This window comes from Hemibagrus wyckioides, linkage group LG17 (assembly GCF_019097595.1).
Source record: "Hemibagrus wyckioides isolate EC202008001 linkage group LG17, SWU_Hwy_1.0, whole genome shotgun sequence".
NCBI lineage: Eukaryota > Metazoa > Chordata > Actinopteri > Siluriformes > Bagridae > Hemibagrus > Hemibagrus wyckioides.
The window spans coordinates 8,884,058-8,987,071 of NC_080726.1; the positions used below are offsets into that span (position 1 = coordinate 8,884,058).

The 103,014-nt window shown below is 38.4% G+C and overlaps 9 protein-coding genes and 1 long non-coding RNA gene across 18 annotated transcripts in view; 3 read left to right on the forward strand and 7 right to left on the reverse strand.

The window, feature by feature from the left end:
- Window positions 1-702: 702 nt before the first annotated feature.
- On the reverse strand, window positions 703-34,362 carry kmt2bb (lysine (K)-specific methyltransferase 2Bb). Of its 3 annotated transcripts, none has more exons than XM_058412994.1 (37): window positions 33,994-34,362; window positions 29,487-29,565; window positions 25,103-28,678; window positions 24,752-24,963; window positions 24,113-24,217; window positions 23,837-23,993; window positions 23,108-23,303; window positions 22,912-22,967; window positions 22,265-22,516; window positions 21,597-21,703; window positions 20,497-20,607; window positions 19,812-19,925; window positions 19,421-19,567; window positions 19,118-19,210; window positions 18,558-18,675; window positions 17,734-17,847; window positions 16,622-16,833; window positions 16,414-16,521; window positions 16,202-16,312; window positions 15,903-15,979; window positions 15,217-15,431; window positions 15,006-15,109; window positions 14,701-14,838; window positions 13,833-13,991; window positions 13,562-13,679; window positions 13,370-13,448; window positions 12,857-13,017; window positions 12,617-12,769; window positions 9,511-12,535; window positions 9,094-9,189; window positions 8,895-9,004; window positions 8,264-8,398; window positions 5,473-5,725; window positions 4,848-4,955; window positions 3,979-4,062; window positions 3,499-3,628; window positions 703-2,617 (listed from the first exon to the last, which is right to left on the reverse strand). In XM_058412994.1, exons 1-37 carry the CDS (start codon window positions 34,300-34,302, stop codon window positions 2,342-2,344), a joined length of 11,598 nt encoding a protein of 3,865 aa, XP_058268977.1. In that variant the 5' UTR covers window positions 34,303-34,362; the 3' UTR covers window positions 703-2,341. The 3 variants fall into 3 exon arrangements, with proteins under 3 accessions (XP_058268977.1, XP_058268976.1, XP_058268978.1); XM_058412993.1 differs by having other exon boundaries at window positions 21,597-21,706; XM_058412995.1 differs by lacking the exon at window positions 17,734-17,847 and having other exon boundaries at window positions 21,597-21,706.
- A 749-nt stretch (window positions 34,363-35,111) lies between these two features.
- On the forward strand, window positions 35,112-39,354 carry psenen (presenilin enhancer, gamma-secretase subunit). Its single transcript, XM_058413001.1, has 4 exons — window positions 35,112-35,366; window positions 35,791-35,856; window positions 37,265-37,369; window positions 38,357-39,354. Exons 2-4 carry the CDS (start codon window positions 35,796-35,798, stop codon window positions 38,494-38,496), a joined length of 306 nt encoding a protein of 101 aa, XP_058268984.1. The 5' UTR covers window positions 35,112-35,366; window positions 35,791-35,795; the 3' UTR covers window positions 38,497-39,354.
- A 1,028-nt stretch (window positions 39,355-40,382) lies between these two features.
- Window positions 40,383-42,737, forward strand: hspb6 (heat shock protein, alpha-crystallin-related, b6). 3 transcript variants are annotated; one of them, XM_058412999.1, is made up of 4 exons: window positions 40,383-40,529; window positions 40,783-40,943; window positions 41,809-41,931; window positions 42,061-42,737. In XM_058412999.1, exons 2-4 carry the CDS (start codon window positions 40,785-40,787, stop codon window positions 42,232-42,234), a joined length of 456 nt encoding a protein of 151 aa, XP_058268982.1. In that variant the 5' UTR covers window positions 40,383-40,529; window positions 40,783-40,784; the 3' UTR covers window positions 42,235-42,737. The 3 variants fall into 3 exon arrangements, with proteins under 3 accessions (XP_058268982.1, XP_058268983.1, XP_058268981.1); XM_058413000.1 differs by having other exon boundaries at window positions 40,461-40,529; window positions 40,763-40,943; XM_058412998.1 differs by lacking the exon at window positions 40,383-40,529 and having other exon boundaries at window positions 40,667-40,943.
- On the reverse strand, window positions 42,719-52,246 carry proser3 (proline and serine rich 3). Its single transcript, XM_058412997.1, has 14 exons — window positions 52,188-52,246; window positions 51,787-51,865; window positions 51,583-51,691; window positions 51,241-51,488; window positions 50,801-50,961; window positions 49,028-49,137; window positions 46,959-47,044; window positions 46,014-46,153; window positions 45,659-45,849; window positions 45,122-45,573; window positions 44,705-44,888; window positions 44,309-44,483; window positions 43,022-43,103; window positions 42,719-42,899 (listed from the first exon to the last, which is right to left on the reverse strand). The coding sequence occupies exons 2-14, from the start codon at window positions 51,795-51,797 to the stop codon at window positions 42,860-42,862; spliced, it is 1,989 nt and encodes a 662-aa protein (XP_058268980.1). The 5' UTR covers window positions 51,798-51,865; window positions 52,188-52,246; the 3' UTR covers window positions 42,719-42,859.
- Window positions 52,247-52,333: 87 nt separating this feature from the next.
- Window positions 52,334-57,849, forward strand: lin37 (lin-37 DREAM MuvB core complex component). Of its 2 annotated transcripts, none has more exons than XM_058412962.1 (10): window positions 52,334-52,445; window positions 53,272-53,366; window positions 54,512-54,587; window positions 55,057-55,107; window positions 55,712-55,741; window positions 55,872-55,957; window positions 56,271-56,428; window positions 56,909-57,040; window positions 57,214-57,287; window positions 57,369-57,844. In XM_058412962.1, exons 2-10 carry the CDS (start codon window positions 53,333-53,335, stop codon window positions 57,445-57,447), a joined length of 720 nt encoding a protein of 239 aa, XP_058268945.1. In that variant the 5' UTR covers window positions 52,334-52,445; window positions 53,272-53,332; the 3' UTR covers window positions 57,448-57,844. The 2 variants fall into 2 exon arrangements, with proteins under 2 accessions (XP_058268945.1, XP_058268944.1); XM_058412961.1 differs by having other exon boundaries at window positions 52,354-52,445; window positions 53,315-53,366; window positions 57,369-57,849.
- Window positions 57,850-58,638: 789 nt separating this feature from the next.
- On the reverse strand, window positions 58,639-61,276 carry LOC131368201 (chymotrypsin-like protease CTRL-1). The gene is made up of 7 exons (XM_058414176.1): window positions 61,124-61,276; window positions 60,908-61,011; window positions 60,745-60,824; window positions 60,566-60,647; window positions 60,124-60,304; window positions 59,064-59,191; window positions 58,639-58,938 (listed from the first exon to the last, which is right to left on the reverse strand). The coding sequence occupies exons 1-7, from the start codon at window positions 61,167-61,169 to the stop codon at window positions 58,777-58,779; spliced, it is 783 nt and encodes a 260-aa protein (XP_058270159.1). The 5' UTR covers window positions 61,170-61,276; the 3' UTR covers window positions 58,639-58,776.
- A 1,885-nt stretch (window positions 61,277-63,161) lies between these two features.
- Window positions 63,162-68,582, reverse strand: hsc70 (heat shock cognate 70). Its single transcript, XM_058414175.1, has 9 exons — window positions 68,424-68,582; window positions 66,766-66,975; window positions 66,284-66,489; window positions 65,788-65,940; window positions 64,947-65,502; window positions 64,642-64,844; window positions 64,321-64,519; window positions 64,009-64,241; window positions 63,162-63,752 (listed from the first exon to the last, which is right to left on the reverse strand). The coding sequence occupies exons 2-9, from the start codon at window positions 66,968-66,970 to the stop codon at window positions 63,567-63,569; spliced, it is 1,941 nt and encodes a 646-aa protein (XP_058270158.1). The 5' UTR covers window positions 66,971-66,975; window positions 68,424-68,582; the 3' UTR covers window positions 63,162-63,566.
- Window positions 68,583-68,952: 370 nt separating this feature from the next.
- si:dkey-238d18.4 (TBC1 domain family member 15) lies at window positions 68,953-80,604 on the reverse strand. Of its 2 annotated transcripts, none has more exons than XM_058413929.1 (10): window positions 80,146-80,604; window positions 77,268-77,453; window positions 77,001-77,125; window positions 75,722-75,825; window positions 73,584-73,651; window positions 73,319-73,465; window positions 72,759-72,849; window positions 72,440-72,588; window positions 71,784-71,925; window positions 68,953-70,711 (listed from the first exon to the last, which is right to left on the reverse strand). In XM_058413929.1, the coding sequence occupies exons 1-10, from the start codon at window positions 80,276-80,278 to the stop codon at window positions 70,549-70,551; spliced, it is 1,308 nt and encodes a 435-aa protein (XP_058269912.1). In that variant the 5' UTR covers window positions 80,279-80,604; the 3' UTR covers window positions 68,953-70,548. The 2 variants fall into 2 exon arrangements, with proteins under 2 accessions (XP_058269912.1, XP_058269911.1); XM_058413928.1 differs by having other exon boundaries at window positions 77,001-77,155.
- Window positions 80,605-82,240: 1,636 nt separating this feature from the next.
- LOC131367877 (uncharacterized) lies at window positions 82,241-85,527 on the reverse strand. Its single transcript, XR_009206971.1, has 4 exons — window positions 85,282-85,527; window positions 84,615-84,663; window positions 83,756-84,181; window positions 82,241-83,240 (listed from the first exon to the last, which is right to left on the reverse strand). It is a non-coding gene; the product is annotated as an uncharacterized LOC131367877 (long non-coding RNA).
- Window positions 85,528-93,308: 7,781 nt separating this feature from the next.
- LOC131367874 (myelin-associated glycoprotein-like) overlaps window positions 93,309-103,014 on the reverse strand; it is a 10,223-nt gene continuing 517 nt past the window's right edge. Inside the window, exons 2-11 of one of the 3 annotated variants that reach the window (XM_058413493.1) lie at window positions 99,365-99,472; window positions 99,129-99,197; window positions 97,922-98,284; window positions 97,477-97,767; window positions 96,086-96,337; window positions 95,652-95,933; window positions 95,196-95,277; window positions 94,301-94,375; window positions 94,088-94,148; window positions 93,309-93,549 (exon numbers count right to left, since the gene is read on the reverse strand). In XM_058413493.1, the coding sequence (XP_058269476.1) occupies window positions 93,475-93,549; window positions 94,088-94,148; window positions 94,301-94,375; window positions 95,196-95,277; window positions 95,652-95,933; window positions 96,086-96,337; window positions 97,477-97,767; window positions 97,922-98,284; window positions 99,129-99,177 (1,530 nt within the window). In that variant the 5' untranslated portion in view covers window positions 99,178-99,197; window positions 99,365-99,472 and the 3' untranslated portion in view covers window positions 93,309-93,474. Of the gene's footprint in view, window positions 93,550-94,087; window positions 94,149-94,300; window positions 94,376-95,195; window positions 95,278-95,651; window positions 95,934-96,085; window positions 96,338-97,476; window positions 97,768-97,921; window positions 98,285-99,128; window positions 99,198-99,364; window positions 99,509-103,014 lie in introns of all 3 variants that reach the window. The other 2 variants (XM_058413492.1, XM_058413490.1) reach the window with 2 other exon arrangements.

The window sequence follows — 103,014 nt, forward strand, 5'->3', positions numbered from 1 at the left end:
GAGGTAGAATCCTTGCAAGTTCAGTGGAGAGAGAGAGAGAGAGAGAGAGAGAGAGGAAGAAAAAAAAAAAAAAACAACCAAAAGGGTGAAATTCAGTTTTGTGATATTATCCAAAACGAGGAGGGCCACACAAGGCAGAGGATGACCACACTGACTGACTTCCGAGGGCTGTTAGAAAGCCAGCTACCATAAAAACATGAAAGAAGCAGCGACAAGCACTGGAAGCTGTTTTGGGCAGACAGTGAAGTGGAGGGAGAGGAAAAAAAAGGAAGCAGTTTCCCTAAAGCATGTTGCCACAATTTACAAGTTAAAACAAGAACTAAAATCACACTCTCTATAAAAGAACCTCTGGCTCAAGACACGACCTTAAAAAGGCTGCACTGCAAGAACTCCTCCTCGAAGAATGTTCAAGTCAAGAGAAGAAAAAAAAAATAAAATAAAACTATGTAAACAAACGAAAGACCTTGGCCATGGAGAAAGCACATTGACTCCCATAATCTAAACACAAACAAGAATAAATACGCCATAAAGCTTGAGCAATCTTGTCTTTCTAAGACACTACGATTGGTATCAGTTCTGTCTTGTTCCTCATGATAGAAGGAATCAGAAATGTCTTAAAATAAAGGGATGTCAAGGTGCTGAGTGCTTGGTGGCTGAAAGACCCATCAGTAATTCTTAATCACTGCTAAAGAGAATCTGAGATTTAAAAAAAAAAAAAAAAAAAGTTGCTTCTGAGAGATTTTCTTGAGTAATTGATCGGGACCGTGATTTGTATAGATGTACATTACGTGTAGGTATGCGCAACTGTCACATAGATGAGAAAAACTCAACACAAGAACTGTATAAGATGCAAAGTGACTATCCCTAGTTAGCTCAAGTAGTGTTTAATGCAGACAGCAGAGAGGGGGGGGGGGGGTAAAAAGTCTCCTTTCTCCACACCTTGTGACGCCTCTAAAAAAAAAAATAACATTGTCGGCAGTCTACCTTTTTTCTGTCAAGTACTTGAGCGATTCACAATGAAGTGTCTTACACTGCGAAGAATGACGAAGATGATGAAATGTGCGATTTCCCACTTAAATTTCAAGACTTTTGTTAAGTTTAGCACCATAAAGAATTCAAAGGTTAGGAAAATGAGCAAAATTAGCCGACACCAAAAACGAAAAGAAAAGAAAGAGAAAAAAAAACAAACAAACAAACAAACAAAAAAAAAAACAGCAGGGTCCCAAGAAGGGAGACAAAATTTTCTCCATGATTAAATTAATCATAGTCATGAATTGGGACAAAAAAAAATAAAATAAAAAAATCAACATGGTAAAAAGAATAAATAATATACACAGGCCTAGTGGGAGTTTTCTAATGAGATATTACAGCAGTGGCGTCTGAAGAAGAGAGCTTAAAGGCTGATTTGAGACTTTCGATAAAAAAAAAAGTCGTGTTACTAAATGATTTTACAAACGGAATGGATGGTGATGGCGTATTGCAGGGGTTCACAGCATCTTCCTGAGCAGAATAAAGCCTTTTCTTCTCCTAAACATCAAGTCCTATACTATGTTCTAGCATGAGCATCACAGATAAACATCTCAGTTAAAAGTATATATAGATATATCTCTTGATTAGTCATATATTCATTCAGGTACAGTATATTCTCACTGCCACAAAACTCCTGTACATCTATTTGCACTTCTTTCTAAGTGCAGGAGAAAGCCGGAGTCAAATTTTTTTTTTTTAGAGGCCACGGACTGCAGGAGGGTCAGCACAATCCATTTAGCAGAACTGAAACTATTTTAGTAGCTAAAACTGTTGTACCAACCACTTAGACTTTGATCAGCCAGACAATCACTGTAATTGTTGCTCGTGCACAAGTTCAAAAACAAAAAAACACCTGGAACACCTAATACAGGTTCCCTACATGAGCCAAAGTAGTTTTTCAGCAGCAACAATTTGACAAATATTAGCAATCTATTCGGAGGAGTGTGCATCTTCTAGCGCATCACTAGTCTGCACGACCTCTGTGTTGTAAAAAGGGAAGCATGAAGCAGAACTCTTTGTTTGTGGACTGGAATAAAAATGCTCAGACTGTAAAGCAGGTGCTTCTAAAAACCACACTGCTTCAGATGGAGTGCTTGTGAATCACGCGCACATCCTTACGATGTATCTGGATCTGTCCAGTTGATTTCCGGTTGTTTCAATCCCAATTTCTAGGACACCATTTAAAACCACTGCTAGTGAGGATTCATGGACTTTTCATGGACTCTGTGCTTTCCACAGTCCGCTGTGCCTCTGTATTATTGCCTGTCTGCTTTCCCCCCTGCGCTCTTCAGGATCTTCTAAAGGGTCCAACTCAGTTTAGGAAGCGGCGGCAGCGCTTGGCTCCACAGTTGCAGCTGAGCTTGTTGCTGGCATCCTCAATGGGGAACTTGTAGTCGTAGGTTAGTTCTTCGCCACGGTAGATCTTGCGTAAGGCGAAAATGACGATGTGCTTCTGGCCCTCCACGTTGATGACGCGGGAATAGCAGTTGGGCTCGCACGAGTGGTTGATAAATCGCGCCGCGTTGCCGTGCATGGTTGCATCGACCACTTCAAAGTCGTCGATGCGGAACATGTAGCAGCCAATGCCCTGGTGATGACGAAGAACAAAGATCATTTGTACATACAGAAGAGGCATCAGGGACCAGGCACCATTCCCATGCTGGTCAGACAGCAGCTATTAAACACTAATGAGATCTACAGCTGGTTGCATCTTTTCAGCATAGGGCAGCACTTGTATCAATAAACGGATGACTAGCTTGTAATGCTGTAAATGACCAATACTGAGGTCTCTAGTGCTTCTGTGACGCACCTTCGGTGAGGTTTGCTCTTACAGGAAAACGTTCCCCGAATAAGAGCTATGATATGACACAGAGAGGAGGGCCCTCCAACAATGTTCTGATTTATTAATGAAAGACAAATGCTTTTAACTGTTTATAGTTAAACTTAATCTTGTGGAACGACCACAAGGCAAGCTAGTTCTTCTTACATTTACATGGAATGGTTGCTATAAACAGTCACTCCCTGACCATCCTTTTCAATTTCTTAAAGTTAACATATGGAAGAAATTTAGTATCAAAACTAATTTTAAAAAAGGAGCTCATCCTGTAATTGAGAAATTGGAAAGTCCTCTATTATCAAGACACTGCTGTGGAGGAAAATTCCAGAAAAACTGTTTCCTTACACACGTCCATTTTTTGTACCTAACTAACGACTGATTTGTTTAACTGTTTATTATTAAATCATCCTCCATACCTTTACTATAGAAACAATGAGCTATTAGGATGAATGAGTCATGCTGCAAGCTATCTATCTAATGAGATTCAAGAATTTATCTGTGCTGTGGTATAATATTTAATTACTGATTAGAAGCACATAAAGACTTAAAAACAATGTATAAAGAGGACCAATGGTGCCCCCTTATTTAAAGCCACTTGGATCAAACTGAGCATGGAGTTTGGTTTCTCTTACCTTCCCATCGTAGTATTTCTCCCGCTTGTCTGTCAGAACGGAGCGAATGACAATGCCGGAGTACTCAATGACCATTTCACCAGCTTCGATGTTTCTCTTACAGAACAGCCCTCGTCCATGAATAGCAGACCTGAAATTTTATTATTAGAAAAATTGGAAAATAGCAACATTAATAATATCCTTCAAACAATAACCTTGTCTTGTAGTCACACATGCACAGAGGGTTGAAAATATCCCTTGTTAACAATGCATACACTTAAGAATACATTTATAACTCACAACAGCTTTGTATGGCAAATCAGAATAAAAAGCATGTTAGTCATAAATTTAATGGCAGTGTATGTAATGAACCAACTCCAGAGTTTCACAATGTATATCATCCATCAAGGTGACTCATGTCAAGGTGCTTTTTTTGTTTCTTTTACTGAAAAGCGTTTTAACAGAAAGCAGTTCCTGTCTTGGAAACACCTTCCCGCCTACCTGTAAACACCAACAGCTTCTTTGGATGTCCTTTCTAGATGTCTGAAGCGCATTGCCATGGGAAGCTCCAAACTTGTTGCTCGCCTGTCGGGCAGAAATTCACCCAATGAGAAAAATAGGTCTGATATTTTTCAAATCAGTTATGAATCATTAGTCTGGTTAACCACAGAGCTGTGTGAAAATATATTACTGTTCTGAAAGAATTCTCAAGATTAATCAGCTGTAGTGGTTAACCAAGATACCACTACAAAATGCAGAGGATGGTAGAATGAACAAAACGGAGCACAAAAAACAATTAAGGAATAGATTTGGTTTATATTCTAAGCTGCCAGAAATTTGAGAAGCCAGCAATCACAAAGAATCGGTGAGATTCTTCACGCTTGGACAAAGATTTTGATGTGTTACTCTTTAAGAAAAAAAAGAAGTACAAAATGCAAAGCTCTCAAATGGAAAAAAAAAGAGAAGAAAAGAGATAACAAAAGAGAAAGAAAAGTCCCGAACATCCGCAGATGAACCTTCTAACCTGCGAGCTGCACCATTTTCTACTTGTGGTTTTTAACCCTAAGCAGATTTCTAAGAACGTGGATGTTTGTGATCTCACAATTGCTAAGAACTAAAATAAAACATGCAAATATAAAAGAAGCCTTCTTACAATTCATTTTAAAGCAGATATTTTTTCTTTTAAATTAACGCAACGTCCCATATAAAATAAACGCCATTTAACTTGTATTCAACATTATGATTTACAAAAGTCTGCCTTAGACAACAACTTCAAAAAAAAATACATGAAGAAATATTAAGGCAGAAATAAATGAGGATTGAGTGTTAGCAGTGGAGATAAAACTGTATCTGATCTAATCTAGTCAAACCTGCTAGATTTCAGAAGAACTTCATCCTCCTCTTCATCATAGAGATCAGTGTCAGGAAGCTGTCTATGCTGGGAAGCCAGGAAGTTAAACATGTCGAAGGTAGATTTCCTGTCAGGATAGATGCAGTGGCAGATGATGAAAAGAAAGAACAGATTATTTTTCAGATGTGAGATATCATACATCAGCCAAACATACAGATTTTGCCATTTTGTCATTATTTCTTCCATACAGCATTAGGGAGAGTCGAGTGGTTTTCACATTAAGTACTTTTTGCTGTGGTCTGAATCCGTGAGAGACTGCTCCCTGCACCCCCTCTAGTGTTGTTCTGAGAATCTGACTTGCATGATTATAATGAACCCTTGTGTATGTGTGTTCATCTTAAGTCATCACAAACATGCATGGACATCACCATGTGTCTCTTGCCAAATTCCCCTGCTATTCACTGTACATGCAATATGAAAATTAATGATGCAGTCATTGCCTAAACCACGTTCGCAGGTTTTATTACTGGGTTCCAAGTTTCAATATCACAGTGCACTTCCCGGTTCTCAGACTTTCATATTAGAATAAACTGTCTAAGCATGAAAGATTGCTTAAACACAGGAAGAATAATCATCCAGCTCACCTCAGGTAGACCTCAGAGCGAGCACAGCCGCTGGGGTTAATGGGCAAGTCCTCCTCTTGGCTAGGCTGCTTATGGAATCGGAAAGTGTGACGATGGCAGCTCTTGGCCCCCTGAAGCTGTTCTACCAGGTAAACCACAGCATCGTGGAGTAAACCCATCATACGAGCCCCGGTCATCGCAGTTAAGGAAAGCTGTCTCAGCTTGGCAACAGCACGAGCCTCCTGCACCCCATCGATCACAGCCCTCCATGCCACTGTGTGTGTTTAGGAAGAAATAAGATAAGAGTGGGAGAGGAGGAGTTAAAAATAAACTGTATGGTGTGACAGGGGATTTCTCACCATGTGAAAAATAGACACGCATAAACACATTTTCCCATCAGACAGAGTACATGTTTCGGGGCAGTCACCGATACCGATAACATCATCATCAAAGACTTTACTTGGAAATGACCCACACCTGCTGAGTTTTAAATAACTCTTTTGAGAATGTGAGAGTGGAGCAAGTTTAATGACCGTTCTCTCTGTGCACTCAGGTCAGTCACTCTCACAAACTGTTATGAAGAGTGCCCTAATGTCATACAATATTTTATCAGATTACTAGGAAGAGGATGATATTTCACTAGAGCACAGTTTGCAGTCTTTTTTGATTTATTTGTTAGCATTAATCATTAAATATATTCAGATCATATGTCATTAACATGAAAAAGTACACTAGGAGTAAGACACCCAATATAAAAATATCAGTTTCTACTATCAAAGAATTTTGATTTTGAGTACAATTAAATACCTCATATATTGAGGTATGACTGATAAAAGTATTTGCATTCTTGCATCTTTAGTTGAAATTTTTTGTGGTGAAATGGATAAATGTCTAATTGTCTAGTCATCTTTGCTTAGTTTTAGCACTCTGATGAATCACACATTATATTTTATTTAGTCACACAGACTACATATTGTCCTGTTTTTTCCAGACACTGTGGACTAGTATCACTGCTTCTCTTCATTCCTAAAACAGTGTTTACGCTGTAAGATTGCATCTTGCATTATACATGTTTAGTGTCAAGATGACACATAACGCCCCCTCTGAAAGTACCGGAACAAAAGATTCTAATTCCAAGATGAATGTGAGCTGATGTATCAGAGTGTCAGCTTTAATTTCTTGATATCTAGATGTGTTAAACCAACTGTGTCACATTTTCTTACATTTTTGATCGCTTGAAAAATAGGTTTAAAATAAAAGCTGACAGATGTTGCAATGTACTGACAGATGTTTCTTGGTGCCCAGGTGTGTTCTGTTTAATTGAATGTTTAAACAGATAATTGCCCTGAACGTCAATGTTTGGTTTGAACCCCGAGTTTTGCCTTGTTGTTAAAATTCATAAACCAATATGAAGACCAGAGCACAATCTATGGAAGCATTCTAGCAATTTTAAAGCTGCAAAAACGACCATTGCACAAGCCTTGACCATGGCCAATAGAACAATTTGGAATGTCTGTTGCAGAAAGGAAAACCCCCTAAAACAGCAACTGAAAGAAGCTGTGGTACAAGCCACACAAAAGAAGAATGCAACAGTTTGCAGATGTCAGAGATTTAAAGGCTTGATGCACTTCCCACTCAGTCAGAGTAGGAAACCGGACATCAGGCATCAGAACTGTGAGCACAGGGAGCCCCCAAGGATGTGTCTTGAGCCCAGTGCTGTACATCCTCTTTACTTTTGACTGTGTGGCCTCCCAAACCAACACCGAGATGCGGATGATACCACAGTCATCTGACTCATTATTGGTGGAGAGGAAACATCTTACAGAACAGAAGTAGCAGGTCTTATAGCCTGGTGTCAGAAAAATAATCTCTCCTTAAATACAGATAAGACCAAGGAGATGATTATTGACCCTAGGAGAAGGAGGAAGGAGCAGCACACCCCAATCGGTGAGACAGAGGTAGAGAGGGTGAAAACCTTCAAATTCCTCTAAACCTACATCAGCGAGGACTTCACCTGGTTTCACAACACTCAGCAGCTCCTGAGAAAATCCCAGCAGCGACTGTAGTTCTTAAGAAGGCTGAGGAAATTTGGCATGTCAAACGAGATCCTCAGCAACTTCTACAGATGTACAGTTGAAAGTGTGATCACCAGCTCAATCACAGTGTGGCACGGAAGCTGCACCGTTTAGGACAGGAAAGCTCTCCAACTGCACAGTTCATCTATGGAGCGGCCTTCCCATCACTCCAGGACATTTACAACACCAGGGTCATCAGGAGGGCCCATAACATTATCAGGGACAATACACACCCACAACACAACCTCTTCACACTTCTGGGAGGTGCTACAGGAGTGTGAGATCAAGGACAAAAAGACTCACAAACACCTTCTATTCACAAGCCATCCTGAAACACACTTAACACCACTACCTCACACCCCATCACCCACACTGACTGATGCCACACAACACACTGAGCACTTTACTTATGTCTTAATCTGTATATTTTCATTTATTTTTTATTGGATTTTCATATACTCTATTATTTTTATTCTTTTGGTAAAGGAGACATGCAAAGTAAGAATTTCATGGTATGGTCTAAACCGTTGTGTTTTCACTGTACATATGACAAACCTCTTGAATCACAAACCCAAACATATTTAGTGTATAGCAAAAACAATAGTATTCAGAAAACACTATATATGATGCAATTTCTTCTCAAAACACAAGTTAACATGCTTAAAATATTCATATATAGAATCAAAGGGAAAATATCTGAAAAATAGCATTCAAGGTTAGAGAGAGGCATATCTTACCTTCAATGCTGTCTGCCTCCACACTAAAACCATCCTCACTAGTGATTTCAACACGTAGGTGTGGCTGGTCTCCTCTGGGAGGGTGCTTCTCTTCACTTTCTGGAGGCATCTCATCCTCTGAGCCAGACAGCATCCCTAACAGAAAAATATAAGGAAAGTATTCAGTGTACATTAAAAGTGCATGGGGGTAATTAGGGTATTAGGGGTAATTTCTGCTTTTGTATTGAATTATATTTTTGACAAATTACAGTGCAAAAGACATACACTTGCAACTAAGCATGTTATGCATCGATTTTGAATTTGCCAGCTACAGATATTAGCCAATATGAAAAATACTTTTATACAAATATCTAAGTCTTTGAGGAAAAAAACCCATACAGTATTACAGTACAAGATGCTGGTTTCATCTGAAAGACTCACTCCTACATGAGACCTACATGAACATCATTTCAGTAACTCCGTTAACTCCTTGTTAGCTGATGTTAAAATATAGATAACTATTGGAAATATTAGCAGAGCAATAATAATAGAGCTTATTGCCAGAATGCTGGCCTACATGACTACCATATAATGGTGTTCTGTGCTAGAACAGTCTCCAAATTACCACACTGTGTAAAGTACTGATGTATACCTGAGTATTTGTTCCAGTCAGACAGTGAACTGCACCATGTGGTGTCCAAGGCCTGTGGTTTACTGCTGTCACAACCTCGGGACACAGAGAAACGATCCCAGAGTCCTGGCCTTCAAACAAGCAATAAAAAAAGGGGGGCAATTTATAATCTCAAAACCATAATCAAATGTCAAAAGTCATAGAGATCATTATTACTTACTTTGCACTTTCAGAATCACTACTTTGCTCCTCATTGATTTTGTCCAGATCAAGGATACCTTTGACAGTTGGAGTTTTAATGCGAACTCCCCCACACCTACCACATAGAAATTAAAATAAAAATTGTGTGCTGGAACAATACTAGCAAAATCCTAAATCTTCTATGGTTTTACCAAATAAGTTTAGATTGAAAGCATTTGAGTGGAGTAAAAGTCAAGCCATTAACTTTAATTTAGTTCTGCCACAAGGCAAAAACATCAAAAGCAGATTACATACTGGATATATTTGTAGATGCTGGGTGAATGCATTAAAAACAGAAAACAGCAACTGATCATAATAATATCCCAGAACTCTTTGTGAAATTCATGGGTGATACTCTGGAAAAAAATTTCTTCTAAAAAATTAATATCATAGATACCTGGCAGCAGCTGAATTTAATTTGCGTTGCTCTTCTGGACCACTGGAATGTTCTGGCTCTAAAAAGTCAGACTTTGATTTTTTGGTGGCAATGCGATCAGAGAGAGAGGACACCCTTTTCATTCGAACCTGCTTTGGTCGAGAAGATACTGAGCTTGGGGTAGACGGTGGAGAATTTGTGGACTCTGGTTCAACAAGGAGGCCTGGTGGTAGAGCTATGGAACTTGGTGATTGGGCTCTGCCACCAGCAGTGGTGTTACAAGGTGATGAAGGACTCAGAATTCGACTAGCCTTACGACTGGGGTCATAATAGCTGGCCATAGCTTGGTTAATAATAGCTTGAGCACTCTCAGCATGATTGTCTGCTGGCTTGCCAGATGCCCCAGGTACAGTAGTTGCCTTGGCTTTCCGAGGTGCTGCAGGTTCCTTCTTTTTCCGTGGCTTCTTTATTCCAGGAACAGAGCATTCAGTAGATTCTTTAGCATTTTGGTTTGTTTTCTGGGCTTCCAATGGTGCTACTGTTCCTTTGCTGTTAGTTGTGAGGAGCTGTGTGATTGTATTGGAGTTCTGAACCACAGGCGTTACCATTCTGGGGACTTGGGCTGTGATGGCTGCTCCAGCAACTGCAGGTAAGTTGCCTGCAGCTGCCAGAGTAGCAGAGAGAGCATTGCTTTGCAGAAGGCTGGCAATCTGTGTAACACAGTTGTAGGAAGGCGAGGTGGGACTGGGTAGCTGGAAAGTGTTGCTTTCAGGATTTTTGACAAATATTTGTCCAAGACGATTAACAAGTAAAACATGAGGGGTTGGATCCACACTGGGTCCACCCACCTCCTTCACAGTGAGAATTGCATGTCCTGGTAATGCTTGAGTCATCGTTTGTTGAGGCTCCAATGTCGGTCTTGGAGTCGAAAAGTTTATGGAAATTGTACGTCCAGGGGCAGCTTCCCTTTGCATAGGCATAGAGCTATAGCCATTAACAACAACTGGGCATGGTGCTGTTTGAATAATGGAGGACATTGGACGGCACTGAGCAGATGTTTGGGAGTTTACAGATGGGACTATGCTGACTGTTGCTGAACCCATGGGTTGTGTGTAAGTGGGGTACACTGGGGACGGCAATGCCCTTAGGGATGCAAGGGCTACACCAGTACCTGACTGGACATGAAGGACTGAATCAGGCTGAGCAGGCAAATCAGCAGAAATAACTCCCCTTGGGACTGGCTGTTGGCCTACGTCTGAAGGGGATAGCAGTTTGCTACGAAAACTCTCCATTGGTGGGAGGATTGTCTTATTTTCAGTCATCTGGACAGGGTGTAAAGTAATATTTGAAGATGATGATGAATTAGCAAATGACATGAAAGTAGGCTGCAAACATGGAGCAAGCTGAACTGTAGAACTGCTTGTTTCTGTAGATAACACAGAGACCGATTGGGGCAGCACTTGAACTTGGCTTTCATTTGTTGTGTTTGTGAAGGATGCTTCTGTTGAACCCCCTGACAAGTTATTTGGGCAAATCATAGAACCGTCAATGGAGGAAACAAAATGACCACTGTTATGATCCAAGTACATTTCTTTTGACTCTGTAGATTCTTGTGGGTCAATCTGAGAATCTTCTTTAACTGGAACCAACTCTGTAAAACAGGTGCTGGGTGAGGGGGGGTCACATCTGTCCAGAATTAGAGGTAACCCCAGATCTGTAGGCAAACTGTATCCTGGAATGCCATCACTGAAAGCTGGAAATGCTGTATCCGTTTCCTTTGGCACAACAAAATTAGTTAAAGTCTCCTGAGGGGGTACTACAGGACTTGACTGAAATGCCTGACCAATAAAATCAGTGTTCTGATATGTATCTTGGAAACCTGACTTTGTGTAACCCCTAGTCTCTTGTGGAATCTCAGAATGTGTTGGGCTGCTTGAACTTTGATCTGCAGTACTAACTAAGGACAGAGAGCTAAATGGTTTGGCTGGTGGTTGTTCCACACATAGCCCGTTACTATTCCACGGTTTATGATGCTGACCATCAAGGGTCTGAGATGGTTTCTGAACCTGACTTGGGTTCTTTAGATTTTGAGTATTACTGCTTGTTACACTTGCATCGCTCTCAGTTCCATCATCTACACCATCGAGTTGTGAAATTGATTTTATAGAGGCAGAAGGGGGTGTCTTTGAGGCTTCTCTTGGAACTTTGCAAGTTACTATAGTGCGTGAAAAGTCGAAATAGTTCCCCATATCATCATCGGAGGAACTATTACCCCAATCCTCTGTAGTATGAGGTAATCTTCGAGCAGACACCTCTGCATTTGGACCCCAAAACTCATCCTGATCTTCTTCACCTTCAACAACAATCTGTTCACTACAGTTCATTGCAACTCCCTCATTTAGTACTGTTGCTTCAATTTCAAGCTCGGTTTTGAGTTCTGAAACCACAGTTAGATCCGTGTCCAACTGAAAGGGGGTAAAGGGAAATTCCTTGTCAGTGACTAGGTGACTACCCCTTTGCGGATCCACTGTGTCTCCTAAAGGTGAGGTTCCATTTTCTGCAGGCAGTTCTTTTGGTGATGCCATGAAATTGTGTGGCAGTTCTGCAGAGTCCAACTGATTAAGGTCAAAAGGCAACCTTGGTCTTGTTGAAAGGTGGGTAGGCGAGGAAAGGGATCGGTTAGAAGGAGGGGTGCTGCCAGTGCCACCATGCCACATGGGCTCTGGAAAGAGTCCTGAGGTAGAATGGGATGCCAAAATTCCGGCACCCCGGGCAGAGGAAGCGCTTCGACTGACAGGGCGGGCTGACGAGGAGGTCAACAAGTTTTCAGTAGCACCAAGCGGGAAAATTGGGGAGGTAGGCTGGGTGGTTTTAGAGTGATGAGAACTCCCAGGACGAAGATTAATTGAACTAGTCGGAGATCCCAAGGAGGGGCAAGTGCTGTGCCCACGAATGCCTGTATTCTGTGGTGTATGTCGCCGTAGTCTGCGGGTGTCATCAAGATCGCTTATAGTCAAAATGTGGTGGGACTTGGAAGGGGCTGCTCCTGAAAAATAAAAACGAGTTGCTTACTTTTCTGTAGAGAACCAAGGCATTTCCAAGCTAAATGTAAACAAACCTTGGTTACCTGGAGATGGTAGTGGTCTAGATAGTCCTCCGGCTGGTCTTCTGTTCAGGGAGTAGGCTGAATTTTTGGGTCGAGTACCAGAGTCTGGCTTAGCAAAGGGAGATACTAAACTTGGATTTGCTGGTGTCACATCTCCCGCCATAGTTTCAGATTCTAATGAAGAAATATAGTTTTGGAGAATAAAAATAAAGTCACATCATATCTTTACATCATAGAAACATTATGTATTTAAAAACTGACCTGGTTGAGGACATGGACTGTGGGCAATTGTGCGATTTTCTCCCTGGTCAGCCAGCTCTTCTGCTGGCTTCTCCTGAACTGGTGGTCGTAACTCCATGACCCGGCATGTGTACTTGCAGCGGCGACGTGGGTTTATTGTGCTCCAGTACCACCGAGAACATCTGATTAAATATTACACATTAAAATTAATATACATACATAAATATAGTTACATACATGATTTGCAGAGCCAGCAAAAACTGATTGGCAATTTCACTGCTGAGGAACCTTTATAAGGATTTTTTTAAGATTGAGTCTGTAGTAAAGGCTTCAGCTCAGGAAAGATTAAAATTCCAAACCATTGCAACACTATCTATTAAAAACGAAATTACTCTACAATTTTACAGTCAGTATAAATGACTTCTGCATTAAAAATCAATGTAATTAATTAAGTGTAAATGAGCCTAGGTTTTTACTAGTTCATACTTTAATCTGAATTCAAATGACCAATGGTGAGATTCAAAAATGACTTACTCATAACCCACTGGAACAAGTTTTCCTTGAACAGTTGACAATTCATTAAGCTTCCCAAGTTTTCTGACTTGAAGAGAACCTAAACATTAAAAAACAAAACAAAAAAAACAACGTAACTGCACAGAACCGAGGACAACATAACTACCACATTGGATCAAATCAAGACTTTCTCCGTGACCTTGAGATGCTTACCAATCATCATATTAATATATTCTGGTTCTAATCCTGTCAAAAACTTCCTGCGAAGGCTGATCCCCTCAAAGTCCACGTAAACCCTTCGAAGAACTTCAAACCCTTGTCCTGTAATGATCTGGGGGAAAAAAAAAAAAAAAAAAAAAAAAAAATAAAAAAGACAAGACGTGAGAGTGTATTTAAAACCATTTCTATTGTAAATGCATGAGAGGTCAATGAAAATAAAGCATGCTTAAAGAAAACTACTTATGGCATAGTTAAAGAAAAATACTTTTCCACTGATGAGATCACGATGCTTGTAGCAGAAGACTTTCTTGTCATCCTGGAAGACACAGTTGCGAGACCGGGCACACATGAAGTGGTAGTTGCTTTGGCAGGAGGTAAGGCAGCAGCCCACTGTTGCCCCAGTCTGGTTACATCGTTCACAACGCTGTGGAAATGTTGGATGTTTGAGAAACAGGACATTTTACATATTGTAAAAACAATAATAAATTAGAAAATATACTAATCTAAAACATGCAGTGAAAGAAATGCAGAGTCAATATTTAATAAAAAATAAAGTTCATTCATTTACTCCTAGCTTTATATTTTGTTTTCATCACACAATTTCGGAGCATTAACACGCTCACTAGCAAACCTAGACACAGGTTTGCACAGTGTAACTGTTAGCTTAATGTTAGCTAAATTGCATACAAATCTATTAATCTATTTTTTTAAATGAACAAGACTTAACATTATTAGCTTTATGCAATACAGTGGTTAATCTAATATTAGCTGTTTCTTACTTTTTTTTTTAATTGAGCATGAATGCTATGTTAAAGTGCCATTAGACAATCCTATGTAGAAACCATGCAGACACATTAAAAAGCAGCATGTGGTTCAGAAGGCAACAGGACTACAGCTCACTGATGTTTTTGTACACAAAGGTGTAGAAGACCTGCTTTTTTATTTTTCAAATCTCCTTATTTCTCGTTCTTAACCACTCACAACCAGCCCTATTTATTTTTTCTTGATATTGCCTGTAATATAATTACATATTTTTAGCATTTCCCAAGCTTATTCGTCCTGTGTAGCAGATATTAAAAAAAAAAAAAAATAAATAACTGTACAGGGTCACACACAGCAAAACACTGACATACCATAAGGCGACCTCTAGCTACTGCACTATGCACATGCATCAGGCAGCCGTTATCCTCCTCAAACACCTCAGCTGACCACATTGAGCAGTTGACATGAGCCCACTCATTTTGTCCAAGATAGAGCAGACGACCAGCATCCTGTTTTTAAAAAAACAAAAACCACATGTTTTTAAACCCTGTTCATGAGACTGGAGTTGGGGGTTTCATTTTCATCTACTGGATTATTACGATGGGGGAAATACAAGATTTTTTACAAGCATAGCAGTTCGAAAATTAGTTATTTAGTGTGACCATGGCTTGCTTACACTTGATTTTGCATCGCCATACTTCTGACACAAGACACACTGCCGCTCATCTTCCTTTGACCACCCAGTGTCCAGATCTTCTCTTGATGGTCGTGCTTTTTTCCCTGCAACAGCATCAAAAAGATTAATGTCAAAAATAATATACAAATTTTTTCATGTTCTTTGCTGAGTTCATTAAAAATAAATAAATAAAAATAATAGGTGCAACTACCCGTCAGTCTGAGTTTCACGCTCAAGTCTCTGTATTGGCCGCTGACAGGCCTGCGAGACACAGGGGTAGAATTATCTGCTCCATCTTCCGCTTTGACCTCTGTAAGGCCTCCTCCTTGCTTGGTGTTCACAGTCCTGCTCTCCTCCTCCTGTTCCCGCCATTGGGCAAATACATGCTCATTTGTTGGTGGCAGTACAGCATTCGAGAGCATTCCACTAGAAAAATAACAGAACAGAAAAAACATGTGCAAAAATGTATTAAATGCTGCTTAGCATTACAAAATTCACTGTGGCAGTAGAGGTATGGTCGAGCGTCAGCTGTGGACGGAGAGGAGTAGGGTTGAACGGGCAGGTAATACACTTGTGTATTGTTAAGACCAGTCTACTTATTAGAGTTAATTTGTGCTTTCAGTGAAAGCTGTAACTAGAGTGTGTTTTAGTGATGAATGGCAGAATGTGCAACACAAAGTTGCAAAAACAACTTTTTTTTCTACCAAGTTTGTAAAAAAAAGTGTGCTGAAAAGTGTGGTGTGAATAAACACAAGTCCAGAGCTCTATCTGGAATTCCACCAGCCTCTGAGACATCCTCCGCTTCCTCACACACCAGGTTCTAACATTCCCACCAATTATCCTGGTCAACTGTGTTTACAAGTTTTAATAATGAGGTACAACGTATAAAACACTCACGCTGGCAAATGTTTGGAGCGTGGATCCCATACTTTTGGATCTTGACTGTTGAACCAGCTGAAAACCTCTTCCATAAGCTGAATCAGAAAACAAAAAGCTCAACATTAAAATTTAAGCAAAAACACAATTTTTTATATGCTTTTAATAGTTAGATATCCTTCTGCTGGGAAAAAAACAGATCATCTAAACACCAGGTTCTTGATTTGACCAAAAAATGAGCTGTTAAACCTTATGCTATTAAATGCTGAGTAAAACGCAGGTGGATGAACATTTTAAACAGAGTAAGGACTGAATCTGACCTTCAGATAGTAAGAGCGAGCCAGAGCAGTTGGTTTTTGGTCCTCTGGTAAGGTTTCCTCTATCTCTAGCCTTTTGCGAATCACTCTCACCACATCCTCATGGAAAGATTTCTACACAGTGACACAAACAGCAATGTTATCAAACTGTCTAAAGAGGACACATGCACAATACATCTTAAACTAAATACTCCTACTATTTCCTAAGTACTTACCAGTGTTGTATATAGACCTTTGTCAAACTTTTTCCCTACGGCACGCAAATCACACACAGGAAGATCATCTCCGTGACCTCCATCGCCAATTTCATTGAGAGCTGCACACTAATAAGAACAAGCAGGAGACAAGAAAAATGAGCAAATGTATGATGCCGTCAAAATGAAGTAGATGAAGGGTTTTAGGAGTCAATAATGTGAGCCGCACCTCGCTGCATGTGACCAGGTGCTGAGTGAGAGTAGAGCTCAGCAGGCAGGCCAGCACCTTCTCCACTCCGGCTCGGAGTTCCAGCAGCAGGAGCTCCCTCCATCCTCCTCCCTCCTCGCTCTCCTGAACGACACCAGGCTGTGTTCGGGTGCAGGGCTGACAGGAGTACACAACGCTCTCTGGCAAACTCGACAGGATCTCATACAGGTCATCTGGGAGGACAATGGAGAATAGAGGTTAAACATGAGAACATCTCTGAGAGAGAAAGAGAGAGAGATTTCACCTTCACTGAACTAAGGGAAAGGAGTGAAGTAGTTCCTAATGAGAAACATGCTCTGTATAATAGCTGTGGATCTGGTCTAAAATGTGGAATGTGTGCCAAGCACCTTGCTAACTCTTTATAATAGATTATCAGGAAAATGTGGTCGTTGTTTCGGCTGTTCCCCATTTGGGGTTGCCACAGCGGATCATTCGGTCCACATGTTTTGATTTGGCAAAGGTTTTACGCCAGACACCCTTCCTGACGCAACCCTCCCATTTTATCCGGGCTTGGGACCGGCACTGTGAGTTAAGTCTTCAGTGGCTGGGTTAGCGCCCTGCCTGGGCCACGGCAATGAGAGCACGGGATCCTGCCGCTGGACCAACAGGAGTCTCAGAAAAATGTGGTCAAGATGATAAATATTTATTATTTACTATTAAATTTGCAGATACTGTAAAAGTAGGACATAATAATTAATTAATCATCTGGTGATTAACCACCTTAACCATAACTAATTTACAATTTAATCGACGCACATGACATCTAATTAAGCCAAATAATCATCCTAAGCAGGGTTTTGCCAAACAGCTTCTCCGGATCTCAGTTGTCCACATTACTACTCTCTCCTTCACCCCTCAATGTGACCAAGTTGATAAGAGGTGCAGTAGACACTTAGGAAATATCAAAGAATACTGCTGGACTAGCTGGTGTCAAAGAGACTCTAGTTAAGTGCTAATCATAATTACATGGCTGCTAGTAGTAACAGATCTGCAGCTCTACTACATGAGAGGATATGAAATAAGATGAGTCACAGTTTTGCAACATTGATGTGGTTTTCAGAAGTCAGGCTCACCAGTCAATCCCTCGCACTTGGCATGGACCCAGTGGTTACATATTGAGCACTGCATCATCTGGCTCTCATAATCATTGTCCTCATAGCACTTGAAGCACATTGTGCAGTAGTTACCTAGAACAGCACGCAAGATCGCAGAGAGAAATCAGGACATTTGCCTTGCCTAGTCTTTAACAGTAATAAGGAAATGATGTGACGGTGAAACTGTGGGATCATACATCCTTCACTTAACACAATGACCTAGAACCAGTTCATAGATCACTTTTATTTATAAAAAGCATTATTTCATAATTTTCTTTAAGAGAAAAAAGCAAAAAAAATAAAATAAAATAAACTAATTAAAAAAAAACAACAAGAAAACAACAACAACAACAAAAACACAAGGAAGCTGGTCACAGCTACTAATCTCTTGTATAATCATTTAGTCATCAACTGTTGTGGTCAGTAATGCTTACATCACTGAAGCTGGTATTATAAATAAGCCTAATGAGTTATTAGCTGTAATGTAACTCAATATAAAACTAATGTAAAGTGTACCAACTGTGTGTACATATCCACGTGCTAGCAGATTAGCATACACCTGGCTAAAGGGCAGGTATGAAATAGCGGTGTTTGTGTTTTTTGCTGGTCATGCAAATGGTTTATGAATAAAGGGAGATGTGCTATACATAAAATCTTTATAAAAATTCATTTTATTTTAAATATTTTTCCAGCAGTTTTTTAAGGAACTGCTTCTTTATAAAAAATAAAGAAATAAAAAAAAAAAAAAAAAAAAAACCTTTTAGACATTGACAATATAACTGCAACATGTTTAGTGCTCCCACCTTGATCATACAGCCGAGTGCAGTCAGGACAGAAGCCCTTATCGTGGTTCCACTCTGTGTCCCAGCTCTTCCCTGGAGTCACGCCACAGCTCTTACACCTGATGCACATCATACACACCTGTGGAAACACACAACCAGCATGATCTCTGACAAACATAACAATATCAAAACATGAAGCTTGCCAAAACATGAAACTGTTCACTGGGTCCTTAATGGAAAGAAAGTTCTAATGTCATTTCTTAATATTTTCCCCACTGTGAAACCTTGATTTCGACTAGATTTAAAGACACACAAACATATCTGATCAATCCTACACAGCCCTGCTACTCTGTGACCCATCTAAAGGGATTATACTTTGTATTCTTTTGTACAGGAAGTTATAAAATAATGTAAATTGTATGCAACTAAAGAGTGTGTTACTGGACTCGAACTATAGAAAGCATAAAATCATTAGCATAACATTTCTGAATTATAAGAAGCTGTTATTTGAAGGGCCCTGTAAATTAACACCACTGTTGCCACGGCAGACAGGAAAAATAAATTTATATTTAAATACTCACCCATGGCCTCTTGCGCTTGTTGGGTTTGGGATAGTTTGGCCCTAGACAGGCAGGATGATAACAGTTCTGGCATCGTTCACACTCAAGCAGAGGCTATGTGGAGACATAAGCCAAGGTTTGTATTTAAGACTTTAACATTTACAATGTTTACCAAACTCATTTGCAGACACCAGGCATATACAGAAGTGAAAATGAATACAGACCTAAAACGTTATAACGAAAAGGTTCCTCATTAGATTTCCCTTTCAATATAAAACGTCTTTGGATAACAACATTTTTTTTTACTATGAAAGTTCAACCAACTTTGGAGTGTCTGTTCTTGCGACCGCATACACGGCAGAACTTGCAGCGACGACAGCACCAGTTCTCCTTGTTCTCATCCACCGGGCGCTCTGACGGCTCCAAGCAGAAGTGATGGAAAGGTTCGCAACACACTTGGCAGAACAACATCTGGTGTAGATAAACAGTGGTGAGGAAAAATGTTTAACCACCAGCTGAGCTGAAACATCCTTGGTATCTTTGGCAATGTTTTCATTACTGAACAATATTTAATATAACAATAACTTTAAAATGTGTGTCAAAAGCACTGACCTCAGAGTGAGATAGCAGTTTCATTTATAGAAATATCAACATTTTTTTTTAAAACAGATAAATATGTGCAAAACTGTCGATTATCTAGAATCTCAGTTCATACCTCATGCTGTCCTTTGCTGGCACACAGCAGGCACACAGATGAAGGCATGAGAGGCACAGAGGTGAGGATGCTCAATCCACCGGTCGACCAAACACTCTGCAGGCTGCAGTCCTCCTGTAGAGGAAAGGAGAGAGAGAGGCATGCAACATAGTTAACAGTACATAAGGACGGGCCAAATTACAAGCTTGAAAAGACACCATGCTAAATTCAGAAGCACACAATAGAAAATAAATAGTATAATAAGCAGCAGTGTAAGATACGCTTTCAGGACACAAACAGGTTACTATGGGAAAAAGATTGAATATCTAAAAGCCTTAACATTTTTCCTTTTGCTGCCTGTAACGTTCAGCAACTTCATTATGATGATTAGTCAATGCATTTTAAAGCACATATAATAATTCTTTCTATATACAGACGGGAAAACTACATTGAGTCTTTTTAGTTTTAGTTAAACATGCCCAAAAACATAACCTAACCTCAAGTACATTAAATAACAAATAAAAAAAAAAAAAAAAGTGACAGTTACACTATAGATAACGTATCATTTATTTATTTATTCATCTGCAGCAACCGCTTTACTCTGGTCAGGGTGGATCGACGCCACAGGACACACACTTCCTTTTGATCGCTGTTTACTAATGCACATGTATTACAGCTGTGTATCAAATTCATTTTTGCATCCTACCTTAAAGTCGACACAGATCTTGTATGTGGGCTCAGAGGGTTCGTTTACTCTCTCGGAAAAACCGTTAGCCAGCGCTGCCAGGACACTGGGTGGTGTTTGCTCATGAGGACTCTACGAAACCAGAAGAGTTACAGATGATCATTTTCAGACAACATGCATCCTGCTAGCCATGCCAACAAAATATCACATGTTTTAGCAAAGAGGTTATGAAACAATAAATGAAATCCTATAGCAAATAAGACGGCAATGAATCATGTTAAAAACAGGCCATATCCTAGTTTTAGTGACTGGCGCAACTTATTTACTAGATTATAATATGAGGATTATTATAATTAATGCACTTCCCAGGGATTAATTGCAATTAATCTCAGGCATGGGCTGCTTGACCTATTCCACTGTTCTTATGGAAATATTTATAATAATTGTGGACACTAAGCCCCTGATTGCACATTAACATCTGCAAACTTCCTAACACCTGCAAAGACTTTTACAGAAAGTGTCTAACACTGTTTTGTGTGTGTGTGCAGTAAAATCAGGGGTTTTCCTACTTAAAAATGCAAAATAGAGGGTGGTGTTTTAGAAAAATAGATCTGAAAATCTTTTTGATAACAGCAATTGCCCACGCAAATCATTATGAAAAGAAGGTACTACAGTTGCGGAAGTCCACATCTGTCAGTTGAAGACAAAATGATAAAACCTACCATGTCTTAACATTCTCGTTATTATTTCTATTTTGCCTTAGTTTCATAAAACAATCAGAATTTCTAGAAACTATGCCTTCTTATTACAGCAAAGTTAATTTTATGTTAGATATTCTCATCTCCACTGCCAAAAGCATTTAAATAGACACCGTGAAAAGGATTTTGTTCAGATGCCCCTCGTTAACTCAACACACCACTTGATTTTGATTCGTCCTGCAGCCGTTGGCGCTAAGCTTGATGTGCAATAACGTTCATCATGCGAATTTCAGTTTTGCTTTGACTAACAAGTCTGAACTCGCTAAATTTAACAAGAACAAATAGCACACAAATCAAATAAAAACAGAACAATCTGTGGACTATTGAATCCTACTGTAGACTGAAGGCTTCCTGATTTGTTACCTTCTCGGCTTTCCGCCTGATGGGTGGAACTCTGTTAAACCCAGGTCTGCGATGTCGTATTCCCTCGTCCAGGCCATCACCAACAAAGTCATCCAGTGACACAAAGTCTGCTAATAAATCACACACACAGGGGAACAAAAAAAATGCAAGTCAGCCAGTTAAATAATAATAATAATAATAATAATAATAATTATCAACAATGTAAAAAAACAGACACAAAAACAATTATAAATAAAAATAAAAGAGACAGGTCCTTCAAAAGCAGTTGCTGAGAACAAACCACAGTGAGGCAGCTGCACAGTGCCATTAATGCGTGACAATGCCAAGGCTCACACAGTCTGCATTGCTATGTCAAACAGCGCTGCTCAGAACACTGCGCAATGCATCTACAGAACTGTACAAAAGCCATGCGGCACTGGGATTACCAAAACGAGAACACCAAACAGCAGAAAAGGAGAGATAACCTCCACTGCCAATGATTCACTGAAGCAGTGAACTCGCCAAAACTGATCGGACACACTGACACTCCACCATAACTGATTATCATCAATACAAGAAAAAAACAGAACAACCACGGAATTGTGTTGCATACTCTAAAGTGTAAATGTAAATACACACAGATACGAATATGGCTTTAAAACTCCTCCTTTATGTCTCTGTGTGTTTACCGTTGTTGCGTGGACCAGGTGCTCTCCTCCGGGCTGGTGAGGTTGAGTGTGGTGTCCTGTTCATGTCCGGGTCGAGGTCAGAGTCGTAATCCAGCAGATCGCAGTAGTAGCGTGGTTTAACAGTGCGTTTGGGTTGCTTTCGTAATGATGGGCTCTGACTGTCTCCTCCTACAGAAGGTGCCTCTGTCCCTTCACACTCCTCATTACTCGAGTGACCAGCACTCACTAATGAGCGACGCCTCTTCATTTGTCCTGTGCACACAGACATACAGCACACAGAGAGAGAGAAAGAGAGAGAGAGAGAGAGATATAAAGAGAAAGAGAGAGAGATTACGAGTGTTACCACTACAGGGAGGCTGAGAGCCAGGAGAATCAACCTTGGAGTTGAGAAAAGATTTAATTAGTGAGAGTATTTACTGCTCTCTTGTGACTTTTTGCTTGAATTTACAGTTCCCAAAGCAACAACACTCAATAGATAGCGGACATGATGTGATGCTGAAATGCTTCCAAATAGGATTCAACCACAGAAAATCCAAAAGCATGTAAATTGAAATTAAACATGGCTTTTAATCAATTAAATGAAATGCCACACAATTAAATTATCCACGAACACTCTTGAGAAAATCTGAATGCCAAAGTCTGTTTACCTTTGCCACATAGTCTCATGGCCTTCCTTTCTTCAACCTCATCACACCTCTTAAACCTTCAAGACAAAAGTATTGAGAGCAATTTAATTATGCAGGAGAGTAAGTATATATATTGGATTTTCACAGATATGTTTATTGATGTATATTAGAGTATTAAGCTAAATGAAGATTGCATTGGACTGCAATGAGCACTTACACACAGCACTGTCGCTTGGTGTTAGGGCCACCAAATTTGGGCTTGTCTAGGCAGTTAATGCACTTGCCGCAGTCCTCTTCATGGAGGCAGCCTTTACACTGGCCACATCGACGTGCGTGTGCACGGGCTTTGCGGAACTTGGGCGTCCTCTGCTCTTGCACTATGGGGCTGTCTGGGTCTGAATGTGACTCTGTATCTGTAAAATGTAGCACAGTGCATAATTACCCATCAGGACAGGGCAGATAGATTCTAAATATCTGAAAATAAATATTCATTTTTAATGCTAGCACTACAGATGAGCTATAGCTGTTACAACACTGTTATAAAAGAGATAGCTGAAGAAGACCCCTGCTAAAAAAAAAAAAAGGCGTCTTTTTATAGAATCTAGAGCTTTAAATTTCAGGCTCTGATTTATATTTTGATTACTTGCATGTTTTGTACAATATAATGCCAGATTTTGATCATATGTAGCATTACAAATATTCATTTAATGAATGTGACTGAAGCAGGCTTGATCTAAATGAGAGATTTATACATTATATGTAGGTTTATATTGTTATAGAAAGTGCTGTCTCCTAATAACACAGTACAATGAAATACAATGCTTCTGAAATATTTCCTAAATTTGAAAACTGAGCACATCTTTTGTAAATAAGCCTAAGACTGGTGGTTTTAGTTAAATATATGGTGAACTGCCATCATTGTGTCCCATTTTAACTTTGCTGTTACCTTTAGTGGCAGGTGATGGGGAAATGCCTGATCTTTCATGCAGTGGAAGAGCGCTCAGTCTGGGGATATCGTCTGGGATGATGGCACGAGGCTGCCCCAGAACCACAGCTGCTGCTCGGCAAACATGCTTGATGCGTGGACCTCCTCTTACCGGCTCCTGATGGATAAAAGCAAAGGCAAGCATAGAAACAGGGATGTGGTGTTAAGTCCTATGAGTGGCTATTAGAGTTTTACAGCTTCATTTACTGTTCAGTGACATGAGGATTGAAGAATTACCGGCTCTGGAGAAGCAACAGTGTTGTCGGGACAGGAATCCTTCGGTTGCGTAATTGGTTTCCGGATCTGCCTTTTCCCAGCTGTGATTCGGCCTTCTGTCAGGAGCTATAAAATTAAATGTACAAGTAAGCTTTAAGAGACATCTTGACGACAGGGAAACCACGAAAATGCTTTATTACAAACGTCAGAAATTAACACCACTCACTAAAAAGTTTTTAAATAGCATAATTCTTCTCCTGGAGTGGAGTAACACAAAAGCATTTCCTATCTATTGTTGCGAGAGTTTGAATCACAGTCCAGGCCTGGAGTGGGCGGGATGGTGTTACTCTCTCCTCTGTTAACCAAAGTGACACTAGCTAGTCGTAGCTGACCTTGAACTAATGTATGCAAAAGAGGGCAGATAACGAATTCCTGCCCTATAACATAGCACAAGCGGCAGCCCAAAAATGATACAGCTGCTTCATGTGTCTCAGAAGAAGCACCTGCTAGATTTCACCCTCCTTGGTTGATATAAAGGAGAGAACTAGCTAGTGGGACAGAACTGGCTATGTTCAAAAATATTGAGACTAATCGGGTTACAAAAACAAATTCCTGTGTCCACTAACATCTACTGGTACAAAAAAAATACAAGGTTCCTACCCCTGATGACTTGAGTTGTTTTTGCTGATCAATCTTGATGAGCTGAACCTTGGCCTTCTTGAGGAGGTTGAACATGCGCTTGTTGGCACAAGAGAGGTGAGGACGCAGAATGGTGCTTTTCTCCTTTGACTCGATGACGTCCTCTCTCTTTTGATCAAAGCCTCGTTCTGCCTTCTGATCTCTTGAATCAGCTTGAAACATTTTCTCGATGTCTAATAATAAAAAGATCATTTGCCTGTAAGCTATTGAGAAATTGCAGATTCATTTGTATAAAAGTGCTATGCTCGTTCCAGCTCAACTTTGATGACATGACATTGACTTAAAAAATATATATATATTCCAAAGTCTTACCCATTGATTTTTTAGGAAGTGAAATGTCTGTATGGATGGAGAATTCATCCGGCATGTCATCCGCCTGCTCTTCCTGCTGTTGTGCCAACAACTTGTTGCTGAGGGCCCGCACACAGATGGATACTTTACGAACAACTCCTGGAGTGTCAAGATCCTCAATCTTCAGTTTAGACTTTTCTGCCTTAATATCAGACAGAGATTGAATTAAACTGGTTTCTTTCTCCGACTCCACCTTCGGTGGCTCAGCAGGAGGTAAAACAGTTTTCCCTGTGTCAACCGATGGGAGCTTTTTGAGCTTTTTCTTGGTTGAACCAAAGTTTAGTTCATCCTTGAGTTTCTTATAGAGCTTTAGGTGTGATTGCGGCTTCTTGAATTTCATGCTAGGTTTCTTTTTCTGAGGTGGGTCTATTAGTGAATCAAACGAGAAATCTTCTGCGGACAACAAGGCCTCATACTCCCTTTCCAGATCTTGGTCAAAGTTGTAGATCTCTGCACCTGCAGGCTCTAGTACTTGCCAATTAAAACCCGGGTCTCGGAGTAGTGATTTTCTCTTGCCAGAGAACTTATCTTCGCCTAGGTTTTCCAAATCATTTACTGGCTCAAGCTTAGATTCTTCAGCAGAAGACAAATCGAGATCTAACTGAGCTTCGGGTAGTTCAGACAGAAGATCTTCTTCGTCCTGTGATGGTAGAGAGGAGGGCTCATCTTTCTCTTCGCCATCATCTCGTTTCTTTGCTTTTGGATTCAACCCTAACTGGTGCCCTTTCTTCTGCGCATTCCTCCGTGGTAGATCCGACATGTCAGCATCGTCCATAAATCTCTTTGGTGTTTTTATTACCCGGGAAGACCGGGCACTGACAACGGGCATTATAAAATGCTTAATGTTTTTAACAAATTTAGTTTTACCAGGTTGGATCTCAACAGAATCAGCGTCTGTTTTTTCATCAACAGCAGCTTTTTCTTTTTCCTCATTGCTATAAGAACAAAGCTCACGTTCCACTTGCTGTGCGAAAAGCTTTGCTCTCCTTTTTTTGTCTTCAAGAGAGTAAGGAAGACTTGATGGAACGTGCCTATTTCTGTACTTTGTTTTCAGTATGCCAACTACCTTAGACCGTGCTGGCTCAGAAGTTACACCTGCTGGGCAACCATCAGCCCCTTCTTCTGTTAACTGTCTTTGGGGCAACCTTTTTCTGCGAGCCTTTAACCTTTGTCCTATTAAAGTTCTTCGCCTTTTCTTGCCTTGCTTAATTGGTTGCTGAGCATGATGAGGAGGATCTGCTTGATCAGGGACGGGCATTTGAGGCTCTAAAACCAAGACTTCAGCAGTCTCAGCTGATGGCGACTCCTGAGTCTTAACCTCTGGCTGTGTTTCGGTTGCAGGTTGAGGTGGAAGTGCAGCACAATTGACGCTTGTAGGCTCGCTTGCCTCAGACATTGGTGCTTCACATCTTGGGAGAGACCCTTTTGCTTTTGAAAGAGAAGCCTCACCAGAGTACTTCCTTGGTTTAGGCTTTTCACGTAACTGTGGTAATTTCCCCACTTTGGGTTCAGTTTCAGAGGCTGGAGCTTCCGTTTCAGTGGTCTGAGATTCCATTTCAGCAACTTTAGCTTCCATCTCAGCGGCTGGAGATTCCACCACAGCAGCTGGAGCTTCCACAACAGCAGCTGGAGCTTCCACAACAGCAGCTGGAGCTTCCACAACAGCAGATGGAGCCTCTGTCTCAGTGACAGAACTCTCGGTTTCAGCAATCATTTTAGAATCGGGGTCATCACCAGAAGGAGCACTCTTAGATTTTCTCTTGCAAGGTGTCCAAGGTTTATGCCTTACACCCCTTACACGCTTCTTCCGAGGAGAGTGGAGACTCAATCTATGCCTAGCCTTGGGTATCAGAGGAGGAGCTGTAGTTTCTATCGGGTTCTCTGTTTCTGCTGGAGACTGATGATCAGCTTCATTCGAAACCTCTGTTAGTTTAGGTGGAGTTGCAGCTTGCTGGATTGAAAATGACTGCTTTACGCTGTTGTGTTTTCCTGGTGAGGACACAACCTTTATCTGTAGGGGAGGTACGAAATCTATACCCATCGGATCCACATCCGTCTTTGCGGCCGCCTCTGGATGCATTTCTTTCACAACCTCGGCCGCAACAGACACCTGAGGCTCCTCTTCATCTTTTCTTATGGTCACCTCATCTTCATTTCTTAAACTTGTCTCAGCATGTTTTCCTGAGTTCACCTCTCCATCATTTGTTGACTTTGTCTCCTCGTTTATTCTTGGGGACACATCGTCGTCCTTTCTCAATATCTCCTCCTTGTTATCCTTTCTTGACGTCTCCTCCTCGCCTTTTTCAGAGGTCACCTCAGCCTTTCTTGAGATCTCATCATCTTTCTCTGTGATGTCTGTACTTTCTGGGCTGTTGGAAATATTAACAGTGTTTAACAATTCCTTACTTTCTTGCTCCTGCAGAACACTAATCTCTGAAGTGTCAGCTGGACTAGATGTTGTTTCTGCTGAAACATCTAGGTCTTTTGCACATTTTGAGGGACATTCTGTCTCTTTGCTAAGGCTTTCTGGTGCTTTGCTTAGATTTTCTTGGGTTGGTGGACTAACAGTTTTGCTTTTGCACTTTACGAGGGTTAGGGTCCAAATAAACTTGCTGCATTTCTTGCGTGACCTGGCTTTTGGGTTTCGTATTCGTGTCAATTTTAAGCCTGGGATTCCCACAAAATTGTTCGCTAGTGAGTCTCCTGTCGTTTGCTGAGACAAAGCATCCAAGGTTTCATCACCCTTTTCTGTAACTTTGTCTTTCCGATTTCTCTTCTTCCGTTTTTTCTTTTTCTTTCTAGAAGGTGGTTTAGGCTCCTCAACCGTCGACACCTCTAAAATCGACTCTGACAACTTGGCCTCATCTTTGTGGTCTCCGGCTTGCTCAACCCGGCTTGAGTCTAATTTGTTCCGTCTCCGAATCACAAGCTTTTTAACTTCTGGGCTTTCTTGTGAGACGCTGTCTGTTGCTTCGGTCTTATTTGCACCAGTGTTTGGCTCTACAACGTCACTACATGATGTTGAACGAGTTTTGCGGGTTGGCTTCCTCAACTTTTCCTCTACTTTTTGGTCATCAACCTTTGCATCTGGCGCACTCTGTTGAATGGATGCAGATCTCCCTCGCCTTCTTGTGATGACCTCTTCCTTTACCTCAGCTGAACCACTTTCTGCGGCTTTTGCGCCTCTCTTTAATTTCACTTGTGCAGATGAGACTATGGCACACTGATTTTCCTTAGTTTCAGCCTTCTGTGATGCATCTACCTTAACTCTCCTCTTAGTCACTAACTTGATAGTGATCCTTGGAGCAGATGAAGCATCGTCTTTCACAGAGCCTCTTCTGCGTCTTTGTTTTGTTAGCTTATCTGAGCCAGAAACAGCATCTTCAGTCGAAACAGCATTAGAAGACTCTGTGTTGTGAAGCTCCTGCACAGATCCAGAATCATTGGGAGTTGCTTGACTCTTCTCCACAGCTGGGGCTGTTGCAGGAGCTGGTCTCCGACGTACCCTTTTTGACGAATGTGTTGATGCCCGGTTACCTGGGAGAAGATTTAAAATAGAATTTCTGTCAGTTCAGCTTCTACATGAGGATGAAATGATTGCAAATGTACCACTGAATACTGATTACACCTATAGCCAGGGCTGTGTGCAATATTATTTCAAAAATGAGGTGATTTCTATATGCATCTATAGTTTCAATTGGGTTTTAATTATTAAAAAATGTAAATATTTTATTTATTTTAAAACAGAGTAAACATGCAATTTAAGATCAGATTTATGGTTATAACTCCAGGAATGTAAGGAAGGGTTTAGGTTTATTAACTTAAACTACACCTTCAGTCACAAAGTATTAACAAGCAAGGGTTAAAGGACTCTCCAACAAATGTTGGTCAAATGTACAAACAATGCCAACCTCAGTTTAGTCTAGTGTAAAATCCATATTATAAAAATGTTATTATAAATATTGTTAAATCCATATTATAAAAATAATATATATATTTAACATATAAAAAAACCAAAACAAGACAAAAACAAAACAAAAATTCTACCAACAGATGGATAATGACCCAAAAATGTTACACCATATAAACTGAGGGTTGGGGTTCATTTAAAACATATTTGCTGCTATAATAATAATAATAATAATAATAATAGTCATCTAGAGAAATTAAGACATTAAGGACCCTTAAACACCCTGCAAGAATAGGCGAGGGGAAAAAAATCTAAACCACATTAACAGGGTTTACATTTACACCTAAAAATCAAAGTGACTGGTTAATAAATGTTTTAGATGAGCTTCATTATCTTAACTCCACTGCAGTGTGCGTATCTGAATCGGTCACTTACATTTGGGACGATTTCTTCTGGACTGTTCAAGAACACTCTTGCTTTCATTTTCAGCTTCGAAACCTTTGAATTCAGATCCCTGAAACAACAAACATGGAGGTTAGAAACATTTATCTATCATGTTATTAATCATGTATTAGGCATGTGGAGTTCATTTTAGCCTGTGATAATTTTTAGAATGCATCTTAGTATTAACTATTTTAAGTAACACACACCAGGTGTCAACTGCTGTATGAGGATGTGGTAGCTTGGTGGTTAAGGCGTTGGACTACTGCTCGGAAGGTTGTGAGATCAAACCCCAGAACCACCAAGCTGCCACTGGGCTCCAGAGCAATGCCCTTAACCTTAAATTGCTCAGATGTATAAAAAAAGAGATAAATGTAAGCTGCTCTGGATGAGGGTGTATTTTAGGTTTGTGTTTGATTATCACATGCATTGTGAAAGCTATGCATGTATACATACATGCATGAACGCTATGCAGCTTTCTTCAACTCTTCCTATCAGTACTAAAAAAAAGCACATTGTGAAGTGGGAAGTTCTCAGCCTAGCACTGATATAATATGTTACGAGTTTCTTACATACAGCAGTGATTTACACATTAAATTTACAGCTTAGTCTTTTCTTCTACAAAGTGCACCAACACAAAGTTCGACATAAATTGTTTAAACACCAGACTTTTTGCAACCAGGCAGTAAAACTGAGGCGTGTCTGATACACGTCTACTAAACACCATAAACTACAATGACAGTGTCAAGTGTACCGAGAAATGATCCACCACCCAAATATCATCTGGTCCCTTACTGACAGGAAGTGAGAGAGACACACTGTGCACAACAGATGGATGTCTGACAATCAGAAGGGTGTATGTTGCTGATATATGCTTGCAGTAGGAAAATATGTCGCCTTTTAACGAGTCTGCATCTTTAATGTCAGGGCATCACAAAACAGGAACTGCATGGGGCTGCTGAACGGAAGGCCTTAAGTAGGGGTGTAACGATAAACTCCAGTCATGAACTGATATACAGAATATTTCGAAAGACAGAATATTATTAAAGACAGAACACACTGAGTGAAAAAGCCTCGTCAAAACTGCTATGAACAGAGGTTAACAAAACGTACTACAGGGTCACCACCTTAAAAATAAATAAATAAAATAATAATAATAATAAATTTGACTGAAAAATCAAATAAAAAAATGACCTCAGCAGCACTTGAGGCATCAAATGGAATAGAGCTCCAAAGTTGGCTAATATGCCTGACTTCTAATGCCTTTTTCTCTGGCAATGTAGATCTCAGTAGTGCAGGCCTGGTGTTATTTAAACAATGCAGAAAAGCTCTTTTTAATGGTTATAACATGGATGTGTAACTTTATAAAAAATTATAACACGTGACAAACATGACCGTTGTTGTTATCAGTCACTTCAAAAGTGTAGATGTGACCAGCATCTCTACAGATCTGAACTGTATGAGACTGGGACCTCTGGTTTTCAAACAATGCAACTGAATTAGATGCACAGCTAATACAATTCTAATTTCCTTTGTTTGAGTCGCACATTTCCACGATGCACCCAGTCACATTTTTGCATTGCAATGCACTGTGTCACTGTGCATCATTACACCCTTTCGAGTCACGAGTTCATCATGCCTCTGTTGAGTCCTTTTAGCAAGACCTTTTAACCCTAAATTGCTTAAGTGTAAGTCACGTAGGATAAAAGTATTAGCCTAATGAAGTAAATGTAAATGGATTAGCCCTCACCCTGAATTACTACACATGCTTGATGGCTATATATGAGCCAAAGTGCAGAAAAGAGAACCTGTCACACATTTCTGCTTAAACGCACAAAAAGTAAAATGCTGACGTGACAAAGTGCACAATAAAAATACTGATTATTAGCATCAACCCCTAAAACCTCCCAAAGGACAGGATGGATGCTCAGTATGATTTTGTCCATGGTAACAGCATCATCACTGCCATGTCTTCTAACAGCTGCTTAATTAAAGTTACTATCTCCATCAGTGGTATAACACAAAAACTAATCACTACTTAGTATTGGTCTCATGGCTGATTTACTTACTTGAAACCAGACTTATTTAGACCAGAACTGAAGAGAATGACAATATTTGGATTATGAAATGATCCAGTAGAAGATTTTGAGGTTTACATTGCTTGTACTGTACAAACCTCTTCTAAAACAAATTAAAAGCAACCTAGGGTATTTTACCCCTTGGTGCAATTTGTTCATGCAGGTGAGGACAAGGTGTGAAAACATATGCATGACGTGGTTCTCAGTGAAATCTAACATGGTGTGACTGCAGAACCTGACAGTACTGTGCATTTTGGTTTGTGGTTAGTTTTTTCTGTAGCTCTAAGATGCTAAACTGTGCCACAGGGCAGAGCGGTAGCACTACAGAAATGTGAGGTGTTCTGGTGATTCACACCAACAAACAATACAGAGAAAATAAATGCTAAAAAAGTAATAAAAAAGGGAAAGATGTTTATAACTATTATTATAATAATTTTACACATGCATTTTCAGATGCACATGACCCCATCCAAATACTCTGTAATCATGTAGAAAGTCAATGTGGTTACTAAAATGCAATTCAGTATCAGGTTGATACCAAAAATGAAATAAAAGGTGCATTAGCGAATCCTTAGTCTTGATCTTGGCCCTAATTTACACATCAAGCCTAATTTAAAAACACAAACTTGTGGTTTCTTAATTGCTTTTTTTGTTATAAGCCTCATGTTTACAAGAAGAAAAAAAAGCAAAACCATGAACTTTTGATAATCAGCACAAGTCCATGACTGTCATCTCCACCGTTCTTTACATCAATCATCCAGAACTGCTGCAAGATATGACTGACATTCACTAGATGTGTGTACTGTAACCAGCAGCATTCTGACTGCCCAGACAGAGCTGGACAAAACTAAAACATTATTCTGAGTGGATACGGTTCCTGGATATAATGCAAAAAGTAGTAGTAACGGTATAATAGTAAATTGGGTGGAGGAACACCTGAAATGATTATGGTTGATCTGTACAGGGAAAATGATTTCCAGATAAAGCACGGATGTATGCATGGCTGTAACACAATAAGCACAAACATTTTAATACAAACTGACTCGTGCAACCTTTATATAATAAAATGTCTATACAGCGCAAGTTGCCTGTGAGCATAAGGAGGTCACATGACCATAACATGTATGTGCATTATACCTGTATTAGGAACTCCTACTTAAAATTCCCAGAAGCGCTGCTTCATTAACAGGTCCCTTGTAACGCTTTCTATATCGTACTGTCCTACATTCTGAATTCAGAGGATTCCTGATTTCTGCAAATAATAACATAAAAACTTCCAGGGGTGACTTTAAACTGAAGGAAGAAAAAAAACCCCACAAATCTCTTTCCCCACAGGACATAATGCAATCGTTTATATAAACATGAACATATACTGAGGTTATATCAAGTAGACGTTACACAATGATGAACAATTGCATTACTCCACCTCCCTGCGAAAAACTAATCTCAGTCCAAACAAACAGTCTAAGATCCTGAAACTTTAGGTTAGTTATGTACTCTATATTCAGCTCATATGATATTGATACATAACTATGTTTAAAATATATATATATATATATACATACACATACATACACACACACACACGTGAGCAACATCCTATTTGTTAAAAAATATGGAGTACTATAAAAGACTTGCACATCTTAGAAATTCAGGAGAGGAGGTGTAATGCAAATGGCAAACAAAACAAAACCTAATTCGAATGTAGAATTTAGCTGCTGTTTATGTTTTATTATGAACATTGTTCTGCAGTGCTGCTTCTCAGCCATGTCTGTGTGTGTGTGTGAACTGTAGCGTTGCCCCTTTTCACTCAGGCCACACACACACACACGCGCGCGCGCGCACCTTTTACTGAACCAACAACAACTTCCTCCTCAGAAGAGGATAAGGCTTTATGCATTAGATATGCAACGATGAGTTTTTATAAACCTGCAATCTACAAAGCAGACATATCTGCCCTGGTGCGCATACACACACAAACACAGGTTAGCTTCTATGCTACAGTAGCTCGCCCCCTCCCCCTCCGCGACAACACACACACACACACACACACACACACACTGTTGTGAGCACAGAAACATTGTTTCTAATCGCAGTGTAAAATGTAGCGTTGTGTTCCTGTAAAGCAGCGCGCGATCACACACACACACACACACACACACACCTAACACTGCACAGCTACCATCTTTACTCCTAATCTAACTTTATTCCATCTTCTGTTCCCATTTGATCCGCAGATCGGAACTGAAAGCAGGCAGCTAGTCATTTTAGCTTGCAGCTCTGTTCATGTCCATTTTTGTTTCAATGATGCTAACAAGCTTCTCCAAACTAAACTTCCACTCGGTGTTAGCAGGCCCGGGATCCTGTGCACTTTCGGATACAAAGCCAATATCATTTGCATTTCCAGGATTAAAGCTACTGACCTCTTCGCTTCCACTCGAGCTGTAGCCGGCCTCCCCCAGGCTCTTGTAGCTCGCCTCGATCCCCAGCAGGCGCAGGTGAGACGGGTCCTCTCCGCACGCAAGCGCCAGGCAGCCTGCGGGCCTCGGGCCTCCGCCGCCAGTGTCGTCCTGCTCCGTGCCCGAGCGACCGAGCTGCCACCGCCTCTCCGAGCGCAGGCGGCTCCGCGACGACCAGGGCCGCCCGGGAAAGCGCCCCCGCGCCGCGGCCACGCCACCCGCCGCACCGCCAGCAGCCGCGGCCGCCGAGCCGCATCCCGCCGCCGCTGCCATCGTTAGCTTTAACAACACCGATTTACAGAGTAGCTCCGAGTTCAGGGGAGAGGGAAAGCGCCTGATTGGGAGGGGGAGGCAGCAAGGCATTGTGGGAAATGGAGGCGCAGACAGGCCAGTGTCGACGAAGCGGAAAATAAAAACACAACACTTAACAAAATAAACAACATCTTTAGAAGCGGCTTTTCATTTTATTTTTAACATTATTAACAGGCAAATTATAAAAAATTAAAGCAATATTTTCGGCCATAAAGGCATATTCCTTTTCATTAATGAGTTGTATTATTACTACTAATAAAAAAAGATTTAATTATTATTATTAGTAGTAGTAGTAGTAGTTTTAGTATTATTAAAATTTTATTATTAATAATAATAAATAATAATTATTATTAATTATTATTGTTGTAGTAGTAAATTGGTGATTTAATTAAATTATTTAATCGCGCTTTAATCATTTTTTTACGTAATTATTTATCTATTTGATTTTGATTTTTGTGTGTTTTTAAACATAATGTGGACTAGATACAGTACGAGGTCGCTGATGTTTAAGCCACTTACAGCACAGAATATCCAATAATAATAATAATAATAATAATTCTTATTGTTGTTGTTAAATTCTTCCAACAAGTTAAGGTATAACAAGCTAAACTTGGTAAATGTATGTTTAAAACATGATGTGTTATATTATCAGCACATTCCCCTAAAATATTTTTTTTATATATTTACATTATTTATACTTGTTTTTGTTTTATCAAGGTCACGATTGAAGCTGTTCGATTTCCCAGACTAGCCATATCTATCTAAACGACAGCTACACACACTTTGACGGTGATCTCTCCCACTGGAGAGTGTCGCTGTGAAGAGCAGGGGCTCTGACGTCCTACAACGTGGCTTCGCCACATCTAAACATGAACTACATTTCCCAAGATTCCAGCCAGCGTCTTACGTCATGCCACACGCTTGATGCGGAAGCGGATGTTCGTTGTTTTTCGCCTCAAAGCCATTTTCGACTTCAAACTAGCGTTTTGTGCCTCACTTCCCACTGATCCGTGTTTCTAACAGAGGTACTCATTTTTCCTTAACCAGACGTTACAGCTTTAGATTTCACATCGCGGTGAAAAGTCTGTTTCAGCACGGCTTCCTAGCTCCCGTTAGCTAGCCTGTTATTTTCTGTTATTGGGCTACGCTGTTGTGTTGAATAACCGCTAGCGAGAACACAGGGGTTAACAAACGCGTTCATTACACAGCGCCTAGTATACTACTAACAAGTGGATATTATTGTCGTGTTTTTGTTTATTCCTGTTATTTCAATAGTTAGTGCACATATGTATTCAAGTTGATTTGTAGGCCTATGGTAGCTTGAAGGAACTGCTCGGGTAGTGAGTGTATTTGTGTAGTACTGCTGTGCGCCACAAGGGGGCAGCAACTTTACAGTCATACAGAGAAAACCCCCTAACTTACTGTCTCATTCTCGTGAATGTTTTGCAGAAATCATGAATTTGGAGCGCGTTTCCAACGAGGAGAAACTGAATCTTTGCCGAAAATATTATCTGGGTATGTTCCTTAAATTGATGTTTGTTTTAATTTCTACTTAGAGTTCAACAGGTGTTCTATCTTTATGTTCATAAAGCTTGAAATATTTTCTAGCTGTAATATGATATAGAGTCCATGTACACCGATCAGGCATAACTTTATGACCAACTGCGTAATATTGTGTTGGTCTCCGTTTCACTGACAAAATAGCCCTAACCCGTGTATTAGTAGCTCGTCTGTTGGATCACATCACACGGGCCAGCCTTCACTCCCCATGTGCATCATTGAGCCTTGGCCGTCCATGACCCTGTCGCCGGTTCACCACTGTTCCTTCCTTGGATCACTTTTGATAGATACTGACCACTGCAGACCGGGAACACCCCACAAGAGCTGCAGTTTTGGAGATGCTCTGATCCAGTCGTCTAGCCATCACAATCTGGCCCTTCATCAAACTCATTCAAATCTTTACTCTTGTCCATTTTTCCTGCTTCTAACACATCAACTTTGAGGACAAAATGTTCACTTGCTGCCTAATATATCCCACCCACTAACAGGGGCCATGATGAGGAGATCATCAGTCTTATTCACTTCCTCTCACTGCTCATAATGTTATGCCTGAAATGTGTATTAAGTCATGGTGCTTTATTGAGTACTGATATTATATTTGTCACCTTCTTTGTGCTTTGTGTACACTGATCATCTTAAGTAGGTACTGTCACATACACTATACAGCCAAAAGTTTGTGGACACGTGACCATTACACAAGTATTTACTTGTTGAATCTCCTTTTGCTGTTAAAATATCCTCCACTCTTCTGAGAAGGCTTTTCTCAAGGTTTTGGAGTGTGGCGAATTGTATTCATTCAGCTACAAGAACTTTAGTGAGATCAGCTTCTGATATTAGCGTTCTGCCTTTTAGTTCCAGTGAAGGGAAATTGTAATGTTACAACATACAAAGCCATCCTATACAACTGTGTGCTTCCAACTTTGCAGTAACAGTTCGGGGAAGAACTGTGGATGGGTGTGAGATGGTGAGGTGTCCATATACCTTTGGCCATATAGTAGGATTTCTATTTCGGTCAAACTGATTCACAGTCCTTTAAATCAGCCTGTCACTTAGGGACTCATCATAATATTTTTATTTCTATGGAAATATAATGGTTTGATAAAAACAAAACCCCATTTATGGTCAATTCATCACCAACAAAATCCATAAGTCAAAGCATGCCTCACAGGTTTCATGATTGATAAATAAATAAATAAAGTGAAAATCGAATTTGGTGCATTACATAAGCAGTACTGTCCTTCATGACCTGTTCATTGTACAGGTGTAATATTATGTCATACTTTTATGTAATCTTCCATAACCGTGCCAAAAAAAATGTAGTTGTGCATAACTTTATTTTCTTTTTGATTTCTGTCTAATTTAGGTGGCTTCGCCTTCCTCCCTTTCCTTTGGCTGGTGAACGTCGTGTGGTTTTTTAAAGAGGCTTTCATGAAACCCGCCTACACAGAACAACCACAGATTAAAATCTGTGAGTAAAACATCAAGCAGCTCTTCACACTTCTCAAAGACGACGACACATTACAGATCCACAAGCCTGTCTGAGGATTCTTTATAGTCTGAATTTCTTCTAGTTCAGGATTGTGTTGCAATTAATGTTTCGGTTGTACAAGAATTATTAGGAATTGATTCAAAATATAGAAATATGCAAATTCCATTTATACACCGATCAGACATAACATTATGAGCACTGAGAGGTGAAGTGAATAACACTGATGATCTCCTCATCATGGCACCTGTTAGTGGGTGGGATATATTAGGCAGCAAGTGAACATTTTGTCCTCAAAGTTGATGTGTTAGAAGCAGGAAAAATGGACAAGTGTAAGGATTTGAGTGAGTTTGACAAGGGCTGAGTTGTGATGGCTAGACGACTGGATCAGAGCATCTCCAAAACTGCAGCTCTTGTGGGGTGTTCCCAGTCTGCAGTGGTCAGTATCTATCAAAAGTGGTCCAAGGAAGGAACAGTGGTGAACCGATGACAGGGTCATGGGCGGCCAAGGCTTATTGATGTAAGTGGGGAGTGAAGGCTGATCCGATCCACCAGACCAGCTAATGTTGCTCAAATTGCTGAAGTTAATACTGGTTCTGATAGAAAGGTGTCAGAATACACAGTGCATCACAGTATGTTGCATTTTGGCAGCAAAAGGGGGACCTTAGGCAGGCCGTCATAATGTTATGCCTGATCAGTGTATGTGTATATATAATTAAAATAAACTTGGTTAAATATGACTGACAAAGACCTAAAGAAAATGTGAGTAATAATACAGGTCAGCATAAAATTTAGTTTGAGCTTAATTCCACATTTAAATCCTACAAAAAAAATGGCTTGCTTCATACAGGATACACACACTCATCCTATATTTGTTCTTCTATAATTCATGTGATGAAATGTTTTGTTAAGTATGTCCTTGTCTGCGAGTAAATCGTGACTGTGTAAATGAAAATGTTCTCTGTACAGACGTGAAGCGGTCAGCGCTGGGATTAATTCTGTGGGTGGCCGTGCTCACAACGTGGATCACCATTTTCCAGCATTTCCGAGCACATTGGGGCGAAGTGGCTGATTATCTCTCCTTCACCATTCCTCTTGGCACACCATAAAGAGACACTTGCCTACCTGCTATTTACTTGGAGGGCTTCTGAATTTTTTCTTTCTTTTTTTTAAATCTCTTAAACAGTATGAGAAAACAAATGTCATATTATTTTTGACTTGTTGTGAAAGTGAAAGAACGATACCCGACAGAATGAAAGTGAGTCTGAGCAACGTGTTAAGAAGTGAGTGACAAACGCCAGTCTTACACACTCCTCCTCATTTACATAGACGATCATAATCTCATAATCTTATAATCCCGACAACAGGACTGACATACCAGACTCTCTAATATCCACAAATGAAGTCTCTCTGATGTGTAACTCATAACCGGCGCCTGTTATGAAACCCAATCTCACGTTCGGGTAAATTCTAAGCCCCCTTCCTGCCAGGATCTCACTGGATGCTGTTTTTAGTAGCTTGCACTCAGAGTGTTGATGGCAGGCAGAATATGTTTCCCTGCATCAGTACTTGGCATCCTTACAAATAATTAAAAAAAAAGATTGATGCGCTCTTCAGTCAGGCATCTGAACTACGTTTTCCATAACATGACCAGCATGTAATCATTATGTGACAGTTCATAGTGTTCATGTTCCTGATAGAGTCAGTACAGTTTATAGTCGGGACATTCTTGATGAGTGTACAATGTGATAATGTCAACCTACTTACTTTCCTTCCTTTCTCAGAGTGCTGGCCAAAACTGAATAATTGAAACATGTTTCTGACTCTCTCTCAGTGGACCACAGTGTTTTGTTTGCTGGTCATGGCTGGTTATTGATTCTAATGATCATCATCTGTGTCTAAAATCATACACATGAATTTCTGGTAACAGAGCTACAATGTTATGAATAAATTTTTGTTTTAATCAAGTCTGTTCGGTAGCAAAAATATCAAAAGTTCTGCGGGCACGGATATCATTACAGCCGTGATGTTCCTCTAACCAACTACACGGAAGTTCAAATATGCTTTTTAAATGTCATAGCTTCCAGATCCCTTTATATCACGTTTTTATTTAGCCAGGAAGATGCCCTTAACTTCATGGCAGTGATCCAGTAATTACATAACCAGCACCAAGTAGCGGAAAGTTACAGATCTAGAAAGCTTTCCCCTGCCAGGAATCTTGGATGGTTTCATGTATCATGGAAGATCTAAAGAGGAAGAACGGATGGGGACATTTCCTGGTCTCATATGGTTGTCCGTGTAGGAGGTTATGTACTTGTGGTGCTGTTACTAATGCTTTTAGATTATTTATAGTCCAGAGCTAAAGTCCAGAAAGGCAAAGTGGCCTGTTGTCACTTTTCACAGGTGTGTAATCAACTCTGTGTCAAACTAATTCCTCTTGAGAAGTCCAGTCCTTTCATTACTGGAACCTGGTGTTCTACCAGGATCGCACGTTTCCACTTTTTTCAGGATTATAGACAGCTACTGCATGATCTGCGATGATGGAAAACACATGCTATATTATATTCATTAAGTAATGGATATAGGACTAATAACCACAAACATTTAATAACATCTTGCAACAGCACTAAAGTGTCCTCTATTTGGAGTAACTTCAGTTGGGCTTTTCACTGACTAATATGTACCAAAACATTTTGGGCATATGATACACCTTCTGTTGTGTTACTGAATTATCTTACAGGTTTATATGAAAAGTTAAGATATGACTCAAAGTTCTAAACACTTTCTGTTTTTTTATGGAGTATTAAATTAAAAGATCAGTGTCTGAAGTCCGGATTTTTGATACAAGCACATTTCCTTCATGTCTTTCTAGATGTAAGTCATAAATACATAAGCTGTGTATCCTTCAAAAGTATAATCTTTAACAATCCTGGGAATGCGTAAAATCCAAGTTAAAGCCTATGAACATCGTAAACCTGTTCCCAGATCAATCTGCTTACATAATCCAGACACATGACAGGCTACATAAAGGGATGTGAAAGCACCATGTGGGAAAGAGTTGCAGGGAGGAGAAGAGAGAGGACCCAGAATATTGATAATATTAATAATAATAACATCACAAAAGACCAGTAATAATTCACAGGTAAGTTCAAATGGATGCATTGAATGGAAATTAGATATGAATCAGTCCATGATGAAAAAAATGACTAAGTGAAATATTAATCAGTTTCCGGAAGACATGTTTGTGAAGGGGGTTTGAGGGGTGGAGAGCTATTTAAATAGGAGGGGACTCATTTTCACTGCGCGCAATAACCGCTGCGTATTCATTACCTAGCTCTGTGTAGAACAAACATTGCCTCCGTCGTACTTTCTCAGTTTTATTTTCACGGTTGAAGGGATGGATTTCGATCTGCCTCCTACCATACCTGTAAATGGGATCCCCTGGGAAAGAGTTCTGCCGCCCATGCTGCCTCGCCTCGGGGGCACTTTCGGATCTTACGCATGGACCCCATCTGAGCTGCTGATCCCGGTTAAAGAGCACACAGGAGCCGCACAGGTGGGCGAAACTTCCCGTTTCATAAAAGCCTAACATTCCTACACGGTCAGAAAACGTTTCTTTAGTTGGTATAGGGGGAAAAAATGTGCATGCCCGTTGTTTTTACACGTTCCCTTTTCTTTTCCTCGTACCTCCCAGGGTTGGAGGTTTAAGTCTTGCCTCTACCCTCTGTGCACAAAGTTTTATGGGTTTCCTCTGGTGTCCTCCCTCAGTCCAAAGACATACACTGTAGCATGCATGCATTTATGCCCCGTCAGAGGGTGTTCCCCGCCTTGCCCCTGGGATAGACTCCAGGCTCCCCAAAACTATGGTACAGAAAATGGATGTATCCCTAGCCCTGAACCACTAAACCAAAGAAACCACAAAGAACTCCCCCCCCCCCTTAAGAGTACCCCTCTGTATATACAGGGGAAAAAGGGTACTAAATGTTACTGATCCTTGTTTGTGTAAGGTACACCTGTTCCCTAGAAAGTTTTACTCTAAAATGAATTGTTTTATCGATATCATGTAAAGGATACTAATGGTACAAAAGATGTACTGTTGATGGTGCCATCCTGAAGAAAGATACAATTCTGCGAGATATAAGTATAGTTGTAGGGTAACATTTAGGGATGTAGACAACTATTTTGGCATACACTGACCCCACTCCCCTCTTTTTGAAACATAGAAGCATTAACCATGAGCTTTTTTTGTCTTGAGATACCTGATATGATCAAGCCTTAAACTGAAAGTTTAAAATGTATACAGAGAAAAGCTACAATGTCCGGGGCGATGATGGTAAACCATTGTATAATCTGTGTGTATCTACAGATTTACATTCCACATTATATCTACATTCCAAAGTTCATCACATCTTTATATGCAGGTTGTTTGTGACCAAAATGGATTTACTGTGCAACTTGACGTGAAACACTTCAGTCCTGAAGAGCTGATGGTCAAAGTCACAGGCAACTATGTTGTGGTAGAAGGAAAACACGAACAGAGAAAGGTCAGTTCTATCCCTCACAACTGGTCAGCTCGGCTGTTCATCTTTACACTTGTAAAATTAGCCATTTGTGTCTGAGCAAACAAATCCTTACCTTTGTTAACCTGTGGTGTAAATGTTATGTGCCTGTAGGATGGATCTGGATTAGTGACCCGGCAGTTTAACCGAAGGTACCGCATCCCAAACGAAGTGGACGCCATGAAACTTGAGTGTGCAGTGTCACCAGAGGGAATGCTTGTTATTTCTGCCCCTTTGCTGAAGGCTGAAAATGCCAAATCACCTACACACCCCGGATCAGAAGTGTAAAGACACTCCACGGGTTTGGACAGGGAGACAAAGAAACAGATGGACCTTCTAATATTTATGTAATCCTGTCCTATGATGTGTTTCTATCACTCTCAGAAGGATGAGCATCGGGAGAAACAGACCAGCCTTCCTCTTGCATGAAAGCTAGCGGGTACTATTTCCAAATGCCAATTCCAAACATACTTGACACCAAGCCAAACACCACATTATTAATCCTTTTTGTTTAGCATTTTCATGATGTTAAACTTCCAGGCATAGTGAAGACACCTGATCTGAAATCAGAATCCTACTCGAATTTTCCAGCATGTTCTAAACATTCTTTAAGCAGATTGCTGTTTAAAAACACTTGCACATATCAGATATTGTTATTGTGAACTCATGACTGTACATATTCCTTAATAACTTTGTTTTGTAAGTGTTAAGTATGAGATATAATATTCTATAAGCTAATTTAACTGCTGCGTTATCATGAAAGTCTTCAAATAAATATTTTTCCAAAATGATTTATTGACAGTTCGAACACATTCATTTCCATTTGCAGACACAAAATAAATAAACACTATTGGTTTGCAATAATAAACATGATTGTGTGCTTAAGTGCTTTGTTCTTGTTCACAGTAGTTTATCAGTCTTCGTGGAATTTATCCAGCATCCTGTCAACCTCACTGGGAAAAAAAACACATTCAAGTAACCACATGAATACATTTTAGATGGCACAGATGCCGAGATATAACACAAAGCTTATAAAAATATTCATTGCCATGTAAGGTATCAAATATATTCTCACCAGAGTTGCTCTTTCACCCACTTTCTCTGCTGCCGCAGAACTAAAAGTAAGGGATCATCTTCAAATTCCAGCCCATCCGAGTCTGTATTAGGAAACAAAATGTGGGATAAACTTAGAGATAGCCCTTGCTGTTAAAATGATAATTGTACCTGTATTATAGTAATAGTAATGTTTCAAAGAAACATTCTATGCATGTATTAAATTTTATATATTAAAACAGCACTTATATACCTGATAAGAGATTTAAAAATCTAGTAAAGTTTACCCTGATACTACCATAGCTGTGATAGTGTTATTGATGTAGGTTGTGGAACCAAGTGCTGTGGGTAGAGTCGCTGCATCACAGATTCCAAGTCCCTACTTGGATTTGCAGTGGAGTTGCATGTTGCCCCCCAGTGTATGAGTGGGTTCTTTGGTTTTCTCTCACCTCCCAAAAACATGCCAGTAGGTATATTCACAAATCTACATTGCACCCTAGATGTAAATTGGTGGGGTTGGTGTACATGAAGCCCTTTAATGGACTGGTGTCTTGTTCAGGATGTACTTTACAACCCAGGGTTTCCTGGAATAAACTCCAGATCCACTGCACCTCTGACTAGAATAAAGTGTTACTGAATATGAATAAATGAATGCCGTCTTGCTTTCTAGCCCAAATATTCTCACCTACACTCACTGTTCACTTGCTCATTTCTGCAATTGTTTAATCCACCAATCATGTGGCAGCAGCACAGTGCATAAAATCACGTAGATATGTGATCTGTGTGACTTTCAGCATGGTGCCAGATGGGCTGGTTTGAGTATCTCATAAACAGCTGATCTCCTGAGATTTTCAGTCTCTAGAGTTTACTTATTATGGTGCCAAAAAAATAAAATAAAATATCTGCAAGGCTGAAACACCTCGCATATGAGAGTGATCAGAGGATAAATGACCAGACTGGTTTATTATGGTCCCTTTTAATGTTTAAGATTTTTGTGTGCCCAATATTTCATATTGTGTTTTGTATACATTTATTCACATGTTGTGATATTTTTTTCATCATGGAGCCATTAATTTAGTACTATAATCTGTAAATTGTGCTATGTACTAGAGTATGTGCATGTCCACCACGGCTACACAATAACAACGAAATGTAGGTACATTGCTAAACAGTTATTTAAAGAACGGTGATGTCCGCTGTAACAGGTGGAGGCTAAAACGGTTAAACTGTGCTCATTGTTGACCTTACACACACACATCACGTCACAAAACTAAGAGATGATGAGGCTCCATGACTAGAACTTTCTCACCTTCTGCTTCCTGCATCAGCTGACCTATGACCTCACTTGGGTGGGATGAGCATTGAGGGGGAGGTGCAGGGGAGTGAGGAGGTGCTGGAGTGGTGTATATGGGAGATGTGGAGGAGCGTGAGGTTCTCGGCTGGACTGGTGAATCAGCACTGGGAAACAATACTTCGGAAACAACCTTGTAAGGCAACATGAGATACAAGGATAATAAAAAACAGCTGGAAACTGGAAAATTACTGAGACATTCATGGGTAATATTGTAATATAATGTAAAAAAATATTTATAATTAAAAATTCTAAATCAACTTCTATATGTGTTTACACACACACCTTTGCTCAGATATATCATAGTCTGCATCTATATTCAAAAAAACATCCATTAGAAGGGCACACACTGACCTGGCCAAGAGTGTTGTGTACTGGTGAGGGAGAATCTCGTGGACGAACGCCTCGTGATGAACTCTCTCTGTGTCCTGCATTCTCTTTGTTTTTAGAGCGAACCTTTTCTTGACCCCTAGCATGCCTGTCTTTGCCCTTGACATTGTGCTGATTCCTTTCAACCATGTGTCCGTCCCCCACATACCTGCAGAAAGAAAACTCTCCACATCAGCCTGCGCAAAACAACCAGAACTGACAGAAATATGACCAAGATCATTTAAGCTTTATTTTGAATGCGATTTATTGTTTGTCAGCAAGCGTATATACCACGACAGATATTTTGTCTTCAAATATTGTGTTAAGATATGGCATGATATGTGATATAACCTTTCTTATATTTTTAAGATGAAAAAAGAACAAAGAAACCAGGAAGTCTACCTATCTGATTTCTTCTTTTGTGTGCACGACACTGATTTTTTCTTGCCCCGCTCGCCCTCCACTCTGCTGTTCGATTGCATGCCTGTTCTTCCCTGGCAGCCAGCTCCCTCTGAGCTATCAGCATGTTGTGAAGATGGAGATGGAGAAGAAGAATATTGTGGCTTACTACACAGGTATTCTGAGCTCTCTGAAGAACAGACCTGATCTCTGAGACAGGGCTGAGAGATGTAATGAGCAGTCTGAGGCTGTTTAGGGCCCATCTCTCTGTTACAGGGAGGAACTGATACCATGTAGCTCTGAGAGATGGACTCAGCCTTGGTGTTAATGCAGGATGCAGGGTGGACTTGGCTGGAGGAAGACGGCACTGGCTCAGGGACTGGACAGGAGGCAGGAGTGCTTACACCGTCAGTCACCATCATGGGTGTAGATGTGAAACAGAGTCCAGGCTGTGTCTTTAGATACAAAAAAAAAAAACAGCTATTGTAGCAAGACAGCAGAATTATAATATCCTAACTGAATTGGTCTTTGTTTATTTACTTGTAAGGTCAGCCTGCTTAATAAGGGCTGATGAAGAGCTGAACTATGGGAAGAGGTGTGACCCCACTGTCTGGCCTGCTCCATCTTCCTCCTTAGACGCCACTGAAACAGGATGTCATCCTCAGGCCGAGGTCGTGGCCCTACAGGGCCTGGAGCAGTGGCAGCAGGAAATGGGCCTCTGGGTGTTATCACTAGTGGAAGCACACAATGATTACAGTGAGGTGAGCTGAATAAAAAAAGCAGATTACTTTACTAAATGGACATTACTTTGATCTCAGTGTCATAAATACTGAAGGTATTATTAGTAGTTCTGCAACCGGCAATAGATATCTGTTGCTGTGTGGAATGTACTTACAGTTGGCTGTGTCTATCAAGCTGGGAACTGTGGGCTTTCGGATCGGCTCATCAACACTAACAGGATCGGAGAAATCAGAGCTGCCCAGGCCTTCAGAGCTGATGGGTAACCCACTGGATCCACTGCTGAGTGTGTGCTCACTACAAAAAACACCACATATCTCATCTTACTCTTTTCTAATAAGTGGGTCATAGTAAATCCTGAAATCCCTGTTTTGGGACACCCCTCCAAATCATTGAATTCAGGTGTTGTTTTTCAGGTGTTGGGCTTTAGTTCCAGTGAAAGGAACTCTTAATGCTTCAGCATACCAAGACATTTTGGACAATTTCATGCTCCCAACTTTGTGGGAACAGTTTGGGGATGACCCCTTCCTGTTCCAACATGACTGCACACCAGTGCACAAAGCAAGGTCCATAAAGACATGGATGAGTGAGTTTGGTGTGGAGGAACATGACTGGGCTTCACAGAGTCCTGACCTCAACCCGACAGAACACCTTTGGGATGAATTAGAGAGGAGACTGTGAGCCAGGCCTACTCATCCAACATCAGTGCCTGACCTCACAAATGCACTTCTAGAGGAATGGTCAAAAATTCCCATAAACACACTCCTAAACCTTGTGGAAACTGTTATAGCTGCTAAGGGTGGACCAACTCCATATTAAATTCATGTTCATGTAAAGGCAGATGTCCCAAAACTTTTGGCAATATAGTGTATGTAGACTATACTCTAATGGAAACAGTGTTTTTAGTCACAATTATTTATCAATCCATAGATTTACCTAAATATCTTCAATATGTAAATAGTCTGAAGTTGAACTGGATGAAATTTATAAAAATAAATATTGTAAAAGGTCAACCATTTGATGATTCAACTCATTTATAGCAGCTCTGTATGCTGGAGGCTGGTGTGTTGAGTCAGTAAGAGAACTGTGTATTGTATGGTACCTCCTCTGCAGAAGTTTTCTTGCTCTTTCCTGAAGCTGAAGGATCTCTGGCTCTAGTTGCTCACAGTGTGGGGAATCAGATAAGGTCTGGAACACAGCAAGCACAACAATAAAGTTGGTATTTGCTAGAAGCCTTTCTCAAACATGTATTTGTCTCAGTACTGCTGTGCACATGATTTATTTGAAATCTTCTGCCTGCGTGCTTAGCTAGACTTTATCTGCATTAGCTATCAGCCCATTCGCTGTTTGGGGGACAGGGATAGAAACGTGAAACTTTAAACTCTAAAGTCTTTCTGTAGTGCTAAAACTATTTTATTGCAATAGTGGCATTAGAGATTAAAAACAATATCTCCTGATGACTTTTCTCAAGACCAGATAATTTTGCATGAATTTTCACTTCCAAAATGAATGTTTTAAATATGCAAACATTAGCTTCACTTTCTCAAACAAAACAAGCGCTAGAACAACAATCCTACAGTGCACGACTGGCCACAATTCAGTTCTGCCTATGAAGAATTCATAAATATACAACGTGACACTGAACAACGACAGCACGAGGTGCAAGCGCAGCAAGCTGGGGAGAGAAGCTCTTCTTCCTTTAATGCCAAGACATTTAACTGATAAACTACAGAGAACTGAAATTTAAACACTGCATGTGCCAAACTGTATTAGGTTCTACAAACAAAGGACATGTATGGGAGATGTGTTTCAGATTAGGACCACTAAGAGGCAACATTCAGCCACCAGGCTCATCCACATATGCGTGAAATCTTTTAATATTATTAAAAAAATCAGTTCCAAATCAAATACAGATACAGAATAGAATACAGAATAGAGAGAATATATATATTAGATGATGACTAAAAAGCCTTTCAGTACACAGTTTAAAGAGTATTTCTATCTTCACAGACACAGCTGCTGAGCTGACAAAATTGCTGACAAGAACATCCTAGCAGGCAGAGCAATGACAATCTGCAGAAATGTTTGCTTTTATGAGCAACCAGCTGAGAATAGATGCTTATTTTATACAAATGTTAATAAGTATACAACAGTGCATAGCAAACTGCATAGTGAAACACATGATATTTAGATGTTTGTCATTATATTATTATTATTATTATTATTATTAGGCCTCACCAGTTGGTTAAGCAGCACTTGCTGAACTGTATAATCAATATTTAAACCAATACTTAAAATCTACATTTTATTTTCAAGTAAAATGGCATGGTGCTGTTGTATGTCTTCTTCACACAGTGAAAGGCTGAGCATGAGACACAGTTGGTATGCTGCGATTATTCAACCAATAGTTTGATCTAGACAGACTGCTAAGTGTAAGCTGACTGTAAAAGTGTGTGATAGATGCTGTTGCTTTGAGAGGTAATATTTATGAATCTACTGGGTGAGTAATCGAGTTCTACTGGAAATACAGTTCAGTATGGAGGATCTACACTGCCATGATGTTATACATTATGTAGTGAGCACACAGATAATATGAAGTCATAATTAATACAGCCTTCAAAGATGAAAGCATGAAGAAACCATATGAAATTTTTATGTGGATTTTTTTTTTGTGGTTGAGAATCCACATAATTATCAGTGACCAAAAACAAACAACATTGTTTAAAGGATATTTATGATACAATGATGACACTGCCTCTCGACTTTTATAAAATGTATATTGTATAAAGATACATATACTGTAGTGTTATGGTTAATGTTTGTTCTGTCTATGGCAGTGTAACATTAGACACTCAGTAGTTATCTAATGCATTCAGACATTACATTTATCATTCAGTTTTTGACCTTTAGCTGAAAATACAGTTGTAACACAACTTTTAAGACAATGTTTATTAAATATCTAGTGATAGATAGATAGATAGATAGATAGATAGATAGATAGATAGATAGATAGATAGATAGATAGATAGATAGATAGATAGATAGATATTAATTAAAGGGAAATTCTTGAAGTTCCTTTTTGCATTTAAGTACTTAACTACAAGATAAATGCCCACAACTTATTACTACACAACCCTTAAGAATTTTAAAAACATTCTGTAAAGATCTTACAAGTGCACTCAGGTCAAGCAGGTCTCTGGTGGGAGAAAGTGAAGTGTCTGCTTGATGTCTGAGCCGGTCATGCATGCTGCCTGTGCCATCATTTCTACAGTCAAATGATCCTGTGACAACAGTAAAGAAACCCAGTCAACCAACTCGGACCCAAACCCAACAGCCTTCAGCCTCTTCATCGGAAGTAGTAAATGAAATCCTTGAATATTAAGATATCTTTGAAGATATTCTTTATTGTGGCTCCTTCTAAATTGTTTTGCTTATATATATATATATATATATATATATACATACATATATACACACACTATATTGCCAAAAGTATTCGCTCACCTGCCTTGACTCGCATATGAACTTAAGTGACATCCCATTCCAAATCCATAGGGTTCAATATGACGTCGGTCCACCCTTTGCAGCTATAACAGCTTCAACTCTTCTGGGAAGGCTGTCCACAAGGTTTAGGAGCGTGTTTATGGGAATTTTTGACCATTCTTCCAGAAGCGCATTTGTGAGGTCACACACTGATGTTGGACGAGAAGGCCTGGCTCTCAGTCTCTAATTCATCCCAAAGGTGTTCTATCGGGTTGAGGTCAGGACTCTGTGCAGGCCAGTCAAGTTTATCCACACCAGACTCTGTCATCCATGTCTTTATGGACCTTGCTTTGTGCACTGGTGCACAGTCATGTTGGAAGAGGAAGGGGCCAGCTCCAAACTGTTCCCACAAAGTTGGGAGCATGGAATTGTCCAAAATGTCTTGGTATGCTGAAGCATTCAGAGTCCCTTTCACTGGAACTAAGGGGCCAAGCCCAGCTCCTGAAAAACAACCCCACACCATAATCCCCCTCCACCAAACTTTACACTTGGCACAATGCAGTCAGACAAGTACCGTTCTCCTGGCAACCGCCAAACCCAGACTCATCCATCAGATTGCCAGATGGAGAAGCGCGATTCGTCACTCCAGAGAACGCGTCTCCACTGCTCTAGAGTCCAGTGGCGGCGTGATTTACACCACTGCATCCGACGCTTTGCATTGCACTTGGTGATGTATGGCTTGGATGCAGCTGCTCGGCCATGGAAACCCATTCCATGAAGCTCTCTGCGCACTGTTCTTGAGCTAATCTGAAGGCCACATGAAGTTTGGAGGTCTGTAGCGATTGACTCTGCAGAAAGTTGGCGACCTCTTCGCACTATGCGCCTCAGCATCCGCTGACCCCGCTCCGTCAGTTTACGTGGCCTACCACTTCGTGGCTGAGTTGCTGTTGTTCCCAAACACTTCCACGTTCTTATAATACAGCTGACAGTTGACTGTGGAATATTTAGGAGCGAGGAAATTTCACGACTGGATTTGTTGCACAGGTGGCATCCTATCACAGTTCCACGCTGGAATTCACTGAGCTCCTGAGAGCGACCCATTCTTTCACAAATGTTTGTAAAAACAGTCTGCATGCCTAGGTGCTTGATTTTATACACCTGTGGCCATGGAAGTGATTGGAACACCTGATTCTGATTATTTGGATGGGTGAGCGAATACTTTTGGCAATATAGTGTATATTATATATATATATATATATATATATATATATATATATATATATATATATATATATATATATATATATATATATATATATATATATATATAATCTAAATATACAAAAATAATTCTGCCTAGACTAGAGAGCACAACTGCATAACAAAAACATAAAATACAGAAACAGAAAATACATTAGCATGCTGTTTGGGATTTATCCGTTGCTAATCACTGTAACATACCTCCAGAGCGTTCCTTAGATGTCCGAGTTGGAGTTGAGCTGGATGGCTGTGAAGGATTTGAGGACATCCACCAAAATGTCTGATCATCTGCTCCATCAGTTGTCAACTTCTGTCTTTCTCCACGACTTTGCGGCCTTCCATAGCGAAAACGCTCAATGTACCTAGGAGAGATTTTCAAACAAACAAATATTTTGAAGTTTCTTCAAAATATATCTTCTGAAGCAGAAACCGCTTAAGTCACCTCAAATTTAGAGATTTTTTTTAACTCTAAAATGTTTCATGTTGCATTATATGCTTGTGTTATTAGTGATGCTATAGATATAACAATTGATGTAAGCTACAATATTTTAGCATAAAAAAACAACACTGTTACACTTTCTAGAACATAAATGTCTCAAATTCATTTTTGTAAAGCAGGGTTTTCACATCATATCTCGTACTTTGCCAGCACAGAAGGCTCCTGCGTTCGACTGGTCATGGTGTGCTGTGGATGCTGAACATCACTGTTGGCAGGAGAACTCTGATCGGTAGAGGGCCAGGATTCAGAGAAGTTCTGCTGCTCTGTTACAGATGGAGGAGGACAGAGAAGGACATTGTGTGAGCCTTCAAGAAAGCGCTGGTCCTCTGGGCTGAGAGGAGGAGATTCTGGAGGACTGGCTGATTGTGTAAACCGGACAGGGCTCAGTACCTGGACACAACATTAAGATAATATCAAATTATCCTTTTGACATAGTGCGTGACTGCAAATAATTTCCAATTTTTCTTCAAATGAGTTCTCTCACCAGCTTTTTATGTTCTTTGGGGATGTTCTTTGCTCTAGTTGGACTGTAATGACTTTTAGGTCTGCGGGGTGCAGGAGGAAAGGGATTCTTCTTGGTGAAAACAGCCTCACTAAAACAAGAATTTTAGTTATTAATCAGTAGATTTCAAAAAGACTTGACATTTTATCCCCAAACCACAGGTAACAAGCTTTATTTGTATCTCACCTTGATTTCATGATCCAAGGTTAAGATTTTCACACTATGAGTTAACTTCTTAGGCCTTCTGTATATGCAAAAGAGTTACCTAGTTGAAATAAAGCATTAATACTTTTAACTTGCTCAACAGTGTAGGAAGACAATAGCGAGTTATTAATGATTGAATGCTATACTGTGAATCTCACGTCATAACAAGGCGCCCGCTTTACCTGATGAACAAACACTACTTAACGTTAATATTACACGTAGCTTTGTAGGCAGAAAATCTGGTGCGTTACAAAGAAAATGCAAACATATAAATTAAAATACAGCTATACACCATATATCAGAGATAGTGCATACTTTATCTTTTTTCATTTATTCAAGTAAAATTCAATAATAAAAGTGAATCTTCAACAAGAACTGCTAACCTTCTCCTGCAACTTGAAATCTGTTTACACCACGCAAGTGGCCCTCTAGCAACCAATCCGGTGTTGCTGCGAATGACGGACAGCTATTTCACCCAATGACGTTGAAGTACAGTTAACAGTACTGACCAATGAGAGAAAGGGAATACAGTTGCGCGCGGAAGAGGAAAGTCAAGTGAACTGAAAATAGATTATAGCCGACTGAGCTAAATGCTACAGCGTCTCTGTCTGTGTTTGTTATTTTACATTTTATTAGACAGCGTAAGTGGCTTAAAACAATTATTATCCGACAAATATACATCATGTAAATGTTACACTTCTAATACATTTAATGAAAACTTGTTGTGAGTGTGTTGGAATGACTAAATAATGTAATATAGCGCTAGCTAAATAGCTAGCGAAAGCCAGCTGTTTTGGTTAGCTGCTAGCTAGCAGGTTATGTGTGTACAGTATGTATTAGCTAGTCAACTGTTTTGTATTGTCACTTGTTGGTATAGATGGGCTTTCCATATGTTTTTAAACCATTTAAGCTCATTAAACAGAATAATATAACCAGCCTGGCTATGTAGGTGTGTTGACAGTAGAATTGTGGAGCCAGTAAATGAATAGTTATATATCATGAGTTAAAGATCCAACTAACTAAGCACTAACCAGTTCAAAAGCTGTTACTTAACTAGCAAGCTTTCATTCTTTTAAAGAACGTGATGTAAAATCCACAGTTTGTTGAACAGAACATTATTAATGTTTGGATGAAGATCAGCTGTGATCAAGAAAAAAAAAAAGTAACGTAATTGTCCGGATATTAATGCATATTTGTTATGATTGACAAGTATAGAGTTATGATTTATATCTACTACTTCATATAATTTAATCGTTTTACCACGTAGCAAGGAAATTATTTATCATGGCTTTACCATCACCGCTTATAAACATATTGTGCATCCAAATAAGACACAACATACAGTCCAAATCCTGTTAATGTGATGAGAAAGATCTATGTACAGTATTTAACATCTGAGTGCACTTGAGTTAAACCATACTCTTATTTGACCATTATTATTATTATTATTTTTTTTTTGTTAAGCAGGATTGGTTAATGGAATTGTAGAGGTTTGTGTTTCTTGAATAAGGAAACGTCTGCAATCAAAATGCTTCATATGAAAGTTAAGATGGAGAAACCGGGTAAGGAATGAACAAACAGCTCTATTTCATGCATTTAATACATTTGCTGCCTCCCAGTTTGCCTACTTACACTGATCAGGAATAACATTATGAGCACTGGCAGGTGAAGTGAATAACACTGATTATCCAAGCAAGTGAACATTATGTCCTCAAAGTTGATGTGTTAGAAGCAGGAAAAATGGGCAAGAGTAAGGATTTGAGCGAGTTTGACAAGGGCCATAAATGTGATGGCTAGACGACTGGATCAGAGCATCTCCAAAACTGCAGCTCTTGTGGGGTGTTCCTGGTCTGCAGTGGTCAGTGTCTATCAAAAGTGGTCCAAGGAAGGAACAGTGGTGAACCTCTGACAGGGTCATGGGTGGCCAAGGCTCAGTGATGCACGTGGGGAGTGAAGGCTGGTCCGTGTGATCCGATCCAACAGACGAGCTACTGTTGCTCAAATTGCTGAAGAATTTAATGCTGGTTCTGATAGAAAGGTGTCAGAATACACAGTGCATCACAGTGTGTTGCCTGCGGGGCTGCATAGCTGCACATCAGTCATGGTGCTAGTCCGATCCATGGACCAGGGATCTAGTAGAGTCCATGCCTCGATGGGTCAGGGCTGTTTTGTCAGCAAAAGGGGGACCAACACAATATTAGGCAGGTGGTCATAATGTTATGCCTGATCGGTGTATACTATTCACTAAAACTGTGTACTCATTTCTGTGGAAAATACATAACTTTATGTGTGTAGCAAAAGAGTATGGAAAACAGTTGTAATGTAACCAAAGAGAATGTTGCCTAGTTATGCACATTGTCGCAGTAAACAGACTCCTTATTGTATTTCAGCTTTTTCATTCATTAATGTTTATATAATTTATAATATATAATTTATTCACCATTCCGTTAATTTATTTTTCCGTAGTTCTTTAATTCTAACAAGTGTCTAAAAATAAAAAATCACAGATCCACGATTTGAAAAATGAAAATAGTAAAGATGCTCCTTACATTTGAGATACACATTTCAACATACTATTATTTTGTACACACTATTTCTGATATTTCACATATTGTTTAGTACAGAAAGTAAGCGAATTGTGTGTGAGACTCATACTGTATGGTTTGCTCACACTAACATGTCTGTTGTTTGCGATTTTCTGTTGAAGATACTGAGGGTGCTGTTGCACGAAGTCGTCTTGATGCAGTGCTGCAAGGACTGGTGGAGAAAAGCGACAGTGAGAGGTCAGTTTGAGAGGAACTTCATACCATGGCTAGAATGGGATCACTCCATAGCTGCTATAGAGTGGATTATTCACATATCATCAAGAGGTTATTATTAATAATTTTTGAGTGTGCAAACTAGCAAGCATGGATATTCTCTGAGACAATTTCCTAGTCACACAATAGGTAAATTTTAACTGATAAGGGGAAAACAAAGCTACAGTGCCATACAAGTATATATGTTCTCCCTTGTTATGGGTTTAATACATGTTAGCAGTGTATGATGATGTTTTCTGGCTTGCATGTATTTAATTTTAAATTAAACTGTATAGACGCCCTTAATCTTTTTATAGTAATGGGGCAGCAGAATGTCTCTGAATCCTGACCTTCTGTTACTGCAGAGTATGCTTCTCAGGAAGTAAACTTTTCTTAGAACTGACTGCCATACCAGCTGTCTAACCATCTTTGTTCTCTTTTTCTTCCTGTGAAGAGATCAGAATGAGGATGAGTCAGGAAAAATGGTCGCAGATTCCATGAGCAAGTATGTCCTTCTGCTTCTTATCAATGCTCAATATAACCGCTCAGTTAATAATAATTATTTTGCCATAGAGCGTCAAATAATCTGAATTCTGGTCACAGGTAGCAAGCTTGTAATGATTATCCAAGGAGATTGGGTTGTTATTTAATGTACTGCTATAATTGTTGTTCAAGTTTGTGAAAGAATGTGCCCTTAAGTGTATTTCCAACTTAATATAAACAGTTTCAGAGTGGTTTTAAGATGAGATGAGCCTTTATAAAATCTATCTAATCTATCCAGCTAGGCTGTACAGTTCTGTCAGGACCTTGTTTTGTTTTGCAACACAATAACTCTTTTAATGACCTTACTGCATGCGAGTTACTGTGTGCTGATAGGACCCCCTGGTGGAAAAGGATGAAACATTGCATTCAGACTTCTGTACTACTTCAGACTTGATGTCTTTCCCCCTTTTTTCTTACCGTGTGTGTGTACGCATCTGTGTGTACTAGCATTGTCCAGATTGCTATTTAATTTATTTGACAGGAATTTTTGCTTCCTAAAAAGAAAAGTATGAAATAACAGTACTTTTAGGAACTTTAGTACTATTTCTGACTTCTTTTCTTTATAGGGACTTATCCCCTTCCTCTCTTGGGAAAAGGTAAGGAAATCCTCAACGTGTGACTGTAGTCTACAGTCCCTTTGGGTTAATAAATCAAATTGAATGTATGAATTTTATATTGGTGACTGGAGATGGTGGTGTCTTTTTTTTTTTCTTTTTTTTTTTTAAGGCCATCTTCACGCTTTGCACAACATCGGAGAAAGAAGCGGAAAGAGATGGAGGATGGTTTATCTGAGACTAACCAGCACAAACAAAGTAAGAAGCAATGTTTTTAAGAACGCTTTTTCGGTAGAAGATACATCTGTTATTCCTTTCTATTATAATGTAATATATTCAGTTAAATCTTGGAAGACAATAGATCAAAGTAATTATCATCCATTATCAATTAATGATCCTTATTTTGATTTAGGCAAATGCAGACTCTGCTTAAATTTCCTCTAAAATACATTTATAGTACATCCCCTGTATACAATCCAGGAGTAGTCTGTAACATTATAATTTTACAAATTAAGCCTTAATTTGTGGCATTTTAGCTTGACCTGTGCATCTGATTGTTTGTTTTTATCAGACTCCTACATCATCAAGCTGTTTGACCGCAGTGTGGATTTGGCACAGTTCAGTAGCAACACTCCACTCTACCCCATCTGTAGATCGTGGATGAGGAACAACCCTACTGTACGAGAGAGAACAATGTCCAGTCCACCTCACAGCATGGCAGAGGAGGAGGTCAGATCAACATCATGCTGCTGTCGACATTTCCTCTGTAGGATTTGTCTACAATCAATGGGCTTCATTAACCCATCTTTTAGAAAAGTAGTTTGTAAATGTTTGTGAAAGCCAAACCAAATGAAAAATGCTGAATTTACAAAAGTCTCAAGGAAAAAAAGGCTGATTTTCTTCATACTAGCGTGTGTAAGTTGATGGACGCCAGTGAGGCATAATTTATCAGATGTGTGCAAAGCACAGCTCATCTCCATTTGGTGATGCCCACAGTCCATATGAGGCAAAGCTCACGTAGCAATAATGACAAGCGACAGGCAAAAACAGACAGAAGTGAATGTTATTTTAGCTCATGTATACATCCAAAAAGTACAGTTAATGTGTGAAGACAAATTACAGAAAAGGCTTGATTAACATGCAGAGTCTATGTTTGTTTATTCATGTCTCAGAGAGAATGCAATGGGTTGTTTCTGCTGTCTTTTTCAGGTGTCAGACATGCTGAATGGCAAAGTTCAAAATATATACCGCCTTCCTCCTCCTAGTCCTTGTCCTGTTAATGAGTCTGGTGATCCAGTAAACTTAAGGATTCCACCCACAGAGAAACCCACCATAAGCCAGGTGAGGTCACAAGGATGATCACCTCTGCAACCTGTTATGTTTAACATTATTATTCATAAGAACATTTTTCATACTGATTTAATGCTTCTTTTTTAATTTAAATTAAGTCCTAATGTTATTTTATTCTCTCTTGTTTATAGTGGGATTTGTTTGTGTTTAATTCTTTACTTTAGTCCACAGACACTGCATCAGGAGCCACTACTCTCATGTTCAATCACATGAAACGCTGGAAGAAAATCAGACAGAAGTAAGAGTCTTGAGCCTTGATAACTTAATAAGTAGGCGATGTTTTATGTTTCCATTTAGGATATTTTATGTTTCCATTTAGGTGGAAAGAGGCTTCTAATAAGAACCAACTGCGCTACAGTGAAAGCATTAAGGTCCTGAAAGAGATGTATGAGCGCTAGCTCATCCTCAGACCCCTGCATCAGGAGAAAGTTTTGGACTTCCATATGCAAATTCATAGAAGTGGAGATTAAGCAGAGATTTTTGAACAGAAGAATGGACTGACAATTTTGTAGTTGCCTGCATGTGTTACTTGAATATTTGTTAATAATCAAATATTTAGTAAATTTGTGATTTTATTGTGGCCTGCACTCCAGTAGCAAAAGCACAGGTGTGATGTGTTTTCAGTTTCTGTCTTTGTGATGCAGGTCAGTAGAGTCAGATCAATGCATGTTTTGTTCTACAGCAATCTGGAAATAACAAAAGATATTTTGTGAACAAAATAAACATTTCACATTTTCCATGCAGGTTTAAATGCTTATCTTTTTTTCTAGACAGATTTGACATGTTTGTTTTAAAGGGTTTGTCGATTTTACAGGTTAAATGTTTCTTGTGATCTGGTCATTCAGACCAGTTGTGGGAGTGATCTGGAATGCATTTGACCACATGATATTTGTAATACTAATATAATATAATTTTATTTCCTTCTCAACCTCCTACACATGCATTTTGTTCGACTCATCTTAATATTCATTTAAACATACAATTTTTGTAACAAAATGAAGCACAATGGTGCAGATTGATCTCAACCCTAAAACATAAGATTGTTTGTAGGTGGTATATCCACAGCACCTGTTGCACTACCTCAATAAAAACTCTACAGGGTAAATGGTTTCGTGAAGATTAAATCGACTGACACAGTAAAAGATGGTCCATGTTGCAATTTTACATATAACCAGTGCAATAAGTATGTAGTACAGCAGCATCGCTGTTGCAAAGGGAGCTTATGGCTGCACTGTGCTAGGTAAACTCTAGCATGTATCCCAGATTAAACATAAACCTAGTCTAAATAAAAAAAACAAAACAAAAACAATGAAAGCTGACAAGTTACTATAAGCTTATTAACTATTACACTATATTATTTTCACTCTCACAGCTAAAATAAACCTTAAATGCTCACCTCTCAGCAGGAGTTATCAGCATTGCTAGGGCTAGTACAACTGTCCAAGGTGCTGTGAGCTTCACATCACACTTGTATTAATGTAGATTGAATTATATAGGACCCAAAAAACTGTTTTGACAATTTCCTCTCAATTTCTGACATCCATTATACTTATTAGTGCCTAAAACACAACAAAAGAACAAGTCTGGAATGGTTTGCGTCTTAAACTTTTATTAGGAATTTCTTCACTGTTGGAAAGCAACCTTGGTTGTTGCCACGGCCATGTATGCTCCAACACAGGAACATACTGTAATGTGATCCTTTAGGTCACCATGAAGCAGCTGGCAGTCTAATTGGTGGCAACGGTCTGGTCAATCCAGCTACGCAGGTACGAGACACGGGCATAGACTGCAGGGGCGCGCACATTGCAATTGGATGTTCCCCAAGACACAATTCCAACCTGATGCCAGACACCACTTTTCTCACAGACCAGAGGGCCACCAGAATCACCCTGTAGATGTCACCCAAACCAAACATCAGAAGTATGAAGGAGTGACCATTTCTATTATACATATAGTGTATAAACCACTAGGCAATGCTGTAATACTGAGAAAACTGAAGTCTCTGTCAGCTCACCTGGCAAGAGGAGACACCAGAAGCTCCAGCACAAATCATAGAATCGAAGATCCTGTTGCCCCAGTACTGCTGGCATTGTGCTAAGCTCAGTATGGGCAGGGCAGTCTGCTGCAGAATACTGGGGCTTGCTAAACAAAGACACAAAGTATAGAGTATGTATAAGAAATCATCAAAGAATGGGCAGGAATGGCAGTAACAGAAAATACTTATAATTCTGTCTCAGCATTGTCTCCCTCTGGCTTGTGTCTGTACCTTGTATTTAACTGTCTAGTAACCAGGTGGTATGACTGTCAACAAATCTGAGAACTACTCATACTCATTCATGACTACTCATAAAGAAGTTACTATTTTTTATTTAATAATTACATTAGTTTTTTCTAGTCTCATGTCATTGTTGTTGGTTTTTTTTTTGGCTGGTCCCTATATCGCCACAGAGGATCATTTGGTTTGGCACAGCTTTTACGCCAGATGCTTTTCCTGACATAGCCCTCTCATTTTATCCTGGCTTGGGACCAGTACTCTGAGTGCACTGACTTGAGCAACACCCCCCAGTGGCTGGGTTGGTTCCCTTCCCAGGAATCTAATCCAGGCTGCAGCACTGTGAGCAAGCGATCCCAGACACAGGAGCAATTAACAGCTTCATAACTGCGTAATTAGGAAAGGGTAGTCGTACTGATTCACACATTACATTAGAAAGGTGATTGCAGAGTTACAAATTCTCTGAGGTTCTAGAAAAATGGTATGCTGGATTGTTTAAATAGGCATTTAGAATTTGAAGCATCTTGGTATTGAAAATCTGTGTTAGACGACAGTGGTAAATGTGGATATGACAGCGACTTGATCAGTTTTTCTCAGTGTTGGCGATGCACAGTATGCCTTGTTCGCCCAATGTCTTACAGATAGTAAAAACCTGTCCTTTGAAAAGGATAAATCTGACTAAAATTTGCTATGGAGCAAAACTAAAACTCAGATGCCATAAACCAGAGGTCACCACCATTCAGATTCCCCTCCTGATTTTATTTCAGATAACTATAACCTTCACTATATGCCATGCACTCACATGTGAAAGCGGTTTTGCCCCAGCCGGTGGTTACACAGCGTGTACCAGCAGAAACATTGGTACTAGATGTAGCCAAGCACACAGGAGACACACGGGTGGTCAACTGAGCTGGAGTGGACAGCTTCAGCAGGGTGATATCATTGTTGAAGTTCTGACTGTTGTAGTAGGGGTGGGTGATAGCCTATGAATGTTTGAAATATATCAAATATACACACATTAGATCTGGACATATTGACACATTAAACGGTATGAGAATAAAAGATTTCAAATTGTGTTTTGTTAAGGTTTACAGTGTTAAACAACTGAACAAAAGATTAAATGTTGATCAGACAGATCCGAAATATCAAGTAACTGAGTATCATCAACTTTTTTGTTTAAAGAATGCATGTGAGCAGTACAAAAGATTATATATGTTAAAAAAAAAGTCACAAAAAATGAATACCTTGGAAATGTACTTGATCTGAATTTGCTCAGCATTAGATGCGCGATTGTACTCGCCGAGGACAACAACATGTCTTGAAGGTCTATGTAATTAGGAGGTAAGAATGAAGTTAAAGACAGTGTACCATATTAAAATGTAATGCATCATTATACTACTGGAATAAGATCCATGTAATTTACGTCACACGGCAGTGGGCAGCAGTGACGACCCAGTACTGGGTGATGAGGGATCCTCCACAGAAATGGAAACCAGTTGAATCCTAATGAATTCAAGCTAATGAATTAAAATAACAATGAATTAAGAATTATTTGATATTATTTCTTCCCTGAAATAACATGTTACCTGGAGTGACACCTGCCAGGGCCATGATCCAGACACTGCGTTCTCACCATTCACAATCCTGTTGTAGCCACTGACTTGAGGCTTAATTGCTGGCACTCCACACCCTGTGAGAAAAATAAACATGTTTCTACATAAACACACAAGTGAAGTTGAATTTGAGGTATATTTGTATATTTAAATCATTAGCTCCAGCTGATTAGCTCATAGAAATCTTGCCTAGTGTGGATGCCACAAGAGCAAGGCAACTAATGATCCACAGCATTGTGCACTCAAGATACTATCGTGTTTCCTCAGAGGATTGGACACTGGCTTTATAGTGCTTGTAGAAGCTGATACAGCTGGGAAAATGTCAATATGCTCCAGCACACCTGTAGAAGTCCCACAACATTGGAATATTTATAACTCATAGACCCTATGGAATAAATACACCTCAAATTATCACCTCAATCAACCTCTCGAAAGGGTGTGGAGCATCTCCATGTTTGAGCCAACAAATTTGCTTGATATAGATTTTTTTTACTTCCAAAAGTATAGGATCCACTGTAACCTGTCTTTAAAATAAATAAATAAATGTAAATTTAAGTATTCAATATGCAGTATATGTAATATATTGCAAGAATTATTTTTATATAAATGGATTTGAAAGGTCTATATCATTAAGATATAAATGTTGTTGTCCTTCGGCTTAATTTCTGTTTGGGGTCGCCTCAGCAGCTTATCATCCGATCCGCATATTTGATTTGGCACAGGTTTTACGCGGATGCCCTTCCTGACGCAACCCTCAAGACCAGCACTGAAAGTTAACCTCTCAGTGGCTGGGTTAGTTCCCTGCCCACGAACTGAACCTGGGCCACAGCAGTGAGAGCATGGGGTCTCTTGGTGACGGGGGGATCACCAAGGATTATTTAGAGACAAATAATTATAAATAATGAACTCTGAAGCATACAAAGATTTTTTCCTACTGATTCACATTAAAGAAAGAAAATGACCCCAAACAAACATACAAAGCTACCTTTAAAAGAAAAAAAAATATTTTGAGAGGACATTTTGAAAGGTGGGCAGCATGGTGGCTTAGTGTTTAGCACTGTTGCCTCACAGCAAGAAGGTCCTGGGTTCGAATCCTGGTTTCAAACAGGCCCTCTGTGGAGTTTGCATGTTCTCCCCGTGCCTGTGTGGGTTTACTGTCCAAAAACATGTGCATTAGGTTGATTGGTAATTCTAAATTGCCTGTGTGTGTGGTTGTCTGTCTATATGTGTGGCCCTGTGATGGACTGGTGACCTGTCCAGGGTGTATCCCTGCCTTGGGATAGGCTCCAGCAGATTCCTGTGACCCTAATTAGGAATAAAGCGGGTATAGAAAATTGATGGATTTTGTAAGGTGTCTAGTCTATCTACTGTATAAAAAGTATGTCAGACTTCACCTCAACAAAATGTTTGCCAAGCTCAAATGTTTAATGTTTCGTTTTCATGCATCCATCTGATCACATATTGATCACTACACCACAACGAAATTAAGTTACTTTTTATTGAAATTAAGTTACTATGCTGCTTTACATCGCCAGGTGTACAATGTTAACATTGACTGCGCAAAGATCCTTAAGGCTTGCATCACAAAACATATTGGCTGTTCCAAATTAACAAATTAAAACTCAAGCATGACCAGACTCGGGTGCCATCTACCGCCTCAGAGTTTGGATCAATTTATTAATGCCCCCTCCATTTCAGTACTCAAATCTCATCTTAAAACCTGCCTGTACATGCAAGGCATTTGATCAGCATTGATTAGTGTTAGTTTGATACATTTGATTTAATCTGTATTTTATTTGCCTTGATTTTATTTGTCTATCTGTTTTAATTGGTTTCATTTGACAATGTGATTCATTCATTCATTCATTGCCTATACCCGCTTATTCCTAGGACTCCTAGGGTCACGGGGGTCTGCTGGAGCCTATCCCAGCACACATAGGGTGAAAGGCAACAATGTGATTTTATTACTTTATTTTATAGTTATTTGGCAATTTATATGTATTTAATGTACAATATTGGTCAATGAATGTTGTTTTATATTTGTTTTATAAATAAATCTTATTTGCTTACTTTTTGTCTTTTGCATGTAAATCACTGAGATTTTTGGAGAAAAGAAAACCATACAGATCATCCTTACTATTTACTATTCTATGTTTTATGTGTTTTCAAGCTCAAAGAGCATTGCTCAATTGATCAATCTGTTGCTTGCGTACAAACACACGCACACACACATGCAGACATAGATGAGGAGAATCCATTGTATTTTATTGAAGAACTACTACCAAAGAACTGCTGAGAACTGAGGAGGAAGTCTAGTTAATCTGTATGGAAGTATAGTTACAAACATATAAGTTATGACACAAATAATCTCAGCCAAACTAAAAAATATATTGTGACCTATCATTAGAAGATGCACTGAGGTTTAATGACAAAAAAGCATGTAAAGCTTCATATCTTTACAAGAATACCAGATTTGGTCACAAGCTATATGTTGGTCTCAGTTATCTTACCAAACACTTGGTCTAATAAGTTCTAATAAGAGTGTCGTGTGAACCATGTTGAAGAAAAGAATTCCTATTTGTATGTAGCTGAGGCATGGATTTCTCTCTCTTCTCCTGTTGTGGTGTTAGGTTTAATCAACCTCCTCAATGGTGGGGCCAGAGGAAGAACCACCACCTGCACCTCCAGGGAACCCACCAGGGCCACCAGGCATTCCACCTGGCATACCCCCAGTGCCTTGGTAAAGCTTGGTGATTATGGGGTTACACACTTTCTCCAGCTCTTTCTGCTGGTGTTCATATTCATCCATTTCTGCAGTCTTTGGCACAACATCAAAGACAAAAAGAGAACAAACAAATGAAATATTAGAATTACATATTAAGTCAATTTGATTCATTTAATGAATAACATAACATGTCCACACATATTCTCTAATCCTAATCCTAAATTCTTTGCAAATCACAAGACACTTTCACAATCACTTTATTACAAATCAGAGAAATTGGAGCATGTAGTGGAAAACAGGATAAAGAGCTCAGAATCTATAAAAAATGATTTTGGTCTGGTGTCTTTACCTGGTTCCTGTCCAGCCAAGCAATAACCTCATTGCACTTATCCACAATTGTCTTCTTGTCTTCAGGACTGATCTTATCTTTGAGTTTCTCATCCTCCACAGTGCTTTTCATATTAAAGGCTAGGGACTCAAGAGTGTTCTTGGCTGTGACCTTATCTCTCTGAGCATCATCCTCTGCGCGGTATCTTTCAGCCTCCTGAACCATTCGCTCAATGTCCTCCTTGGACAGACGGCCTGAAAGAGCGATAGATCATTAGAGTGGGAGAGAAAAGCAAAATCGAGATGCATTTCTGAGACTCAATCACATTGATACCTTTGTCATTAGTGATAGTTATCTTGTTCTCCTTGCCAGTGCTCTTGTCCACTGCAGACACATTGAGAATGCCGTTGGCATCAATGTCAAAGGTCACTTCAATCTGTGGCACGCCTCGGGGGGCAGGGGGAATGCCTGTCAGCTCAAATTTGCCTAGAATGTTGTTGTCCTTTGTCATGGCTCGTTCTCCTTCAAATACCTGTCCAACGTACACTTTATTATAGCAGAATACATGATGACCAGCTAAAGCCAGAAATCAGATAAGTAATGTTGTTTTAATTGACTTCTAATTAGGATACAATCTGCATCAAGAATGTTTACCTGGATCAGCACACCAGGCTGGTTGTCTGAGTAGGTTGTAAAGGTCTGGGTTTGTTTAGTAGGGATGGTAGTATTCCTTTTAATGAGCACAGTCATGACACCTCCAGCGGTCTCAATACCCAGAGACAAAGGTGTAACATCCAGCAGAAGAAGATCTTGGACATTTTCTGACTTATCACCGGACAAAATTGCTGCCTGGACAGCTGGATGAGAAGGGTTGAATGTGGAAAAATTGAGAAAATTTCATATTGATTTGATCAAGTAATAAATAGTACTAAGACAACTTGAGGATGAGATTCATATACCTGCTCCATAGGCCACTGCTTCATCAGGGTTAATGCTCTTATTCAGTTCACGACCATTAAAAAAGTCTTGCAGAAGTTTCTGGATTTTGGGAATGCGAGTGGACCCTCCAACAAGGACAATGTCATGAATCTGGGTCTTGTCCATCTTGGCATCATGCAAGGCCTTCTCAACAGGCTCTAGAGTACCACGGAACAGGTCGGCATTGAGCTCCTCAAAACGTGCCCTCGTAATGGAGGTGTAGAAGTCGGCACCCTCATAAAGTGAGTCAATCTCGATGCTGGCCTGTGTGCTGGAGGACAGTGTGCGTTTGGCACGTTCACAAGCTGTTCTCAAACGACGCACTGCGCGTTTATTTCCTGTGATGTCCTTCTTGAATTTACGTTTAAATTCAGCAATGAAGTGGTTTACCATACGGTTGTCAAAATCTTCACCCCCAAGATGAGTGTCACCAGCTGTTGCCTTGACCTCAAAGATGCCATCCTCAATGGTCAGAATGGACACATCGAAGGTGCCACCACCCAGGTCAAAAATGAGAACATTACGCTCACAACCAACCTAAGGGAATGGACCACATTATATGCACATGTGGCAATCAATTTATAATCAGTCCATTATGTTTTACATGGTAGCTTTGACAAGACACAAATACATAGCAATATAGCATCTTTGTTAAGTAAGGATCAAGTAGTGACTTGACATATTTTGAATTTATACAGATGTAAGAAGACAGAACACCAAGTCTTTAACACTTTTAGCAGTGTAAATGGTCTCCTTTTTTATTCTCTATTATTTTCTATTAGCTATTATTCTCATTTTTCACCTGAACGGTGTTTAACATACCTTTTTGTCCAGCCCATAGGCAATGGCTGCTGCTGTTGGCTCATTGATGATGCGGAGAACATTCAGGCCAGCAATGGTGCCAGCATCTTTTGTGGCTTGCCTTTGGGAGTCATTGAAGTAGGCAGGTACTGTGATAACAGCATTTGTTACAGTCTAAAAAAAGCAAGAAATTAGAATTAATGAGTAAATATGGAGAGACTGATATTCACTGAGATTATGACAGCTGCAAGACAAAGTTCAGTATAGTGGTTCTCAGCCATGTCCACTGCAGTTTTATTGTTATTCACAGTGCTGGAAAGTGTGCTGTGTTTGTGAGCCACATCTTATGCTTTGTAATATTTTGTAATATATATTTCATGCTGCATTTTATTACTATATTTTTGTTGCATTATAAGAGTAGCTTTTTTTATATACTTATTTTTAGGTTTTAATTTGTAAAATGAAAGAAGAAAAAAAAAATATGAAGAAGACAGCTGGCTTCTGTGATTCATCTTACTTTGCCCAAATAAGCCTCGGAAATCTCCTTCATCTTAGTGAGGACCATAGAGGACACCTCTTCAGGATAAAAGGTCTTTATCTCTCCTTTGTACTCCACCTCCACCTTGGGTTTGCCTCCATCACTCACCACCTTAAAAGGCCAGTGCTTCATGTCTGACTGCACCACAGCGTCATCAAATCGCCGACCAATCAAACGCTTGGCATCTTGGCAAAAACAATGTTATGATTTACAATGTGGTACAATGAGATATATTGCAGTGACTCTGTTTACAGCTTCTAAATTTCCTGAAACAATTTTACATGGTACTCAATATATTTACATCAAATGGGGTCTTTTCAATACAGCTGAAGTTCATTACTTAGCATTTAGTTTTTATTTTGCCAGGTACAAGCTGTATATAATCTTGTTTTCCTGGTTGCCTGAGATAGAGGATTTATAAGAGTTCCCATGATGGTTCACTGCGGTGTACGCTATCTTACCAAACACAGTGTTGTTAGGGTTCATTGCCACCTGGTTCTTGGCAGCATCGCCAATCAGTCTCTCAGTGTCTGTAAAGGCAACGTAACTGGGCGTAGTTCTGTTTCCTTGATCATTGGCAATAATCTCCACCTTGCCATGCTGAAAAATCCCAACGCATGAGTAGGTGGTGCCCAAGTCAATGCCTACTGCTGGACCTTTAGACATTATTTCTGGAATAGAGAGAGAGAGAACTCCAGCTGTAGTCTAGAAATAGGACACAACGTGGGCACACTGCCCAAAGATGTCAACAGATTTAGAAAGTGCTAGTGAGCACCTGCTTAATAGTATTTGACTCTGTAGTAGGAATAACCATATGAATGTGTGAGTCCATCGTGTCCATATATGTTGCTAAGTCCATTGAGGATGTATATTCAATGAAATACAGTTCATGATATTACAAAGCCACTACTACACATACATTCTTGGGTATGCAGGACCAAAAAATATGTAACGTGTCATGTCATGTACATATTCACTTTTAACCTTTCAGGACTCAAAAAAACAGAATCCATATGTTGACCTTTTGCTGTACTGTAAACATAAGCTAGATCTAGAACTGTCTTTGGATATTTTCGGATATTATCTGTTAAAAATTCAGCAGCAGGTTATTTTCCCAGAGCAGCCTAAGACAAGCAGTCTAAGAAGATAAGTGGGTGCTGCAGAAAACTAATATATTTTTCTCTTTCTTCAACTTCTTCAACCAATCTCTGAAGATTGTTTAATACAAACTGCAATGCTACGAAACATTACACATGATCAATGGCATGATCATGCTATTGTGCTTTTTTTTTTTAGCACACTAATAAAATTAAATATCCTAAATACTAAGTGTATGACTAAGTGGGTTGGTTGCGAGAATGAGAGAGATTTGGATGACGATGGTTGCCAGATTGGATTAGTTTGGATTGAACAGTTTTTAGCCAATTAGTCATTCAAAATTACCGTATATAACCATTATAACCATTATATACTTATTAACTTCAGGGAACCACAATGACTAGAATCAAGTCTAATCTGGTATGAAATCCAACACAGTATTTTTTACATTTTATTTTGTGTTTCTTTCTTTCTTTTTATTGATTGATATTGATTATTGAAGTCTTTAGTATTCTTCTTAGAATGATCTTTGCTGGTGTTTTTACTGATTATTTATCATTTATTTTACTGAAGCCTGTTGTTTAACTTTTCTGTTAAGGAAAAAAAGGAGTATTCCAACAGGATGTACAAATGAGAGACCGAGAAGACAGAGAGAGAGAGAGAGAGAGAGAGAGAGAAAGAGAGAGAGATCTAATTATAATAATAAATATATAATTGTAAGTACTGGTTTGACAATGACATATAATCCATGTTATTCATTTTCATTGGTAAACACTGAACTATATGACCCAAATACATTAATACTGTGAGTATTATCATTTTATGCATTTTTTTATTCAACACTCAGGCACAGAATGGTAGGGCATAGAGAATGCTGAAATTCTGCAGATGGCAAAGCAGAAGCCAACAGCCAAAAATCAACAGCAGGATCAAAGCAACAACAAAAGGACTTAGCAAACTAAAACATAAAGCAAAGCCACTTTTGCCGGCCGTTTGCAACACTTCCGAGAAAATGTTTTACCTTTCCTGGAAACTTCAGAGATAACTGTATGGAGTATGTAGGGTGGCTTTGGACCTGTCTGAACACTGCTGAGCTGTTCACACTCTTGTCCCGCTGGAATCAGAGACAGACGATCCAGACGCTTCTGTGTATATAGCCACAGCGGCCAGAGAGATTCCAATGCTTAGTCACCTGATCCCCTCACACAGAGAAAGTTCCAGACTGCTCATGTGTGTGTACCTCAGGCCAACTGTCTGCAACACACTCACACTGCACAATCCACTGCTAGTACTAATGCGACGTTTTTTTGAATGCTTTTTGACCAGATCTATCTCATTCAGTGTTCTAATAATGTGTACGGATGTCATATTATAACATTTTAAAAGTCTTATTTTAAGCATTAAGGTATTATTCAGCATAGTTGACTTGCTTGGCTGCAGAAGGCTAGATAAGGGTTTGCTCAGAACTGATAAGCTCAGAACCACTGAAACTAAAAAACTGAAAATTATGAAAAAATGGAAGAGGACCACATATAAAAAAAAATGGATATTATATTCACTTTATTCATTTCAGTACAGAAAAAGCAGAGCAGTTTACACTATGAAGACTCAATGATTCAGTGACTCACCTGACTCACAAGGTTACTTGAATGTCACAGTAATCTTAAAATAAAACACAAATGACACTCCCCATTCCCTCACATCGCCAGCACATCCACACAAAGACCCTTTGTGTACAGTACTCTATGTGTGGAAACCGGTTTGAAAAAATGAGAATGTTAATTAAACATTTACGAATGTATTCCAATTTTCTTGAGGTCAAGTTGGGCTGTAGTTTGTGTCAGCAGGACACACCTTCCAAAATAAGAGAAAGTCCCAGTGGGGCGTCCATTTCAGACCCCCTGACACTTGAGCATTGCTAACTATTGACTGTGATTCGTCACAGAGGCTTTTCTAGAAGGAGCAGTGCACTGGTCAACTTACACATAGGTTTCTACTGAGCACAACATCAACTCTGTACAAATGTGTGTTTCTATTATTGCATACTGACCTAATCTGACTTAAAAGTCAAGCAGCTATAGATTTTCAATACCAAACTCTAATATAGTCACAGGGGTCTGGTTTAAACCATTATATATATCTGTACAGCATACATTTTTCAAAAATGATCAGAAACCAAATAGAATACATTTTATATTTAGCAACGGATGTTCTATTAACCAGTCACATCTCAGTTGATTTTTTAATAGTAACACAGACCTCTATTTTTTCTTAAATACCCAATATAAGCAGTATACGATATTAATGGAAAAGGAAACAAAATGTGTAACCCTCAACATTACTTGGACATAATCCTGAAGAAGGATTTTTAAAAATGACTTTTCTTCAATCAATCGAATTCATGATTAAAATTTATATTCAACACGGTACTGTTTTAGTAATAAATAAATAAATAAGTAAATAAATAAACATAAAACGTTCATCCAAACAGGTTAGTTAGTGTGATTTCATCCAGTTCCCTATCTAAAAACCGACATTTATATATTTTTTAATAACAGATGCTGAATGCTGGATAAAATGCTCTATCTTAACTGGATTTCACTGATTACTTTAAATAGCTAATTATTTAACAAGGCCATTATTTAGATAAACACTGCCCATATCTGAAATCTTAATAATGAAATATTTGTAACAACAATTTTTCTTTCTTTCTGTTTTGTGTTTTGTGCCCTAATGTGTAATGTGTTAGAGCATACTGAACACAAAGCTCTGCTATAATCACAATTAAAATCAAGTGTTAAATTAACTGTATGTGTTTCATTTCATTCTAGGGATTTTACTGTGTAGACTAACCAGAACAGGGACTAGAGGCCACAGACTTTATCAGACTAATACATAATACACATTTTCAACAAGAAAAAGACCTGTTCAATATTCCTTAAGCTACAGAAGATTGAATGATCATCATCTCTATAAATTATTCACTTACTTAAGCAGCATTATTTAGTCTAAAGCCATGCGAACATTTTGTGTCCTTCCCCAGAACGGCCCAGAATATGACAAAACACAACAAAACAAACAACCATTCAATTATCAGTCATTTGAAATAGACTTGTCCAGAAATATCCAGATAGTCCTCCTTTAGCTCAGGAGAACAGGTTGCGCAGCAGGTACAGAAAAGGCTCCTCTTTGCTCGTGTGTCTCTGGTAGCGCTCACTCAGGCAATCCCTGGCTGAACGCTTACAATAGTTGTAGAAAAGCTCCTCAGCTTTCTTCAAGCTGCTATTTAAATCCAGAGTACCCTGCAGGCTGGACACAGACAGGAAAATGTAAGTCATGTCAAGTCAAGCCAAGAAGCTTTTTATTTTCATTTTGATCATGTATAGCTGAAGCAGTACACAGTGAAATGAAACAACGTTCCTCCAGGACCATGTTGCCACACAAAACACAGAGCTACATAAAACAACACAATGCTAACTAAAAAGTAAGTCTCACATGTTAAAAGTATGGTCATTCAAATAATATGCTGCACAGCATTATGATGATGATTATGATGATGATTATTATTATTAATAATAATAATAACAACAACAACAATATTATTATTATTAATAATAATAATAATAATAATAATATTATATACAATCCACCAGTCCAAAAATTAGCAGCTGAAGTCCTTATTTACATGTACCCAAGAGGTCAGTAAGTTCATAATGGGTCCCAGTTATGAGTACATGATCACCCCCACATGCCCTTAATGCAGTTTTAACTGCACCCATTCGCCATATGAGCTAGGACCAATCACAGCAGTTGAGTTATTTTAAGAATAGAAAGCTATTTAATGGAGTTATCATTCTAATTTCATTAATTAACCTTATCAGAGCACAGAATGACGAACATATTATATTACCCAAATAGCTGATTAGAGCCATAATACATAATGTATAAATGAGGATACTGAAGTGTTGTTGAATAATTATTCACTGTATTTATATTTTTATAAATATTAAGAATGCTTCTACTATTGTTATATATGCTTCTATTATGTCCTTGCTTCCTGATGAGGAGATTAAGTCGTCATATCAATATTATTTATGCAGCAAGCATGTGACTGAATGTTGTTGACCATACTGTGTTTTTATATAAAGTTATAAAGTTTGTTCCTGCTTGGAAGTTCAAAATAAACAGGAATTAAAAAGAAATAAAAATGACTTGGATGAGTTTGTCGCATCAGACTGGTTGCTTTGAATAGATGGGACATTATCAAACATGAATTATATGGAGTGCTCTTAGACGATTATTTGCCTGCCTCATTTTATATAAATCAAGATTCAAGCTTTATTTGTCAGATGTCACACGTCACAAAGAAAAGAATAGCAACCTGTTTGTGAACTGCAGGAGCTGGACCTCATTTCTGCAGCTGAGCAGTGAATCTCTGTTCTCCAGCAGAATGGTGGCACAGAGGAAGAGTTCAAATGTGAACTCTCTGTTAATAGATTGCGGCTCTGTTACCGGTTCATCGTCTGCAAGGATTGTACAGCATTATGCAGGATAGCATATACAGATATTTTTACATTTTTATGTATAATCCTAGAGAAATTACCCAGAAAATTAATGGTCCTTAGAAAATTATAGGTTCTTAGAGTGAACAAATAGAATAAAGAAAATTCCATGTGGAACAAACCATTAGTTTTTCAAGGAATATATTATTATTTACTAACATTTAACCACAATTTCACTGCTTTGTACACTTTGTAGTGTATACAATAAATATTTTTTTTTTTTAAATCTGGGACCAGATTTCCTATAATTTATTTAAACATAAAGCAAAAGTTAATTAAATCTTATTATTGGCAAATTTGGCTGCACTCATTTTCTCACTGTAACTGTTTATATATAATATTATGCACATTGAGCACCTCGTCACTCACCTTGTAGGCACATAGGTAAGGAGCTCAACTTCTATGTGCACAATTTACAGTATGTTAGGCATTCTTGAATCAAAACCACCAAAATGAAAAACTTGAGAACTCTTACCAAGGCTGTGTTTGTAGGCCAGTCTCTCCTGATAGAGTGCCCGATCCACCTGCTGGGAAATGAGCTCCAGGTGATCACAGCTGAGAATCTCAAACAGCCGGAGAGCATCGCTGTGTTCGAACTCACGCTGGAAACCCAGCAGCAGCCACCTGCTCAAAAACACAACCACAGCGATGGGGAGCACTTTTAAGAGAAAGGACATAAACTGAGAGCAATCCAGGTTAGGATAATAAAGTGTGACTACACATGCTTGTTAAGAAAGTGCTAGAAAAACAGAATAAGCCAAAAGACAGAAAAGGGGAAAAGCTGATATGTATACCTGTGACAGAATGTCAGTCTGTCCGTATTGTCTATTACGAGATGAGCATGAAGGTGAGGGTCCAACTCCTTTAGCAGAGCTGCCTCTAATTCTGATAAAAAGAAGTATTCTAATTTAATTATTTCATTATTTTATAAGCAAGGCATAAAGCCCCTTTGGGTGGTCTGTTATAGAAAAATGATCAATAATAGGATGGTGTCATGTAGCCCAACATGAATCATGGTTACTGTTACCACTATAAAGTTGATTATTTTCCTATAACAGCAACTCACAATGTGTTTTATTGGTCTTACAAGAGAAAACTCCTTCCAAAAATGCTAAATACATGTCTCAGTAAAGAAAATGTCACCATATTAACACATTAAAAGTCAGTGTTTAAGTTATATATCAGAACTGCTGAAAATTAATCAGCATTTTCTGACCAATAGGAACTAAGCATTCTGTGGACATTTGATACAAATAATAATAAATATTTCAAATAGTTGATATGATTTCATACACTTTATACAAACAAATATCATATCATGCTATAAGAATTGAGGTACCTTAAGGAAACTCACCAATTTTGCGATGCAGGCCGTCGGCACAGAAGTCTCGTGAAAATTTTTCCATGTAACAGCAAAAGCTCCAGTATGTGTCCACCTCTGAGTCTAGAACCTCCAGAAACCGACTGCACAGATCATTCATACCCTGGGCATAACTGACCTCTGAGAGAAAGCGGGAAAGAGGGAAAGAAACATGTTCATATTCATAAGCATTAAAAAAAGTCTACTTAAAATGAAAATGACAAATTAAAAGCAGGGCTGGTGTTTTAGAGGTTCTTGCCTGGGTGGAAAGCAGCATAAGTGATCAGGATATCTCTCAGCACCAGGAGATTACCCAGGCCTTCATCCCTATTAAAAAAAAAATTAAACACACACGTTACTATGATAATAATTAGTTTGGAGCAGTGCTTAACAAAGAAAGTTTGCAGTAGTACGTATCAGAGGAAGTAACTATGATAAAAAAATAATGAGTGGTTATCAGAAACTGATATTCAGCAACTGGATACAACCATTTTTTATATCCGGATTTGTCCATGTGAATAAATGTTGGGGTGAGTATGAACCTCTATGCTGGTCCTAACCATATTCATATGGTTATTTGTTCATCTGTATATCTAAGCAGCCATCAGTGTAACACAATCAGACTGTTAATCTGTAAATTTTAGCCATTGTATTCAAACAGGTTTGTAAATGTTTATACAACTGTGTGCTTCCAATTTTATGGTAAGACTTTGAGGAGAATACACACATGGGTGTGAAAATCAGGTTTCCACATACTTTTGGCTATATATAGTAGACGTACAGTAATAGGAAAGTTAGGCATGGAGCCAACCTACATTTACGGGATTTGTCAGAAACGCTGATCCAAAATAACTTGCATTTTATCCAATTTGTAAACAGCTAAGCAACTGAGGGTTAAGGGCTTTGTTCAAGGGCCCAGCAGTGACAGCTGCAAACTCACAACCTTCCAATCAATAGCAACTCAGCTACCACATCCCCCATCCCAATCTCTGAGTAGAAACCCCAGCGTGATAATGAGTGAATGAGCAAGTGTGAAGGAGAAGTGTGTGATTAGTACACTTGACTAAGAAGCCTTAAGCAGAGTATGAACCTGGGATATCAAGGCTTTGCAACATAAGTGGGAAGCAATAGCTTAAGACAGAGGACTACTGATCAGAAGGCTGTGAGTTCAAATCCCAGACTCAGCTGCCTGTGATGTGCCCTTGAGCAAAGCCCTTAACCCTCATTTGTATAAATGAGCTAAACGTTGCTCTGGATATCTTCCAAATGTTGTAAATGTAAAATGTTCTGATCACAGATGGGGCAGAGTTAGGAAATAGCAAACAAATGAGACACAAAAATTGTGTAGTTAAACAAAAAAATAATAATTCTTTATTAAAGGGGAAAGATAAGCTAAAAAAAGGGGGGGGGGAATAAGCTCCTGAAACTTAGAACCTTTCATGGGTAGTTTTTGCTTATAAATAAATATTATCAGAAATATTTTTACCTTTTTTTCCAATTATTTTTAAATTCTGTTTACCTTTGCCTTAGATTCTCTCTCTTTCTTTATAACTCCTTAACTCTCTCTTACCCTTTCTTTGTTGTACTTTTGTTTCTGTTTTTCTTTTTTTTGTGTTTCCTGAGTGGCTGCACTTACAGTTTGCTCTGCTAGCTGCTCATACAACATATTATATGACACAAAGATATGGTACAATCTTCAATAATCTTGTAGGACTGTACATAGCAATGCAGAACAATTCTGTCTAAATTAAAATTTATCCTTAATGATGATAAGCAAACTTTTTTTTTTATTAATTTATACTCTCTTGTGCAGTTTTTTCCCCACCATTTTACTTTTACAGTGGCTTTGTCAAGTGTAGTGTATTATTTTGCATGTGGTTTCATGTTTGCATGTACAGGAAACGTGTCCAGGTACCACTTCCTTCTAACTAATATTTAAACACAGAAAGTATAGATTTCACCACTAGATGTCATCCTATTACTTGACAAAATGTAAACGTACACTATAATAGTTAAGAGTTATCTATAATAAAATAGCCTTTTGTGTTGTTTCTGTTTATAATTAGAATTAAACAATTTTTAGAAGCTCTTTCATGGCAGTGTGTTGGGTCATTCATATGTTTGGGAAGACTTTCTTGCAGTGGAGAATCTTTCTAATCTTTAGTCTAATGATTTGTCTTCTAATGTCCATTGCTTCTGGAATATAAGGTGTATAGGAGACTGATAAACTTTTTTTCCCCCAATGTTCACGAAATAGAGTAACTTTGTTCCTTTTCAGTGAGAGAATCACCAGTGAACTCACTCACATGGGTATGGGTCATTAGAATTAACTTACAACAAGATATTCAAGGCACAACATATTCTTAAAAAGAAAAATGAACTATTGACATAGCATACGTGTAATAAGCCAAGCCTCTATCAGTTCTTGGGACATCTTTGTCAATGATGCGTATGGCCTCTTGAAGTTCTTCAAGGTCAAAAGTCACCCGTTCAAACAGGACCTAAAAATGAAAATAGAGTAAAAGTAAATATGAAAAAGTGTTCTTATTTTTTGCACTCTCACGTGTGTCACTAAAGAGGAAGAAAGATACAAACAGGACACGGTTGAAGAAAATATGGAAAAGCGACTCAGTTCCAGTCGCAATCATCAAAGGCCAATGCACGAAAAAATACATTGTGCAGAATGGTTTAACAATTATTATAATGTGTTTAATGCAGTGTTAGGGTACCAACGTAGCAAAAAGTATTCAATTAAAATGAAAAGCATCACAGAGCAATTCCCCACATACAGTGTCTCCCCTGTTTTGACCATCAGACCTGACGTTTTCTTCCATTTATCCTGTGAGCTTCATATGTGACTGCCTGCTTCTGCCTGCATGAGTAAAATGTTCTTTAATCTACTGTAACTTACAGCACTGCTTAAAGTAAAAAAAATATTTTCTCACTTTTTCTCACTTACATTCTGTGGACAAAGGGCAAAACAAATAGTGTTTTTAGTATTCTAGTACTGCCACCTCAAAAAGCACTTCAAATACCAGTGCACATTCCTGGTTAAAACCAATGCACACAATGGTTTAAAACCATTTTGTATGTTTTACTTTTGGACAGAGTATCAGTTCTTTTTTTCACACTGTGGAAAATGTGGTACTTGTAAATGTGGTAAGAAATACTGTAACATCTGCGACTAAGCCGCATGGGTGGTTCCGGTGGTTTTTGCTTTAAATAACTAAAAATATGGTTAAAAAAAGCAGCTCCATGATATCAGTTCCTTAATAGAGAAAAATATAGCAGTCATGACACAGAGTGTCACATTTTAAGGGCCTAGGGGTTCATCTCAACTGATATTACTCCTTTTATAACTGCAGCTCGGAGAAAAGTGCTGGCTATAATACAAATCACAGATTTATATTAATAGTTTTTAATAAGCATTCCTATAGTAACAGCTTAATCTGTATAAGCAGATTTAAAAATTGTGTATTTTTCTGTAATTGTGTCAATATTTCTATTAGAATTTTTGGAAGAATCTTCAATGTCAGTGCTTTTTAACAAAGAGATCACAAAAGCCAGATATAAACCCGTTCCTTTAGGTTTTCAGACACAGGAAAGTCTTTATTTTCTGTCTTGTTAACATAAAGAAAAAAATATAGAGGCTGGTTACAGGGGATGTTAGGTATACCTGTGCCTGAAGCTCCAGGAAGGAAATCCTTTCCTTCACCTCTTTCGACTTGTACTGGTACTGCTGTGTTTCTCTTTCTCTCTCCTGTCTCTGCTCAAAATACTGTACTGCTGCCACCAGCTCAGCTGAGAAAATGAAGAGAAAGGAAAGAAAACCTGAACAAAATGGTTAAACCTGAAAGGGATATCGAGTTAGTCAAAAATATAACTTGAAGCACAGAATCAGTTTGTCCCTCACAATAACTGCAAAACGGCAAATGAGGTTTACCATCAGTGCCATTAAGGCGCAGACGAACAGCTCCAGGAAGAAGACGTTGCCACTTCATCTTCATAACATGGTAACGTACTGACATCTCTTCCAGCAACAGGGTGCGCTCCAGAGTCGTAGAGCTACATGGATACATTCCAAACAAGAAGCGCCACACCAGGCCTCGCTCCTCTGGGGACACACCACCTAAACACACACACTGAGCAGGTTTAATACACCTCTAGTGCAATTACTGTGCAGGTTGAGTCTTAGAAATAATTTAGATCTTTCGGCTTCAGCAATGTTGCAGGGATTACAATGTTACAGTACAGAACTGAGCTTACTGAAGTAAGAAATTAGACGAGGTGAAAAATGGTAACTAGTATAAATTAAAAAAAAAAATAATAATAAGTATATATGTCATTTTAAAAGTGTTAATAAAGTCTATTTATAAAGCAATAAAAATAGCAGCTTAATTCATTGAATATACACAAGAAAAATTAACACAAGTGGACTAGACTAATGAATACATACTAAAATATATAAAATATTGTTAATACTGGGTTCAAGTGCACATGCAGCATGGATAATTTTCTTGAATAAACCTTTGCTTGATAATATGAATCGTTAAAGAGACTTTTATTTCACTTTATATCATTTCTCAGTAGGAAATGTTTTTCAGTATAAGCAAAAACAAAACATGCAATCCTCTATGTGGACTTTAACCCCTGTCTTAAAGGTCTTAATGGAACAGAATCTTATTATGTGTTTGAAGATGAAAAGCATGTAGACCAAATAGAGGCACTGTAATCATGTTTTTCATTCAGTGTGAGTTCCTTGAAATAAGATTTTTGGCAAAACCAATACAAAATGCCAATACAGTGTTCTGAATAGACTGAAAGCAAAACAAGAGTTTCTTAATAAAGTGCAATGTGAGATCGTTTAGCAGTTCAAACATAAACATACTGTAAAAACCACCACACACTCATCTACCCCCCTATCACTTCATTCTCATGCTAATGAAAGGCAGGAAGACCAGTATTACTGATACCAGCTCACAAAATGGGGGGGATTTCTCATCTGCACGTTTGGTAGGGGTGGAACAGTCTGAGGCTGGATTTCTTCTCTTTATCATGACTAATTCTGTGGTCAGCATGCTCACACATTTTTTTCTATTACTTTGTTCATATGCCAAAGTGACAAGTGTTGTGCACTACACTTGTGCATGGGCCAAGGAACCATACTAGCACACTCTTTTGCAGGCAGAAATTTAGTACAGATTTGACTGAAATAAACACCATCAATCAAAGGTCAAACATCTGTCATGTGTTCTTGAGATGCAACCTAATATTCTCAAGTAATGGGAGACTTCTAACTCTTTCAATTCTTCCAGGTACTGGAAGAGAAGTTTAGGCCTGCATGAATAAAGCACTGTGTGTATTAATACAAATGATACAAAGTGCATAGAAGATAGAGAAATCAAAATTTAGGGTAGGTTTTGTAGGGGTGCAAATTGTTGGATCTCAAAGAGATGGGAATAATAGAGCTATTTGTTGACGATGTTAATGAGTGAAGATTAAGGATATAGCCTGATACATTGTTTTATTTGGATTGAACATGCAGTGTGTTTTGAATCACATTGGAATACACACACTACCAGTCAAAAGTTTGGATAAAATCTTCTAATTCCATGGTCTTTCCTGATGTTTATTTCTACATTGTAAAACAATGCTGAAGGTGGCCGAAATACACAATAATCTCGTTTGAACAGTTGATATTGAGATATGTCTGCTACTGATGCTCTGTAAAGCCTTCATAACGGCTCTAATCTGAGGTGCTGTTAATTGGTGATTTCTGAGGCTGGTAACTCTAAATGAACTTCTCCTCTGCTGCAGAGGTCAGTTTTGGTCTTGCTTTACTGGGATGGTCTTCATGTGAGCCAGTTTCATCATGGTGCTTGATGGGTTTTGCAAATGCACTTGACAATACTGTTCTTGCAAGAACTATTCCAGAACACCTGACCTTCGTGTCTTAAAATAACAACTGACTGTTTTTTTGTTGTCATTACATATGGATTACTTAAGTCCATGTGTGTTATTTCACAGTTTTGAAATCTATAAATAATGTAGAAAATAAATCACTAAACAAAAAACATTGAATTGAACGGTGTGTCCAAACTTTTGACTGGTAGTGTATTTTTTTTCTTTTCCCAGAATAATTACTAGAAGTGTGCATTGGGACTGGGACCCGACAAGAGAAGAAAGAAATTATTACCACTTAGGTGTGAATGAGCGCTCCTATGTTCACACATGCAGTGATTTTATTGCTGCTAGTCACAAATCACTGTATTTGTGATTGACCCTTAATTGTAGACAACACTGAACGATGCATTTACAGCATCCTTTAAATACCTGCCTGGTCAGGGCCACAGTAATTTCAATTAGGCTACTAGTTTGTTTACATTTAAGAAATAGGACCAACTAAATTTATTGTAAAATACTGCAGGCAAAACAAACTTACAGCCGAAGTGGGATTTTAAAAACAGTACTGTGCATGTATCTAGTTGGGTCTAGTTTACTAGAGACTAATAATTACTATTTTGAGTGATGCAGATGAAGGTCACTTCTGTCAGAGCAACAATTCACAGACCATGCTGACAGTCTGGTGGACAGGCATATCTACGTCTGGGTTTATCTGGGGCTGAGTGCAGGGCGTCATATTTACTTTAAAAAGCCTTCTTATTTAGACCACACCTAATTCGGGTTTGAATCCAAATCCAAATCCGGATATTTAGATGCAGAAACAGTGTCAAACTGTTACACTCCTAGTGTAATAGATACACGTTAGGTGTTCCTAATAAAGTGAATTCTGAGACACATCATCACTGATCTAATATTACCATTTTTAAATATGTACATCCGTAGCCTGGACTCGTCCACTCTCCCCTCTGCGTCCATAACACCGGGCAGATTCACGCGCTGCGAAGCGGATGTGGGTGGCGTCACAGGCGCGACACGTGACACATGGGGCATCTCGCTGTCAGTTCTCAGTGACTTCCCCGTCTGAGAAATGCCACTTATTCTGTTTCCGTTTTCTTCCCACACGAAGCCGAAGGTAACTTTCCCCTCCAACGGAGACGAATCACGAGGTTATCTGACCGTGTTTGAACCCGCGCACTCCATACACGCTCTAAAAAGTTTGGAACCGGCATGGGTTCATACAGAGACTTCATTCACATGCATGACAAAACCAAAACGGTGCTGATCCCTTGTCCGGTCCATGCACAGCACGGTGCAAACTGACAGGTTTAAAGTAAACTCTGCACTCCTCCTATCACATGACACCAAACTGCAATCTCCTCAGGGTTCCAAACTCTCATTAGAAAAACACTTTTTACCCCCTCTGCTGGTGAGAGCTTTTGCTTTGTACTGTATTTAGCCTGGGGTGTGGTGCTCATATGATCATTGGCTAATCCAGTATCACACGATTAACAATACGCTCTCTCATCTTCATACTAATGTAAGAGTATATGTGACTTAGGCTAACTGTACCATATTTCACATATTTGACACTGGACATGAGGCCAGAATACACTGTAGATTGCATGGCACACATATTCATATTCACTAGGAAACATTATCTTTTAATTTTTATTTATTTTTATTTTGGCATAGTAGATCCACCCATTTGCATTTTTTTTTTGACTGGAGAAAACCCGAGAACGTAGAGAAAATCCAAATGGACACATTGAGAGCATGGACAGAAACTACACACAGACAGCAGCCTGAAATCAGAATTGAAACTGGGACTCCAGAGCAGTGAGGCAGAAATACTCTTCTTTGGTTCAGTAATGTTTGAGAGCACTCATTTGTGCACAGCTCTCCTAAGATCCCATCACAGCATCTCAATGGGGTTGGGGCCTGGACTTTGACTTAGCCACCAAGTGGCCATCACATTGATATTTTTGTTCTTTAGCCATTCAGATATTGATTTGCTGGTGTGCTTGGGATCTTTATCCTGTTGCATGACCAATTTTGGCCCAACTTAAGCTGCTGGACAGATGGTCTCACATTTGTTTCAAGAACGTTCTGGAGTTCATTGTTGTCTCAAAGACTGCAAGTTTTTGTTTTTTGCCAATCATGGTGTTGTTAATGATCACCAAATGCCTCCACTTTGTTTTGTATTGGTTTAAAAGATATTGCTCCAGATTGTTTGTGGTTTGTTCTGATGCAGTTTTGCAAACCTAAGTTTTGCTGCCATATGTTCTCACGCCTTCGTGAGGATGAATCTAGCATGCAAAATTCACAGCAAAGCACATACATTTATTTGTTATTGAAATGTTATGTAGTGATTCTTTTATGAACTACTGCATATACACAATATCATTCCAATGGTGGTGGTGGGGAAGGGTGTTAGTCTCGAAAATTAACACTTAACAGAGAAGAATTAACTAAATGGGAAAATTACTAAATCAATAAACAAAAAAAAAAATCTGTAATTTGACAGTATTTTGTAGAGTTTATGTTTTTGATAAATATCATATTTATGGTACACTGATGGCTGGAATGTATTTGGGTGATGAACTGAACTGTAGCAAGCTGTCTGTACAAAGAGATGCCAAAAGATGAACCTGATAGTGAATGAAGCTTCTTAACAGTAAAAAAAAAGCCCCAATATTTTAATGCATGTTTCAGCAATTAGTCATAGTAATTTTCCATTTAAGTGGCCAACAAGGATGGTGGCAACAGTGACTCATAAGTGGTTTTTTATTGTACTGGAAAAGTTTCTATTGTACTGGAAAACACACATTCTGATATATCTACAAGGCCTCTAACCACGTAACTGAAGCAGTACTCATATTCATTCATTTGTTTGTAGTGCTTTTTTATTTTTATCACTTCGAATTTAATGTTCATTACAATCCTTCTGCTTTCTTACTTAACTTTTGTTCTCTCTCTTTCCAGGAGCACTATTATTGTTTAATGCACCAAGCTTCCTTAGATTGCACATCTTTGGTTCTGATGGATAATATTCATCATAATATTCTGTCTACTCAGGATCCATGGAATAATCCTCATGTCCCACCTTTTTACAGCACTATTCCCTCTGGAATATGTATCTAGTATATTTTGATTTGACATTTGATTCTTATATTCAACCATTCAGTATTTTACTGGGTGATTTTACATTCGCAGTCCTTAATAAAAATACCAAAAACAGAAAAGTGAGCATAAAATCTGATCATATAATCATTTTAAATCAAATTAAGTCTAAATTCATTTTATTTAATTTAAAACTCTTCTCTTGATTACATTATAATACATATTTGATACATTATACAATATAAAAATCAATAAGGTTTACTGCCAATGTCAGTAATCTCACATAGAGGTACAATATCAGCATTTCTCAAAGACACTGTCAAAAACATCACAGCAATTAAAAATGTAAAACAGACTCAAATATTTATGAAGTAAAGGGTCTTCCATCTGTCATGTCCTCATAATAGCTTAAACATCTTCATCATGACGCATCTTCATGCTGTCTATGATGTCTTGTGAATTAAAATAACAGTTCTAGGTCTATACCATAAGTTACTATTACTAATGCATTCTTTTTTCAAGAAGAAATAATGCCTCTGTTTATAGCCACTTTCCTGCACTGACACACAGTTGACACCCTTTTACAAGTGAGGACATGTGAGAGAATTGTAATATTTATGCATAAAACGACCTTTTGTGATAATCATCCGTGGGCGTTTCTGAGTCATAAGAATCACTTAGGTTAGGAGAATAACAGGAGACACACTGAGACTTTTAGAAAGATGTCATGTTACATTTCTAAGTGAAACAGGACAAAAAATAACAACGGATGTATAGGAAAAAAAAGTATAACACCATATAAACACAGTTGCCACAAATTTTAATAACAACAGAAGAGAAATAAGGACTGTGTGAAGGACATTTTCTGGGACATTGTTCTCAGTATCAGCATCTGAAAATTAAAAGCATAGTAACAACAACAATAATAATAATAATAATAATAATAATAATAATAATAATAATGGATGTAGTAATAACTATTGATGTCTCAAGTGGCTGTGCAAGTAGTGTCCAAAATGGCCAGAAAATATAGTTACAAAGTACATATAGATATGTACATACTTATCAGGTTTTGTGATATTAACTTAATGCAAACATGTAAAAGTACTGCTGATTGTCTGACAGCGGCCTCGTGGGTTTTTTTTAACCCAACTAGTGCAAAGATGCAGTACACCAATTTCTACTTAATTACGCTTCCTGAGAAACATCCTGACTTCAAGTATAGCTTTTTGAGTAAATTAACAATTGATGGGCATTTATTGCTCAGAGCTGATTGGCAGGTGATGTCCATATTGTTTACAAATGTTTCTGATCATTCTTGAGGATCAGATGCTGCTCTAACGCTTTCTGTACTTTCTGAATCCAGCACTTCCTAATAATATTAATAAATGATAAAGCATGACTTACCAATATTATTACTAGTATTACTACTAGTATTAACTGTGGTACTGAGGATGGAGATGTCTGTAGTCACCTCCTCTTGGACAATGAGGTTTGTGCCATTTGCATAATTCTGCAATATTTTCTCATTAATCCAGGAGAAGAAAATGCAGAAGTACTTGCCGGTGTCATTTAGCTTGAGCATGGAGAGTGAAAGGTTTGCACTTTGCTGATTAATGAAAATGTTATTTTTCAACCGTCCTCTGAGCTGAGAAAGGTTTTTGACCTCGTGTAGCTGTCTGTCAGCATCCTCCCTGTACCACTCTACACGGAATTTGGAAATTTTCAGTCCATCATCTGCACGGATGTGACATGAGAGAGTAACATTTTCCCCCTCAGTGAGATGTACAGTAGCTGGCTGCTGTTCCACGAATATGTGACTATTGACAAATGCTGTAGTTGGGCACAGAGTGTGAGAAAATAAATAAATAATTTCCAGACTTTATGATTCATTAGTTATGCTTCTATGATTCATATCACTTTTCTCATAACATGAAGACCAAACTAAGCTTTATATAGTAAACTCTCAACAATATTTACTTATAATTGACCAATAAAGTGTTTTTAAGACACTGCACATTTCAACTTTTTCAAATGTAGTGCATTTTAATTTTTCTAGACGAATCATTTCTTTAAACATTCATCCATTGTTTCACGTGCCAAGGTTTTTTCATTTTTCATGTGATCCCACCCACGAGAATGATTTATTCATGTGTAACATGTACGATGTTTCCGTAATGGGAGCTGTTACATATTTTCGGATCGGTAATAAAAGAAATGCTGATAGAGCAATAATTAAAGCTTCACATATATGTAAACATGTTACCTGAAAGATGGATTACAGCAAAAAGGAACTCATTAGGTAGCATCTCTTCCTGAATGAAAGAAGAGTCAACATGATCTGATTATCATGTAGCATTACAATATCTTGTAATGCTACATATTGTAATATATTAATAGAAATGAAAAATCACACGTTTATGTTGATGCCATAACAGCTCTCCAAACCCAATGCCGATTTGCATATAATAAATACATCAACTTATGATACTTTAACTTTTTATTTTTTATCCATATTAAATACTGAATAAGACTAGCCTAGGTACTATAATGAATAATTCTAAACAAAATCTAAATTACAAAGTTTTAGTTTAAGCAAACGTTTCAACTTTTAAAAAAGAACTTCTGTCAGTTGTTTGTCCGTATCACTTATAAACCTCACACCTTTGAGCAACAGCTTATAAGCCAAAGCACGGCAGGATGTGCTCTTTTCCCCCTTACTGCAGAAAAGTCACACTCGAACATACAGTGACTTCAATCATGAACATAGATATAAGACAAGGAAAGAGAAAGAAGGCAAGAAAATGTTCAATTTGCTTGCCTGTTGTTCATCTAAACAATCAATTTGGCATAATTTACATTTGGAAATCCAGTTGCTAGGATACATGTTTAATCCAAGTTACATATAAGACTATTGTAAAGTTGTGACTTACCTATTTTCAGTCCAAAAACAATGCTCTTGGTTGCAAGGTTTTATCCGCTGCTTAAACCCAGTGCTTTGAGGGAACAGTGATGATGGTGGGCCTTCACTCCTCTCTAAGAGTAGGCTAGCATTTCCTTGTCAAGCTGCATTTCATAAATTTGTGTCACTGTTATGCAGCATATAATGGAGGAGAAATGTGTAGTCTCAAGCATCATCAAACAAACACTACTTGCCTCTTGTGGGCAGGTTCATCTACATATGACATGAAATCGTAAAGTTATTGTGATTTTTTTTCTTCACCTCCACACTGACAAACGCTTGCTGGGTGTTTCTTAACCCGTGTGGTTATGGAGAAACAGGAAGTTTACTGCACGAAATGACAAAAAAACTTTTCAAGTAAATCTTGCAATATACAGGACTTGTGGCTGCTCAGCTTCAGACATCTCTTCAGTGTAAGTTTCCACTTTTTTTTTGTAACCATAAATGAAGTATATTAGTCATATTGTCATTTATTAAAAAATATTTCTGAAAGGATTTAATAAGCACCAACAGCAGTATAAAGAGTTTTAAAAATAAGGAAAGCAGCCAGGATTCAAGCTTTCCCTCAAATGTATGTTACATATTATCACTCATTGTTTTTTCCAATTAACTGTCTTTAGATGGCACTTTCACTGTGGATAACAATAATTAGCATATGTATGTTTTCTGCCAGTTCTACAGGTAAGACATTTTTATATCTAACATTAAGTGGGAACTAAAACACTTTGCACCATTGTGTAATTTGGCCTGACACGAAGAGACGTTACAGTTAATACTCTGAACTGAATGCCTCTCCGTAACTGAAATGTTTTATTTCTTTTACACCACAGCAAGTTACCATTGATATTAAACAATCTCATTCATTATAAAGTCATTCCTTCACCAGGTTATCCTTTTTTCTTCGCTGAAGATAGTATGGCAAAAAAAAATGAAGCTTGTTAGTCAGGTTAGAAAGAAACTTTACACTTTACATGTCAGAAAACCTAAAGTTATAGAATTAACTACAGCACTGACACGGCGAACTTCTTCAGAAAAAGTCATTTTTAAATCTGTCTACATGGATCATCCATCATACACGCCTCTATGGACATTAATATTATAAAAAAAACGATATTAGTATAACCAGATATTATACATATTACATAGCCAGAACTACTATTGACCAATCCGAGTCCACTCATCACCGCTGTGGTATGAAAATATTAATGAAGTAATTATTAAACACGTTTTAGGTTTGCATTTGTAGATTTTTCAACAACAACAACAACAAAAACAAAAACTACTACTACTACTAATACTAATGCTAATAATTATTATTATTATTATTATTATTATTAGTAGTAGTAGTAGTATCATGCCAAATAACACATTACGATTTATATAATACTGTATATAAAAGAAATAGAAAAGAGTTATCCCCCTCCCAAAAGAGAAAAGGACATTAAAGTTTACTGGAAAGCTCTAGAAGGCCATCTGAAATTAGACATAAGACATCAAGATAAGAAGTACTTTATCAGTCATCATGATGACTCATTTGTGATTGCAGACTTTCAGTACAGAAGTTGCATACTGTTCTCTGCTACTGGATCTTTAAACTACAGCTTTAAGATTACAGCCATAAGCGAATCCTGAAAATCCCTCAATCAAGATCATAGTGCAGGAATTCTGCCTGATAGACAGTTTTGTAGAAGATGTACAGAATTGAAACATGATCTAATCTGAAATTCTCAGTTATGTGCTCTAAAGAAATGAATATGGTTAACTACTGTGCAATGAGACTGAAACAGAACAGTGTGGGTAACTTGTGAAAGCACCAGACTTGGTGTTTCAGTACTTTTTTTTTTTTTTTTTGCAGCATTTCATGTTTATTGCAAGTATATGGTTTGGTCACTGCATACAAAAAAACTTGAAAAAACTTGTGCTTCTGTCTATGTTTATAACCGTCAAACAAAATTATTTGGATAATAAAATGCTTGTTAAATCGGGAGAATAAAGTCATTTTGTTAGACATTTGCTCCTTTAAGAAATTCAGCTGTTTCACTGTCCTGTACCATTCCTGTCATATAAAAGTAAATTTCACATCATTCTACACACAGAATTTTAAGTCCCTATCAGATTAACCTCACTCTGTATGTGTTACTGTTTTTAATGTCCACGTCATAACGTTGATCTTTCTCCACTTAGGCCCAAACGTGTGAAAATGCTAATATAATTTTTTTTTGTATTTGTAAGCTCTACTTTTGTTTTAGCAATCAAATTTATAGTTTTGTGTGATCACATCTCTCATCATTAACAGAACATTCCTTTGCAAGCACCAAAATATACACTGTGCATTAGTAATTTCGGGTTTTCTCAGCTGTATGATATTATAGATCAGACTATAATACACAGCTATCAAAAATATAGTTAGTAATGTTTATGTTTCTTTATTACAGGATCCAATGTAACAATGACAACTACAACCGGTAAGTATCAGAGGGGCAAGACAGTTAATTGTGTATATACGTATTTGTTTATTTAGTGTTTGGCACATTTGCCTCACACTTCTAGGGTGTGGGGTTTTATTACAGCCTCTAACACACACTCAGCTCAACTTGAGACGCAAGTTGAGTGTGTGTGTGATTGTGTTCAGGGTGCCCCCCCCCCACCCCCCACTGTGGCCTGGGATAAGCTCCAGGTTTCCTGCGACTCTTTTTAGGATAAGCGGTACAGAAAATGGATGGATGGATAGATGTGCTTTCTGTGCTAAGGTCACACACCACTTAAAAAAGACTTTTTAAAAAATAAAATACCTACATTGTGCTAGAATAATTGACAGTAAATAACAAAAATTATATAATAATTGAATATTTTATAGCTCTGCATAGCCACTGGTTGTGCCTGTTACTTGTGGTACTTACCAACAGAAAACTACCACAAAAATGAACTTTTATCATGTAGAAAGGAAAAGGAAAACAAAATGCAAAACCAGAACAAATAGTATTATAACAAGTATAACACATGGTACATCAAATCCAGAGTTGTTTTGTATGTATATAAGCAAAAGAAAAAGAAGAAGAAGAAGAAGAAGAAGAAGAAGTGTACAGATGTCTGTCTGCAGGTTTTTTTGTATCACAGAGGTGATATTATCAAGGTTGGCTCAAACAGGATGTGGTCAGCATCAAGGGAGGAATAAACATTGATGTATATAAGAACATAGAGATTCATCCTACTGTACCGTGGTAAAACACAGCTCGCATTGCTTAACACCTTAAGTAGACAGAAAAACTCTTTTACATCTTCACATACTAAATTGTAATATTTTAATCATATTACTGCTATATTATCAGTGTTTTTTTTTACTATGTTCAACATAATGTATACTACATTATATTACATTATTTATATTGGATGTTAAAAAAGTTACCCATGTTCATGTGGTAAAAAATTCCAAGTGATAAATATCTATATTTCCTATATTAGCAGGTCTGTGTTGCTTGAAACATGGCCTGCTTTTCTTAGCAAAACAATGCAAGCAATAGAAAACTTCTGTCTGCTTCTAACTGCTATGCTAAATAGTAAGGTAAATAGTATGTTGTAACATTACCACATATGATTCTTTATTTACACTATTCATCTCTTTGTGCTTTTTTTCTCTTGAACAGTGACTTCACAGTCCCCTCCCAAATTCATTACCATTATATCCATTAGCATTCCTATAATTCTTGTCCTGCTAGCAGCTATTATTATTCCAGTGGTGGTTATCTACCGACGAAAAAGGTGGGATTTATTTGGATTGTTTTGTATACAATTAATTTGATGGCTGATTTTTTTTGTTGAACTAACAAAACTGTTGCAAGTTTTGGGTAATATGTGCTTACAGTCTGCAGAGTTAGTCTACTGAGGGGTGTCATAACTTGTGCATGTGTATGGTATTTATGAGTTTTATTAAGTTTTTCTGTTTTTTAATCCCCATGGTAGAAGTTAAGTTAAATTGTCTTTATTTGTCACACATACATTACTGCGCAGTGAAATTCTTTCTTCACATATCCCATCCTTGGGGCTTGGGGTCAGAGCGCAGGGTCAGCCATGATGCAGCCTCCATGGAGCAGGGTGGGTTGGGGGTCTTGCTCAAGGGTCCAACGGTGGCAGACTGGCGGTGTTGGTGCTTGAACCCTGATCTTCAATCCAGAGCCTTACCCACTTGAGCTACCCCCGTTAAAGAGCAAAGTACTTGTGTGAAATTAATGCATAATTAACCAACGTGTCCTGTGTCCAAAAACAGCATGCTATAGGTAAAATCACACATCAAGACAATGATCATGTTTTTTTTTTACATTAACTGACCCATCTATGGCAAAGCATCAGGAAAAACATCCAAAGAAATGCACAGGGAAGTTAATCTCGCACCATGATAATGCACCTAAACACACTACACTCTCAACCAAGGAGTTTTTAAGCAGAAACAATCTGTTTATCTCTTCACATCCACCATAATCTCTAGTTCTCACTCCTTGCCACTTCTTTTTGCTCCTGCATTGCCTTGGTATGATTGATGCTTAAGCATGTTCAGTGTGAGAATAGCTGATTTACAGTCTGTCCTGGTGAACAAGTCTCTTAATGTAAAAAAAAAAAAAAAGACCTTTGTTGTCTTGGCCTGACGTGTTTCTTTTGATTTTGGAGAACCTGGGAGAAACCTAAAGCATGAACATTGCTTCAGCAGCAGTTTTATCAAGCAAAAAACTACATTTGCATTGGCTGAAAAACAAAAATCACTAAATTCCTGTGCAGGACCAAAGAAAAAGAAAGACACAAACACTACACACTCATCCACAAGGTATGACACCGTTCTGGAGACTGACTTACCAGACTGTAAGGGTATACTACCTAATTCTGCAAATATGTTTTGGGTGTATACATCACATCATTCAAATTACAGGAATTCTTGTTCACCTCAGTGAGAGAACTGTTATTACTGTATGTTAAGAGTTCAGAATGTAAATAATGTAATTTATAGTAGTGAACAAATTACAGAATAGAAACCATGAACAAATTGTTTACAGATATATAAATGTACTTTTTAAATGTTATAGGTCTATCTTTTAGGTTCTTGTCATCAGTGTTTGACTTTTTATGTTTTCTGGATGTTCTGAGAACCTTTTTTTTAAATGTTGCTGCATTTAATTACAAATGAAGAGATGGGTGTTCAAAGAAATCTAAATTGACTTGCAGGGGACGGGAACGTTTACATCAGGACTCGATCTGCTATGGAAATGCTGGAAATGTGTCTCTTGCAGTGGAACAAAATGTGTAAGACTTTGATACAGTGTGTGTGTGTGTGTGTGTGTGAAATAAAACCGTGCAGATGGCAGACTCAGACTTTGACACTGAACAGCATACTGATGACCACATCCCCAAAAACAAGAGCCAATCTCTGTACCCAAAGTAACTGCAGCTTTGTTGAAACACATCCTGAACTTGCAAAATCTTTTGTCTATAAATTATGACTGTCTCAGCTAGAAACACATACATTACATGAATAACATACATGTATGCATGCCTGCATGTTGATGGCGGTAGTTTAACATTTCTGTTGTAAAACACTTGGCAATTACTAAATTTATTAAAACTGAAGTGTTGCACTGCTTCTGTGAACACTAACACTCATGTTCTTTGATTATGATTGGCCATTTCAAACATTTTGACATTACTGAGCACTGCTAGACTTGAGGGGGATCATGCTAAAACTGTAAATGAAATAACTTTTTGTTAACAACATACATAAGGGATCTGAATGGAGTGCAAGAGGGCAGCACCAAAAATATCAGATATTTGGGGGAACAGTTTGGCCATATCTGATTATTAAGGGGATGTGTCCACCTCAATGCCTATGGCGGTTATTGCTCTGTCTGGACTTGCAACTTTCCTAAATGTTATTTTCCCTATAAGCACAAAACATATTAAATATGAGAATCATTACACTGTTATTTACACACAGGTATAAAACAACTGAAAAGGAAAAGGACAACTACGGGTCTATGCCACCGAAAGAGGAGCCAATCTACATCAATGTTCAGGTAGTGTAGCTAATGCAAAAGTAAATAAATAAATAGATACAAGATTTCATTGATAGATTTCTGCTCAATTCTCTGTTTTTTTTTTTTCCAACTTCATTGAAGATGGTCCACTTATTTACTGTCAATGCTTACCTGATTAAAAATATGAGCCTCTGGAAAGGCTTTAGGAACATATTCCTGAATATTCTCCAATGTTCTCTTGTAGCTGTGATACAGATTATCTCAGGTGACATGCACATGATTGCTATGTTCTGTAGATAAATCACTGAAGTTTTTTGTTGTGAACGAAATTTCCACATGATCATAGTGAATTACTGATATAGCTGAGCTCCATCTTCTTCTTCTTTTTTTAACCTACAGGGTAAACGTTCAATGGAGCAGAGTGCGGATGGTGATCGAACTGAAAATATCTACTGTAATGTTGGCTATAATACACAGCAGTAGGACACAAAAGGTCCTACATAAAGATCAGTATGTTCATGTAATTTGTTGAAACACAGTGATATTATACATATGTTATACTTTATGTACAGCTTTAATGACTCATGGAATGTGACTGCATTGCATTAGCAGGTTTTCCCGCAAATCTCTAAGGGATGCATCAAGTCATGAAAAGCATACAATTTTAAATTGTTTGTATGTTGGATGGGCAGCTTAGTGGTTACCACTGTTGCCTCACAGCATGAAGGTCCTGGGTTCGAATCCTGGGTTCAAACAGGCAGGGGCCTTTCTGTGTGGAGTTTGCATGTTCTCATGTTTCCTCCCACACGTCAGGTTCATTGGTAACTCTAAATTGCCCATGGGAGTGAGTGTGATTGTGTGTGGTTGTCTGTCTATATGTGTGGCCCTGCGATGGACTGGCGACCTGTCCAGGGTGTACCCCTGCCTTTCGCCCTATGTGTGCTGGGATAGGCTCCAGCAGACCCCCGTGACCCTAATTAGGAATAAAGCAGGTATAGACAATGGATGGATGTTTGTCGGATGCAACAGAAAATGATGGAAATGATACTAAGAAATCAGCATGTGCATTCAGTTTTTATTAGATGACTATTATATGTTGTCTATCTAAGTCCTCATCAGGAAATGAAAGGTGTTGTACTATTTACATTACTAATTATTAATAAATTCTCATTTAGTATTACTTCTATATATCAAACAAGTTTTTTCTGATCTCTGAGGTTCTGCTTTTGATTTCCTTTCTCTCTCTCTCTCTCTCTCTCACTCTCTCTTTCTCTGTGTTGCAAAATGTCATGTTCTGAAAAAACATTAGGTACAACCCAATATTTTGCAACAAATTACTCTGCAACGGAGACTCACATAAAATGATAATGAACTGTGAGGAAAATGGAAACTACGCTTTGTGTTATTTTGTGTGAAAATAGTTTTTTTTCTCTGTAAAAGCCTTCTGTGTAATTGTTGTGACTGAAGAGAAAGGTCAGATCACAGGATAAACAAGGCATTCAGAAAGAAGGTTTTATGTTATACTTTTACTTTGAGCAGTGCATAGAAAGAAAACTAAAATGCAGTATTTCAACAAATGTCTCAATTTAAGATTTTAAAAGTATAACAAGCATGCTGAAAATTGCTGTTGCCTAAACATTATTTATGTTTATATTTAAGAAAAATTAATAGAGGCTTCTTGTTTCATTATAGTTGTGCCCCCTAACAGTAATTATGTGAACACAATGATTTCTCTTTAAATGAGTAAATGTGCAATGTTTTCTTAGCGATGATTTCTTAATAATCCTGTCATAGTCATTCAGAGCATTAAGTGCAATTAACCATTAGATTAGTCGCAGTTAAATTATGGTTACCCATTTCATGCAAAACACAAAATAATCCCATTGAAATATGAAATAATGGAAATAACACTTTAACACTTGAAATACACAAGAATAATATACACAGCATTTAAAGTCTATATGATGACTGTATTTGTATGATTTGTCCTTCAGAAAAATACTGTACTGTAATTAGATTGTTACTGTGTTGTTTTTGTAATATAATAAATTACATTATGTTCTCTAAAAATGATAGATTAAAATATTTTACTCTGTAAATTTAAAACATCATCTTTTACACCTTCTCTGAACACGTTTCTTTGGCTTTTACACATTAGCATACGTTTCTTCATATTCACTTGCGTAATCGTAGGGATACTCCTCTTCATATGGCTCTTCAAGCTGAAAGGGGTAAAAAAAAAGGTTTAACATTACAGTATATTGTATGTGTATTATATACTTTATATTATATACTGCAGAGTATACATTATACTATGTGCAATAGTTTTATGCATACAACTTTTTAAAGTAGATACAGAAAACTTTTACACCATTATGTGGTTATGCTTGCTCACAAAAATGTCTCAGAAACAAGAGCAATAATCCATATTCCTTACTCCTATATCTAATGAAAAGGTATTAATTAAAACAAATAATAACATTATGTGTCCCAAAATGAGCTTCTTCTATTTCTAATACAACCTAGCTTTGTCTTTAGTTACATGTTACTTTCAAAGCACATTGTAACTCAATCTTCATCTAGTAGCATCAACTATTTAAATAAATAACAATTAATTGGGATTAAAATGCTCATAATCACTATGCGATCCAAGTATACCTTTATGCACAGAATTGCATCGTATTTTATAATTGAAATTTATTTAAACATGGTTTATGTTTTATGTAAAGCAAGACTGCAAAAAGGGAAAAGTGAACCTACTGCCATGTTGCCATACACATGCTGACTTCCATCATAGCATGGGTTCACGTCTGTGCATTTCCTGCAGATTGAATGACTTGTACATTCATGTAAAGTTGATACAATACTGTTTATACTACTACTACTACTCTTTTAGAATACATCAGTAACTACAAGTGAATTTGACTACATGTATATAGACGTATTTCTGTGTAAAAACAGGAACACAAATACCTTGATGGCTCAGACTGGTTGCTCACATTCGTTTCTGTCTTTGGCTGTAGTGATAAGTGAGCTTCAGTCCTCCTACTGTGAATTGGAGGGAAAAAAATGTGTGTGTTTGTGTGTGTATATATTTATAAACACACACACACACACACACCGATCAGCCATAACATTATGAGCAGTGCCAGGTGACATGAATAACACTGATGATCTCCTCATCATGGCACCTGTTAGTGGGTGGGATATATTAAGCAGCAAGTGAACATTTTGTCCTCAAAGTTGATGTGTTAGAAGCAGGAAAAATGGGCAAGTGTAAGGATTTGAGCGAGTTTGACAAGGGCCATAATTGGGATGGCTAGACAACTGGATCAGAGCATCTCTAAAACTGCAGCTCTTGCGGGGTGTTCCCGGTCTGCAGTGGTCAGTATCTATAAAAGTGGTCCAAGGAAAAAAAGTGGTGAACTGGCGACAGGGTCATTGTAGTTTGTTGCATATGGAGCTGCATAGCTGCAGACAAACCAGGGTTCCCATGCTGACCCCAGCAGGATAATGCGCCATGCCACAAAGCAAAAATGGATCAGGAATGGTTTGATTAGCAAAACAAAGACTTTGATCTCAATCCAATCAAGCATCCATGGGATGTGCTGGACCAACAAGTCCAATCCATGGGGACCTCACCTCGCAACTTAGAGGACTCAAAGGATCTGCTGCTAACATCTCTGTGCCAGATGCCACAGCACACCCTCAGGGATCTAGTGGAGTCCATACCTCTACGGGTCAGAGCTGTTTTGGTAGCAAAATTGGGACCAACACAATATTAGGCAGGTGGTCACAATGTTATGGCTGATCGGTGTTTATATTTACAGAATATGTCTGAATGTCATTCAGCATCATACTGGCTTACCATCGTCGTATTATCCACACCAAGAAGCCAATAATCATCACAAAAACGACAGTGGCAGCAATTGAAATGTACAGTAGCTTGCCTGATAAAACACGACATCAAAAATAACAGTGACAGGTTAAATGCTTGTAAAGATTAATGTTTGATATTTTACTTTAAACCTATTTAACCCTATATATGTTCAGTTCTTTGAAATTCCAATTGGGCCAGGTATTACATCTTATAGTAATGCAATTTTAAAATTAGATTTAAAAATGCCTCATATATTATAATCTAACTTTAAGAGCATCATGTTGGTTTACTACATTGCTTTGCTTTTCTACATTGCCCACAATGCCACCTGTCTCTTCTTCCGCTTGTAGTAAAATGGGACATTTTAACATGAACATCAGGGTTAAATAACATTCACAGCACATTCACATTGTTGAAAATGATATTATTAATAATGTTTCTCACTGTTGTATGTCTCAGGGTATTGTGGCACTTTTAAAGTCATGGTGTAGTTCCCTTGACTGTTAGTGGCTTGGCAGTGCACAGCGTCAGAGAAGCCTAGCACCCCCTGGAGGATCACTATAGTCAAAGTGCCATGTTTCTCTTCATTAGTTCTGCGCAGCTCCGTTGATGGATCTGCACCCCACAACTTGATTTCACTGGCGGGATGGGAATCTATTACAAATATACATGTCACTCCTGAGGTGTCCAGAGTACAAGATGAGCCAGTTTTAATCTCAGGAGGATCTGAGGGGAAACAAAAATTCTACATTTAGATCTCTTTTAAGAATTATATACAGCATTATCCATCAGTACAATTTATCCACCGGTTAAAATACAATGCCTATTCAATAGGTTTTTAAAAAATCAGCATGCATTCCCTCTGTAAGTTTACTTACACAATACATTGAGCTGTGTTGGACTGGAGTTAGTGTGTCCCACTGTGTTAATGGCTGTACAGTAGATGGTTCCTATGTGTCTGGATACATTGTTCAGTGTGAAAGTGTGTCCTTCTGACAGCAAGGTCCGAGCCTCAGTAAACCAGTGATATGTGTGTGGAGCAGGATTACTGTCACTGGAGCAGGTCATGTTCACGGAGCTGCCCTCAGCCACTGAATTCTCTGAAATCACCGCAACATTTTCTGGAGCATCTATCACAAACACACATCTATTAATAACTTGCACATGTACGAACACAGAAGTCAGGCCTGGAAAATGAGTTTGTGTGACTCTGAGACTCTGGTGACAAATATTGATATGTTTAATTATTTACTTACTGTGAAGCAAGGTAACAGATGACTGATAAAACTTTTAAGTTAGTCTTCTGTCTAATAATAGATTAAAACAATAGAGCTTTGACAAGAGTACTGAATAAATTACATATATGAGTAAATGTCTCATTCCATCCAATAAGTATTTCTGTGAGGGGTGTGCTGGCTTAGATGTTTGCTTCACATTACATGGGTGAGGGCTCCTTCCTGTGTGCATGAAGCTTGCATAAACTTGCATAATAAAAAAAGAACAGCCTGTATAAGCTAGACCAAAGAAAGGAATTATTTAAAGTCTGGTATATTTTAGTGTAGCTTAGACAATATATATTATATTCAATATATAGATATATTAGGGATTAGGGATTAATAAGAATAATTTCAAATATAAGTCTAAAATTAATCCTGAGCTTTATTTATATTAAGATATTACTTATCTTCTATAAAGCTGATTTGAGACAATGTCCATTGTTAAAAGCACTATACAAATAAAACTGAATTGAATTGAATTGAATATGTGGACAGAGATATCTTCCAATATGGTCATACAAGTCTTATGGGCAACTGATTTAATTTATCTCTGTAAGATTAAAATCTATAATATAGTATGATTCATCTGAACTGTGACAGTGTTTCTTTAACGGGTTTTGAGATTGAATATGCTTGTACATGGTCAGATTGACACTACTCAAAACAACTGGACTCATTCTCAATGCAATCCCTAAACTCAAGTCATGGATTCAAATCAAGGGAGATCTATAATGGATTGAGCAGTAGAATAATGTTCTGATTTGTAACCAAGTAAAAAAATGTTGGAGGTTTGTTATCTTAAGACATATTCAATGTTATCCAATGACAAGCATCTAAGCTGGTGAAATGGCCAATTCAGACACAAACCTATTTCTCTCCAGGTTAAGGCCCATGTAGATGTAGATTTATCATTTATGAAAATGTTCTTTCATTTGCCAACTTGCTTTGTGGAAGTAATGTGATGTATATGCTAGAAAAAACAATTCACTTACATTTTACTTCTAAAGTTTTCATGCTGTCAACTTTCTTGCCTCCCAGAAAAGCAGCTGTGCAGGTGAGTTTTTTCTTATTGTCTGTTTTGGAGGGTGTAAAGCTCAGAGATGATGTAATTTTCCACTGGCCATTGGTTTGCTGCAGTGATTGACTGCTAATTGTTCCTTTGTGGCTCCAGGTAAAGTTGGGTGGGTCAGAGGGACAAGAGTGAAACACTGAACAGGTGACGGTAACCCTTTTCCCTGAATTAATTTCTTCTGGGATGTATATATTAGGTTGTCCTAGAGAATCTGCATTTGAAATAACAAAGTTTGTTAGAAAAATGAAAATCTTATCAATCAGAATCTCATGCATAGATAATTGGAAAATAATTAATTAATTATGTGTACAAACTTCTAAATTTAACAGACTGGACCTTAGTACATTTTTATGATTAACACTCACCATTTATTGTAATAGACACTTTATTTTGATAGTATGTGTACTTGTTGAAATCTTCAATCTCTATCCGGAACATGAATGGGCCACTATCACTACGTCGTAAAGGGTTGATTTTCAGAGAGCAGTTTCGTTGGCTTAAGTCACCCAAGAGGCTCGTACGATGCTGGAATGCACTGCTGATTTTGGATGGTGTGGGATCGTACACTTTGTCATGAGATTCCGTGTACCAGATTCCTGTGAAGTGTGAAGCTTGCTTGGTTGGACCAGGGTACCTAAACAGGCAGGGAATCACCACACATGATCCCTCAAGGCCGACCACGGATTGAGGAACCTCAGCATTCCATGACTCGCTCTCAGCTGGAGACACTGCAGTGGCAAAGTATGAGTAAAGGTTAGTTTTCCAGTGTTACTCTGTGTAGCTAACTTGTTTTTAGACACAGACTATGACAAAGGCAGCCAGTAATCACCAGGTGACTTTGGCTTCATGTTTTTATCACAACAACTCTCTTTGGAAATATTTTGAAATTTAAAAGTATGGCTTTGTTTAGGTTCTAAAATGGTCTTTAAAGGATACAAGCAGGTTTTTTGTCCAAAATGAGTTTGTACTGGTTGTCCCACCCTAACATGGGTGCCTTCATTTATGGTAATGAAGAGAGGAAAAAAGAAATAATGATGATAATAATAATAATAATAATAATAATAATAATAATAATAATAATAATAATAATAATAATAATAATAATAATAATAATAATAATAATAATAATAATAATAAAAAATACACCACAGTTAACCAGCAGGTTATGCTTGGGGAGGCACAAAAATAGAGCCACAAAACTGTGATGAAATATTTGTTACTCAAAGTTACAAAGTTGTGTGGAAAACAATAGCATAAAATTATACATTAATATTAATATATAAAGTAATAAATATCTTTAAATTAATTTATCTGCATTTGTTATTATTAATATGTAAATAAAACAAGAATATTTATGGTTCTTATTACTTTTAACTTCCAAAGACAAAATTCATTTTTGTAACAGTTAATTGCTAAACTACTTTTTTTTCTGAGAGGTACATAAACACACTGTAGTACATTATATGCACAATAATGTTCATAACATGGCACCAGGTTCATGAAATAAATTAAAATTCAAATATAATTATTTTATTGTAGTTTCCCAAAAATACATGAGTTTGCTTGACCCACCTTTGAGCCAAAGGGCAGAGATGCACAACAACCAGCAACTAAATGACATCTTTGTCTCTTATTATGAACCTGAAAAGATGATTCCATTTATAATTATTTAGCATTTTATATGGACTGCACATTATTTGTGATGTGTTTCATGTTTATATAATAATAATAATAATAATAATAATAATAATAATAATAATAATAATAATAATAATAATATTTTTTGAAATGCAAAACTAGAGACTTACCTCTCAACAGCAAGACAATGAACGTGATCACAAGTTGTCCTGCGTGCTCTTCATTGGGTCCTTTTTTAGTCAGGTTTAGTCAGTTTCACCACTTCCTATTTACACTTCCTGCGAAATGTATTTTCACACCACTGTTTTGCTAGGCTTAAGAAATAAATATATTATTGTATAAGTCTTATACTTTCTAAAAAATTCAATCAATTAAAACAAATCATTTCATATAGAAAATACAAATATAATTCAAAACATCTCACTGAGCAGTTTATTACAAACAATATACTGTGTAGGGTCTCCATTTGCTCTCAGTTAGCCTCAGTTCTTTGTAGCATGGATATACAAGGTGTTGGAAACATTCCTTGTATATTCTGGTCTCTGTTGACATAATTGCATCTCACAATTTCTACAGTTTTTTTCAGGTACATTGGTGTTCACTGAGAATGCACTGCTAAGGGCCATTTGAGTTCACACAGCAATTAGAAGAAATCAATTACATGGTCAGGCACACAGACAGGGGTAATGGCTTTCAAATATACCACCTCAGCTTCCTAAAACCATGAGGCACAGTCTATGTGGATCTGTCAAAGGTGATTCTTGAAATGGAGGAGGTGGGACTGGAGGTGAACATATGTCTAATAGAATATGTCTATTTCTCAAATTTATGCTGCATTGTAAAGGTTTTCCTTTGGCTTACGATATCAGAGGGACACTTGGCACCTATTGTGTTTCTAATTTGTTTTTCATTTGCTTTTCTACTGACATTATAACTTGAAGTATGAACCCTGATCAACTTGTGCTTTGACAACCTGTTTTCCGCTGAATCTGCATCTACTGCCAACGCATTGGAAAACACTTGTTCCAGTGTATGTAACAAATATCACGAGAGCATTCAGAGACCTTTACTCTTTATTAAGACAGCACTTTGAGCTTCTGTTTTTGTCAGATCTCTGAACCAATGTTTGGTGCATGAGCTCTGTCCTTTCACTTGAAAAGAACACTGTAACCTGTTTGAATAAAACAACTTAAATACAAGATTTGTTTAATCAAATCTTCATTTCACATCTCACCAATTATATTATATGATTAGGATGGGATTGGACATGTGATTTGGACTTAGATTAGAATAGATTCCTCAGATACCAATATGAAAGTCTGTGGTAGATAAAAATGATGAATATTTAAAACTTTTCAAATATACAGAGCTTCAGTAACATCTACAGAACAGGGTCCAAAGAACTGTTTATATTTTTCCAAATCTACAACACATTCTATATTGGTTCAAACTGATATAGCTGAACTATCTGATGTATTGCCCTGTAATGGGCTCATTACAAGTATAACATTGGTCTTATCAAGGGAGCCACACCTCTTGTGGTTCACCCAAAATCAGATTAAAGGCCATTCATGAAACTATATCCATTAAGACAAGAAGCAATTGATGATGTCAGCCCTGCTTTTGATTTACTTCATAACCCTAGGGACATCATTCTATGCAAGGACTTCCCTGTCAAAACTTTTTTTTCAGTTCTGTGGAGGATCTGTGATATTAGCCAAACAACAGAGTGGTGTTTTGTGCAAGATTTGCAAGCAGTAAATGCTGTAGTACATCTACAGACTCATGAAGTTTCTAATCCTCACATCATTCTATTATTAATTCCTTCAGATTAAAAATGGTTTGCCCAATACAGCTTTGGCCAAAGCCGAACTTTCACCTTAATACAGTTTGTTGATTAGACCAGCAACATGATGTCTGTTTTAACACACTACCATTGTGGTAAACTATGACCTGTTGCCTTTTTCTTTACCAGGCTGCATCCTGTGGCAGCTGAACACCCTCTGTGTCTGCATGCTGTCAGTGTAGTTTTAACGCTTGCAGTTCCTCATGCAGTTGCATACATCTTGCACACAGAAAACACCTGTTAGTGTTAGTTAACACACTACTTTGCTTGATATGCTTAATGTTGTTATTGTTCTTTGGGCTGCTTCCTGGTCAGGGTCACCGCAGCAGATCATCTGGTCTGCCCTTCCTGACACAACCCTCCCATTTTTTCCGGGCTTGGGTCCGGCACTGAGAGTGGGTTAGCTTCATACCCAGGAATCATACCCAGGATGCAGCAATGTGAGTGCAAGATCTTGCCACTGGACCAAAAGGAAGCTTGTTTGATATGCCTAATATCACTATGAAAAGATGTAAAGTTTCTTTCCAGCCGCAGAAGATGTTGAATATCCACAGGAAATGGTGCAGCTGCTGTATTGCTGGTCCTTCTTTTCTGCCCAGTGTCTGATGGTGTCCATTTCCCACAAAATCCATCCTTTTACTTATTTGTCAGTTCTCCAGATCTTCACCCCAAGAATGCACTGTTAACTCACAATTTCGTGCCAAGTTTACTGACTCTATGTGGATTGGTCCTAATGGTAAACCATGTTCGCCATGTTCTCTCTTCCACCATTATGTTAAATTAGCACATGGAAAAGATTGCGTTGACAAAGGGGGAAACGTGTGACAATAGGCCAATGTGTGAACGAATTATCTTGGGTTTGATATACATCATCATTGCGACAAACAAAGTCATGAAATCTTGTTTGGGAGACCCCTTCATACAGACATAGGCCCAGGCTGCATGTGAAGATGCCATATTGAGATATTGTGCCAGTTTCACTTCAATTTTGTCAGTATTACATTCACAGGTGATTGATGCACTTCCATCTAGTGCCACAGTGACTCTGCATAACCTGCAGCCTGGGAATTGGGTCTGAGATCATAGGCACTGATAGTGGAAGCAAAGGCATTTTCACGGCATGTTCCAGGCTCTGTTCATATTCCTAATGAGCAAGCCAGAGGCCACTGCCTGAATGACAATGCCCCTTGCACCCATTTTAAAGATAGAGCAAGTTTATGCTTGTTATAAACTTGAGGATTTCCATGTCCCACAGGGACAGGTGTTTGCATTATCCAAACAGTTAATGATGCGTACACTTGCACCTGGCTTACCTCTCTCTCTCTCTCTCTCTCTCTCTCTCTCTCTCTCTATATATATATATACAACATACACCGTATACATAAACTGTACAACATATACACAACGTACACCGATCAGGCATAATATTATGACCACCTGCCTAATATTGTGTCGGTCCACCATTGTTCTGCCAAAACAGCCCTGACCCGGCATGCACTGTGTATTCTGACCCCAGAACCAGCATTAACTTCTTCAGCAATCTGAGCAGCAGTAGCTCGTCTGTTGGATCGGACCACACGGGCCAGCCTTCGCTCCCAGCGGGCATCAATGAGCCCTGGCCGCCCATGACCCTGTCACTGGTTCACCACTGTTCCTTCCATGGACCACTTTTGATAGATACTGACCACTGCAGACCGGGAACACCCCACAAGAGCTGCAGTTTATATAAATATATATATACGGTACCGTGTAAAACGTCTTAAATCTTCTTGTAGAATCTAGAATCAGTGTTACAGTCGCCGATATTATATCAAGAAGGCAAATTAGTCGTAATAGAAAATAGCACTTCCATTCAGTTATGTCAGTAACACAAAAACAAACATCTCCTAGATGATAACGCAAAGAAATGACTTAAATATAATATATTTTTTTCTCATGCTGTCCATTTTTTCTCCTTCAAAATAATCACCAACG

What these genes read in the sequence shown, in the direction of transcription:
- kmt2bb (XM_058412993.1), bottom strand. Translation starts at nt 34,302, where the DNA reads ATGGCAGCGGCGGCGGGATGCGGCTCGGCGGCCGCGGCTGCTGGCGGT. An exon ending in CGTGAAACTCAGACTGACGG is followed by an intron (nt 15,110 to 15,216) that starts GTAGTTGCACCT and finishes ATGCTGTTGCAG; the next exon opens with GGAAAAAAGCACGACCATCA. An exon ending in GTGATCTCATCAGTGGAAAA is followed by an intron (nt 13,680 to 13,832) that starts GTATTTTTCTTT and finishes TTTTTCCCCCAG; the next exon opens with ATCATTACAGGACAAGGGTT.
- psenen (XM_058413001.1), top strand. Translation starts at nt 35,796, where the DNA reads ATGAATTTGGAGCGCGTTTCCAACGAGGAGAAACTGAATCTTTGCCGA. An exon ending in TTGCCGAAAATATTATCTGG is followed by an intron (nt 35,857 to 37,264) that starts GTATGTTCCTTA and finishes TGTCTAATTTAG; the next exon opens with GTGGCTTCGCCTTCCTCCCT. An exon ending in ACAACCACAGATTAAAATCT is followed by an intron (nt 37,370 to 38,356) that starts GTGAGTAAAACA and finishes TTCTCTGTACAG; the next exon opens with ACGTGAAGCGGTCAGCGCTG.
- hspb6 (XM_058412999.1), top strand. Translation starts at nt 40,785, where the DNA reads ATGGATTTCGATCTGCCTCCTACCATACCTGTAAATGGGATCCCCTGG. An exon ending in AGCACACAGGAGCCGCACAG is followed by an intron (nt 40,944 to 41,808) that starts GTGGGCGAAACT and finishes CTTTATATGCAG; the next exon opens with GTTGTTTGTGACCAAAATGG. An exon ending in GAAAACACGAACAGAGAAAG is followed by an intron (nt 41,932 to 42,060) that starts GTCAGTTCTATC and finishes ATGTGCCTGTAG; the next exon opens with GATGGATCTGGATTAGTGAC.
- proser3 (XM_058412997.1), bottom strand. An exon ending in GAGCCTTCTGTGCTGGCAAA is followed by an intron (nt 50,962 to 51,240) that starts GTACGAGATATG and finishes AATCTCTCCTAG; the next exon opens with GTACATTGAGCGTTTTCGCT. An exon ending in CAAAAGAAGAAATCAGATAG is followed by an intron (nt 44,889 to 45,121) that starts GTAGACTTCCTG and finishes TTCTTTCTGCAG; the next exon opens with GTATGTGGGGGACGGACACA.
- lin37 (XM_058412961.1), top strand. Translation starts at nt 52,395, where the DNA reads ATGCTACAGCGTCTCTGTCTGTGTTTGTTATTTTACATTTTATTAGAC. An exon ending in GTCGCAGATTCCATGAGCAA is followed by an intron (nt 55,108 to 55,711) that starts GTATGTCCTTCT and finishes TTTTCTTTATAG; the next exon opens with GGACTTATCCCCTTCCTCTC. An exon ending in GACTAACCAGCACAAACAAA is followed by an intron (nt 55,958 to 56,270) that starts GTAAGAAGCAAT and finishes TGTTTTTATCAG; the next exon opens with ACTCCTACATCATCAAGCTG.
- LOC131368201 (XM_058414176.1), bottom strand. Translation starts at nt 61,169, where the DNA reads ATGCTGTGGATCATTAGTTGCCTTGCTCTTGTGGCATCCACACTAG. An exon ending in CCTGGCAGGTGTCACTCCAG is followed by an intron (nt 60,825 to 60,907) that starts GTAACATGTTAT and finishes TGAATTCATTAG; the next exon opens with GATTCAACTGGTTTCCATTT. An exon ending in CTGGTGTCTCCTCTTGCCAG is followed by an intron (nt 58,939 to 59,063) that starts GTGAGCTGACAG and finishes TGACATCTACAG; the next exon opens with GGTGATTCTGGTGGCCCTCT.
- hsc70 (XM_058414175.1), bottom strand. Translation starts at nt 66,970, where the DNA reads ATGTCTAAAGGTCCAGCAGTAGGCATTGACTTGGGCACCACCTACTCA. An exon ending in CCCTAACAACACTGTGTTTG is followed by an intron (nt 66,490 to 66,765) that starts GTAAGATAGCGT and finishes GTTTTTGCCAAG; the next exon opens with ATGCCAAGCGTTTGATTGGT. An exon ending in AGCCTGGTGTGCTGATCCAG is followed by an intron (nt 64,520 to 64,641) that starts GTAAACATTCTT and finishes TACGTTGGACAG; the next exon opens with GTATTTGAAGGAGAACGAGC.
- si:dkey-238d18.4 (XM_058413928.1), bottom strand. Translation starts at nt 80,278, where the DNA reads ATGCCCCATGTGTCACGTGTCGCGCCTGTGACGCCACCCACATCCGCT. An exon ending in GCGCCTTAATGGCACTGATG is followed by an intron (nt 77,156 to 77,267) that starts GTAAACCTCATT and finishes CATTTTGTTCAG; the next exon opens with GTTTTCTTTCCTTTCTCTTC. An exon ending in GGCCTACAAACACAGCCTTG is followed by an intron (nt 71,926 to 72,439) that starts GTAAGAGTTCTC and finishes CAATCCTTGCAG; the next exon opens with ACGATGAACCGGTAACAGAG.